Genomic DNA, 134,061 nt, shown 5'->3' on the forward strand with positions numbered 1-134,061 from the left:
ACTATTTAGCAATACAAAGGAACGAACTATTATACACACACAATCTAGATGAATCTCCGGAGAATTATGCTGAGTAGAAAAAGCCAATTCCAAAAGGTTATATACCATTTATAGAACATTCTTGAAGTGGCAAAATAATAGAAATGGAGAATAAGTTAGTGGTTGCCAGAAGTTAAGGACAGGGAAAACGGGGGATGGGACGAGAAGGTAGTGAGGAAAGGGCAACATGAGGGATCTTTGTGGGGAAGGAAATGCTTGGTATCAGTTAATATGCTGGTTACAGCAGTGAACTACAGTTTTGAAAAATGTTACCACTGCGGATACTGGGAATATCTATGTATTATTTCTAACAACTGTACAAAAATCTACAGTTACCTTAAAACTGAAAAAAAATTTAAAACCTATTATTCTGTATCTGTAACTTCTTAATCAGAGGTTAATAGATACAATTAAACTACTTATGAATCAAGGTTATTGTTTTGAATAGCAATCACTGAAAAAAGGGCAATACTCACCAAGTAGCCTTGGTGTCTTATTTGGGTCTTTTTAGCCAGTCTCTTGTCTGGCTATTCGTGGGCCTGTTTCCCTGCTGCCTCGCCCTCCCCGCCCTCCCCCTCCCCCCACCCCACCCCCAGTTCTTTCTTTTGCTGGAGGTTAGAAATCATCCTTCATGCTTGTGTGATTTTCAAGCCAACGCGATTTTGAATGAGGGCCTCTTTTACAGAATTAAGTGCATGGGCTTCTTAATGATTAGTAATCTCAGAATATCTTTCTTCTTACTTTTGGAGTATTATATGGAGAAATGAAATGGATGGAAATAAGATCCTGAATTAAAATACCTGATTCAACAATCAGAGTTAATCCCCAAACGTCACTAAACTTGTTTTATGTAGGTTCAAGGAAAATGGCTGAGAAAAATTCTTCCCTTTCGAGCAGTCAATATGGTAAAGACAGGTATATTTATTTCATATGACAGCACATTTCACAGGATATGTACAGACTGTTCATATACCACTGACTTTAATACTGTATGTCTATAAAGTATATAGTTATAAATACTGTATGCCACATAAGCAATAAAATTCTTACATATAAACAGCAATCTACTATAGAGAACAAAGAATTCACAAAGAGATCCTCAGTGTCTAATTTCTGCTCTGCTTTTAACAGAACTGGTAAATATTTCAATAATACACAGAATAACGGCTAGTTATTTGCAGCATACCTTTAACTTTCCTAACTTTGTGCACTTTCAGCAACTTGCCAAATATAATTCTCCTGATAAAGGCTGAGCTGCTGCATGATATGTATATTTTAGACAGTAGGTTATATTCAATAGGAAACAGAACTGCAATCTGTACTAGTGAAGTTTATAATGAATTATTTTGCTAATAGAGAGCAAATACCAAATACACTAATCACACAGATGTTAAAGCCACAGTTTCAACAAGTTAATTCACATTTTGAAGCACACTGCTTATAGTAATACTGCTGTTTAAAATATACCAATGCTGAAATGATTAGAACCCCCCCCCCCAAAGCATAATATAAAACTCACAAGAGTTATTTCTAACAGCAAATCCTGGCTGTTAGCAGAGAGAGGATTAATTCTATAAATATAGTATTTTGATAACATTTGAGCATTTAGAAAAGTATTTTGTCCTAATAGATTTGCTTTATGTGGTTAAGTGCAATGCAGTTTGCTGTGCTTTTCCACTTTACTTTTTCTTAGCCATGAACTCTCTTTTCTGATATTCCCCAATGCACATCTTTAAAGGTTAAATGTGGACAATGGAATTTAGATGGACATATACAACTCTTCATATAAAAGGAACATTAATGTTAAGTCTTAATGGGTAATGATGATTTGAACTGAAGCTGACAACAAAACCACAACTGCTCAAGGAGTTTTCTGATTGGGATTACTTAATGATATCAAAATACTACATTCTGTAAAAATCCTGTGTACTTCATAAAATTAATAAGAGCAGGATCAGCTGTATATTGGCAGTGCAGGAGACAAAATCCACAGCTAATCTGAGGTGTAGCCTCTAAGGACGTAAAGCAGCATCACAGATGTGTTCTGTGGCCTTAAAGGGAGAGAGAACACACACTGAGTGGGTCCCCAATTCAAAGCAGACAACTACTGCTTTTCCTGCTAAAGAAGTTCCAGAGCAAAAGCAGCAAAGAGAAATGTGAGGGAGGGAAAGAGGCAACACATGCCTTTATGTGCAGAGAAGAGTATATCCAACTCCAACTTTTCTCCCTGGACTCGTTGGTATGTGTCTTCCTGATATAAAAGGCCATAGAGCTTTTCTGAAAGGGCTGGAGTGTCCGTCTACATGACAGTGACCACAAAATATGCTGCTTCCAGCTGCAAGAAGCTTCTCCCAGAGAAAAGCATGTGGGGGCACTGGAGTGGAGAGTAACTAGAAGGTGTGTTGTGTGTGTGTTTTAAGGGGTGGGGTGTGGAATGGCAGAAAATTCCGGTCCTGTAGTGAGGATTATTCTAGTTTTGGAAAGAAAATTAATGAAAAGTCCAAATTTCATTTACAATCATCACTTTGATAATGAAATATTAAAAAAAGCAATGTGTTAGAACTTTTAGGTAAAAATTTTGTCTGAGTTATATCCTAGAATTTAAATAAGTTTTACGAATATGTGTGTGTATGTGTGTGTGTATATATATATATATATATATATATATATATGCATGCATGTGTATGTGTGTGTGTACACACACACTTTTTAAAGCAATGCTTTCCAAAATTCGGTTTCAGTATCACTTTGACAGCTCTTTGGTAAATACTTATAAATTCCAATTGTCAACAAGCACGAGAGGGCTGGCAGTAATGTCAGCTAGAAGTTGTTTGGGCTTTTTGAGATTCTTTAGAGACTAACAACAAAGAATTTCTGAATAAGGACTATGTTCTAAAGTAGTTTTGAGCACTTTTTATGGCTACTACTCTCTTCGTTATCCAAACAGAAACACATCAAAACTCCAGTTAATAATGAAAAGGGCTTTTCCTTATTTCCAATATACACATATTGCAACTTTGTACACATTAAATAGTGGTATTTCATGACGACATCAGTGCACTTAACAATGACTTATTGCACATAATGAATAACTAATGCCCAATTCGTCTGGCTCTGGCCTGCCAAAACTGAAAAACAACTGTTTCCTAGTGTCAAGCATCATCTTTCTGTGAAGTCTAGTATGGGTGATGCCTTAGACGCCAAAGCTGCGAAAGGATCAACTGGAAGTTCAGTGGCAGGTGGGAGCAGACGAACAGGAGGTGGAGGTGGTCTTCTTGAGGGCAACGCACAGAAAGAAACCTCTGTACCTTTATCCCAGTCGTCACCAAAGGTCACACTGGAGCCAGAAGACGAACCTGGTTGGTTACCCAGTACGTCTGGACATGCTGACGTGGACTTCCCTTTCACACGGTCCTCTTCTTCCTCAAAGGTCACCCATCCTTTTGGGTTGCTAATCTGTACTGTAGACTGGCCCTGCAGATCAAAACTGTCCTTAATGCCATCAAGTGAAAATGAAGGCTTGCTATTGGTACGACCAAGAGGCTTCAGAGAAGGGAAAGGACTGTTAGCAATAGGCTCTTCTTTGGAGAACCAGGAAGTTGCCTCTGATTCTTGAGACTTGGCTCTAAATGGGTTTCCAGGAGTGGCAGTCCTGTCTGTGAAAGGATTTGTGCTGGTCAAGCTCGTAGTGAATGGGTTTGGAGAACACCGCATGTTTTCCTGGGATTTACTCCGGGCTGGAATGGGAGGCAATGTTGGCATGCAACTTACAGAACTCAAAGTATTAATGTTACTTTGTGTCACAGAAGGGAACTGAATCAACCCCTTTGGGTCTGGGGTTAGAACCGGTGACGCTTGAACAGATAACTGAGCCTTTGATACAGCAAGCAGATTAAATGACAGATCTTCAAATGGGTCACTCTTTAATGGTGATTCCAGTCTGACAGCGGAAACTCCATTTGTTTTCACCTGGAAAAGAGAGCACTGAATAATCAAAAAAAAAACTTCAAGAAATATATTTACTTTTAATACTCCCTTATGCTGCTTTCTGTCTCAACTTTCTTCATTATGGAGTCAAATATACAAATTTAGGAAGTAAAAAGGAGCTTGTGCAGTTTGTTATCTAGTGGATTAAGTAAAACAGCTAAAATCTTATGCTTTAAAAACTCCCTACTAAATAAATCCATTTATTAAATAGAGCTCATTTCATTCATGCAAGTATTGATGTGGTAAAATGGAATTGTACAGAATTAGCAAATGAGTTTTATTTATACCCAGTTCTATCAGGTATTGGCACAAACTTAAGAAACATTTTCAGAACTTATGCTAAATCTGTATAAATAAACTTCCAACACCCATCTATGATGATGATGTGATTTCATTATTCGTTAGAATATATTTTTACTTAATGTTACCATGGAAATTCAATTTTATGGATGAAATTAATTTTATTAGTACATTTGTATTCATAAGCTGAAGACAGTATGTCTTTTCCTTTTCTACTTGGAAAAGTGAATGCTTCAAGCATTCTCTGCCTTCTAATAGAAGTTCTCCCTCATAGAATGAACTGTGAATAATGTGACAATATCCCTTAATTGACCTTCCTCATCTTGTAGAAATGTTCCCAAACAGGTAGGCTTATTAATAACCAAACACAATGATTATTTAAAACCAGGGGGGAAAGTTCTGTTTATATCTGGTATAGTAATTCCAAAACCCAAATGAAGCTGTGCCCCAAGTGGTACACAGCCCTTCGTATGTGACACCCTGTCTGTGATCTGTGTTACTGGCAGAGCAGTGTTCCAAATTACTTTCCAGTCATAAGAAACTGACACTCTGTGCCTAGTTCACAAAGAAACCCATTGGAGTAGAGCTCAGCCCACTTTTCTCAAGGGAAACACAACTATGAGCCTGGCCTTATGAGCAAATTAGTTCATCAGGCATTTCATTTTAATTTTTAGAAACTACAAAGTTATTAAAATCAGGTGGATAACTTGAATATTTATGCCAAATTAAAAAAAAAATTAGGTTAAAATAACAAGACAGGGAGAACTTCAGCTCAAAACTTGCCATGTAACAAAAGGAAGCACTACCCAAAATGAATTTAGATGGTTGTTAAGCAAAATAACTAAATGCTCATGAAGTATGTTGAAATAAAGAGCAGCAGTCCAATAAAATGTAAATGAGTCTTATCAAACAGTAATTGATGCTTAAGAACAGGGAAGGCTGTTCACTTGCAAAAGGAAATGGGGTAGATAACTTCGTAAGTGAGTAACTTTCAAGTATATGATTATATTATTCAACTGTCCTATAACATACTTTATAATTGAATAAACAAGTATATTTTTCTTCAAACAAACTTAATATGACAATAAATTTGTACAAAACTAAAGAGGAAACATGTCACAGATTCTAAACTGTATCCTAAGTGTATTAAAGGTAAACAGATCTATATAAGTGGACAGCTACTTGAGAGACAAATTTATTATGGACACCATGAAATTAAAATTAACTCTGTATTACCAATAATGTGTGGATTATTTATGATCAATATCACAAAACATAAGTACCTGATGGGGTCTGGGACCCAATTCTCCCATGGCAGATAGAATAGTCCACAACATAGATGTTATAGGAAAGGAGAATTTTATGCTTTGCACAGCTCAGAACAGTAGGCCCTTGCCAAATAAATGCTATATATTTAAGTATACTTATTTTCTTGCATTAAAACTTTTTTCCAAAATAAGTTAAAGGTAATTTGGTAGAAGCAGGATCATTTTGCCCAATCAGACTTGAAATTAAAATGACACCCACACCACCATTTATTACATTAGAATTAATCTATAACCTAAGAAGCATTTGTGATGACTTGACATTCAAAACAGTGGTATTTTTACAGAGAAAGGTGTTGGAAAGACCTTACATAATCCTGTTACAATACTAAATTTCATCTTTCTAAATCATTAGTCCTTCCTTACCAAAAAGAACCTTGCAACTAAAATTTGAAAAAAATTTCCCAAAATAAACCTAATAAAGTAAATTGAATTTTGTATTTATGGAGTATGCCAAGACTCAATTTGGTTTTGCCAAATAGACTTTCATATACGTAAAGCTTACCTTACTGAAGTTATACTTTTTAGTTTTGTTAATTTTCATAAAAATAAAGAAAAACATGGTAAAGCATTAGCAAGAACAAAATGGTTCCTAAAAATTCAAAATACTAAGAAAAAGAAAAAGCAGGTTTTACGGTACGAAACAGAATTTATTAATGTGGACAGGTGGTTTTAAAAATGGGTGAAACTTTAGATGTATGAAGCACAAGACTCATACATCTAATGAGGTAAGACAGATGAGAAGCACATAGAAGACGGAGAAATAATCCAGTACCTGTTACCCTGATGGTTGCTCCTGCTTTGAGAAAGGGAACACAGACATCAAAGGAAAGAGTTAGGAGGACAATCTGAGACCAACCAGCAACCCTAACAATTCAGTCTTCAAAATACTCTTAGTTCTCGATTATATACAGAATCTGAGAGCAGTGATATTTGCAGGGCATAGCATTAGTTCAAGTGACAATTCCAACTTCTTTTGTAATTTTGAATGAAAACTGTAGAGCTGAATTAGGACTCAAACTTTAATTTTTTCCAAGGCTGATTGCTAAACAGTTCAAAGTTTTGTTATTCCAAAAGTAATAATCGAAATGGGTTCCCGGAGCTCTAAAATATTTTAAGCAGCCTGTACCGATGAAATGTTTGTACTCCCTGCCACCACCACCACCATACCAATTCATATGTTGAAGCCCTAACCTCCAAGGTGATGGTATTCGAAGATGGGCCTTCTGGAGGTAACCGGGGTTACATGAGGTCATGAGGGTGGGGGCCCTCAAGATGGAATGAGTGGCCATAGGAGAAGACACACCAGAGAGCCTGCTCTCTCTTTCTCCCCGTGAAGCAGCGAGGAAAGGCCATGTGAGCACACAGCAAGAAAGTTGCCGTCTGCAAGCCAGGAAAAGAGCTGTCACCAGAACCCAACCTTGTATTTTGGACTTCCAGCTCCCGAACTGTGAGAAAACAAATTTCTACTGTTTAAGCCCTCAGTTTATATTTTGCTATATGACAGCCAAAAAGAGCAGGATACAGCCTTAAGATAGCCTATGGGTTTATTGTCATTAGAGAAAATAAACAAAATGGCATAACTTGGCAAAAAAATGAAAATTAATATTTACTTGAACAAAAATGGTCAGGATCCAGGCTTGTTCTACATTACTCAAATTTTCTGAAGGACACTATCATGTTCACCTCAGAATTTATTAGTTGGAAGGTGCAACATGGTAAGAAACTGGATCCTATTTTTGTTGTTTAAAAATGAAATCATAGGAGTAGCTAGTTAGCTCAATTGGTTAGAGCGTGGTGCTAATAACACCAAGGTTGCCGGTTCGATCCCCCGCATGGGCCACTGTGAGCTGCGCCCTCCTTTATGATGAAATCATAATCTTGCTATAATACAGCAGTATTTTTAAGGAACCATTTTGAGCAAATCTTCTCCAATATCTAAAGCTTCCCTTATTTTAAAATACCAAACTCACTTTGACAATTTAGAGAAACACCATTCTAAAAGTATTCGAGTTTCCTGCCTACTAAACACGAGACTCTTGAATTTAAGTTAATACTTTCTCGATGAGCTCAGGGTTTTGGGTCTCAGCTTTGGCACTAGATAGGAGAGTAAGAAAAGGTTTATACTAAGATGTACAGAAGTGGTATTAAATAGATCCAGAAGGCTGAGATTTTCTACTTGGATTCTGCCCTCACTGTCAGCTATGTCAATAGTATGGCAGTGATGCTGTTACTTTACTTCCTGTTGGATTTCCTGACTTCCGGTTCTTAGCTGATAATCAGATGACTAAGCTGTTGGAAGTCAGACAGATAAGTGAGACATTTTTACATTTTGTAAAGGACATATAACATGTTACATAATCATTTGAATTGAAAGAATCTTTTCTATGTAGAATTAAGAGAGTTGAAAAACATTTAAATAGGAATAAAAAGTAAAGCTGGGTCATGTATGTTTTTACGTTTTAAATACCTTGTAGATTTTGGGCAGAATTAAAAAGACATGTAAAAATTACCAGAAGTTCAATTCTATGACTATTTCATGTTATTACCAAAATATCAAATATGTCATATTTTAAAATCTCATCCTTTTCAACTTATAGCCAGAGCAGAAGATTTTAAAAATTTAAATGTTTATTAGTTTTTGAATAGGTATTATTCTGATGGTTCAAAATTCGAAAGGGACAAAAAGATAAAACACTTCCGCTTCCTTCTGGCTCCCCAGCACTGTAATGGCTTGTGGTCCTTCACAAAGACAGTCTCCACATGAACAAGACCCTCACCCCCAAAAAGAAAAATGTATCTGTATATATAATGGTCAGAGGAATTTGATATCAATGACTGAGGAAAAAATAGAATACTTAGAATTTAAAATAAACATCTGATAGTTCGATGAACTGAATACACGATTCGAGAACACAATCTACCAGATCACACACAAAGCACGTGCTATGCCACCAATCACTACACCCATTCCACTAAAAATCAGAACTCAAAACAATAAAAATGACCTAAGAAAATGATATGTAGCAGTCTTTGAATGTTCATCCTATAGTATTTTTGTGTCATAAGATAACTTTCTACTGAAATCTGAAATCTTGCTTGACATTTTGCTCTTTCTGAAGTTTTTCAGAGTACAGTAAGTCCTTACTTAACGGTGTGGATAGCTTCTTCAACTTTAAGTGAAACCATGTATAATGAAGCCAATTTTTACGACCAATACAGCCACGCCTAATTGATATAAATAAGAGTTAAGTTCTTATGGAATCTCGTCAATGTTATAATGAAATGATGTTGAACAAAACGACATTATTCGAGGACCGTATCTACTTTCATATTGGTCTAAGAATACTTAAACCATTTTTAGGAATTAAGTTTCACTTTTACTATGAAATAGATGCTCACTTTCACGGCTAGTCTGAAAGTTTTCTGCACTTCAATTACATTTTAAAAAATACAATAATACACCTTACAAGAAAATGAGAAAAAAATTCATGACCCATTAAAAGTAGATTGGCAGAAAGAAAGAATAGGATTTCTACAGTTATTATATATCTTCAATTTCCTAAACTAAAAAAAGTAGAATATTGTTTGGTATTAATAAAGAGAACATTTTTCTCAATTATACATCCTTTGTCAGCTTTTAAAAAATGTGACCAATAGTCTAAGGAGTAAGTGCTAACTGCTAACAATATTATTGTTTTAAGTCATATTTACTTTAATATCTGTTTTTCACTAAGCAGAAGTATAGGAAACTGTTATCTTCTGCCAACTAGCTGGACATACTCAGATAACTGTAAAAATAAATGCAAACTAGTATTTATAAATGTGCTTAAGGGACATTGCCAATGTGTGATATTTCTGTATTTTAGATTTTTCCAAAGTTTAAAGGCAGACTTTTAAAACTTTATACATTTCTTTGGCCTTGATGGCATTTTCAAGTTAATACTTTAGGACAAAAATAAAATATAACAACAAAAAATGTACTTACTAAATATTTTATTTTAATAATTTTACTGAAGTGTATATAACAAAAACTAAGTAAAACAGCACCCAAATAAAAGTAAAACAACTTGCATGATTATTCCTGTATTAAAATACCTTTGTACAGACATAGCAGATGTCTTTCCAATGTGAGATCACTCTGGCATAACAAAGTTCCTCATCTTCAAAATATCCCTCAGAGATAAGTATTATTTTATCATCACTATTTTAAATTAAGAAGAAGAAATGTGTATCATTTTCCCAAGATCGCAAAGGTGGAAAATAAAGCCCGGACTCACACTCAGGTCTGCTGAGCTGGACTCAGAACGCAAGCCCGTGTTGATGATTTCCACCCACTCAGGCAATGGCACTGTTGTCTGTGTGACACTAATGAGGTGACATTTGGATGGTTTTTACTTTGTGACTAACCCTACTGCTACACACACCCAAGCCACCTAAACTGATCCGATAATGACTGAAACTGTTGGAGATACCTGAGGAACCCCAGTGCCAGCTCCACCACAGGAGAGAACTGTGCATCAGGAAGAACAGAAGGATTATTCTGTTCATGGGAAATTAACCATATGACCAGTGCTCAAGGATTGATCTGACGGCCTCTCTCTCCAGGAAGTGAGAGCCCAAACTAATTTATTAGTTGTGAGCAATAAGAAAAATAAACTATTGCTGTTCATCCTCATTCATTTACTATCCAAAGTAAATTATACATAAAAAAGGTCACAAATACTTTAAAAGGTTAACAAAATAAACCAGCCTGGGAGCCACTTGAAAGTTTCCTAAAGAGCCCTCATTCAGGCTCACCTCTGAGAATCGTTGATCTGAGCAGCAGGTTAAAAACAAACAAAAACAAACCCTCAAACAGCCAAACCATGAGTTTGTTAACTCACTAATTTGAGACGTCAAATAACACTCATTTGTTGAAGTCATATCTCAAGATGCTATTACTATCAAAAAGCAAAAAGAAAAAGAAAATGGAATCGGATATTTATTTCTTAGAAAAGCTAATAATTAAAACAAATACGTTCGAAGACTCTGCCAAAGGCATCAAAGCTGTCATTTGTGTACTAGCTAGACTTACTTGCGGCTGCGGTGAAGGTTCTGAAGGCAAGCTGTGGGACGACCTGCTCCGAGGTGGCGCTTGTGGGGGGGGTCCAAGTTTGGCTGAGGGGCAGCCGGAGGCATAGGCGCTGCAGTAGGGACAAGAGGCTCCTGCATCTTTTGAACAGGTGGGGGCAGAGTAGGCTGCACAGGCAGGGCAGCCTGAGGCTTCAGGGGTTCAGGAAGAAGAGGTGAACCTGAAAAAAACATTTTTGGATGTTAGGTGTTTTTTAGAAAACTATGTTTTAGACTTCCTTCCTTTAGTAAAATGTCAGAAGGTTCTGGGTTTTTTCAACTGGTGTTTCTAATACAGTGTCTACCTTTCAGTACTTCTGATGGTTTGCTTTGGCTTTCAGGAGTCAGTCTTCCAGCAGATGCCCGAGCATGGCTCTGCGGAGCGCTGATCACGCCAGCGCGGGGCGGAATGGTCTGCAAATGGGACAAATAACATTTGAGACATTTAACTTATCTTCAACAGATAAGATTTTGTGAAAACCACTGCTTCTGCATCTCATTAAATCTCCTCTCTAGTATTATTCCCATCTGTTATTTTAACTGCTTTCTACTCATAGCAATATAATAATAAGTTTTAAAATGTTCCTTTTCATTTTTCACTGTTTAAGCACTGTAGAAGTATTTCCATTTCATCTTCAAAATATCCATCAAAGGTAAGTGTTATTTTATCATCTCTATTTTAAATTAAGATGAAGAAATGTATATCACTTTCCCAAGACCACAAAGGTGGAAAATAAAGCCAGGATCCAAACTCAGGTCTGCCGAGCTGACCTTGCTCTTGACCACAGGCAAAGCTGCCTTAACGGGAGATGAGGACAGGTCCAAAGTTCACAAGGAGATGGAGAGCCACACGCTGAGCAACTGAGAGTCTTATAAAAACCACACCCTGAGACTCTTTTTCTAAACACAGAAGTAAACACTCTCTGATTACTACTCAATCTGCTAAATTAAATATACTGGAAGACACACTGGTGAAAAATGTATTTTCTACTTTCATACGTTTGCTGGAGGCTCTAATCCCCCAAATACTTCTTACTTGAAGCAAAAGTTATGAATGTAATCTCATGAAATCCTGACCTTTCTTTCTCTTACAGAATTAAATAGAATTTCAAAAAGCACTTGTGGTGCTGGAGTCAGTGAACAGCAATTTTCCCTTTTTTTGAAAAAAGGAGAGTGGGTAATAGGTATCTTCAGGAATTTTCCACAGACATGAGTGTAACATTACATGTAGAAAAGGACCTTTAAGTTGGAAATTAAATAGAAAGCTACAACAGAAAAGACAAAACATTTCTATCTTAGAAATTTTATGGAAATGCCTTATTAGAAATTAGAAGTAGTTTCTTAATTTCTTATAACCAGTTCCCACTCTTCAGCTAGAGGCTTCCCAGCAGGCCCAGGCTGCACGAGACAAGCCCAAGTTACTGATAGTAACTGGTTTCCATTTCCTTTCTTTCTTTTTAAATTATTTATATCCCAGAGAAAATTTTCATTTGGGTAATAGAATAATTATATATATAAAACAATATACGATAAACATACAGAAAACCAGATTCACAACAAAGGGAAAAGCCAAGCACCACATCACCTGCTCTCCTACTTTTAATACCATTAGAATCAGTTTTAGTATTCTAACTCTATCATAAATTGTTTTTCCTGAAATCTACTTTTAAAATTCTTCTTATGGAAGGATGGCTTTATGTCATTACATACTCAGAAAACATGATTAAAAAACTGCTAAACCATGTATTTATTATCTGACTAGTTTGAGACGTCAAATAACACTCATTTGTTGAAGTCATATCTCAAGTTGCTATTACTATCAAAAAGCAAAAATAAGACGAAAATGAAATCAAGCATTTACAAGGTGTGATCAAACGATACCGTGAATGTTTAAATAAAAAATTTTTCGGACCAGCCCGGTGGCTCAGGCGGTTAGAGCTCCATGCTCCTAACTCTGAAGGCTGCCGTTCGATTCCCACATGGGCCAGTGGGCTCTCAACCACAAGGTTGCGGGTTCAACTCCTCGAGTCGCACAAAGGATGGTGGGCTCCGCCCCCTGCAACTAAGATTGAACACGGCACCTTGAGCTGAGCTGCCACTGAGCTCCTGGATGGCTCAGTTGGTTAGAGCGCATCCTCTCTACCACAAGGTTGCCGGTTCAACTCCCCCAAGGGATGGTGGGCTGTGCCCCCTGCAACTAGCAACGGCAACTGGACCTGGAGATGAGCTGTGCCCCCCACAACTAAGACTGAAAGGACAACAACTTGACTTGGAAAAAAGTCCTGGAAGTAGACACTGTTCCCCAATAAAGTCCTATTCCCCTTCCCCAATAAAATAAAAAAAAAATTTTTTTTTCCAGTAAAAGACACATTGCCATTAATCACCCTCAGAATACTTCCCCTCACTTGGAACACACTTATCCCATTGTTCTTGCCACTTTCTGAAGCAGTTCTGGAAGTTCTTTTTTGTGAGTGTCGTTAGTTGCGCTGTGGTGGCTGCCTCGATGCCCTGAATCATTTTAACTTTGGGGAAGAGCCAGAAGTCGCACGGTGCCAGATCCAGTGAATAAGGTGGATGAGGACACACCGTAATGCTTTTGACAGAAATTGCCATATACCAGAAACAATGTGTGACACAGAGCATTGTCATGATGAAGGATGATGTATAGCACACTTTAAATCTTCTCTCAGCTGTAGCTCACACCCGACTGACTGCACCAAACAAATTGAAACTTCTCACACACTGTTACTAAGGTTCAATGCGCTACTTCCCATATTGAAGATCCCTGCCTTTCCGTTGGATGGCACTAGGAAGCAGCATTCACCGTATTTTGTGATTACAACGAAAAGGCTCCTTGTCACACATTGCTTCTGGCAATTTCTGTCAAATAAAAACATTACGGTGTGTCCTCATCCACTTTATTCACCAGGTCTGGCACCCTGTGACTTTTGGCTCATACCCCAAATCAAAATGACCATGAAGGGTAAATGTTTTCAATCGATTCAGGATGTCAAGGCAGCCATGACAGCAAAACTAAAGACACTCACGAAAGAAGACTTCCAGAACTGCTTCAGAACAGGTCCCAAGAACAATGGGATATTTTGAGGGGGATTAATGGCAATGTGTCTTTTACTGTAACACATTTTTTAAATTTAAACATTCACTGTATTGTTTGATCACACCTCATCTGTTAGCTAACACAATGTTAGAGCTGAAAGGTACCTTGGAGATTTCAAGTGCAAGTCCCCGTGTTAGAGTTGAGGAGACTGAGGCCTTGATGGGTCACATGATTTCTCCAAAGTAACACATCTGACTAGTAGCACACTTGGACCTAGAGCTTAGACCCCCTGGCCCCCAGGCTGGGTGCTGCCTACCGGTCTGGCTGCACTGTATCCAGTAGGTCCTGGGGCTGTGAGTCCTGCTTGGGGTGAAGGCTGATTGCGGGCTGGAATGAAGACATCACACCATATATGTAAGAGTTTTGGTTTCAAAACAAGAAACAAGAAACCATGCACTTATATGCCAAGTATCTATTCATGGTCCAGTTTTAAGGTTAAGGAGCGCAATTCAAGTGTTTTTACCTATATTATCTTTCCGTGTTGTTCCAGGGCTTTTGGGTGCTTTGAAGCAGGAAGAAAAACAGTCATAAGTAAGCAATAGAACAATATTGCATAACATCAGTTGGCTATTTTGTTTCATGACCAGCAGAAATGGGGGCAATAAGATGGTAGCAGAAGCACTTTGCTTTGGATAATGATGAAGGGTATTATCAGTCCTGAATGATATATCCCCAAAGTGAAAAAAATTAGAATACTTAATAGTGACATTCTCGGGAGACAACTTAGCTGTCGGTCTGATTCCTCGTTCATAGGGTCACTTTTAAGGTGACTTTCCCAACAGAGCTCTCTCCCAGAACCTTGAAAACATGACCAGCTTGTGGGACTGGTCACAAGATGTGGCATGACTGCCTCTCAAAGCTTGGCCGACAAATTTGTCCTGAGCTTATAAACAGAGCTGCATTTTCCAAGTTACACAAGAGGCTCCTAATACTGTTTTAGGGCTTCATGCTGTAGATGTCATTATTGATAAAGTAATCTGATGAGATCTTTTGGATTTGTGTATAACAAAATCCTATGATTAAGGTAGAAGACAGGTGCATCTTATTGCTAAATATCTGCCTTGTGAAGAAAGTGTTAAACTGTGGTTCACACTCATTAGAAAGGTAGGGGAAGGATGAAATGAAATAAATTGCTTTTGGGGCCAAATGGAGCATCTAAGATTTATTCTTTTGGGAAGAAAGTTCAAGTGTAATTGTTATGTGAAATATATCAGTCCTTCAATGACTATCAGCTTAATGAATGACTTCTAGTCTTAATGGTCTTTTAAGCAAATTTAGTTCGGCATCACTACAAATAAAAACATTTAAGTAATCTGAAATCATTCACAAATGATTCTTGGACCTGAATTAACAGGGTTTAATTATAATTATTAAGTTTCAAAACTTCAGAGTTAGTATAGTACATTTCTAAACATTTGACTTATTCTGAAGAGGATTTTGAAGGCATTGTTCTTAAAATAACATTGTACAGTAATTTCACATCCTAAGTATATATGAAACAAAACACAGTGTAAAACAGCATCTAAGAATTGCAGGGAAATTAAATGGGTATCTGTTAGAAACTATACACAACACAGAATGAAAAGAGAAAAAATACAAGGTTACATGGTATACATAGGATGGAGAAGGGAAGTTTACAGATGGAGTAAGAAAAGATTTAGTATGCTTTTATACACTGGAGAGGCTGACATTTAGAAATAAAATGAGAGATCCATATCTTTGATGCAAAAGTCTTGTTACCTTCCATCTCTCGCCTAGCTACCCCAGGACTGGGAGGGGCTCCAATACCTTTTTAGAAAAAGAACAGAAGCTGTATATTGTTCAGGGCCCACAGCACAGAAAGAAATGCAGGCACACAAGACAATTTCTGTGTTAGACTTACTTTTGCAAAAAGGTTCTTTTTCTACTTTAAATTTCTTCAAATAATCAATACAAACCAAATGACTTGAGATGCCTAGCCCAAACCTCAGTCCTCCCTTTCCTCAAAAAGAAAAATAGAAAGGGAACGACAGTTTTCTTTCCACATCTGACATTACTAGCAATAGGGAATTTAAAAATATATTTAACAAAAGCTGTTATGATTATCTCCTTCCTTATATTTAGAGTTAAATCACAAATAAGCGCTCCAATACTTGACAGTCAAAAACGAAAAACAATCAAAGTCTGAATTTTATTTTAAATTTGTATGAGACTGTATTAGTCTCTTAGATGTTAGTTTTGCCGCACTATTTTAAAAAAATTCTCAAAGTACTATAATGACTTTCTCTAAGCTTACTGCCTTAAAGGAGTTGATTTGTAGGGCAAAAAATATATATACATGCTACAAACACTGCCTATAAAAGAATTATGAAGAGAGGTAATTTTTAAAAAATTAAATCAGATTTCTAAGTAAGCCACTGAGTCGGTAATATGATATACTCGTAACTTTTCACAATTTCATTTAAAAGTTTATTTTCTACAGGTTGTTTTCCTAATTAAAGGAGAAGATAAATAGAATTTATCAAAAAAATATAAATAACAGCGTTTAAAACAGGAGAAATTAATGTTTTCTCTGTAAGTTAATGGAAAAATTATCATCTAGCAGCGTTTTGCAGAAGCTATAATGCTAAAATAATTTATCTATCCTTATTATACAAAGTCATCAATATCCACACACAAGCAAGGTCAATCTACAATAATGTGAATTGGTCAGCAATGTCACTAGGCAACTAGAGTAGAAAGAGACCAACTACACATGTATAATGAGCCTTAATAATATTAAAACTGGATTTATAAAAGCTCTTCTGTGGAACTGTGATAACCTGTCTCATCCTTTCTTGAGAATTAGGTTAAATAAATTGTCAAATATATACCTCCAACTGAGCTTTGTTGAGTTTTCATAAATCAAATAAACTACACTTTAAACAAAAAGTAATTCTTTACTGATAAAAATTTCCTTATTGAAAAAAATAAAATTCTTATATTTAAAATAATGAGGCATGAGTTTTATGACAAGTTATGATAAAGCTATGAAAAATTAAAGATGCATTTCAGATAATTATTATAACTTTAACTTGCTCTCCTACGAAATTTTGCTAATCACTTAATTTATTAAGCTACTAGACAAAGGAATGTATTAGAGCATCACTAATCAAATACTCAGGAGATGTTCTATATTTACTGTACCTGAATCCCTTTTGAAATTAATATGATATGGGGAGATTAAATCTTTGTAACCAAACTGACTCTATTTATCAAGGAAAAGTATATCACACCTTGATGAGTAATTCACCAATGTCTACCTGGGAAGTGGAGGCTTTTGCTGGTTCTAATAAAACCAAGATCTAGTCTTTTACTTAACAGGAATATAATGGAAGTTTGGAGCTATTTTTAACTCGGCGTATAAATATCACTCATTTTGACTTTTATCAAACAAACCTAAAATGTCTTCAGTTACAGGGATCAAACTCCAAAACATCAATGAACCAAGGTGCATATATTATGACAAATATAAATGGTTACCTCCAAATTCTTTTCTAGCAGGTGCAGGACTCCTAGCCCCTTATAGTTCATAAGAAAATATGCAGCAGGAAGGAAATGACATTAAATAAAGAATTGAAATGTCAAAGATTTATTATAGTACTCATGATATCAAATATCATGTAGGAACTATATGTTAGTATCTTGGTATTATAAAAAAGCTATTATTTAATGCAAGTACTTCTTACAATTTAAGTAACAACATTATACTTATTTAAAGAGAACATTTAAACAAATATAAAAACTTTATAGTAAATAGGTATATGTTTGTCCTTCAGATCAAATTACACATCTAACAGAAGTTAGTATAAGGACATCAAATTAGCAGAAACAAAACACTTCTTGCACACTTGTAAGAAGGCATCTATGGAAACAGAACACAGAAATCTAATGGGGTACACTCTTTTTACCTATTCTGTCGTGCCTACCATGTTTTTAGAAAAAAAGCTGAAGAAGTAGCAACAATAATAGAAAAACAATACAATCCAGAATCTAGAGGTCTGAAAACATGCAAAACATTTTTAATAGTGTGGAGGAGGATTTTCAATCTAGCAGAAATGGAAATAAAGTGGTCCGTTACCTGAAGGTGGAGGTGGTCTTTGTGGGGGAGCTGGACGTGTGGGAGGAGCGACTGGGCGGGGAGGAGGTGGCCGCTTGGGCTCCAGGATCTGGGAAGAATCTTTTTGCTGTAGCTGTGTGGCTGGCAGAGTGTCACTAGGAGAACCTGGAAAAGTACGTTAGGTAAGATCAGGTTCCAAGTGGGTGTGAGCACAGAGGTACGGAACTTCCTATATACATATGATAAATTCTCTATTTTGCTACTTTTCTAAATTTGTACCGTAGCATAATGACACACATTTTCAGTATCATTAACAAAGCAGTTCCACGGAAGCAATAACGCTAGCTCTATGTGGACTTTTACCGAGATCCCAGGGGCTGAAGGGGATTTACTGAGTGGCCCTGTCAAGACAGCACAAAGTATTTAAGTTAGTTATAATCTGTACTTTCTCTCTACCTTAGCTTATCTTGAATTTATTTAACGACGCCAGTCCTCAAGAGTAGTAGGGGTAAACTTGAGAAGTTTGTGAAATGGAAGATATTTTCTGAAGACACTGGCTAGCATGGAACAGACTTAATCATGTAATATAACAGCTTCCAAAAACAAACCTTCCAAGTTTGGAGAAGTAATGGCTACAATTTCAATTAAAAAAATTTGTTTTGTGTCTTCTTGCTCCATTCAACAATATGGGTAATGTAGAGATGTACAGCTAAGCCCAAATAGTTACGGGTTCTTACTATACAGTAGAAAATCATCAATTGTAAGAAAGGGACAAACCTGAACACATAGAGGAAAGGATTAAGGGAAAAGTCTCAATTAGTGACGGTGACAATGAGTTTCGTTTCCATTTAGGGCTTAACACCTACAAAGCTTCCTCTTCTGTACGCACAAAAGCCACAGCACACTTTAGCATATAGGAATGAAAGTTAAATGAAAATGGCTCTCTAAAGGAGATCCAAAGGCATCGGAGACTTGACCACCTAAAATCAAACACACTGGCTAGAGAAAGTCATACAAAACTTTAAATACAATACACACTTTGTGAAGTTGGGTGCCCAGGAACTCTTGATGGTGCTCGACTTGGTCTTATGGGGAGGGCAGGACCCTCTGAAGTTGTAGGTGACTGGCAGGGACTCGTACGGGGTGAAGAGCTCGGGGAAGTGCCGAGGCCAGAACTTGAAGATGGCTGGAGATGCTGAGGAAGAATTTCCTCTACTTCAGCATTATAGTCATCAACGTCCCCTAAGGAAATGCAAGGTTATCCAAGTTACCACCATTTTAGCTTTCTTAGAGTTCTTCAACCAATCTAGATTGTAAGGGGTTAAATACACAAACATGTTACTATTATGACACTGAAAACATGCACAGATTAAGCATGTAGGCATACATAAAAAATTTCATATGTATAAAACCAGAATTAGTACAAATGCTCTTACAGAAAATGTAACCAAAGATATTCTATTATCTCAGAGCAACAGGATGCCAGTGGTGACAACATTTGGAGCTGGGTTGACTCAAGGGCTTTCTATATTCCACAGGGCAGCTATCTCAGTGCTGGCAGGCTCAAAAGTTTATGCTCTCCCTCCAGCCCTTCCTGTTTGCTCTGTGGAACTGCCCCGTTTCCACTGCCCTCACCAAAGACAGGTCTGGTCCTGGGGTAAACAAGTTCTGGGAAGCCACACCCTTCCCTCGAAGCCTTCTCACTACTTTCTTCCCCTGTGCTCCTACCCAACACACCCCTTCTTTGCTGCAACCGAACACTGGCCCTCCCCTAAGGTCTCCTCATGTCTCCTTATCTCAGGGCTGGAAAGTGGGGCGAGACTGCCTCCCTTGCAACCTAACTCCAATTCCAGAACATTAATCTTCCAACCCTGAACAAAAGGGCTATTTCTCTGAGGCTATGCCATCAGGAATTGATGTAAAATCTTGTGCGCCCCCCTGCTACCATACTTGCAAGCTCCATCCTTCTTGTTACTTGAACCCATTCACCAAGGACTAACCAGAGAGCAGGATGGTGGTACCTTTCTGGGTGACATCAAAGTCCACGTGGACTATGCATCAACAACTGAAATGGTCTTATCCCTACTGACACTCTCCTCCACTCCAAACACACACATGCTGCCCCACCCCCTCTCAGAACTGGGAGGCCTCTAAAACAATAAACTCCGAACACTTCATTCCGACCACCTTTACTCTCCCTCAGTTACTCTTCCTTCTTTTGACTTCATCAGGATCCAGGCCTTTGACTCCTGTGCTTCTCTGTACTGTCTTCAGGTTCCACGTTTCTCCTTGTCAACAGCCCTCTGCTATTCTCTGTCAACTATTCTGTCTCATCTGCATCAATTACACTGTTTAGTCTTCCATAATAGCACGTGGGCTGCCGAGAGCTGGAGAAAACCACCAGCCCAATGATGGCAGTCACAGATTTGTCCTTTTCAGCCTCATCTGGGCTCCCAAAGCTGCCTGGTAACTCCACAATTTTCTGGGTGGCTCTCCATTCTCAGGAGCTTCGTCTTGAACCTTCTCAACTCTCCTGAAACTGTGGGTCGCCCTATTCCTGCAGATAACCTCAGCTCTTAAACTGCACAGGGAGAAGTGTTCAGACGGGAACTGCCCGCCTCCTCTCCAACCACCGGGCCCCGTGCTGGATCTGCTCACACGGGTGGCACTCATGCCTGTGGATGGAACATGTGGGGCTCTACCCGCCGGCGCGTCTTCAGCGACCTTGCTCTGTCACTCACTGCGCCCTCCCCAACACCATCAGTCCTTTGCCCTCTACCAGCCCTTTCCATCAGCACTAGGCATTCTGAAGCCATTTTAACACAACCCTTCCTGCACCCCCGATCCCCGGAGCAATCGCCTCGCCCTTAGCCAATCTTCTTTAAAGAGCTGTCTGCAGACACTCTCTCCACTTCTTCACATTCCATCCACGCCTCAATGTACCACCATCTGGCTTCACCACGCCACTGAAATCACGCTCGTGAATGTCACCCACAGCCTCCTTCCCTGTTATTTAATCCAAAGGACAAGTTGCAGTCCTCGTTTCTCCTCATCTCTCAGTGACACAGAACACCACTGCCATTTCCTCTTCTGTTTGATTTTCTTTTTTCTTTTTCTCTTTTCTTTCTTCCTTTTTTTTCCTCGTCACCATTTCTTTCTTCCTTTTTTTAAATTAGTTTCAGGTGTACAAAACAATGTACTAGTTAGACATTTACCCCCTCACAAAGTGATAACCCCCTCCCCCAATCTACTACCCCTCTGACATCGTATGTAGTTGTTATAATTCCATTGACTCTCTGCCCTATGCTGTGCTCCGCATCCCGTGACTATATATATATATATATATATGATTATAACTGACATTCATTATTACTCAGCTTCAGCTTCAGGTGTACAGTGCAGTGATCAGACATCTACATCATCCCTGAGGTGGTCTCCCTAATAAGACAAGTGCCCATGTGACACCCTACAGAATCTTTACAACATTATTGATTACATTCCCCAAATGTCTTTCATACCCCGAGGCATCCTGTGGTTATTGACTGTGCTTTCTAATCCCCTCACCTTCTCCCCATCCCCACCCCCTCCCATCTAGCAACCCTCAGTTTTTCTCTGTATCTTTGAAACTGTTTCTGTTTAGTTTGCTCGTTTATTCTATTTTCTAAATTCCACAGGTAAGTGAGATCATATGGTATTTGCCTTTCTCCGTCAAACTTATTTTCTTTCCTTGATTTTTAAGCCACTCTATCCTCTTGGCTATTGGACATTTCTAGTTGTTTCTTCTCATTTTCCTTTTATGGGCAGCCTTCTTCAGCCTATCTTTAAAGTCTGTTTTTCTCTGTTCTCAGTCACATAGCCAGTTCTCTCCCGTCTCTGTATCCTATCATCCTTCTGGCCATGCTAAGAAACAACCCTGGCTCTAAGTGCCATTAGCGCCGCCCTGTGAGCCCAAAGCTCTCTGCTGAGCACCAGGCCCACATACCCACAGCCTACATCTGGGCCCCACAGATTACAGACACCTCAAATCCAACGTGTTCAAAACCAAATTCACCTTCCGTCCCACAACTGCTCCTGGCCTGCCTTCTTCATTCTCCCTTACTCCCTCACAGGCATACCTGCATAACCAGCTTAGATCCTTTCTTCCCCCTCAGGCCCCTGAACATTTTTTCTTTCTCCTTCACCCCTTTGACCCTCTAATCTAACTCTCAGCCTTCAGATTCTCAATTTAAATTTCAATTCCTCTGGGATACCTCTTCCAACTTCCCAAATCTACGGTTAGGCTACTCTCCCATGAACTACCACAGCATGGTTCATTACTGCATTTACATCACTTGATTATAACTGCCTGCTTACTTGGTGCAATACCCACTAAGCTGAGATCTGGCAGGGCAAGGTTGACATCTGTTGAATTTCCAGCATTTAGCATGTACTGGCACATAAAAGGTACTAGAGAAATGTGTGGCCTAAGCAAACAGAGAAATGTGGAAACTAGAGATAATCTTGTAAGGTGTTCAAATCTTAAATGCATTATTATCTACATGTACAGGCTATCACAATATGATGTATTGTCATTTTATAAACAAAGGTATGCATTTTTTATGGAAAACATGCTAGAATAATACGCATATAATACTAGAAAGTAAATGCGTTTCTTAATCATGTTTAAGGAAATTATTATATCCAGATAACCTGTCCCATATTCTACACTTGAAATGGCTGTTTAGATGGGTGGATTCAGTTTCAAATGCATGTATTCTTAGCTACTTTGAGAATCTTTTAAAATTACTTTAAATATATCCCTTTGTATAGTAATTATTTTGAACCCATTTCCGCTGTCAGAATACCCACTCTGAATTTCTCCTTTTCTATCTTAACTGCAACTAGTGAGACCAACCACGCCCCAAAAACAACCACTCCCCAAAAACACTTGTGCTCCTATCACATAAGGACATAAACGAACATTAGTAAAGATCTTAACCTTTGAACAGCAGAATGGCAAATACGTCTGAAGTCTAGATATAAGCAAAATAAACACAATACAATGCAAAACATAATCTAATACTGCTATGTGTGTTATTAGAAGAGAAGTATAAACTTGGAGACCAAAGCTTTACTGATGGGAAGGAAATTTATCTAGGAGTACAGAAGTCAAATGTGTTCAATAAACGAACCTTCCATATCAAAATCTGCTGCGACCTCCGCATCTTCACCGAGCAGGGTAGAGCTTGTTGATGACGGCAACGGAACACTAATTTTCTCTAAACTCATTTCTTCTTCCAAAGTTTTGATCCAGTCTGGACTTTTTAAAGTGATAGTTATAGTCCGACCCAATAACTAGTTGAGTAAAAGACACAGAAAATAAAAATTCATTGGCATGAAAATTAACTATCTTGGAATAAAGTGACTGCCTTAGTTACACTATGCAACAGTATAGGCTTAATTTAGCAATTCAACATAACTGTTTCAAACATTCTGAATTTTCAACTAGTGTAAGCATTTCCAAATCTCCTCTTTAAACACTCATGTTGCTAAGTCAAAGGTCTTCTTTTCTAGGATACACAGTTTCAAGTTTCCTTTGCTGCAGTCAGTATCTCTCCCTAACCAGATACAAATCTGCTGACAACTGTGCTACATAATTTTATATTACTTATGATTCTGATCCACAGATTAAATAATTGTTCCTATATGAAATAACTATGGAAGAGACACTAGAAAATCTTTAAAATACTTTTCCTGTTCATTTAGACCTTCCCTGCTTGGCATATGGTCTTAAAAACTGCTATACTGTCAAAGCAGTTAAAGCATTTCAAATGTTAGAAGAATATTGAGACTACTTAAAATCTTCAACGAAAGTTAATCATTCTGATAATAGGACTGTTATCATGAAAGAGCATTTTGCCTTTGCTATAAATTTGAGTGCTTTTAGACAAAAGTATAATCTAAAATAACCAACACATTAAATCAAGTTACACTGTCCTATTGATGTATTTAAAAAATACTTTAAAAAAACTTGCAGATAGCCACAAGACACCTTGGTCAAAATAGATTGTACACTAGAAAGACGTTCTCATTTACAACTCATATTAAAACAAATTTTCTTTCTAAAATGTAAGCTCTCTCCTACAGTTTTAACTTTCTTTGTTTGAAGAGTTTCTGGAGTATATATAATATATGAGCTTTTCTAATATTTCCAAATGAAGTCGGTGGCTATGACCAACATGCTGTGATGATAGCTGGTACCTTTGTGACAACAGATCTTCCTTGGCTCAAAGTACTACTCATATTAGAATTTCTTGATCACCCTGATATAGCTAGTACCCACCTGACACCATACATAGTTATTACAATATTATTGACTATATTCTCTATGGGAATTATTTTACCTACGCTTTGAAAAAGGTACCTGAGTACCACTATTCAAGCCAATAAAACCAGTTCCTAGGAATAACGAGCACCTTCCTCCCCCTTTTTTGTAAATAAAGCATTTTCTTCATTTGATAGAAACATTTTCTACTCTATGGAAAATATCTATCCCAATTAAGAATTTAAAAGCTTTTATATAAATATATAATTAAAATCAAATTAGGTGGTAAACATGTTTTTTTCTTAGTCTATGTCAAGGGTTACTATGTAGGGAGGGACCAACATAATCCTGAACAGTCAGAATCTAATCTAAATAATAAATACTAAAGCACACTATAAGGTCTTTTATCCTCCTGAACTGGAAATACACTTAGATGATCTTGCTGCATGTCGATAAAAATATAATCTTCAGACAGTTAACTGCAGAATGGTTTAGAATCAACAAATGCTAACTTACCTCTTTACCATTTAGGCTTAGAACACTCAAGGCAGAACTTCCCTCCAAAAATGTAACCCACATTTTATCTTCTACAAATCTTCAAGAAAGAAAAACAAACAATAAAAAAACATAATTAATACCTTAGCCAGTTAGCCCAGTGACTAATCTAATAATTATTGATTAACAAGGGCCTATAGAGGCCGGGAAGTAAAAAACAAGATGGAGAGCAGTAGGGCCCGTGGTGACCTAGAGAGGGCACTCTTCCCCCAACGTGTTCAAATTCAAAGGGCTTTCAAATACTATGCTCATAAAATAGTTTCCCAGGAGAAATGGGCCGTGGATCTCCATTTATGATCCTTGCAAATCCAGTCCTTTATCTCACTGACAAGGGAAAAAAGGGCCAGAGGTTAAGTGGCTTGTTCAAAGTGACCTTACAAGGTGAGTAAGTTACAGGACTAGAATCCAAGTGTCCTGAACCCATATTTAATACTACGTATTTTTTATTTCCCTGAAGTAAATTTCCTTTGATGAACAAAGAAGACAGAGTTGTCATCAAAATCTGTCTGTCTGTCTGTGTATCTCAGACCTCCCCCAGGGAACCTTAGCTTATGGTCCTTGTCTTTATTCACTGACAGCCATCTACTCTCTTGGGACTTCAGTGGCCTTTGCTATGATTCTAAGTTTATAATTTTAAAGTAAGAAACCCCAAAAGTAAAAAATAAAAAGGACATTAGGACAAGTTCTGAAGAAGATGGTCACTGATATGTAATGTTATCACACACAAAAAAGAACTAAACAAATTATACTGTTATCAGTCTTATTTACAGAAAGAATTTTATGAGTTGAACTATTCCCAACTGTATAAATCAAGTTCAGAAATCCTTACAGATTTTTCAAAGGTGAGAGACAAGAAAACGTGTACACGTATAGATGTTCTCTCTCTCTCTCTCTCTCTCTCTCGGATTCAAAAGTATGGGTTATGGATACTAAGAGGAAAAGGCTAAAAACAAAGTGTGCACAAATATTTTATCCAGTTTAAATCAAAGGCCCGGAAGAGATTTCTACAGTCACTCAAACATGACCAAGGTAAGTGACTCAATTTCTTTGGCATAAAATTCTAAGCTGCAGGATACTATCATTTGAAAGATATAGGGACATCGTTCATACCTAAATACTATAAGAGTACCTTTTTCAAATTGTGGGCAATGGAGGTTATCCCTCCTCCAAAGGTTCTAATCACTACTATAAGATTGTACTCATCCTGCACCAGTCCCCTGACCCTGAACATGATCTGTTCTTTGATAGTGGTACCAAAGCATTTGGGGTCATATGGCAAGGCAGATTTCTTGGTCCTATCCTTAATTAGCAATGTGCTCCTTACACATTTCTAACTTTAACAAGAGATTCTGTTTGTAATCTCCATGGATTTGTGTAGGTCCTTTTAGAAGCTGTATTCTCTTCCTGTTTTCACTCATTAGAGTAAAACCTTCTAGATTCCACCCCCGCCCCTCAATTAATATCTACATACATCTAAATTTGTCCCATCTACATTTCCAGGGAAGCTCTTATTTATATATAAGGGGGGTTACAGACTTCCGTCACTACTTTAATGGCTGTCTTATTCTAGATCAAAAGGTGATGATCAGTTTCGCCTTACTGTTGACAGTCCTTTCCTTGTTTACTTTAATCTTCTGCTTTTTGTATTCCAACTTTGTTGTCTGAAGGTGTCACAACCAGAATATTCCAGGTCTGGAGGCACCTCCTGGTTTTATAATCTAAGGGCAATGCCTTGCCTCGTTACCGTACTGTTTCTAATGGTGATAGCACTGGGGAAACCTTTTGGCTCCAGAGACTGGGTTCTAATGACAGGCAGTCTTCCATCCCTTACGCACACTTTGGATTCCTCTAGCCCAGAGCAGTACTTTACATTTTCTCACGAGGACACTTATCCGCTGCTTTACCGCCCACTCACACAGCCCACATTATGCTCCTGGGTCTGGCGTTTCTGCACTTGCAAAGCTTCCTGTCATCTGCAAACTTGAGATTTCACTATGTACTCCCTACGGCCCTGAAGGTTTCAGAGATTTTTTTGTTGTATTTTAAAGCTTTGGGGTAGATCTCTGTCAAAAGATTTGAGGGGCTTGTTTACTGTCTGAAAGGATTCTAGGTTTCTTGGGCCTGCTTCTCCCACTACAAGAAACCACACCATCGTCGTTCTGGCTTCTATTGTGTTTAAGATCCAAGGAGGCTGGTACACGCATGCTGGTCTTCCAAATAGATTACAAACAAGAAGCAAGTCTTCAAGTTTCTCCGCTGCTCATCCTCAGCAGAGATTTGCCCACTGAATATCTATAAAACACGCCTAAAGAAGCGGATGAACAGCAGACAGGAATTGAATAGTACCTCTCCCCATGGAACGCAAACACATCCATGTTATTCAACGGTTCAAAACAGCCATACACTTGGAAGAGAACATTTTTTTAAATAATGGAAGAGGCACCTGGTTCTGCAAAAGGCAGATGGTTAAGTCAACAATGGAAACCAAGACTGGCACAGATGACTCCTGAGTGTTCATCTGCCACTGATGTTAGGTGGAAATTAAATGAGTTAAAATTACTTAAAACATCAAATTTCTTAAATTGAGGAGGGAAAAAAAAAAATCACTCTGCTTTACTTTTACCTCTCCTTAAAAAAATAAAATAGAATCACATCTTCATTTTGCCATAGGGCTTATATGTTATATAGGAATCTGGAGGGTCACATCTAAACATGCACATAGTTTTGTCATCAATTGTTCCTGTCAAGTTTCACTATTGAACTATAATTTTCTAAGTAGAGAATTCAGTTTTAAAACCTGACAGCTCTTTGAATAACATTTCTATAGTATGATTTTCCCATAGTTTGAAAATAAAAATATTCATATATTATTCAAACACTAAATAAGGTAATTTCTAATATAGAAAATATTATTTATGAATCATGAGCTACTTTTGAACAGTAAATATTTTACTCACCTTATGAGTATAACTTCACCAAAATTTGTAAACTGCTGCAGAAGCTCATCGATCAAAGTATCATCAAAGAAATTATTTTCTGGTACAGAACTTCTGATTGAGACCAACACCGTACCATCTGGTGGACCCTGAACTGCAATTACTTCTTTATAAATGTTTTGTCTCTCTTCAGCTTCAACTTCAAATATATCTATATCAATCAAGGCAACGACAGGCCTTAAGGCAGAGGAAAGACAGATGTGTTAGAAACGTTTAAGAAGAGACAATTTCAAAATAAATTTCAAGCACCGTTAGTAATACTGAGACTGTTTAAACCTATGGTCGGAGGTCTTCAGCTCCGCTCTGCCATAGTGCAGCAAAGTACCCGGAGTCCAGGTGTAGAGGATTTTGCTTCCATCTTGAAAACTAGCATTTAGAAGATCTAAATCTTCAGCTGCAATGAGAATAAAACAACATGTAAGAGAAGCTACGTGATGACAGATCAAGGGAAACAAGGAGCTCTCTCCTTTGCTTCACTGGCTTCAGTTGTCTGAGGCTGGGATGCCAGATACACTTGTTAATAGGCAGGAAGTCTAGACACCTTTAGGTTACAAAGCTTTTTGGGTGACTTTATCATTTTATGCTTTACTTAGCAAAAATTAAAATAAGGCTTTACTTCTGAGATTACTTAAAGGCCTGTGACCAAACAGGGTTTCCTAAATAATTCAACACACAGATCGTAATATTTGCAAACCACTTTAGTTATACATATTAAAAACCTTAGCTAGCATTCAACTGAAAATTTCATAAAAATGTTTCCTTGCTTCTCTTTATATGAAACTATGTCACTGAAAGAAATAGACTGAAAAATTAAATAAATTATTATAAAGAAGTCTGAGGATATTTTTAAAAATCTGTTTGTATTTAAATTTTATTTCTTCTGTTCTAGATAACCCTTGTTGAAAAAAAACAGCCCTCCTCCCTTGATATTTATACCATTCCCTCGTCCTCATAAAATCTGCGTTAACTCATTGAAATGCAGAAGTCTGTTTCCCCACCTGATCTGTCAAAAGGCCATTTCCTTCTTCTCCAGAGGACACGGTCTGTCCATGCAGGGGTGCGGCACTTTTCACTCGTGTCATAGTCTTCAGAAAACAAATCATATTTATATGTCGGAGCAAAGGTTACTTTTCCTTCTAAAAATCCTCTAAAAATCTATAATAAACATATACAAAGTAAGTTACTTGAAAAGCAAACAAGAATTCTGTTTACATTGAAGCAGCCATTCATTAAATGTCTATTATTTGCTGGAGACTCTCACAGGGAATTTGTGTGCATCTGATAAACACTTCTAACTGAATGGAACAAAGCCTAGGAAAAAATAACCTAAGACGTGGCCTTTTTTCATGCTACTTGTTCGACCTTTGATTAAACAAAGTACAAAAACATGAACAAGGAAATTTCACCAGACCTTTGAACTGAATTGTAAGGGATTTTGGAAATCATACGGTCTGATGTCTTATTTTCAAATGAGGACCCAGGGCCTAAAAAGGTTAAATGGTGCCCAAAGTGATGGAATGTAAGTCTGATGACCACGAAGGCACCATTCTGAGTGGCCATTATCACCTATACTTTGAGAAAATCATTTTTAAATAAATTCTTTCAAAATTTTGTGGCCAAAAAGTTTTAAGAAATAAGTTTCAAAAAGGCAGATGATATGAGAAATGAAAGAAGAAAAAAATAAAGCCTATTACCACAGGATTTTAAAGTCAAAAAACAGTAGCCCTAAAGAATAAGATTCTAAATTTACTGTCACAGAAACAAAACAAAACATTCTTCTACTTTAAAGTGAATTTTATAGAGACATAATATATTTTTCATCCTAGGAATTAACATGGGTTTTCCTTTCCTTTTTTTTTTTTTTTGAAAAAAGGAAAAGTAATTCTGTCTTTGTTAAACCATATATATATATATGGTTGGTGCAAAAGTAGTTGCGGTTTTGCAATTATTTTTAACCTTTTAAACCACAATTACTTTTACATCAAACTAATATATACATATATACATATATACACACACATATATGTATGTTTCAAGAGATTATAAGAAAAGGCAATACTATGATTAAGGAAAGCACGTTTCATGAGCAAGATTTCCTTCTCAATGCAAGTATCCTCTTAAGTATGTATATACCTGTCCAGCATTTTTCTGGTTGATAAGTTGATCTCCTGCTATAAGAGAATCCCAATTTTGCTGTCTTATGAGCTCTTTAACTTCTTCATTAGGGAGATCAATTCGATAGTTGAAATCACCACACCAAAATACATAGTCATGGGAAAACAGCATCCTTCCCTGGAAGCAAGGGGATGGGACTTTAAATTCAAAACAATCAATTTAAAAAAAAATGTTTTACAACTATCTCTTTGCCTCAGATATGCCTGCCTCCCCCAGTCCATGCCCTTCTTATTTAACCCAATACTAATAACACATGAAATAGCTATTTAGGTAAACACTAGGAACTACCTTAAATTTTCTAGGAACTACTTTAAATTTTCAAAAGCTGATGTAGAATTTGGGGTAGATTAAAATACGTTTCTGAGCTCCATCTTCAAGAACAAGCAGCAGGGACTTACCATAGGGAAACTCAGTTTCCGTACTATTTCTACAAAGTCTTCATTTCTTTCTTTGACTTGTGATTGTCCCGCAGCAAAGTGGCTGCAAACGAAGCAAAGACTTGTCGTGTGGAATAACATTCGGATTGCGACCGCTCCCTTATTTCCAGTGGCACCTCCCATTCCGGTCTTCACAGTATCAACTGCGACATCCCTTCAGAACAAAGAACTCTAAATCAGAGATCTGAAATTTCAATAGCTGCCTGTGCATCAGAAATTACGGATACATGTTACATAATTAAATAACTACATATCATGTGGCAATTTGAGGGCAAGGCTGTGAAACTGTACTATTTTCACAATTCCTATTAATGACTCTTTAATCAAAACCACATTTAAAAACAAGAACCATGGATAAGTGTTTCTCTGGAGCCTCCTCCTGGTTATCTGATGGTAGGAAGAGGCCTCAGGAGCGAGTGCTGGTCACTGACCTGATGAAAGGAGCATGCTGAGGTCTGATGAAAACAAACAGGCACACGCCCACCAGCTGCTCAGAAGCCAGCAGCACGTACTTGTTGTCTCTGGAGACGGTCTTCTGAAGTTCCACAGCCCAGAGCTTCTGATTTGTTGTGCTACCAGAACATGTGAAAAAAGGAATCTTTAAAAAGATATTGACAATACGGCATATTTTATGACAACTGTCAATTATACCTTTATATACCCAAATTTAATAAGACTAACCAACAGTCATGAAATCTGTACCAACAGTGAAATCTTTATGTAGGCTGGTTTCTTGTTTCCTTTAAAAAGGAAAACCCAAAATTTAGCCAAAAGAATGAATATATTTCAAAATCTAAGCTACTACTCCTTTACAAAGAAATTTAAGCATACTTGTTTTTAAATGAGTACTCACCATGTAAGTAACCTCAAGCTTGTACACATTACTTTTTCCTTAAGTATTCATTAGGATAATAGAGAAGAAGTACATGCATCCAGATTCATTTTCCCCCTTTTCCTTATTTTTCTGGATTATAATTATCTTTTTAAAAACTTACTATAGAAACATTTTAAATATACAGAGAAAATAGACAATCATAAAATAAACTACCATATAACTCCTACCCAGATTCAACAATTATCATCATTTACCAATCTTTATGTCTCCATCCTCTCCCTTTTTTTTGGAGGGGTAGGGGTAAACCCGGAATAGTTTAAACCAAATCTAAGACACATACCATTTAACCTGTAAAGACTTTAGTACGCATCTCTAATGTAAGAGGACATTTTTATTTTTACATAATCACAATGCCATTATCACACTTAAATTAACAATTCCTTAAGATCATCTAATACTCAACTCATATTTAAATTTCCCTGATTATCTAAAATACGTTTTCTTACAGCTGATTTCTTTAAAACAGGGTTCAAACAAGGCCACACCTTGCATTTGCTTGTTATGTCTCTTGAATCTTTCTTAATCTTTGTCTTTCAACCCTCTCCACCCCCTTTTTAATGCCACTTGTTTTTAAGAAGCTGGGGCATTTGTCTGTAAAATATTCAACAGTCTGGATTTGGCTGATGTGTCCTCGTGGTATCTTAACCTATCCCTCTATCCTTCACATTTGTTTTAAACTGGTTAATGTAGAAGCTTAAGAAACACATTCGATTTTATTTGTTTTGGCAAAAATAACCTCATGGGTGATACAGTCACCCTTTTTGCATCTCAGCAGGAAATACATCATCTCTGTGATGTTAACCTGATAGGCTGTTCAGATGGTGACAATCTAATCAACTCTTAACAATAAAAAGTACTCCCTCCCTTTTTTTACATGTTTATATTCCACCTAGTTTTAAAGTTACTTGTATTCATTTCTTACTTTGCCTTTCAAAATGTAATGTTCCTGGATGTCTCTCCAAATATCTGATGTGTGCTTTGTACATATACTTTGCCTCAATGTGTATTTAGCTATTTTGAGGCTGTTTATTGTTTCTTTAAAAAAAAAAATCCCTTTCAGAAACATATAACATTTTGGAAGGTACTTTAACTCTTTGAGACCACCAGCAATCTACTGAGTTAATTACTGTTCCAATTGAATTAATAATACTCCAGCAGTCTCTTAGAAAACTAACGTACTCACTTATGGCAGGATCTATAGTATGTAATAATAAGCACTGTAACGACATGAAATAATGACAGAATCATAGCTTCAATTTTAAAGTTTATAAGTGTTCTTCAAGAAACAAAAAAAGCTAGGCAGGATCTTCATGGTCATTTTGACAATCAACATCCTCTCCATAAAGAACATAAACTTGAAAATTTTCTGACGATCTTTCTACGTTATTGTGGTTCATCTCTGACATACTGATGCTAATAATCTTTCTCTGTGTGTATTATGGTTGTTTCTCTAAGGAAAAGTCCCCCCTTTTAATCCTTCTTCTAAGGTTTTAGCATCCATTGATCATTGCCTAGATCCATTATTTCATTAGGGATTGCAAAATGTTGATTTTTGTAATGTCAGCATACCATAGGCATTTGTAACAAGTTAGAATTCTTCTATAAAGAAGTTTTCTCTAACTATTCAATTACTCTGAAACACAGTTCCTACAGAGAAAGCAGAATGAATGCTTAAGTCTTTATCTGTAAATTTTCAGAGTAATGGGTTTGTCCCCAAGGACCTCCAATGGAGAGCAAAAACAAGTTTTCTCATTGTTCCAGGTCACACAAATGACAAGTGGTAAACCAGAGAATATGACCTCACATCCATCTATCTAGTCTGTCTAACACGATGCCACACTACCTCCAAAATACGAATCCAGACATGGATTCTCTACCTACCATAAACCCACCACTGTGACTTGGATTCTGAAAAGAGAATGGCGGCTTTCATTCATTTCTTCAGCTGACTCAAGTCATCCTCTCAAGGAACCCTAATCGTTCCACTGAAAACTGCCTGTACCTCCCTTCTCCACATGCCTGATCCCCTTTACCTCCACCTATTTATTTCCCATGGCACTTAGAAAACAAGTAAACAATTTGATGGTAAGAACCTAAGAGTATGCTCTAAGACATGAATATCTATTTTCAAACAGCAAAATGAATAAAGTTGGATTTTTCTACTTCCCTGTATGAACTGCTATTCACTTCGGCAAAAAACAAACAAAAAACAAACGTCACTTGCAAGATTGATACCATACTGTTTCAGCCTATAATTTTATTCTGAAAATCTTTAAAAATGTCATAAAAGATGGGCAATGGCTCAACTTTAAAGTAGACACACTTTGTTAAAATAAAGCACTTAAGGTTTAGATTTCACTCAAATATTTGCATTTGTAATAAGGCTTCAGAACAGTAGTCCTCAAAGTGTGGTCTGGGAAAATCCCTGCAGGTCCCCCGAATCCATGATGTCAAAACTATTTTCATACTACTACAAAGACATTGTGCCTTTTTCGTTGTGTTGACTGACACTCGCCTCACGGTGCAAAAGCAACAGTGAGTAGAAGTGCCGATGCCTTAGCAGGAATCCAGGCACCAGACTGTATGAGCAGTCATTATAGTTTAGTCATGCATTTGCAGTTTAAAACATGCCATTTCACCTAAGAATATCCTTGATGAAGCAGCAAACATTATTAATTTTATCAAAGTTCAATCCTTAAATCACATCTTTTTGATACTCTGTGATGAATGGGAATGACACACACAGCATGTCTGCTGCACACTGAAGTATAATGGTTGTTTTCACGGAGTAGCACTTGACAGTTTTAAGTTGAGAGCTAAACTGCTCCTTTTTTCATGGGATACAATTTTTACTTTAAAGAACTAATGACAAACAGACATGGTTATTCAGACTTAGGTTATTTTGGCAAACGTTTTTTTAGACCAATCCTGTCTTTTCAAGGGAAACAACCAATAGTATTTATTTCTAATAATAAAATTTGAGTTTGTAAGCAAAAGTAAGAATTTTTAAAAACTTGTATCTGCTGTGATCTTGACAGCTTCCAAATACTTAAAAGAATTTGCTGATGAGATCAGTGATGATAGTGACCAATGATATTTTGATACTGTATAATGAAATGTGTCAAAATTTGGAAGATCTACATAACTCAGTGAACTAATATTTTCCAAATGACCAATACATGACATTTCAAAATCATGCAAGAATAAAAGATAGACCAATAAATTTCAATATAATAGAGTACAAAAAGTTCACTGCTATGGTTTTAGATTCTATATTGCAATTAATCTTTAAGAAACTACTATATTTGTTGAGTTTTGATGTAATCTCAGAGAAGAAATTATCTGAAAAGTCTATTAAAATATTTCCATTTCCAACTACATATGTATGTGGTTTTCTTCATATACTTCAACCAAAACAACATATTACATCAGACTAATGCAAAAGTAGATGTGAGAATCCAGCTGTCTTAAGCCAGATATTAAAGAGATTTGCAGAACTACAAAACAATGTCATCCTTCTCCGTAAATTTTTGTTTAGGAAAATAGTTACTTTTCAGGGGGGGGAAAAAGCATTCTTTATGGTGCAGAAAAGTGTTCTTTATGTTAACACATAAAGGGCTTATTATTGTTATCTTTAAATTTATTAAATGTTTAAATTTTTTCATTTTTAATTCCTAATGTGATAAATATTGAGAGAGAACCCATATAAACAAAAGTTCTTTAAGATTTTCAATATTTGTAAGAGTGTAGAAAGATCCTGAAACCAAAGTTTGAGCACTGCTATTTTACAGTTTAAAGAGGACCTTCACATATATTATTGCAATCTCTCTTTGTAACAACTACTTATTTATCTGCCCTCCATGTCCCGGAACTAGAAATTTTTTCATGTGTCACCTTTCTGGCTTACCTTGCGTTCACAATGTTTCCAGCATTCAACTCTACCATTTCTTCAAAACCAATTGCAAATATATCCGTTGGCTTACTTCTTTTATCTACAATTAAGCATCCAAAGAAGACTTTTAAAACATAGCCTTAGTCAGATGGCACCTCTGCCTCATCCCCTCCCCACCCTGTGTCAACACAACTAAGATCAACACCAGATCTCACAAAAATCCACTTTTGTGTTTTAATTTTCACCAAATTCAAATTAATGGCAAAAACCCATGAGTGGGACAAAACTAATTTAAATTTACTTTCTATTCAGGTATCTTAAGTTTGCTTCTTTAAGACTATTATTCTAGAAGATCCTTAAGTCCTTTCAGAAATCATTTTGAAAGAATTCTTGCCAAAGTTTGTACCATGGACAACACAGAAACAAGCCACTTTTAAAAGGCTAAAGTAAATAAAAATTGGAGAGGTAAACGGACTCTTCAGAAAAGGCACAAACAATAAACTGGTTGAGAAACCATTTCAAATTAGAGAACAGTTGGGAGGGATTTTTCACATTCACATTTGAAAACCACAGGCTTGATCTTTTTGCTATTTCGTAAGTGGAAGAAATCCAGGAAAACCAGAAGAGATTCAGTGGTTAAAACACACCCTTCTATTCTAGCCATCAGCTCTCTCACAGCTGACTACGACTAAAAGAGAATAGAAGCTGCTTGAGATACACTGACCGGGGTACTTTGGGTGGCCTAAATATTCAGAAATGAGGATAAATAGCTAGAAAGAGGCTATAAATACTATGAACTAATACTGAGAAATAAAAAAATAAAAATAAAAATATTTATTGACTGCTATTATAGGCAATGCTTATTATATATCGTGGCATTAAATTACCACACAAACACCTTATAAGACAAATTATTTTTGCCTGTTATTTACAGACAGGAAAATGAGGCTCTAAAAAACTAAGCCATTTGCCCAAGTTCACACATAAAATGCACTGTGGCACAAAGACTCTGGAACCAAACTACCTGAATTCAAGTCCTGGCTTTGCCACCACCAGCTGCATGACCTTGGGCGGCTCACTTCCCTTACTATGTTTCAGTTTCCTCATCTGTGAAATTGGAATAATAGTAATAGTGTCTATGCAGTAGGTCTGTTACAAGGATTAAACAAACAGGTATGAAGTACTTATAACTGTAGTGTTGGCTGTTTATTACTATTATAACTACTACTACTACTGCTACTACAACTTCAAGTTAGGTTCAGTGTAAAATGTGAAAAGGGGCGTGGTAATAAAAGTTTGGGGAAAACCTCAGGGTTTAAGATGTGATGATTAAAGTTAACTAAAAAAAGTAAAATGTGTATCTCATAAGATTTCCTGCACACACCACCTTCATACATAATACTTGGTAAATGTGTACCATTTGAAAAAGGAAGTTAAAGTTGACTCTAAAAACGGAAGCAGACTGGAATTCATGATTCTAAGCAAAATTTTAATAAAAGCATCCTCATTTTAATGTTTGGTTTTGGCTATTAATAGCATGGTGGCAGAGTACCCAAACTGAATGACAGCCAAGTTAAGTACGGTTAAGTTATGAAGTAACAACAAAAGTTACAACAAGTTTTGTAAGACTACTTATGATCCACCCTGAATATTTCTTATCTTAGCAACTAAAGTGAGGACTACATTTGAAAAATGGCACACACTAGATTTGAAAAATGAAACTCAAATGACCAATTACAAAATAAGCTTGCTTTGTGTCAGGTTAAAAGAATAAAAACAGAACTAATTTTTCTTATATGTGTGGTTGCCTCTAAAGATACCTATTTATGTATGGATCCTACTTCCTGAGAATCAAATTTCAAAGGAAGAAATACTTTACCTTTTTTTTAATAAAGTATAAAATAAAGATGTAGGAATAAAAAGAAATGTAAGTTTTTAATAGATTTGGTCTATAAAATGTTGGCCTTCAAATTTATAAATTGAAGCTTTTTTTTTTAAAGCAATGTATATTGTGAAGTGCTACATTGTTTTCTAGATTAATAAATCAGTCAGGATTTATTAACGAAACCTTTATTATCAAAAGCCAACCTTGAAACTCCTGGATGCCAGCTAACTTGGGTGCATCAAGAAGCCAGTCGGTGAGTGTCTGATTCTTAAAAGCTATACTGCGAAACTGTTTCCCACCGTTCACATTCCAGGTTCCAACACATACTCGGATTTTCTTGGGCTTTGAATACTTGTAGAAATTCTCACACATGTTCTTTAGTACTTTAGAAGAGGCTAATCAAAACAAAACACAACAGAATTTTAGCTGCATTAAACCACTGATTAAAATTGATTTCATAACTGTGAGATGTCTGGAAAGTACAATGAACATCATCACAAACAAGCATAAAATACATGCAGAGGCACAAAAAGAGATCAGCCTTGAACATAAAGCCCAGCACGATGCAATTAAGCAACACAATTGAAAAAAAAAATTCAACCACGTTAACTACAATAACCAAAGTAAGAAAAGCTATTACAAAATTATTGTAGCAACATAAAACATGCAGAACTAACAGTTGCTTCAATGAAATGCTACGTTATTTTACAATGTACAAAATTAGAGATGGAACACTTTAAGGAATACAGCGATTGACTCTCATGTAACTTTCATTCAAAGGCTGGTAAAAATACATGTTTTATTTCTCCCCAAACAAAAACATTTAAGAACATTTCCATTTAAGATTCTAGCTACTGACAGGTGGTTTGATGAATTATGGCTCCCTGACAAAATATGTATACATTATAGATGATAACGAGATGTCGGAAAATGAAGTCACTGATAAATGCTTCCCATCTCTCTCAGAGTGGAAGCAAAGGCCTTAACTGCCTACAAGGCCCTACACAATTTGCCTTGCCTTTCTGCCCTCACCTGCCCCCCATGCCCTGTTCACCCACTGCTCAGCCACTGGCCTCCCTGCTGTTTCACCAGGAGCTGGGCGTGTTCCCATCCAGGGGCCTTTGCACTGGCTGCTTCCACTGCCTGCACCACCCTTCCCTCACTTCCTTTGGATCTTTACTTTCCAGCGAAGCTTTTCCTGACCATCTTATTAAAATCTGCATTCTTACTTTCCATATCCTCTCCTTGAATTGTTTTTCTCTATAGCATTTATCACCATTTACAAATACAAACTATGTATTTTATTTATTTACCCTGTAACTATGTGTCTCCTCTCATAACAATGAAAGCTCCACAAGGACAGAAATGTTGGTCTACTTTGTTAACTGTAGTATCTTAGTGACCAGGAGTGCCTGGTACATAGTAAGTGACCAATAAATAATTGTTAAATGAACGAATGTTCAATACATTTTGGATCCTCCACCTCTTGTTCTACATATTTTTTGACTACCACCTTCTGTGTTTCCCCAAAAATAAGACCTAGTCGCATCATTAGCTCTAATGCGTCTTTTGGAGCAAAAATTAATATAAGACCTGGTCTTGTACTGTATTATATTATATTATGTTATATAAGACCCAGTCTTATATTATAGAAAATAAGACCGGGTCTTGTATTAATTTTTGCTCCAGAAGACGAATTAGAGGTGGTTGTCTGGCTAAGTCTTATTTTTGGAGAAACACAGTATCTTTCTTTCTTCTAAACAACACCTGATTTTGCTTAAGTTAAATTACGGCACTTAAAGTGGATGGAACCTTAAGAGGACTTTCATCTAAAAATAGAACATGCACTTAACTGGCAGTTAACTGGAAAGAGGAAAAGAAACTCAAAATGATCCTCACCTTTCACCACATGACCTTATTTTATTACGGTACTACTTATTTTATGACACCAAGATACAGCACTTTTGTCAGCGAACGAAAATAAAAAAGGCAAGTAGCATCTTGGTACCATCTGTGATCCTAGAGGCAAACACGCAGATTTTTAGCCCTCTTCCTATTTGATTTGATTGCTTGTATAGAGGTGTCGGGAGAAATGAAAGCAGATTATTTGTTTTGGCATGTTGGTATAGCTAACTGAAAGCTGGCTGTACCTAGATAAAGAATCACTGGTGTTTATAACTGGAGTCATTGCCATTGTTACTACAATGAAAATAGCTTCTCTAATCCTTCCTATATCAAAACAGAAGTTCTATAATGATTTAACAGCTTAAAATAATCAGCAAGACAAATAATGAATTGTGTGAACAAAAACATGTTGCCACGTTGTGTGAACTAACAAAGTCAGTTTTCAAAATGGAATAAAAACTTTTTAAAAAAATCCTAGCTTTTTCTTAACTGGTTGGTCCGTAATATGCAGAAAGAAAGGAGTGTATGTTCAAACAGATGTCCATCCCTAAACACCATATATCATTTCAGAAAATGGATTTCATTATGTAACTCAAAACTATACGAAGTGCTTGCTCTCTTCCTACATTCTTCTCAAAAAAATAACCAATAGTTTCTCAAAACATTCAGAACAATAACTAAGCAAAACAAATCTTAAGTGATATCAAATCTAAAGTGAAGGGAAGATGTCTTTTTCCATTAAATTTCTGGCAAGAGATTAGCTTTTGTTCCCTTCGCCACAGATTCACATTTAAAGACCAGATCATAAACTTTGTTCAGAAACTGAAGGCAGGAGATACCTATGAACAGGAAAGGCAAGAAAATAATGACCTTTAGGTCTTACACACTTAGCTCTTCTAACTTTGTTAGCAATCCTGATGCTTTGTAAAAGATTTCAGATCATATTTTAGTGCAGGTCTTATAGTTACATAGAGTATTTCATCCACAGCATGAGAACATGAGTCAATGCCTTTTCCACTATGTGTGAGAAACACTGCTGAGTAGTCATAAATGTCATAGACAGTACTCTGAAATTCATCCACAGTAGTCATATCTGGGTTTTTCCATCAGTGCATTAACAGTCAAGTATACCATTAATGTTTGTTCATTGAATTATAAGAGTGAAATTAAAACTAGGTGAGCTATACGTAATTGGAATTAAGCATTTGCTTCAGGAAGACAAAGAGCATTGCGTATTTTCTTCTAAATGAAGTGACTTAGTTTTCTCAAACTTAATTTTTTTTTCTCAGATCAAAACAGGTATCAACTTATGCTGTTAGAATCTGAGGGAAAAGTAAGAGAAAGTTTCCGTTTATATGGCTTAATTTATTTACAATACCAACTTTAGAAACATAAAGAAAAAGCTGCTTTTATTTATAGATTGATTTTCTATACTGTACCTGACTGTAATGTCTGTTCAGAAACTATCGATGCATTAAGAAGAAAACAAAGAATCATTAGTAAAACATCAAGTTACAGTTAAAATCTAGAGTGTTAAGACAAAACATTCTAAATGGTCTCCTTTCTTTTGAGTCAATTTGATAACTTTATTTTTTTTATGGCTATAGGACACCAAAGATTAAAAATAAATGACAATAGCTGATGCAAACATTCTGCATCTAGGAAAAATCCTACAGTGACTCAGTGATGTCAGAGTTACACAATCAGAAGGTCTTAGGCCTGCTTTTCAGGCTGCTCCTGTAGGTGTGTATGTGTATGTGCACGTATATGCACACACGTGAGGGAGACTATAAATCTGAAAACCTAAGAGGCTGGAGGATATTGAGCATATGGAAGATACTGTCCTAATATACATCTGTTAGGATTCTTTCTGGGACTCACCAGTTGATAAGTACAATCAGCTTAGTTATAACAAAACAAATGAATTCCAAAAAAACCATGCTTTGCAAAATTGTGCAAATTCCCACAGCCACAGGGAAAATGGGATTAGGGCAAAACAATCAAAATAATCAAAAACTTCAGGCAGTGACATACCAAAAAAGTAAGGAACCCAATAAAAACAATAGCACAGTTTTACACGTTAAATAGTTAAGAAATGTATGAATACTCCTTAAATACGGCACTTCATCTTGAAAAAGACCTGAAGTTTGCTTGTCGAAATAGGCCACAGGTGGGCTGCAGCTTGTGAGTAATTGTGAGTGATGGAAGAAGGATTCTCTGAAATTAGATGGAAAGTGGCAACACTGGCTGTGGATGGGTATGGCTTATAACACACCTGGTGAACTGAGGCAGAGAGATGTTTGACGTGTGTGATATGTGTATGTCTGTGTTATTTCTATTCATCTCAGTTCTGCTGGTGCAGTTCTCTGTTTATCTAGTGCTACTGCCGGCGAAATCGGAAACTAATGTAGAATCTAATGCAGAACTGGCATTATGCTCAAAATGTTCCCTAATATATCATCCATGTTGGAACAAATTCCCATTCTTAGAACAAGCGTTATAGCAGAACTGACTACTTTTTTAAAGGCATATTTCACATAGTAAAATGTGCAGGAAACTAAAAAACTGATGATGAAGTTTGGAAATTCTTAGGTCCCTCACTTCTTTTCTTTCCTTCAGTTGCTTACTTGCAATTGTTGCTCATTAATACCTTCATATCAAAGTAGGCACAGGTGGAAAGAGGTGACATGATGCAAAACAGGAAGTCTCTACTGTTGGAAACCAGGAAGAAAGCCTGAAGGTAAAAGCAGTCGCTAAGACCAGGTTTTGTTTTTCAGAGCTCTCGTAGGCCTCAGTCCCCTAACTTACTTCCAGAGCCCTGAGGAGCTGACTGTAATTAACCACCTTCAGCACCAGTCAGAATTCTGAAAGAATCCAGGAGAAGCTATTTGACCAAGTAATTATCCCAGAGTGCATTACTTGACGAGGAACAAGTTCTCCTAATTGAATAGGAAAAATTAAAAGGTTTGGTTTGGAGATAACAGAAGACATAAAAATGCTGAAAAGTTAAAATAGAAAAAATATGGAATTAGACTAAGGAAGTCTAATTTATTAAGTTCCACAATGATTGTTGTGTTTTTCCATGATGCTGCTTAATATATGTTCACTGATATAAGCTCAAATTCTTTTGATTTTAACAAAAGACACAGTGAAAGATAAAAGCCATCCTGAAAACCATATATTTATGTCAAATATTAAAATTGAGATTAACAGTGTCCAATAATAAGCAATATTTTAAATTATTAATAAGATTTAATATTTATTCAATAGCAATGAAAACGTAAGACCAAGTTATAGAAAACTTTTGGGGTGGTGATTAGCAAAATAATCAATACAGGTACTGGTTTTTTCAACAAAGCATTTGTTTTCTACATAATTAGGCTACTGAATGCTCTACTAGCTGAATTTTCTATATCCTGCCTTATATAAAGTTAGCAATACTTAAACTATTCACCCTGTAAATCATAATCTATAAAAGAAAACATGCATGGGTTTCAGTTTATGGCTTAATACTACTGATGATATAAACATTTTGAAAGAGATAAACTTCCTTTGCAGAAGGCAATTTTGAAAAATTACATTGATAGAATATCCTTCCAAAACTATTTTAATCAACTCGATCTAAAAATTATTTATGTAAATAAGTTTACATTTACCTCTTGAACTTTTAGAAGGAATAACATAAAGTAAAATATAAAGTACACATACCTCGCAAACTTCCAGTTGTTAAAAGTGCTCGAGCTTTGTCAGCTAAATCACTATTTAGAGTATTTCCCAGGAGCAAAATGTCAATGGCCTCTTGCTTGGAGCTGTCAAAGAAGTTATTTTGAATCGTTCTAGTAACAGAACGAGCGCCATCTTTTAACTTTCCAGCCTGTCGTGGGGAAAAGGATCATGTACTTTCATTCTAAATAGTGTTATTTTTACTCAGTAGGTATTCTGAAACTTGAAGTTTTATATAATCTTACTGTAATATAAATGACCTAGTCATTCTATTTTGAATATCTAATTATCACATTAAATGGCTCAAAATGTCACTGTTTCTTTTCCTCATTGGGATAACAGCTCTTCACAAAGAGATGGGAAAAAGCTCAGTGTCTCAACTGCACCCAGTAATGATATTTAGAGCAATAAATCTTTTTATTGTTTACTATAAAGAAAATAAACTGGAGTGCAAGGCTAATACCAGCATGGGCCAGGGAGCTGTGTCCTACACAACTACACCGAGAAACAACGGCTTGAACGGGAGTTTCAAGGAGGCTGAACCGGAGTGGGAGGGGGAAGCGGAAGAAAAGGGGGGGGGCGGGGGAGGTTGGTGGTGGAAGAAAATAAACTGAAGTGTACTTAAAACAAGGAAATTACTTACATTGTAACTTTTAGACTTTGGGGATGGAATGGGTGAGGAGAGCAAGGGAGATAAAGGAGGACACACTGCATTTATACACTCTTAGAAAAACTTCAAAGTACATTTAACGGTAGAAAAACAAAATTGAAATTGTTCATAAATTACATTAGCTAAAGCTATAACTGAACATAAAAATGAAGGTCTAGTTTAAAAGAAAATTATATTTACAGTTCATAAATAAATATTACATGTAAACTATAGTCTGTTTACTTTAGGTCATTTTACTGCCTTTGTAAATATAAATAATAAAAATAATAAATTTAGGCTAATTCCTAGAGTGAGAGAGTTTAATTTTTAATGAACATATATTTACTTAGGCATGTTAATTACTGTGAAGATTTATTCTGATCTTACAGATTTTGATGATAGTTAAAAAAAAAACTTGCCTTTTAGAAAATAACTTTGGTTTGCAATATATAATTTTTGTTTGTTAAAAAAATAACAAGAATTTGAGGCTTAAAATGTTATTCCCTTCCATATGATACCATACACAAATAACATTATTTGAAGTCACTCACCATTCACATTATCAGGCAATTAATCAAAAGGAACCCAGAGAAAGGAGAAGAAAGAACAGTTCAGATGTTAGAGTTTAGTTCAATACAGACTAGTATATTAACATAAAATTTATATCTATCAGGTTAGAGATAAAAGACCACTGAAAATATAAGTAATGTCTGTACATATATTAGTCACTGCAGAAACAAAAAGGCGAAAGAACATAAAAGAATATTTTAAGGAATAGTTGTAGGGAATCAGGTTTTAATAGCAAGAATTATGTTCTTTATTTAAAAGGAATAAATGAAAGTTTCATAATTTCAGGTTTTTAAAAGGAGGAACCATTTAAGAAGAAAATAATTGTAGATGTCAATACCTATTATTTTTATGAGTTGAACAAAAGGAACTTTTGCAGGTAAGGCCAATACCTCTGGACACAGAGGACCAGGCAGATTTGGAAGTCAAAAGAAGACTTAGAGATGATGAATGGCCTTTAAAGAATTTCAGGGGCTATACTGAAGAGGCTGAAGGAGAACAATAGAAGTGGTAAATGTTCTTGTTTCTATTCCTGAAGTAACTTGAGGAATTGTAGAGATTTCAAATGTTATTAATAAATTCAACTTAAAAAGTCAACATTGTATGTAAAATAATGAAAACTATCTCAAGCACGCTTCCAGGGTCCCACAATAAGGGCCAAACCCTAGAGTGGAACATAGTCTGAGGTAATACCAGCAATGATAAAGTAATGATGAGGCACAGAATTATAATTAAGTCCGTGTCTCACACTTCTTTTGCACATTTTGAAAACCTCCTTTTCAAGGTAAGTTAAGTACATTTTACTTTAAGTTAAGTAAAATAATAAAAACTTAAAAATCAAGACCTAATCATGTTGGGTTCACAGGAGGTGTTGCATAAATTGTTCACTGATTTATTCATCCATCCAGCGTTTGTCACATGTCTCTTAAATGATAGGTACTGTGTCAAGTGATTGGGGGCACAGAGCCAAATGAGATAGGACCCTTTGTGGGGAAGACTATGGTTTTAAAAAAATCATATTCATAATCAAAATAAATATAAAAAGTAATACAAATATGCAAGGGAAAATCATGAAAAAAAATGTAAGCAATACATACACAGGCCTAGTGGATTACCACTAGGTATCATACACACATAGCCCCCCAAACCAAGGAAATAACTTTCTTCAATCATTAGTGCCACTATAGAAGGAAGAGTTAAAGAGGAATAAAAGCATGATAAGAGAATTCTAAAACAGATGCCTAAAAGAAACCCTACTAATTTAAAAAAGAGACCATTTAGAGGCTGTATCAAGAGAGGAAAAAGCGGATCTTTTATGACAGACCTACATTTACCTTAGCCTTTCCTTCCAGAGCCCCAGTTCCGGCATATATCTTACTGATTGAATCACCATTCACAGACCACATTGATCGAAAAACTTCTTGAAAGCGAGTCACTAACTGAGGCTTTTCAGCCAAGCCAAGAGCTTCCAACTGTTTAGCGAGCATCTAAAACAGCAAAAGAGAAACTTTTATAAGTATATTAATACCTTCATTATGAGGTGAATTTTTAAGAACTACCAGAAGCACACCAAAAATCTGTAGTTATAAGACCAGGTGGGACTGGATTCTGAAAACAGAGTTTATTAGGTTGTGTTATTCCCCACCATTTCAATTTTTAAAGTAAATACCACATCAATGAAACTTATAAGCAACTTAATACTCCCGTGTAGTAAGAAGAACATCTTTCTGGTTAAATGATAAAATAATCTTATCAAAACATCCCTATAAATCATACTAGTTTACCTTGTTCACCTAAAAGAACTAATTATTCAACAGCATGCATGAGAGCAGAAAAATTATTTACCTAATTAATCTAAATATATAAAAAAATAACTAAGTTTCTTCAATTTTTGGACTTGGTTCTACAAGTGTGGGTAATTAAGGGCAGAAGATTATGAGGAAAAACAAGCTGCTCTTAAATTGTCATAAAAATAAAGACTAAGCCATATCGTTGGATAAAGCCATGCAGTTTTTTATGAGTAACGTCTACGTTGGTAATGTGTATAAAGGAGAACTAGAAGGAACACGGCAAGGAACACAGGACCTTTGGGCACCACAACTCCTGCATCACATGTAACAATGAAAGTGTTTAGAAAAGCCACTTATCTTTACTTGGAATGAATTTTAGCTTTGAAATCTGGCCAAGTCAAAGAAATGCACAATCCTGATCTAGTCTGTTTCTCTTATCTGGAATCCAGTCATATTCTATGCCTTGAAGTTTTACTTAACTCCTTCCCATTTGTTTTCTTTTATCTATAATACGGAGAATATCCATAATTCTAGAAGGATCAAAAACTAAAATAATATTTTTAAAAACCCTAACCTGGGTTTATATGAATATCTAGGGACTAATTCCAGAGCTGTTCTTCGCTAGCATGGCAAAAGAACACAGCAAAATAAGCTCCAGAATCCTTTTTATCATTTAGACCTCTCCAAGGACCTGAGCAAAACTGGTTTTGCCTACTTTACCAGTAAATATGGTAAGCACTTAACCAATTAACAAGGGAGTATTCTCACACCTAACTACCAACAGTGGATACACAGCTAAGTCCTATTCTGAAAACTAACACCTGTTATATTTTTAATGAAGCCTATCAAGCATTTCAATAAGCTCACTCTCAGATTCTAAGTAAATGTATTCAACCACTTAAAAACAGAAGTAGAAACAAACCTAATTAAGCCATATGATCAACTCTAAATGCCTGTTTTTACTTTTCTTGTCTCTGTCATATTTTCTAAATACATTATAATGATGCACTTCAATGACAGATTTCAAAAAAGGCAAAACAGTAAAATTTATTCAGTTACTTAAAAAATACATTTCTGTAGCAGACAATTCTATACACTGTACTTTCATTTTTGAGATAGAAAGAACCTCAGCTGCAGAGTAACTAATTAACCAATATTCTGGCCAAATTTAAGATCATTAACCAGAGGAACTAAGAACATGTTATTTAGTATTCCTGTTTTCATAGCATTTGAGAACTGTGCAAAGTTCCTATGGAATTAAATGAAGACTCACCACAGCCTATGACCCTAACTGTTGCATAATAGAAAGACTTAGAAAGCTCAGCATTGTTACAGTTTGCCAAATAGTTGAGACTGTGTCTACCTTAGACTGAGTTTCATGGATAAGTAGTAAAGAAAAAAACTTGTTTAAACAAAAACTCTGTGAGAGAAGTTGAACCTCATTCACTTTCATTCTTACTAACAATGGCATTTTCATCTGATCTTTTTTTTTATACCTACTGATTTGAAAATGTCACATAAACTGCATTAGGTTACAGGCTCTGTCAAAACATACTCCTATAGAATTGTCCATGTAAAAACAGATCCTCCCTAATTCCGAAGAGACTTTTAAGTCAACACAGAGAATGAAGGCCAAATACATACATATACATCAATATACATATGCGTATATGTATATGTATACATATACATATATTTCTTCCAAAAGACAGGAAAAAGAGGCAATTACTGGCATAGTATAAATAGCAGGTTTTTTTAGAGAAAGTTAAGGAACAACAGAAGGAAATAGTTACACAAAGAGAGTATCTAGAGGTGAAGGAAACATTTAAATGAAAAGGGATTTGGGGGAAAAAAAGACTAGAAGAGAAGAATGCTTTTAATGAAACATAACTTTATTTCATAAAACGTTAACTAATGAGAAACAAATGACAAAACCACTGGAACAGGCATTTGACACAAGTCACAAACATACATTTTCATTTATTCTTTACCTCTAAGCCAAGGAATGCCTGCACACTGTTGGTTCTATCAAGACAATCCAAGCAGTTTGTTCGAACTGTACCACTCTGGCATCTGTTAACAAAGTCAGTAAAGTTAAACAGCTAGTTTGAAACAAAAGCAACAAAACTAAAACAAACTGAGAAAAAATAAGGTCATTAAAAGGTAGCATCCATGTTCTCCCCCCAACTTTTTATTGTTACACTTTTCAAACATACAAAAAAGATGAAAGAATTTTACATTGAACATCCATTGATCCACCATCTTGATTCTACAACTGTTAATATTTTGCCATGGATTCTTTATCACATATCTATTCATCCACACCTACTTATTTTCAATTAGGTCAGTAGTTAGGAGCTAAACATACATTCAGATTTGTAACACCATAGTTCTTTGTACATAAAAGATAATCAAATACTTATGGAATGAATTTAAAAAACCCAAGATCTATTTTCTCTACTGATCTGTTATCTCTATTGTACATTGAAAAAAACTAAAAATCTGAGCTTTGTTTAACTAAAGTTTACCTCAATCTATATTCTGAACTTTAGTCTTTTAAAACTCAACTTTCTCCTCTACTTCGTATCCAAAAACTAAAGATTTACATTATTCGAAAGCAGACAATAAGCAATATCTTTTACTTCTATTTGTATTTAGTTGTCCTTACTGAGGTCAAGAAATATTAAAACATTAGTTTTAAGAGAGAAGTGGAACAGCCTCGTAGGCAACAGCCTAAGGTCTGGGGCCCCATGAATCCTAGCTCTAACACTTTCTAGTTATATGACTTGGGGCAGATTATAGCCTGTGCCTCAATTTCCTCAGATGTGAATAGGATAATAATAGAACCCAGCCCTATGATTGTTGTTATTGCTACATGTAAAGACTAAGTACACTGTGTGGCCCATGGGATGTACCCAATAATGTAAGTGATTATTGTTACTTGATGGATTCTAAAGAAAAAAAAGCCTAAAATCAAATATAATAAAGGAAGATATTTAATTATAAACTTTGATTTTAGAAAAGAAATTTAAGAGTTCTATGTTAAGAATAATTTTTAAATTACAGCAAAGTTCCAATTTAAAGTAAAGAGAAACAGAGCAGTCAAACCTTTGAACTTCACTTCCATCAAAATAAAAAAATCCATAATCTAGAAACTTTTGGACTTGAGGTTTAAGAACACTATGTAATTTTTCTGCCTTTCCTCCTTTAACCATTTGATGATAGTCAAAATTCACCATCTGGATATCAGTAGCATGTTCAGAAGCTTTCAAATGACTCTGAAAGTAAAAAGATAAATGTTCATCTAAATGTTAACTAAATATGATCCTAGTAATATATGTTATAAATGGAACTTTGTATTTTAAATTAAAACCTCAGTACAGTTCCTTGAAATCTTACTAATCTCACAAAGCTTTCATCAACAATGGCAGTAAAATGGAAAATTATTGGCTGATATCTAATGGACTATTTTTCCTAGAACCTCATATACTATACCTGAGAGATTTGGTGACATGATATCAGAGCACTTAAATAATATTCTAACAGCTGGTTTAGAAAATGAAAATTATTTCCAACCACTAGCATTTCAGTTTTTACAATACAAACTTAGTAACTGTTTATATCTATTATAAAATCTCAAAATAAAGTAGCTTATTTTTAAGACAAAGCCTATCATAGATTTAAAAGTTCACTTTTTATACAGTCGTTCAAGACATACACGTTTTAAAAACTTACCATAAAAAGTCATTCTCTAAAGTATAATCTTTTATTAACAATATTTATTTTACAAGGTTAAAACAAAATAGCCAAAAAATTAAGTTAATTCTGGACTTCACTGGATTGAATTTAAGAAAATGTTTTCTAACCATTTTGTTTAAGTGCATAATTCTATGTAACACCGTAATTTATATTAATTAATTATTGATCCAATACGTGTTTACGGAGAATATTTTTTTTAGAAGTCAGATATTTCTTTGGGTTTTTACTTGAAATTCTCAAGTTTTCTCTCTATGTACAAGGGGACATAGTCTTGCATATACACAAATACGTTATTCACTATTTTACAGGTTTAAAACAATGACTGTGGTTTCTAGGAAATAGACATGACCCTGAACAGATGAAGGAGGACACTGCCTGGTATCTTGCTGCCAACGACAGATGAACATTTTTGGGGGGAAAGAGGTATTCTTCTGCTTCTCCACAACATAAATAAGCCCATTTTAGAAAACTATCAATTGCCTTGAAAGCTTTCCAGAATCCCAATTTCAGCAACATTACCCTAAACTGTTTCCAAATAGTCCCAAAGAGTTAATGGTTCCAACAAGTACCCCACCTTTTTCTAGGAAGGAATTTACTTCCTGGAAGAATTTGATTACTGTATTATATTATTTTTTAAATACCATTCTTACCTGGAAAGCCTTACTTAGCATATGTTCACCTTCCTTAGATCCAAGTAAATTTATTATTATTTGTTTACCATATAAATTCTTAAGTGTTCGAAAATGCCTATTAAAGAAAGGAAATAAGCATATGTCAGGTGATAAGCTAATTTTTTTTCCCAATAAACAGGAATCCATTATTAAACAGAACCTATATGGTAGTAATTTAAACTGATGGAACTGGCAAAATTGGATACAAATTCATTCCACATGGTCTCAAAACTCTGAATTTATGAAAACTCACTTAATGCAATTTCCTCTCTGACTTATCAATGCTAAGCCTGTCACCTATGCTGGAGCAACTGGAGTCATGCAGCTGCCTCTCCACTCTGTGAGGGTGGTGGCAGACAAGCCCAGCGCACAGGCCATGCACTTGGCTGGGAGGAAGCTGAGGCAGAGGGCAGAGGGCTGCACCTCATACCTGAGAACATCACATCCCCCCCCATGATTATTCAGAGACCTCCTTAATAGCTCTAGCATTTTGTCTAACCGCTATGCTGAAATTAATATAAAATACTGAATGTTAAAATAAATAAATAAATAAATAATAAAGTGTTAAAAAAAGGGGGGGAACTAGGTCCCAAATAAGAGCCTTTTTTCTCTCCAGCTTCTAACCATTACAGAGGCTGTAGAGCAATGCCATCCAAAGGAATTAAGACATGAGTCACAGATATACTTTTATATTTTCTAGAAGGTACATTAAAAAAAGTAAAAATAAACAAATGAAATTAATTTACATGTTTTATTTAACCCAATACAGATAAAATATCATTTCAACATGTAACCATTATATAAAAGAAATATTAATAAGGTAATCTTAATTTGCATTTTTTGCACTAAGTCTTAGAAATCTAATGCGTATTTTACATTTACAGCACATCTCAACTGGACTTGTCAATTTCAGGTGCTCCAAAGCTCCACGTGGCTAGCGGCTATTGCACTGGACAGCCACCTAGACAGGTAATTTTAAGGCCAAGAGATCATGACCTACACACCTAGTGCTACCACCTCTAGAAGTCGTAACATTTGGTGTCATTATCTTCCAGTTAAATTAAGAATCAGAAGAAATTTTACTTAGAGCCCAAAAAAAGTGAAATGAATCAGTAAATATAATTACAACTAGTCACAGTATTTAACAGTATCAAAACTTGCATCACTATGTAAAAATAATCAGTCTTACCTGTCAAAAGCAGGTGCATTGGCTTCAAATCCCCTCGACATACGGACACGATGAGATCCCACCTACGACAAGAAAAATACTAAAAGCAACATGTAGATAAAAAATTATCACTCTTCACAATACACAGTAATTCATTTGCTGAACACAAAGCAGTAAGTCAGATAATTGATTGTCATTCATGATATTCTTTTAAAAAAACAAGTTCTAGGAGTTCTCCTCCCCCCTTTTATTTTTTAAAACACAACCTCATTAAATAAATAAATAAATAAAATAAAGTAAGCTAGAGGTTAGACCATTATGAAACACTTGTAAACAGAAATGTTTATTTATGAAAGATATTTTTAAGAATGCTTTCATATACATTACCTTATTTTAAGCTCAAACTACTTGCTCTGTGTAAGTCAACAGATATTACTGTCATTTGGGAAATCAACAAAAAATACAGCCAAGTGAAATAATTTGTCCTTTTAGGCCAATATAACTAATTCCAAAAAAGATTCCTAAATTTCTACTCTCCCAAGCTGCCTACAAGTGTGTCATATTTTTTTGTCTGTTATGCTGAATATTCTCTTCTCCCTCACCCAAACATCCAACAAGTTAAAAATATTGTTCCTGGAAAAAAAGATTTTCCAAAGTCAATCTCAATCACACAACTATATAACAACATATTTTGCAGAATCAGAAAACTTAGGTTAAGAGAATTAAACAAGATGCAAAATATCTACTCATTGTGTTCTTTTTTCATATAGGAGTGGCAGAGAGATGAGGCAGGACCGAGAAAGATATTAACAGATGCCAAGAAGAAATACAAAGGTGACACCATATTGTTTCCCTTCACTTTTAAACATTTCCCTGAGACTTTCAAAGTTCACCAGAATTCATTCTTCCTAACCTCACTTGTGAACACAGTGAGGACTTGAAATAGGCATCGGAGAAGGGTTGCCAAGTTGGTGATGCAGTTCAACAAATATAAGCTCTAATATGCTCATCCAATTCCAAAACTGAATGATGATATTATCACTCATTCAGCATTGTCCCCTCTGTCCTGAGAAGTGAGACGATCTAAAGACTAGACTAATAAATCGGTAGATTCTCCTTCGTTTTTTTTAAATAAGAAATTGATTAGCCTAAAGTCACATCTATATCAATTTCATTTTACAGTGCTTAACAGTCTCTATAAAATTTCAAACTTTGAAAGACATGTGCCCCAGGACATTAGGCATTTTACACAGCAGAAAATTCAGCAGAAGTCAATACTTTTTCTTTGGTGTAATCTCAGATAATTACTTATAACTCTATAAACGTCCAAGATTTAGCATTGTTTACTTATTAATATTTATCTTGTGCAGCACTCCCCACTGTCAAGAAGGTGAAAAAACAGAAGTTTCTGTCTTTTCCAGGTAGTGCCTGTGGTTGTTCCCTACAACGTACACATAGCTAGTCATGTGATAACTTTTACAGCAATATATTGGTTAGACTACACTAGGTTTCATCGCTCAATGTTAAAGAAAAACATTTTGTAGTAAGAGTTATGTCAGTTGTGATAAAAGTAGTCCTCCAGAAAGTTTCAAGGCTTTAAATAACCATAAATTTACCCAATTAAAAATAAAGTTACATCAAAGATGTTTTTAGAAAACCACTTAATTGGGTGATATGAAACATCATTTTCCAACAATATTATTGCGTTATGTTCACATATTTCTGAAACTTCAATCTGACCAAAAAGTCAGTGTGCAGCACTATACTGGGCATAGGGCTCGTGAAGCCTACTATCGTTTAAGACTAATATAAACTACTACAATATAGTGTAATAATATAATGTCAGAGTAGTAAATCACAAATGCTAAATGACTTTAGAGAAAGGAAATCATAAGAGGACTGGGTTGCCAGCACTTGAAATATCATTCTTACCTATGCAGCGCCTTATGACAACTCTTCTGATGCCTCAGAGAAATTCGTACTGACATTTACCTTTTCCATAAAAGACTTGACTGCCCAGATCGCAAGCGCTCTCTGAAGCATCATTATAGTCTTTAAATTTCTCACAGCACAGTGTACAAGACTGTATCTACACCTCGTACAGAATAACATACACGGGAAGAACTCCAGGATTTAATGAAGAGATCAGTGTGGAGGAGTGACTGGAATCCATTCAGTGAGATCTGAGTTGGCTACTGAAGGACAACAAACCTTAATTTGGGGAGCAGAAAATTCCAGGCAGGCAGTTTGGATGGGTAGAAGAAGCCAGATCTGAAGAAGCAGGTGCCCAGTAGATCTGATGAGCATAATATATGAAAAGTGGGAAGAACTGCCAGAGAACTAGAAGGAGACTGGTTAGAAAACTGTGAGAATCTTCTGGGCAAGAAGAAATTATGAAAGCCTTAACTGGGATGATAAAGAGTGGGAATAAAAAGAAAGGAGGACTTTCTCTATCTGACATATTCCACTCACCACAAGACCCTCCAGGTCCATCCAGGCCACCACAGATGGCAAGACCCATTCCCTTCCATGGTCCATATTCCACTGTATATTTGTACCACCTCCTCTTTAGCCATTCCTCCATCGATGGACACCCAGGCTGCCTCCACATCTTGGCCAGTGTAAACAGTGCTGCAGTGAACATATGGAGGCATTTGTCCTCCCAGAGTAGCATTTGGGGTTCTTTGGATAAATACCCAGAAGTGGGATCACTGCGTCCTTCTTTATCTGTTATAGCCTTTGATTTACAGTCTATTTTGTCTGGTATAAGTATTGCTATGCCAGCTTTCCCCCCGCCCCCATTTTCATGAAATATCTTCTTCCATCCGTTTACTTTCAGTCTGTACGTGTCTTTTCATCTGAAGTGAGTCTCTTGTAGGCAGGATACCTAAGGGTCTTGTTTATTTATCCATTCAGCCACCCTATCTTTTTTTATTATTATTGGGAGTATTGGGGGATAGTGTGTTTCTCCAGGGTCCATCAACTCCAAGTAGTTATCCTTCAATCTAGTTGTGGAGGGCACAGCTCAGCTCCAAGACCAGTTGCCATTTTCAATCTTTAGTTGCAGGCGGCACAGCCCACCATCCCAGGTGGGAACTGAACAAGCAACTCTGTTGTTCAGAGCTCATGCTCTAACCAACTGAGCCACCTGGCCACCCCCAGTCACCCTACCTTTTGATTGGAGCATTTAATCCATTTACTTTGAAAGTAATTGCTGATAGATATGTAGCTATTGTCATTTTATTATTCATAATTTTGATTTTTTTGTCCCGTCTTAAAGAAGTCCCTCTAACATTCCTTATAATACTCGTTTGGTGGTGATGAACTCCTTTAGCTTTTTCTTGTCTAGGAAGCTCTTTATCTGTCCTTCAATTTAAATTGATAACTTTGCTGGGTAGAGTAATCTTGGTTGTTGGTCCCTGCTTTATATCACTTGGAATATTTTGTGCCAATCCGGTGTGCAAAGTTTTTGTTGAGAAATCAGCTGTCAGTCTTATGGAAGTTCCTTTGTAGGTAACTACCGTGTTTCCCCGAAAATAAGACCTAGCTGGACAATCAGCTCTAATGCGTATTTTGGAGCAAAAATTAACATAAGACCCGGTCTTATTTTACTATAAGACCCGGTCTTATATAACATAACATAACATAACACCAGGTATAATATAATATAACATAACATAATACTGGGTTTTATATTAATTTTTGCTCCAAAAGACGCATTAGAGCTGATTGCCCAGCTAGGTCTTATTTTCAGGGGAAACACGGTAACTGCTTTTCTCTTGCTGCTTTTAAGACTCTTTGTCTTTAACATTTGGCATTTTAATTATGATGTGTCTTGGCATGGGCTTCTTAGGGTTCAGCTTGTTTGGGACTCTTCACTTCCTGGGCTTCTATGTTTATTTCCTTCACCAGGTTAGGGAAGTTTTCAGTTATTATATTTTCAAATAGGTTTTCAATTCCTTGTTCTCCTTCTGGTATCCCTGTGATGAGAATCTTAGTACGCTTGATGTTGTCCTAGAGGTCTCTTAAACTCTCCTCATTTTTTTGGATTCTTTTTTCTTGTTGCTGTTCTGATTGGGTGTTTTTTTGCTACCTTATCTTCTAAATTGCTGATTTGATCCTCTGCTTCATCTAATCTACTGTTGATTCACTCTAATGCATTCTTCATTTCAGTTATTGCATTCTTCATTTCTGACAGGTTCTTTTTCATGTTTTCTGTCTCCATTTTTTATATTTCCTTTCTCTTTGTTGAAGTTCTCCCTGAGATCAGTGAACATCCTTATAACCAGTGTTTGGAACTCTGCATCGGGAAGATTGCTTGTCTCCATTTCATTTAGATCTTTTTCTGGAGTTTTGTTATGTTCTTTTATTTGGGACATGTTTCTTTGTCTCCCTATTTTGGCTGACATTTGTTTCTATGTATTAGGTAGGGCTGCTATGCCTCCCAGTCTTAGTAGAGTGGCCGTATGTAGTTGGTGTCCTGTGGGTCTCAAAAAAAAAAAAAAGGGAGAATGCCTAGGAGAATGCTGGGGCTAAGTGTCACAGGGATGCTTTTGCTTGCTCAGGATTGGCTGCTGGAGCAGAAAGGGCTGCGTATGCTTCAAGGTCATTACAGGAGGATCCTGTACGACAGAAGTTCTCAAATTTGACTGGAAAGGAACTTGGTTTAAAAAATGCAGATTCCTGGCCCCGTTCCAAAAGATTCTATTTCAGCTGATGTGAAGTTGAGGCCATGAATCTATGTTTCAAAGTCATGTCAGATGATTACTTTAGAATCTTTTCATTAAAAAAAACCTCAGAGGAACTAATCACGGAGGATAAGAGGTAAAACAGGAGATAAGTGCCTAAGGATTTTCTGTCTATGACTTTTGAACTGGGACATCTCACTAATTCCAAGGACCCCCTAAAACACTTTTCAGTCTCCAGAATACAAAGGGTACTTAACAACCATTTATAACAACTCTGAGTCAAAAGTCCTTGTTTGTCTTCAATGAGAAAATTAATTTTTGGACTTAGTATTTTCATTTGCAAAAATCAATATCTATTTTTCAGTTGAAAAAATCAATTACATAGTTTCATCCCTCTATTACCTACTCTTTTAGAGTGGTGGGGGAAATGATAAAAGATACTCATGAAAGTAATCCATTCCTAGTCAAAGAAAGGCTGGCTTTCAAAACTACTAAGCTAAATAATTGAGAACCACTGACCCAATCCTCAACCCCATGCAAGACAACATCAGGCCAGCTCAGTGACCGTGAAGCAGAATTGCTGGACTGTCTTGCTGTCTCAAATATTACTTTCTCCATCAAGAAAGGCATGCTTGAAAAACCTGTAGTTTTCAGCCCATAATCACACGACATTAGCCAGCCAGACTATCTGTGTGGCAGGCTTACCACAGAACACAGAAGGAAGCAGGAAGGAAGTCCCACCCAAGGAAGATCCCTCAGTGTAACCACTCAGGATCCAACCTTATCGAATAATCAGACACTGCAATTCTGAACTTCTTAATAAAATAACACAGAAAGCAGTATAACAGAGGGCCTGTAAGTAGGTTATTAGGCTGTCTTAACACTAGCCTGTCTCGAAAGCAAAAGCATTTGCCCTGCTTGAAAGCAGGCTTTAGGAATTCTTAAAGCAAATACTCCAAACACACTTCTCTGATCACAAAAGCTTCGTTAGAAGTGGCGTAGGAATGGGATCCTTTCCCATGAGACTTGGGGAGAGAAACAGCTACTTAAGTTACCCCCAGATGCCAAAGATAAAACCCACACAAGTCAGACCGGTCTTGACAAGAACTCAAGAATTTTTGCAAAGCAGTACAAGTGTTAATCCTTGTTAATTCTAGGCCTATCTTGAATAAACTACATTATTGAAAAGGTTCAAGTGGTCTGTAATTTTTCTCCACAATAACCATCCTATGATTATTGTAAGAGAAATCCATCTGTGAACTAAAAAGAGGCAAGATTATTTTCTGCCCATTTTCTTAGTATTCCAAACTGAGGCAGGACATTTACTAAACTAGAAGTATACACTAGAAGCCTAAACTGAATATAACTTACTGTTTAGGTACTAAAGATTTTTGAATAAAAATAAAATGCAAAATCGCATTATGGACAATCTAATATTATGATCGTGCGTGAAAAAAAAAAGTCTTCTATTTTAAAGATTAGACATTTATATCAACAAAGGGCAGTTTTTAAAAAAAAGATCAGAAAGCAAGTCAGAGAACATATTCAAGATGACAGATCACTACAAATTACAAAGCAAAATTTCAGTAGCAGATGTATCGTTAATAACAACAGTAATTAACCCTTACATAGTGCTGACCGTGGGTGCCAGGCATGATTCTAAGTACTTTTCATTTCATCCTTACAAGTACCCGAAGAAGTATGTACAACTAATATTATTCCCATTTTACAGATAAGAAAGCTGTGACACCGGAAAGTTCCATCACCTGCACGTGATCACACAGCTAGTAGTGGGAGAGTAAGGATCCAAACTGGGAAGTCTGGTTTCAGAAGCTCTGATTTGACTACTACATTTTTCTGCCTACAGAAACTAAATTGTTATATATTAAGATACTGAGATGGTAATACGGAAATACTTTGAAAATCAATGTTCTATGAAAACATCAAAATTTTACTATTAAACACAGCAGCTGAATTTGTATGGATATTTGAAAGAACATTAAAGAAAAAAACACCTAAGACAATTCCAAGAACTCTGTACTTAGATCCTCATTTAAGAATCTAGCTAATATGATTAGATTAAATAATAGAACTATCCAATGAACTAATAAACTATCCTGAAAATTTAGAAAATCTGGAAATTTTCAAGAGAGAGAAAAAACAAAAAACGAAAAACACCTGAAAGTCAAACACCTACCTGCAACCCTGGTTGCTCCCAGAACAATGGAACAGACCCCCGAATTTGTATGAAGGAAGAAACAGAGTCATCTAAGTATACCACCTATAGAGAAAAACAGTATAAAATGTATTTCCACAGAAGGGTAATATTAGAACATAATGTTACCTTTACATTAGAAGATAAATTTACTAACATCTGTGGCACACTAGTTACATCTTATGACCAAGCTCTCATATACACATTATCTGAACAAAATACCCAAAATAGGCCATTAAGTTTGATTTTTTTCCTCAGTGATAACTCTGTATATGTATTTTGTATATATTAGCCAGGAAAATAAAAATAGAAGCATAAGAATCACAACTTTTAAATCTCAATATTTTATACATACCTTTATATTTTCATTTAATTTTTTTTCAGTTTTATATATATTTTTAATCTTTATTAAATTTATTGGGGTGACCACGGTTAGTAAAATCACATAGGTTTCAAGTGCACATTTCTATAATACATCATCTATATATTGCATTGTGTTCAGTATCCAGAGTCAGTTTAAAACTAATCTGAAGATCTGAGTTGGGCTGGGCGCATGGCCTAAATTTACAACTACATAGTTTCATAGCCAAAAATATCATAACTTTCAGATGGTACATATACCTATATTTAAAAGTTGGGTTTGACTTAATGTCACAAAAAAACACTTAAGTTGTCTAGCTCTGTAACTGAGGATTTTTAATTTAATACCAAAAGCCAGGCACTGATGTGCCACGTTGATTATGGCAAATCTTACTCCTTATCTGAAGAGCCATACCTGAGTAAGCTTGTTTCAGGGCAGCCTTTCCGAAGGCCGATAAGTAGCCGAGAACAACCAGAAGAATGACATTACAGATGTCTAAATGAGTTCTGAGTCAAAGTCTGTTATTCTATGATTTTCTGTGCCTCTCATCTCATACATGAATTAAGCAAAATAAAACCCTATATACCTGTTCTGTTTCTACAAAGTTAGCGACGTGACCATCATCGTTTGTTCCCCGGACATTAAATCTGGTCCCAGCTCGTTCACAGCTTAGTCTGGAAATGAGGCAAGCCTTGGCCTGTTTATGAGCAGCATAAATTGTTCTGATTTCTACTCCCCCACACATGAGGCGTAATAACCAGTCGTCACAGTTCACGCCATAGTGCTTGAGATGCAAGTGCAAAGACTGATTCCTAACAGAAAAAGAAAGAACTGCATTAGCTTATTGAGTACTAGATAACACAGTACAAATTTTACAACGGTGCTCCTGGAACATTAATTTAATGCTAGTATATGAAAAGTTACCCAAAATAAGTCAATTCATTTACTAAGCTAGGCATCAGAAGATAGGGCTATAAAATGAGATCCTTGGGCTTGTGATCTACGGTCCACAGAAAAGCACATATTGTGTATGTTTTTAATACCTGTGCCCAATTTCTGTTGTCTTTTTAAATAATGTATTTATAATCTAACTTTTCCCAAAAGGATTTCATACACATATCCTCACCCCACTTTATAAAGCTCTCCTTTTAAGGCTTGACTTTTACAAGGCTCTATTTTAATTAATTTAATTTTAAATAGCCAGGCAGGCTCGGGGCTAATGTATTAAGGCAAGCCTAGAGTTTTCCATTACTCCAAATACGTTTAGCATTCTAGGTTAATAGATGGGGCCTGGTTTCCAAGCCTTTTCAGAGCAAAACGTTTTATTCACATATGTAGAAACCCAATGATTAGGAAACATGGAAACATAAAAGCAGAGTCACTATGGCTAAAGCAGAGACAGAGGCTGAAGTCCTGCCCGGTTGGCCGTCTTCTCATCCTGCTCACCACCTCCTCGGGCGTCTCTACCACACCCTTAGTCCTCCAAAGAGCACATGTGGAGGCTCCTAACCAACCTACCACCAAGAAAAATTTTCACAAAAACTTTCTATCTGGTATTTTCAGATAAGGTGCCTTACAAAAGTGGATTTTCTATAATACTGAAACTTGGTTCTCTGAGTTTTAAAACTCTTCTATATTATGTGGAGATCTTTCTTAAGTGTTCTGTCCTATCTTGCTGTCTGAAAGGGATAAAAAAAATGTAACAGCATTTTCTTGAAGCCTCAGGGTCATTAACGTCAATAATATACAACAATCCTGCTAGAGCAGTAGTCCCCAAACCCCTCTTCTTCAGGATTTAGGCTGCGGAAGAAACAAAACAGATGCTGGCCATGTGAAGTTCTGGTAAACCACCTATAACCCCACCCCTTCTTATCCATTCAAGAAAGTACACTTGGATGTAACAGCAAATGGTGACATTCCTACCGGAGTAACATTAAATCCAATGGCCATTTGTAAACTATGACTTAAGCTTCCCTACTTTACTATTACCGAAATTGATCTGCAGCAAAGCTCTAACGGATTGTGACACAGTGTATCCAGTGTGACACAGTGAGTTCCGTATCACAGCACAGGTATGAGAGACTTGCTTGTCCCCATTTAAATAGAAGTAGGTGGGATTCTATGCATTTTTCAGGTAGAGTTTCTCCCTCTGCTGTCAGTTTTCATTTTTCTTTGCTGTCAATATGTTGCTGTTTTAATTCTATTTAAATTTATAAACAACTCGACTGGCAACAGCTCCAATGGAGTAAAACTTCATGGGTTTTGTGATAGGTATTTGCCACTCTGGCTACAAAACTTACTTGGCTGTATCCTGGAAAATATTTCTACTAAGCTTCAACGGTATGCGTAATGAATATGAATTCTTGAAGCTTTCATTTTTCTACGCAAAGTGAAGCTCAAGAATGCCAACCCTTAGCAAAACTGTAAACAGTGCGAAATAGCAAAACTTAACTTGGGTGTTTTGGCCCCCTCTTTGTTTAACGTGGTTCCGACTGGTAAGCCCCTCGATGTGTTATCTACATCTGCCCCACCTCTGGATAAACTACTGGATAAACCCCTTCAATCTGTCATTTACAGTTACCCTTAACTGAATAAGAAGATAAATGAAATTATTCCTATTGATTAAACTTAGCAAATGTGCTTGGTTGCTGCTCAATGTATCTGTACCTGCTTGGACTTCTAATTAAGGAAGGAAAACGTTTCTCTCAATCTGCGGGTTTCTCTCAATCAAGGACTGCGGGCGAGAACGAGCAGGGATGGGAAAAAGTCAGGACAGCTGCCCGCAGCCCAGCGGCAAGGCCTTTACCTTTTCTCAGGACTTCAATGTCTCTTCCATCGGAGAAAGTGCAGGGCTGACGGGAGCACACAGAGCCCTGTCCTCTCGGCGGCCCTATCAACTCTCCTCTCCCTTCCCCTCCCTATCACCTCCTCCTTTGCTAGGCTCCAAGTCTCTGACTCCAGGGCTCTGAAGCTTTTTGTCCATTCTGGCCTCTTTCCTCTCCCATGCCACTATGGGCCAAGAAACTTCCAGGTGAGCTACAAGGTGACCAAGCTGTTGCTCTCAAGTTAGTTTTCTATCCTGAGGCTGTTGTTGACTTTGGGCCCTCTGACAACCAGGGCAAATGGGTCCGACCTGAATATGCTACTCAAGCACTTTACAGGTGGAGAAAGTGTAAGGAAGAGAAAATACACAGGAGGGAACAGCTTGAATCTGAACTACTGAGGGAGGCCGAGAGCAGAGTCTTGGACTTTGGCCTTGTAACATATGCAAATATAATGAAATGTAGTTTGTGCCTGGTATTAAGGGGAAAAAAAGTCAACATCGATACTGGCTGTGGATAAGAAAACCACTGTACTAAAAACTGGGTCTGCTCCAATAAAGCAATACTAATGATGGTCACGTGTTCTGCTTGCCGTTTGTGCACTTACAACGCAGAACATTATGCATAAACAGGGACTGGATCACAGCTACTTACTTATGTCTTATTTTATTATAGTACTGAACTTTATCCCAGCATACTATTCCTTCACAGCCTGTTGTTCTTGAATCAAGATCATCTACTTACAACCTTAAAATTGAAAATAATATGGAAATGTTGGCTTAGAAAGGCAATACTGCCAGAGACAAGATCCCAAAACTAAGAACAGTAAATACGAGTAACCCAATTCTATTACAACTAATTCATTCCTAATTTTAAAATAAAGATTTTAAACATATTTCGGAAATGAAAGGTCAGTCGAGATCCAGGAGAGCAAATGGGCTGCAGGTAACATGATCACTTCAATAAGCTGACAGGGGAGGCCTGCTTTGCTCTGCTGGGGACTCTGAAGCAGGAAGAGGGAGCGATGAGCTCAGTCGGTAATGCCCATCCCTGCTATCTCGGGAAACAGCTGCTGAACATACTCTGCCCCAATTCACCAAGCTACTGCACAGTACATGACTACAAAGGGAATCACCAGACTCACCAGAAGAATCTATTATCAGTCGTGTGTTCCTGCACGCTGCGATGCGCGTTAAGACTCAGATCTAAGCTGACCCCAGATGCGGACCATGCAAAATAAAAGTTTCCTGAATTCAAAACTTTTCGCACTTCTGAAATGCGATCCTCATCTGAAGAATCAACGCGTAGGGATATAAACTCAGTAGAAGTAACTCGGAAAACTTCAGATTCTTGAATTTTCCCAACAGACATACATCCAGTGACTAGGACCAGATAATGTAACATGGTATCACCTGCAAAAACCAAAGATTTAATTGGATGAAAAGTTCCAATACTTTTCAAGCGATTCAAAGTTTCTTCCAACTTTTTCTCCTATCTCCATCATTTTAAATCTGATATCCTGGTTATTTTAAACTTATCACTGACATGTTTTACAACCAGATTTTGGCAAAAGTTGGGAAAAAAATCCTTGTTTAAATACATTTAGTATAATAAAACATTTAAACATTAACAGAATAATCTCACATTTATGAAACTATTCTTCTACTTAATTTGAGGGTATACAAGATCTATGCAAAAAAAAAAAAAGTGTTGTCTTCCCTACCTTTCCTTTATGATTGTTAGGAACTTCAGATAAGATAATGAGAGTGATAATAAGATAATGAATGTGAGAGTTCTCTGTAAATAGTAAAGTTGAAAAAATGGTATAAAATGTGAACTGATGATGATGATGATATATGGGCAGCGAGTCCTTGGTAACAATTTATGAAGCAATTTAGTTTACAGAAACTTTCGTAGAGATCTTTCATCTAATTTTGACAAAAATCCTATGAAATTAGCATGAAGGTGGAATTCAGCAAGCGTGTGCTCGAATATGGGCTGTGATGTAGGCAGAGGTGGCCCTGAATCTTGGCTCCACTACTTATTATCTAGACCAACTTCAGTGTGTTAACATAACCAGCCTGAGACAGCCTCCCTATAAAACAGGACTAAAACAAATCTCACTGGGCTATGCAGATTACCTAAGACAGTATTAGTTCAGCACCTGGGTGCATGTGAGAAATTCCTAACAAAAGGCAAATATCCATTTTATAGACCAGTGTTCCTGAAAGTATGGTCCATGAACTGTTACCAGTGTACAATGAGAAAAGATGCTTGTTCCAGAGTGGAAGTCAACTACATCACTCAATTCACTACTGGTTTAGCTGATTTTTTTTCATAGCACAACTTTATCAGTGAAAGAAGCCATATGTTGACATGCACGATGGTGCACGCTCCTCTCTGCACAGTTCATGGAATGGTACCAATTCAGTCACACTATTACAATCAAACTGGTAACCACAAAAGTTACTTTGCAGCCCATGGTGACATTAAGTGGCAGAGACAGACTCAAACTGAGACCTTCTGAATACAAAACAGATGTCCTTTCCACTATAAACCAGGGAAATCAGTGTGGTTCCCACTAACACATCTTTTCCTAAATGCACCAGAACCAAGTAAGAGGGCAATTCCCTGATTTTCTCTTTGGACAATTGGTACTAATCTCTTCAAGTGTTCAAACGGACACTGACTCTGGAACTTAAAATCGCAAGACCTTGAGTGTGCAGCATGCCTTTTTGGTCAACAAACATTGTCCCAAAGTTAGCTTACACAGGGTTTAAAAGATGTTACCACACTTATAGCTCAAATGTGGAGTCTGAAATGATGTATAAGCAATCTCTTTCAAATCCTTAGACTTACAAAAATAGAAATGAAAAACAGATTAACTGCATTGACAATAAACTTACCAAGATTTAATCGTAAGACACCTAAGAGTCCATACGCATCCAGGACTTTGGAGTATGTACCCTTGATTGCCTCTTTTTCTGCAGATGCTATAAAAAAAAGGTGTAGGGTAAGAAATATGACCTGGAACATCAGGTTCTATTTAGCTATAAAGATGGAGTTTCAACCAAAAATTTCTAAGTCTAAATCTGATATTCTTAACATAAATGTATTACATAAAATATTTTACCAAACTGGTAACTTAATTGTTCTTCCCAAAGAGTTAACCAATTGTTCTGGCCCTATCTATTAATCCATCCTCCCCCACTTATCTGAAGTACCATCTTTAATACTATTCATATGTTCTGGGGGTTGTTTTTGAATTTTCTTCTCTCCCCCACCGATCTGTTTGCCTACTTTTACTACCAGTACCACCCACACTGCATTATGATATCCCCTATAGGACAACACCCAGCTCCCTAACAAGGAATCCTTTAGAATATCGCCTCAACATACTCTTTTTCATTTTTTATTACCCACCACTTCCTTCCACTCCTTGCATCCTATGCTCTAATCACATTAAACTTTGACTATAACCAAACATGCTCTTTTACATTTGTGTGCCTTTGTACAGCAATCTAGCCTTCTGTCTGCAAGGCCCTACCCAACCTTTGCCTCTTGGCAAAATTCTATTCACCTTATAAAAACACAGGCAGAAGGTGACTGTCTGGAAGCCTTTCTTTACTCCTCCAGCACAGTGCTTTCAGAGCTCCCTCTTCATGTTGCCGAAACAGTTTGTATGTGCTCATTCATCACCTGTCTTTCCCATAAGCCAGCTTCCTGAAGGCAGCAACGCTGTCCTATTCATCCTTTTATCCCTGACACTAAGACTAGTGGTTGACACATAGAAGACTGACAAAACATTTAAATAATGAAAGCTAATGACTACAATGTTTATTAGCACAGGAACAGGAAGTCTTAGTCTGGCCTTTGTCTTATTTTTTCCGCTATAAAATTAATGTTATCTTGCTAATGAATATAGCCCACAGAATCATTTCCCTAGGGCAGGCTGTTGTGGTTGTTCTATTAAGAAAAAACAAAACAAATCCTGAAACTTTAAGGGAAAAAAAAAAATCTTCCTAGTTATCAGCAGATACACTCAGTAAAAATCTGACAATGAACCAAAGAAATATAAACCATAGCTAGTATCTCAACGGACAACTACAAAGTGCACATTCTCAAGTCTGCAAATCTAGATTCTCATTCTGTCCTTTCCGATTTCTTTCCTTCTCTGCTGCCCTCCCTCTTCCACTCTCACTCCAACCCCCCCAACTCACCTCTTGGCTGACTGGTTCACTCCTTGTTCCCTTTTCCCTTTCCTCATTCATCTACGATACGGAAGTGCAGTACACATGGGCTGTGTTCCACATCAGCAAAACATGTAAGCAGATCTTCCTGGCCTTCCCACTTCTTGTCAGTCTTTATTGCCAACAAAGGGGCTATCTTCTCAGCCTACTGCTTGCGCAATCCTCCCTAGTACTTGGCATTAGAAATCTTTTCCTTTGCCTCAGAGCCCTTCCGTGGGATTCTACAGATCATCTCACTTGCCCTGTCTGCTTCCACTCTTTTCAGACCATCCACTCTTAAGCCTTCGTCCTATTCATCCCACTTTTGCCTTCACGAGTTGTGCTCTGCTAGTTGGCAGCACAGCTAAGACTAAGTGACTCGATCACTCAATTAGCTGATACTGTCCCAGTTCTCTAGTACGTTCATTATTAAGTGTAGGCCTTTATCGAACCACCCAGTGTGAAACTAGGGAGAGGGGAATATTTCACCAGGCCATTCGTTATGGGGATTTGCATTTCATTCTGCATTCCTAGAGTTGTTGTTGTTATTATTATATGTTTATAGAACAGTTACTCCTAAAGTTCAATAATAAGTCACACAAATATAAAACATCACAACATAAATTTTAATTATATTTTATAAAGTAGAAGAGGATTGCCTACCCCTAACACATTAGGAGAGTTGTTATGTCTCTGATGACAGAAAACACAGCTTCCAGGGCAAATGTCATTCTAGTTTTACAGGTTACATGCTACATATACTTAAATACCATTGCTAATATAGTAACATAGATATTACTACAAGTATCAGTTTCATCATTTGGGTTCATATACCAGCAGCTAGTAAGAGCTACAAAGAAAATATATTTTTAACATATTTAATAAATTCCCTTAGAAAACAAACCAAGTCTTCAATTACCGTGCAACAAAATGTTCTTTCTTCAAATAATGCATAATAATTACCTTTTCAACAACTGTGCTTCAAATATGTGAATATATCATGTCTCTCAGGCCCAATGAAGACCCATCTATTAGACTGTTACCTGATTCAAACATGCAAACAAATGTCATTCTGCCTAGTTACCAACACTTTTGTATTATATTCTGACACTCAGGAAATAGGACAGATGCACACAATTTAAACTAAAGTGCATATTCTTGGATAAAGTATGCTAAAGGAAAGGAAAAATAACTGAAAGAGTAGATGAGATGTCTGTCATTTTCCCTGCCAATGATTTTTGCTTTCCCCTCAAAATATTGAATCATTTTTAGAGTGATCAATAATGTTTCAGCTGAGGTACTTGTATATTATTTCTGTAATGATTATGAGAGTAACCAACACTGGGTTGTACATTTTTCATGCATTATTCAATTTTTACAACAACCTTATGAGCAAAATTACTACAAATTCCATTTGACATGAGGAAACAGGCTTAGAGAGGTTACTAACTTGTTACTAACGTGTCTAAGCGTGAACAGCCAGAGTCAGAGAAAGCAGCTTCAGGAGGGAAGGAAGGGGCTGTCTAGTTCACTGCCTCATGCCCCAGGGCCCAGTGCAGTGCCCGGCACTCGGCAGTTCCCTAATTGTATGTCCAATGAATCGGTGAGTGAATACACAGCCATGTGCACTCTTAACTCCAGACACTTCCAATTTCATAAGAGAAAATCTAGACACATGTTTCCTACATACTACTTATGTCAAGGGCTGTAAATGTTTTCCTATTCTTCCACATATGCTTCAAAGGTTTGGGGTAGAACAGAGGGAGGTCCTTTGCAGGCTGTCAGAGCCCAGGCAGAGTAAGAAGGATGCCCTGTGCATGGATTTGAAGCCAGAGGTGGGGAAAGGGAGCATCCACTTGGCAGGAGGGGCAGGCTGGTCTGAGCTACTGACGTCTGAGTGGGTGAGGAGGCGGGGCCCCCGAGGGATGTTGGGAGCTGCCTGGCATGGTGTGTTGGAGCTTGAGAAGGGTGCCGGGGGGGGGCAGGGTGCACTGGAGGGAAGGCAGGCAGGGTGCTAGAGCCCAGTGGGCTGAGGAGGGCACCGTGTGGTGAAGGAGGCTGCAGTGGCAACAGGAGAGCAGCTGAGCACACAGGAGAAGGATCAGCAAAAATGGGAGCCAGGTTTCCCACTGTCAGACAGGGGACTGCAAACACGGAAAAAGAGAAAACCAGGATGGACACTGCAGTGCTGACTGGTACCAGAGTTACCAGCTTGAACCCACGGTTTTCTAGATAGATAGACAAAAAGACAGAGACATAAATGGGTGTGTATAACCATGTATACGTATACATACAGACTTATGTATTCTCCTTAGCTCTACCCACTGACAGGACCTGGGGTCGGCAACACTCCAGAAGCAATCAGCACACCGAGCACCCAGACCTTGCATTCTCATACCATTCTCCACCAGAAGGAAGGAGGACCCCAGGGAGAAATGGCTGATTCCAGGCCCAGGGCAGGAACATTCACAAAATAATGGAGACATGTCACAAACATGCAGAAGCCAGCTTGAAGGGACTTCTGTAGGAGAAATCGGGGACAATGCAAGCATCAAAATAAATTATAAGAGTGACAGAATATCATCCGCTGAATAAGCCTGTAACTTGAAAGTCTGATGAGGAATGGATGTTTACCTAGTCTCCAAGTTCCTCCCCTTACAACAGACATCAATTATAAAGGAAAACAGTCTGCCAGAGGCCTCACAGATACCCACTCAAGCAGGCCGTCGAGGTGAATACCAACAGGAATGGGACAAGTCTGCGTGTGCCCAGACAGGACACAATGGAAGACCCCAGCACTACATCTGAAATATTCCTGCCCAGATACATAAACTGCATCTGAGCTTAAGAAACCGTCAGACAGACTGGTGGAGTTTATTAAGTGGTAGGGTATTCGGAGAGCTCAGAGGAAGACAAAGTATAAAAGAATGAGCGGAAATGAAAATTCAGGGGACGTGGTGACACAGAAGTGTAGTCTTTCAAGGTATCTACTGTGCTTTCAATGAGGGGAATAGACTGCTTTTTGTAAAGGCATTTGTATTTTTTTCCTCCTGCTCGTGTTGGTGTTATTAAACAAACAAGATGGTAGGAGAAACAAACCTTTCTTTTTACTTGTAACTGATTTCTAACCACAAGTAGGTATGAATGTCCAAGAAGACCTTTGTTTTAGGAGTAATTCTGAGCCAATCAAGATCTTTAGCAGTTCAGCTAAGGTAAGGAGGTCTGTACCTTAGCTTACCCGTTAAACACCTAAAGGTAAAGCCCAACTTCTGAAGTTATTACCGTAATACCTCAGGAATAAATAGTACCCAACTCCCTTAAAAGCTTACTTTAAAGGGAAAAACTCTTCTTCCCATGTCACAATCAACACTTTCTTTCATTCATGCCTTAAATCTTTTCTTGAGTTTTCAAGCTAATGTGAACAAACATTTCCTGAGAACACAAAAAGCTATTTTATAGATCAAATCTACAATTATCGCTATATCTTTACACATATCTTCACATCATTGGAACTAATAATTTGAAGGCCCTCTGATTCTACTCCTAGTGAATATATTAATATGAATAAGGTCATAGAATAGAACTTGAAGCAAAATAAAGTATGTGAGAATAAACATTTATTCTCATACAAATATCTATGGATGAAATTACATGATGTCTGAGATTTACTTCAAATAAGCAGGGAGGGGCAGATAGTGGACAGGGATACAGAGAAACACAAAGGTCCATGAGCTGACCATCATGGAGTCTGGGTGACATATTCAGGGCAGTCAGCGACACTGTCCACTCTTTTTTGATGCATGTTTGCTACTTCCCAAAATAAAATGATAAAAAAAATTTATTCCGACAACATTCTTTGGGACACTGGATAAATTTCAAAGGAGAGGAGACAGGATAACTCTGTCCAGTCAGTGAGAGAACTGCGGCTACTGGAATTCTAAGCGATCGGAGAGGAACTTTCCTCCAATTACCCTGGGCCAGAGGTAGATTCGTCAAAAGCTCAATGGGCATTTGAACTTTTATAACTCGAAAGGGAGCAACAAGTCCTTAGCATGGCCCGATAGCCTGCTCTCCCCAAGGCTATCACATATTCATCAAAGAATAAATATATAATAAATTGGGACAGAAGAAGGCTTGACAATTCCAGACTGGGTATTCTGTGTATTCTGTCACAAATGTTTTCTTTACATTGATCCTAAATTACTTAGTTTTAATAGTCTACTCTGTTGAAACTATCCTTGGAAGATGAGCTCACCTTTGCTCATGACAGAAGAGGTTAAGAAATAGTTAAAACGACATAAAACCATGAAGTCGTAATATCCTACAACTTAATTTCAATAACTTGACTCATTCATTATTTTAGCTCAGTGCATGTTTTCAAAGTTCTTTTAACTGAACAAATTCATAACTGTAGGCAGGCCTAACGTACGTTTGCTATTTTAGCTATGAGGAAATAATGAAAATTGAAGCTGTAGAGATGATCTATTTATAACCTATAAAAACCACTCAGAGTATAAATACATCAATTGTTCTCTATCACAGTATTTGACATCCTTTTTTGCTGGAGTGGCTTACTTTTCTAGCACTATGACATAGGACATAACTGACATTATCCAGCATTGTTAGTGTTACACCCTCCCTTCTCAAATCGGAATTTAAGGTAAATAATAAAGTATAAAATCCAACCATAGAAATTCAGATAAAACATAATCATACACTTATTTCTTGACTTTCATGAGTTGTGACTCTAAAACAGAGGCTTATTAAACAGAGTAATTGTTACACGGTGATCACACTTGCATTGCTAACTCCATCATCTGAATGAAAAGAAACAAAATTGTTTTGAACTTAAATGTGATTTTGAAGATTAAATTTAAATGTTATTCTCTAACTTCTGATGAATTACAGTAATTCAAACTAATCATTAAGCTGCCCAGTGAAGACCCTGCTCTCTAATGGCAACATTCTGCTGCAGCTCAGACCTCCCAGATGGGGAACAGCCTGTCTTTCTTAGCTGATACAGAAGACCAAGTAAAGAAAGTCAGTAAGAATGTGAAAACGGGTTACAAATTAGTCTGCTCTTCCTAGAATCACAATTTGCCTGTGGTTGCATGCAACATGGTTTGTGGTCAGCTGATTTGCATGTAGGCAGCACTTTGGGGTAGAACCAGAGGGCCTCTAGTCAGAGGATCCTTGAGACCACGCAGTCCAAGGTACTCATTTTCAGAAGGAAAACAGTAGAGGTTAGGTGATTCATCCAAGAGCATATAACTAGCTGGCAGTAAAGTCTCTGCATTTCATCATACATAAAGAGAAATATTATTTTACAAGGAAAAGGTTTTCTTTGTATAATTAAATAACTAAAAATCCAGCTGAAAGACATTGAACTATCCAAATTATACTATGTTCTATATAAACTAAACACTCCAATCTTGGTGACAATGCAAAACAAAAATAACCTTTCACTCATTGTTGCAACAAGTATTTACTGAATGCCTACCATGTATAAGAACATAGGAATAAAAAAGTCAGTGCCCCAATAACTTCTAGCAGGAAGACGGGCATTATATAATCACACAAATGCAGAATTATTAATTATGTTAAGTACTATGAAGGAGTCCAATAGACTGCAACAAGAGGACCTGATTTAAAATTGTTTGTAGGGGGAGGATGGTAGTTAGAATAGGCCTGCCTGTAGAAGTAACCTTTAAGCTGAAACCCGAAGAATTAATGGGAAGTTAGCCAAGCGAAAAGTGGAGGTAAAAATGTTCTAGGCAACATACAAATATCCTATGAACCAGCAATTCCATTCCTAAGAATATATCCAACAGAAATGTGTACTTATGTGCACCAAAAGCCATCTACAGGGAGGTTCACACTAGTGTCATTCGTAATAGGAAAAACTAGAAATCAGGGAAACGTCAACAGAACCAATACTGGAATATTCACACAATGGAAAGCTACATAGCAATAAAAATTAACAAACTACTGTCATATGCTACAACCGGGAGGATCTCCCATGTGTAACACTGAGGGAAGCTGGACACAACAGAATGGTTCCATTTACGGTAAGTTGAAAACCACATATGATGTAAGAAGTTGGAAGAGTGATTATCTTTGTAGATCACGATGGAGACAATAAATGAGAAGGAACATGAGGGAATCTTCTGGAAAGCTAGTAATAATGTTCTATTTCTCATCCCAGGAGTGGTAACATGGGTATGCTCACTGTAGTAATTCATCTAGTTGTACATTTATGTACTTTTCTACATGTGTGAATAAGTTTATTTTTAAAAATAAAAATTTGAGCAGAAGGAACAGCATATGTGAATACTCTGAGACCAGAAAGAATTTGGTACATTCAGAACTAAAAGGCCAGTGTGGCTGGAACACAGAAACCAAGAAGTAAGACTGAAGAGCGAGGCTAGGAATCGATTTTGCTGTAGGTCATTTTAAAGAGTTTGGATTTTAAGTTCAGTGGCCAATCGGTGTAGAGTAAGCAAGGGAATAATATGAACTAAATTGTGTTTTTAAAAAGACTGGAGATTGGGTAAGGGGAGTGGAAGCAGGAGACCAGTTAAGAAGGCTATTGCAATGGCCTGAGAAAGGGACCACAGTGGCTTGACTGGGGTAGAACCAGCTAAAACGGTGAACTGCATGGATTCTCAATGAAATCAAGAGTTGAGTTGACTGGACTTGGTAATGGAGTGAATGTATGAAGTGAGAGAGGAGGTGTGGAGGATGATTCTTAGGTTCCGGTATAGGTGGATAGAGGGAATCCACTGCGACAAGAAGGAAGAAGAAGAGCAGGCTTGAAGGGATGCGGTGATCCAGGTGACCACTGACCCAGCATCTACCCCAACCCTTCCTTGTTGTGTAGCCACCGTACAGGTGGGGGGACTGTGGGAACCCTGACAATCACAGTAATTTTTACCTTCTTTTCTCAGTCATCTGCCTCATTCAAATAGCACACAATACCCCTATAGCCATAGCAGCTGGATCACGAATGGACACAAAACTCAACTTGACCCACTGCGAGGGGAAGTACATTTTCATTTTGTGGGTTCTTGCCCATTATCTCAGTTTGAAAAAGATGGATTTCAATTGTGTCCTCCAAAATAAATAATTATTGTACCCAGCTCTGTATCAATCCCACACAACTTTGCAGTGTCTATAAATCTGGTAACTATACTTATCCCCCTTCTCTGAGAGAATAATGAAATTGATGAACAAGACAGGCCAAAGACACATCCCTGATGCCGACCAAGGACAGACCGCTGATGAGCACTCCTGTACAACCAACCAACTAAGAATTTACTTAATTATAAGATTCATCCTGCCTGTACTTCGCCATGGTCCACAGAATAGGAAGACTTTCTCTAACTACATTTCAGTGAGGGATTCAACAGACTACAGCAATCCTGTGGTCTACTAGTAAACAGAAGGAAACACAACCCATAATAAATATTTACTACTAAGAGCTAGTTTATACAGGTAAAGATACTTTATGTATAAAACGTTATATATGACAATAATAAAATGGAAGCGTATTTTAATAAGTATAACATCCAATATGTATTATAGAAATATTTAATGTTCAAGCCAATAATTTAATAAGAAGTACTTTTTTCCTATTTTTTCTTTTCACTGACTTCGTTATCTCAAGATCATCTAGGAATTTAAAGGGCATATAAATTCTTTCAACCGGAACTGAAGGGTAATTAGTGTCCAATCGACCAAGAGTTAGTCTCTCCAAATGCCAAATTTATTCGGAGTTATTTGACTAGTTCAGTAGCTATGAAATGCACTCCAAGGTGAATGTATGTGCTTATATTATGTAACATTACAGATGAACAACAGCGGTTTACACTTTCAAAATCTAAAAAAGATAAAACACAAATTCTTATTAAAAAAAAACTCAACCAAATTTAAATTTGCTTGTCACCAATAAAAATATGATATGCAATTTTTAAAGTTATACCTCCTTTTGGCAGTCTAATTACAAGGCTAACCCACACTGTACTAGTCCATTCCACTCTATGCAAACTACGTAACAAAATTTCACTGATTCAGATTTTATCATCTCAGAGTTTTTAAAAACGTTGTTACGAGATGCAAAGAAAAGCAATGCTATTTAAATTCCTACCCATTATAATTGGTTCATATTCTTTCAGCTTTTGAATATCTGAAAAAGTCTTTACATCATCTTTCTTTGTGGTTAGGTAGAGAATTTGAGACGGACCATTTTTTTCCTTCCTTTCAGTACTTTAAATATGTTCTATGTTCTCTGGCTTTGATTGTTTCTAAAGAAAAGTTTACCATTTGTATCTTTTTTCTTCTGTACATATATCATTTTCTTCTAGGGCTGTTTTTAAGGTTTTTCTCTGTATTACTGGTTTTAACCAATTTGATTATGTATTTGGATATACATAGTTTACTTCATGTTTCTTCTGCTTGGTGTTCATTTACTTGTAGCTTCTTGGATCTGTGGATTTATAGTTCTCATCACATTTGGAAAACCATCAGCTGTTATTTCTTCAAATATTTCTCTGCCCCAACCCCTTCTTTTAGGATTCCAATTATACTTATATGTTGGGCCATGTGAACTTGTCCCACAGCCCACGGATGCTCAGTTTATGTATGTCTTTTTTCTGTGTTTTGTTTTGGGTTATTTCTATTATTATATCTTCAAATTCATCACATTTATTCTGCAGTGTCTAATCTATTAATCCCTATCAGTGTATTTTTTCATTTCAGATACTGTTCTTTTCATTTCTACAAGTTTGAGCTTTTCACATTTTTTCACGTCTCTCCTTAAATTCTTCTACTTCTTGAACATATGGAGCACATTTTTAATAGCTGTTTTAATGTTTTTGTGTATTACTTTTAGCATCTGCTCCTACAGATTGACTTTTCTCCTCATTATGGGGTGTTATCTTCCTGCTTCTTCTCATGCATGGTAATTTTTCATTGAATGCCAGACATTGTGAATTTTACAGAGTTGAATGCTGGATATATGTATTTTTATATTTTTTATTCCTATATTCTTAAACTTTGTTCTGGGATAAAGTTAAGTTTTTTGGAAACAGTTTGATCCCTTTGGGTCTTGCTTTTAAAATGTCAGGCAGAACCGGAGCAACATTTAGTTGAAGGCTACTCTGCCCCACTACTGAAGCAATATACCCTTCTGAGTATTAATCCAGTTCCCCAAGTATTAACAAGATTTCTTCATCCTGGTTATTTAGAACATGAACTCTTCCCAGCTCTGTGAGTTCCAGGAATTTTTCTTCCTGCTCCTTCCTGGTAGTTCTTTCCCTGCCTCTGGTAGCTTCCTCACAGAGTGGCCCTGATCAGTATTCAGCTGAGGTCTCGCGTGGAACCCGCTACACATTTCTGGTGCTCTCTGTGCAGCCCTTTGAATGCTAGCTGCCATGGCTCCCCCAAAGTCCCTCCTCTGTCTCCTCAACTCTGAGAGACTGCAGGCTTTGTTTGGGCTCATTCTCCAGGAGGTACAACCTGGAAGCTCTCAAGGTAGTAAGCTGGAGCAATCACAAGGCTCACCCCATCTGTTTCCCTTCTCTCAGGGATCAGTGTCTTGTGCTGCCTATTGTTCAATGTCTGAAAACTGTATAATATAATTTGTTTTGTTGTTGCTGTTATTTAAGGTAGAAGGGTAAATCTGGTTACTGTCACACCATCATGGTCAGAAGAAAACATCCTGTTATTGTTCTGGGCTAGTTATATTTTATAGGACACATTTTGAACATCTGACACACCTGAAATCGTATAAGAAAAAGTCACAAAACGGCGTTTTACTGTTCAGTGAGAGAGAAAAGAGAAATTTTGCCTTCACCGTTTATTTCCTCATAGTAAAGTTAAGTGGTAAAAAAAATAAAAGCATTAGGAACTACTAGTTTGGCCCTACCTTATCAGGCTAATCCTGGCTCAGAATGGAAGAGTGAAGTGGATTTTTTTTTTAAAGTGGTGATATTTAAATTGACATTTAAGATATTTCTATTAAATATGAACATTCCAAAAATTATTTACAAAACGAAAATGGACTTTTGCAACCCTAACATAAAGTGATACCTAACAAGTCTAAATTTCATCATTTCCGCCTAAGTTCACTTTTTCCCTCCACTTGAAATTTTTTCTTAAAAAGAGAAAGGATACTGCAACTTAACTAAAGGGCAATCATGCTAACTGGCAGCATCTGGCAATAAAAAACAACAAAAAACAAAACTATGCACACTGCTTGTCATTATCACTTACACTTGTCATTTAAAATTCTACAACCTGACATTTAACTTGGTCCAGCAAGAAACTTTTGTTTTCAGTGACCCACTCTAAATCAAACCATGTCTCCTCTCCAATATATTAATAGTTTATAGGCAAAAACACAGCAAGTTTGACACTTCCCTCATTAGAAAATGCTACCAATTTCACTCTTACTAACTTTAGTGTACCACTGGCATTTCTTTTCACTCTTCATTCTCGAACCACCAAAATAATAACCACCACCTTCACACCAGCACAAATAATAATTACAGTGAGAAAAGATCAAATGATAAGACTATGTCATTGAAGCCATTAATCTCTCCAAGCCTAAATTTCCACATCTGTGAAACCGGATAAAAGCAAAACCCCCAAAATTAAATGAAATAAAGCATGTCTAATGCCACATCTAAACAGTATACTGAGATGCTCCATGACACGTCAACAAACTCCCAGGAGACCTGCCAGATATTCTGAGTTGAAGGAAACATGGAGATAGTCAACATATGCTGGACACTGCCCAAACTATTAGCTTGACATAGTTCAGAGTCTTAACATTAGATTGCAATATAGCCCTCTGGTGATATTCCATCTTTCTGAAGCTGGGTTTTCAGTGATTGCTGTGATATTAAGCAAGTACCATTTGAAAATCAATGCAGTACAGGAAATGAGGGTGGCACTGTGCAATCTGAGTCCAAGGTTTGAGAAGCTGTCCAACACTCAGCAAGCACACACATCCCATTAGTAAATAACTGTGGTTGTTTACAAAGGAAACAAAGTATTTTCAACTTGTTTACATTATTTTTTTCAAATACCTACTAAAGTTGTTAGAACAGAAATATTTATTGTTTGGACCTATTTAATAAACAGAACTGGGGTGCTGTGAAAAACTTAATGAGACACCAAGGATTCTATGAAACAATGAAGTTTAGAAACTTCTGGCTTAATGTTGCGACTGGCAGAGGAAGCTTCCAGTAAATGGCACTATTACTATTCCTTTAAAATATGCAGTTTCATAGAAAAGGAGGGATACTTCAGATTCCGTGACAAAGATCTCCAGTCCAGGATACTATCCTATAGTTTTATGACTCATATTTCCATGATAAAAGAAAAAATTAGGTAGACAAACTCACATGGACAACCTGGAGTAAAACTAAGTGACATGGCTTTGCTGTCTATTAAAGTACATGATTTGGTTGCTAATTTGACTCAAATCATGCTACTTGGAAAGCCTGAAAATAATCTTACTACCAGACAGATAAAAGCAAGTAATCCTTATTACCATGTGGTATTTAAAAAGAGCAAAAGCTCTAACTTTAAGAGGAATTTACACACCATACATCCCCATCTTTTAAACAGGTAATCCATAAGTTCTGTTTTTAGAATCATCCTCCATTTCCCACGTGTTGACTTTCTCTTTAATTATGCAGTAAAGGGTAAATTATTTACCTTTACTGAAGCAGAAAATGGGTTGAAAAATAATAAGATAGCTTGTGAATTTAATGCATGTATCTGTCTGACTGGCTACTTGTCCTCCCTCTGTCTTTTTGTGTCTGTAACTGTAGAAAGAATAGGAAAACTAAACCCTACACAAAACTAATAGATGTTTTCTTTTGTCTCTTAATAAATTAGTTTCCAACAAAAAATATGTAGTGTTATAATTTGCTGGCCATTACGCTTGCTGCTTACACTGGTCCAGGTACTAATCATGGAGTATCCACTTGCTACACTGAACCACTGCTCCATACACATCCAATTTTGAGTTTAATTGAACATTTTTCTGGACTAATAATTATTTTCAAAAATGAGTAACACTAAAAATGGGTACACTATGAAAACACATATTAACTTATCTAAGGATAAGAATGTTTCAGGTTTTTTAATAAATAAATGCAATAAAAGAAATCAATAATGAAATTATTTTCCATTTAAAGTATTTTTAAAGCCAATTGTTAATACTATTTATAGAAGTCATGAATAATATTCACCAATTTTAACTGACATTTCACAGACCTTAATAATATGGTTATAGTTATTTCTATTAGGATTTTTCAGAAACAAATCCAAACAATATATAATATACATCTTCTATATCAGCAGTTCAGTCAAATAGCAATTTTTTAGAAGACAGGAAATACATTTGATAGGAAAAAGTATCATATTTTCAAGTACAGAATATTGCATTTTTGTCAACTTTGAAATCTAGTTTAGGTTAGTCTTTTCCCGTGCCACTTATTTAATAACCATGGATTCAACAAGTACTAGTAAAACACTGTACTAAGCACTTGGGAAACAAAGATTACTAAGACATGGGCCTTCTCCTCAAGGAGTACTGCATCCAAATACCTAAACACAGTGCCACGTGATGCGAAAGTGCTCTACTAAAAGTGTTACAGGACCATGGCACTTGGTTCAGGCTGAGGGTTTCAAAAAAGTCATTATTGGCCCCATAAAAGGCATTAATAACATTATGATTCTGGAAACACGGTTATTTTGGATAAAATCTGCAAGCTAAAAGTCATCCCATAATCTATCATAGATAGCCCTACATAAATTCCGATCAGAAATTACCATCCAAACCTAATTATAAGCAAATCTTTCATGGGGTGGAGCCCAGGCCCCAGTGTTAGTAAAACCTCCCCTGATGATTATAATGTGTAGGCAGGGCTGAACACCACTGGCTCACTGATTGAATTAGCCGCAGCATCATGACTGATTTTAAGCTTAGAATCCTATCAACTTAAAGACAGAGTCCTGAGGCTGGATCAATGGACACACGGTCCTTCCGAGGATCCACCATCTGAGATTCCTTTCATTGTATTTTCACTTATGCCCCATTTTTTGATATGTGCTAATAATATGAAAGATAAGATTTCATGTTGAGTAACTCATGGCACTCTGGCATAAGCCAAGAAAATTAAGTGATTGCTAATCCTCAACAATGGGTATTGCCCAAGATGTCTAATTTTTTTTAACTTTACTCTTTAAAGCCGGGGCAACTAGAGCCTGTAGAAATCATAAGCCCTTGGTACATGAAGACTGAGTCCTGCTTAGTCGCTTTCATCATCTCCTTTTCAAGAAAAATACCTGCATACAAGCACGTAGAGAGCAACAAAACCAGCATGTAAAAAGCGTTCATCTTTGATACAGACTAAGTTTTACAGAAGGAAGGGAAGGAAGATACGTGAGTGAACTAGAGGACGTGGGTGGTGGACTCTCATGAAGAAAGAAGACCAGTAGAACACTTGGACTGGAAAGGTAGAAAAAGTATCCTAGCAGTCTTGGAGAAAGGGCATATCAAGGAACAGCATGATGAAGGTTGGGAAAAGCACGGTCTTTTGGGAAAGCACTGAAGAAACACCAGAGTCTCCTTAAAGGAGATCAACACTGGACGAACAGGGTAGAACCAAATCATGGAAGGCCTTGATTAGCACGTTGTGGAGTTTGAACTTAATCTTATTGAAAAAGGGGGTTATACTTCTGCTTAATATCAAAAATGTTTTAGGAGATTCTTCTGATAGATTAACATGCAGGATGCATTGAAATTCAAGAGGCTGGGATTGTTGAAGATACAAAGAACACCTCGTTATTTTCCAAGCACAGTTCCCTGAATATAGCAAGCATTTTAAACACATAAAGGTTTTAAAATGAACACTCTGCAACACAGTACACACCTTGGCATCACTCCAAACTGAAAGTTAAATTAATTTTATAAGTCAAATGATTTATAAAAAGGTCTGTTAGCTCTTAAACATTAACATTTTAAGTATCACTGTAAAGTTTATAATAGGAAAGCTAATAACATTCTCAAGAGATTATACATCCATTTATGCTAGCTTTACAGAGAGAGGCAATAGTCAAACTTTTTTTCTCTTGAAAGAGTTACTTACATAGTCTAAATCTGATGAAAATAAACAGAATTAATAAATATTAGATTGGTGCAAAAGTAATCACAGTTTTTGCAATTATTTTTAACCCTTTAGACTGCAATTACTTTTGCACCAACCTAATAGTTAAGACACTATCTTTGATATTCTTTTTCCTCAAAAATCAATGTTAATGTTAAAATGGATGATTCAGGAATTTTTTTTTTTTTAATCGTTTTTTGGCATAAAAGAGGGCTACTGGAGGTTTGGAAATATGATTATCCTTAGGTTTCCTGACCTTGGAGTAAAGTATAGCAATAACTCTAATAACTATAGGTAATGCATGTAGTTGAAAATTTGGAACCCTATTATTACCAGTAACCACAATTAAAAAAAAAAAAACATTTAGAATTTAGAAAAAAGGAAATTGAGTAATGTCATCAGAAAACACAAGCAGCTGAATTTAAACCTTTTCCCCCAAATACTTTTAATTACAAATTCTTCAGTATTAAGAATTAAATTATGTGGAATCTACAGAAAAGAATAAATGAATTAATTAATCAGAAACAGTCTCAGAGACATAGAGGAAAAACTGAGGCTCGCTAGATGGGACGCGGGGGTGGGGATAAGGGGGAAGGGGAGGGGATTAGAAAGCACAGTCAATAACCACAAGATTGCCTCGGGGATATGAAAGTCAATTTGGGGAATGTAATCAATAATGTTGTAAAGATTCTGTAGGGTGTCCGATGGACACTTGTCTCGTTAGGGAGACCACCTCAGGGATGATGTAGATGCCTGATCACTGCACTGTACACCTGAAGCTGAAGCTGAACAATAATGAATATCAACTGCAATTTTATATATATACATATATATTTATATATATATATATATATATATACATATATATATATATATATATAGTTACAAGAAGTGGAGTACGGCATTAGGAATAGAGACAGAGGAAATGTAATGGCTGTATGTGATGTCAGAGGGGTAGTGGGTGGGGGAGGGAGGATGACACAGTGTGAGGGATAGAAATGATAAGTGTCTAACTACTACATTGTTTTGTGCACCTGAAACTAATAAAAATAATAATAATAATGGGATTCAAACAGAAGGAAGGAAAAAAAAGAATTATATTTGTAGTATTAACAAATGGTATGCAAATTAATGTCACAGCCAAGTTATATTTTGGTTTATTTAAACATAAAAAATGGTTTAAATGAATTAAGTCCATACTGATTGAGGATAATCCATACTATTAATACTTGTTTCTTAGAACATATATAGCTCCTTCCTGTGTGCCCCTACATAACAAAAACATGATAAATAACAAGTAGTTATCACTACAAAGTTTTTGAAAGCACAATCACATTTCAAATAACCCCAAACTGGACTTATCTGCCAAAATCTTGTATTAAGAAAGAAAAGTAATATGCAAATTAATCCTTTTATTTTTAATTTCAACCATTTGCCCACAAAATAACCCAAACCATACTAACTAGTCTATTTTTTGTGTGTGGTGCGGTGCAGTAGTCCTTTTCTTTAAAACAGACTGTCAAAATGATTTTTAAAATATTAATAATATGATATCAATCATATATCCCACGAGATTTTAGAAATTATTTACAATTCTCTCAAAAAAAACAAAGTCCTCACCATAAGATACTCCCAAAATATTAGATAAACAAAATTCTTATAGTTCATTACTATCACTGACCAATAAGAAATTCTGTTCATTACGGTAAAAATGCCAAGCAAGCCATTTTATAGTTATATTGTGATGTGATATGAGCTGCAGCAATATTTTTTTGGAAAGATTGATTTACTTTCAGAAACAGAAGAACCCACTAACGAAAAAAACCTGTAACCAAAACGTGCATCTTCTCCCACCCCCAACAAAAAGCTGCAGCAGGGGGAAGAAAATTCAAGTTTAAAGTAAAACAAGGTTTGATTAAAAGAAAATAAAAGCATAATCTGCTAGAGGAAATACAGTTAAGGGGGTGATCAGGGTCTTTAACAAAATGGTTTAATCTGAATTATTCCAAATCAAAAGAGAGACCACGATCAGCTGCACTATTAACCGACGACTTACAGAGCACGGCTACAGCCCCAGACTCGAACATGAGACATTCTTCCTTATGCCTAGTTTCCACTATGAGACTGAAAGGTGGGGGATCCAATTTGTGATAGATCCGAAATCCTTTGCTGAACGCCATTCTCCTTTCTTCAGAGGCAGCCCTGTGAAAACCAAGCAAATGAAGCTTATGTTTTCTTCTGCAGCAAGGACTGCAAGGCATCCAGAAGTCCCTGCCTGCCAGGTTTTGATGGAGGGGTGGGGGGTGGAAAAAGAGCGCTCAGAAAGAGGATGGTTTATTCCAAAAGATAAGTCGTCATTTAATTTTACCAAAAAGCAAGAGAGGAAAGAAAAGCTACCAATTCTTTGGGCAAGGCAAGACAAGGTTTTATCACTCTAAGTCTATGAACGGTTTGGTTAAGATGAGTTTCCCGTTTACTTTATGTTTACCGAAAGGAAAAATTTTGAGCCTATTTCGTTCGGAGTTGTTTATCAGTTTCCTGCTTCAGTATTTGCCACTACGGTGAAAGGGAACCAATTCGGAAACTTCAAGTCGTTCCTTTGGAAGGAAAGGAGAGGAGGTGGGAGGGAAGGTTAAGGACGCTGGTTCAAAGCTCCTTCGGGGGCGGGAGGAGGGAAAGGATTATCTGACACCACAGGTTCTCCCGGGGGCGGCGGCGAAGGGCAAGGGAAGCCGCACAGGTTACCGCCGCCACCCGCCCAGCTCCAGGCCACCGCCGGCCGGAGGGACGGCAGGCGGGAGATCGTAAATATGAATGGCCACCCGGGAAGACTCACGACTCGGGACACGGACCCGACCAGGGCTCCTCGGGGGTCGCAGGCAGTCCACCGCCCGGGAGAGCGGCCCCTTCCCAGGGGGACGGAGGCGCCGAGCAGCCCAATCCGTCCATTATGCGCCAGAAGAGACTCGGTTCCCAACCGGCGCCCAAACTGACTCGGTTCCTTTCCCGCGGGCAAGCTGACAGCTGCTGTCACCACAGCCCCCCGGCCGACGCGGCGCCCCGCACAACCCGCGGTCTCCAGACAACCCCGCCCGCTCTCCCGGACCCCGGCTGCCCGCGGTCGCCCCTCACCGTTCCTTCCCAGGCTGCGACTGCGGAGACTGCCTCAGGAAGCGCCCGCCCGCGCGCGCTCCGGGCTCTCGGTGGGTCTGGCCGCGACCGCTCCCCGCCCCCCCCCGCCGGCTTGCTCACCTCTTCCTCCGGCTCCTCCTCCTCCTTCTCCCGCAGCCGCTGCCGCCACAGCCGCCGGAAGCGTCACTTCCGCTCCAACAGGCCCATCTCTTCCGCATTGCGCTGCGGGCGGGGGCGGAAGATCCGCCCTTCGCGGGGGAAAGGGCGGGGCGCCAGGCGCAGGCCCCGCCCACTCCGGGCCGCCCTGTGAGCCAGGTGCAGGTGGGGACTGCCCGCCGCCACCACGCGCAGCGACCTTCGCTTCGGGTGGCGAGTCCCCAGGCTGCAGCTGCAGGTCCCACCGCTGGGGATGCCGGGAGAGGGAGGATCCGGCCTCCCTGGGCCCCTCGCGTGGGCTCTTCAGAGCCACCCAACCCTCCCCCGGGACGCCAGGGACTCTGGGGAACAGCTCTGGGAGCTGAGTATTGGTACGCACCCAAGATGGGTGTTAGGACCACCCCCAGCCGCCCCTGTCGGGCCTGACGGACGTGGGGGAGGGTTCCGGGGAGTCAGCACGCGGGCCAACCAGGCGGCGCCTGAAGCGCTGTCCATGGTGTCTGTCCGCGAACGGCGCCGAGCTCTTCTGCTGAGCTTCTGAGTAGGTGGCAGGAAGCAAAATGAATGCCTGCTTTGGAAGAACTCTGTTAGCTGCCTTTTCTCCTGGTGTGTTCTGGAGCTCTCAGGACTACCATAGGAAAGAGTGCTCAGCTGTACCCATGGTGGCGAGGGGGAAGTCACAACCCAGGATCTCAAGATTGAGTGAAAACATGGCTGGCGGCACCGAGGCCCAGACGGCGGATTGTCCCTGAATGGCGAACAGCTTTTGCCAACCGTGGAATCTAGTATCTTTCACCTTATCCTCATATTTCAACAAATCATGCTTCCTGGCTAGTATCAGTGTTCGAGACTTTTCATTCTGTTTCCTTAATATATCTAAATATGAGAATGAAGTTAAAACCAGCAGGGCCAAAGGGAATCGAAAACCTGAAGAACCCAGCCCTCTGAGAAACTGTTTCCTCTTGCCTTTGCTTTTCCTTTACTTCTTCCCCTTAAAGCTTTAATTTTAACAGCAAAAGCAGAATTTAAATTTGTCGTTTTGCACAAAATCATTTCCCCCTCCAGGCCCCGTCATGTGGCTTGATTTAACATTTCTTCATTTTAGAGAAGTTGAACCCACCCTGGTTTCAGGATACTACAGGAGCTATTTCTCATTAGAAAAGAAGCTACTTCTTTTCTATGCAAAGGCACTTGGATGTAGTTCTGAGAACTGGAAGGGATTTCTCTCATTTAGTACTATCTCCTCAGAAAAACTGGTTCGCTCTTTGTAGTACTGACTGACAGCAGTCTCAGAATTAAACTCGTATTAGGATAATCTACTGAGCTGTGTGATTGCTTATTTTTCTTTCCGGAAGAATCCATTTCAATTGGAGATTGCATTTGATAGAGAAAACTACATGGGAGTGGATGAGAATAGAATTTTTCTTATTTGCCTTTCAGGTATAATGCCTCTGTGGCCCCTAAGGAGTGCTGGAATTATGCACCAGAAAAAATATGGAAGGTCATGGCTCTCGGAGAAATGTTGATGGTATTGAGTACGTTGCTAGCAAGTTGCTTTTTATGACAACTAAGAGCCAAAAAGTTTAATTTGTTAAGAATTACTCCGTTTCAAGTAGAGTTGGGACCTGAAATCCAACTATCCCACCTCAAATCTAAGATCCCTTCCTCCACACCTGTGTCTGCGTGAAGTTACACTAGGAACCCTTTCTTTCTCAGAGAGGGAAGTGTGGGTGTTAGACTCTTCTAGAAGCAAGTATTCTGCCTACTCCTGGTTTAATTTTGGATTAAGGAGATTGAAGTCAAAGTGTCTTGGTTCTGGGTTTGAATTGATGCTTCTTTCTTCAAATTAAACTGAATGGTAAGCAGGACTCATTCATAGAGTTGTCAATAGAAGGCTATAGCTTTCAAAATTTATCATTTTATCAATCTATCATGAAATAAGCACATGTCCAAGGTTTGGAAACAGTAACGGCTATTTTACTAGTGACGTTTATAAAATCTGTTACTCCTTTTTCTTGTCTTCTCTTTCCTATTTTTATACTTCCTTGTTCATCACAGCACTTGGAAATAGCTGGCCAAATTTTCACCAAATTTGGAAAGGGTCTTTGGGTTGGGCTGACTTAAAATACAGGTTAATTGGCATTCACAAATTTCTTAGTGAAGTCCTAAGGGCCTACAGAAATGGGCGGACACTTTCTTGACCCTTGAAAATGAGTAGTATCTATGGTAGGCTGCAAAATACCACCCCCAAGATATCCATGTCCTAATCCATGGAACGTATGAGTGTTAAAATACGGTGAAAACAAGTCTTTACAGAAGTGATTAAGATTTTGAGATTAATTTGGATTATCTGGGTAGGCCCTAAATGGCAATCATCAATGACCTTATGAGGCAGCAGAGGGAGATGATACACACACACACACACACACACACACACACACACACACACACAGAAACACACACACGCAATGTGAAAACAGAGGTAAAGATTGGAGCAATGTAGCCACTAGCCGAGGAATGTCTTCAGCCACCAGAAGATGGAAAAGGGCAGGAAGAATTCTTCCTTAGAGGCCTTTGGAAGGAGCATGGCCCTGCCAACACCTTGATTTTGAATTTCTGGCCTACAGAACTGGGAGATAATTTGTTGTTTTAAACTACCCAGTTTGTGGTAATTTGTTACAGCAGTCACAGACAACTAATACAAGGCTTATGTGACTTTTCATCAGGAGAGAAACTGAGATCAGAACAGCCCCAGATAGGTGCTTCAGATATCAGCTCCCATAGCGTCAACAAACTGAAGGCAAACACCCTGATTTTTAGATGTTGATTTTTAACCAAATTAGTTCTCCTGTGGGCAAATTCTATCAGGTTGAAACATGCAATTGTCATTTATATAGGTCAAAAAGTCACAGTGACTATACATGGCCCAATCTAAGGTATGTCCCCAGTAAACCACAGCTAGGATCTATTAATTTAAAAATAATGATTATCCCAATGACATAAAAACAAAAATCATGAAAAACACTACACCGTTTATGTTACAAGCCTATGAATTTTGACAGATGTTTACCACTTTCCTTATAGTCTGCATTGACTTATCTAAAATGCTAGAAGACGTTTGGCAAATCTGGAGAATGTTAACAGTGTGCTCCAGTTATCTTTAGCAGCTTCTTGTCAGATTACACAGGCTAGAGTGAACTTATATCAGGATCTGCAGAGATCTATTAGTATACAGAAAGAGATGGCTTCTTGTCAAGAGCTGTAGAACGTTCACTCTACAACTTGGCTCTTGGTCTCTAAGCAGCTGGCATCTCTGGAATTTCAACACCTAAGGTTAAATGTAAAAGGTAAGCTTTTGTGACTCAAGTGTTTTTGTCAAGTACCTTAAACTGGTTTCTACAGGATATGTCAAATCTTTTATTGTTTACTATGTGTTCTGAATCACCAAACATGGGATATAGGGTACATTTTCCTATATCCTATAGAGACAATCCTATAGAGATTGTTTTTAACTGGATCACAGTACATATTCGGAGAAATGCTGTGCTGGTCATTATCTTTGTACTGAAGGACCCTCACCTCTAAGCCTCTGTTGAACTTGGGGCTGACAGGGCTGGGGAAAAGCCAGCACAAATCAGCAGGGCCCGGAGGTCCAATGCAGGCCGGGTGCTGCACAATACCGATCCCACACGATCGTTAGCCTGTCTGCCTTTGCTGGGTGGTCGAAGCCATTCTCAGTAGCCATGCACTTAATATCCATAGACAGTTTCAGTTCTGGACGGCAATCTCCAAAATAGTCAGGACTATAGTTATTGAAGTTTGAGGCCTCTCAAACATTCACACATATTCGTGATTCTCACTACATGCAGAAATTCTGTTAATTGTTCTCATTTTCACTTGAAACATGACCAAAATGGTCTGACATAATCAGTGAGTGGCAACACACCTTTACTCTGAACATGACCATGTTAGAGATGAGTTCTTATAACTATAAAGAACCACTACAATGTAGCAACTTACATTTTCATACTGTATTTTGCAACCGTACAACATTTGACCATTTTTAGGAGGGTTTCATGATTTCAAGGGAAATCAGCATTTAAAACAAAATTGGGGGGGAAGACTGGATGGCTCAGGTGGTTAGAGCACGAGCTCTTACCAACAAGGTTGCCAGTTTGATTCCCACATGGGCCAGTGAGCTGTGCCCTCCACTAGATTGAAGACAATGAGCTGCAGCTGAGCTTCGGGAGGGGCAGCCGGATGGCTCAGGTGGTTAGAGCGCGAGCTCTCAACTACAAGGTTGCCGGTTCGATCCCCACATGGGCTGGTGGGCTGTGCCCCCTGCAACTAAGATTGAAAACAGCGACTGGGCTTGGAGCTGAGGCGCCGTCCACAACTAGATTGAAGGACAACGACTTGAGTTGGAGCTGATGGGCCCTGGAGAAACACACTGTTCCCCAATAAAAAAATTTTTTTTAAAAAAATCAGGCATTTTGTCAGAACTCACTGAATTATACACACTCAGAGTAAACTTGACTGTTTATAAATTAATACTTCAATAAACCTGGTTTTAGAAAAATTAAGGAAATCCCACATTTTAGTATATTCTCATGAGGAAGGTACTGCTTTAAGAATTGTGTGACTTGGGGCCAATTCTGGGCAATAACGTGATCACTGCAGGCAACTCTGCTCAAATGAACAGAAGTGCTCTTGGAGAAGCTGCGGAACACACCTGCTTTCCTGGGAGATTAGGAAGTGGGTGGGGTAGACAGGAAATTATGCCGCTCGGGGGCCCTTGGTTATACCAGGCACACTCCCCAAGAGCTGATCCCCACCAACTCGGTGTGGTGGGGACACAAAGGCAGGCCTGTTCCTGGAGACATGGGGCTCCTCAGAAGAGTAACTTTGCTGAAACTTCCATAGACCTGCGCCCTCATCGGAGACCTTTAATTCTTTCCCTACTCCTTCACACAGGTCCCACCTTACCTCACACCTCAGATCTCTCAGCTCGGGCTCTCCCAGCCTCCCAGCTCCCTCTCTTTTTGCCCTAAGAGGTGTTCCCACCAACGAATCTGTTATATCTAATGCCATCTCGGTTGGTGACCACTCCCCAGGGGATCTGGACTAACATGAGGCGCATTCATCCTCCAACTCCTTCCTTTCTTTGGTTAAGGGCTGCTCAAAGGGACATTATCTGGTGGACACTCCAGCCCGTTGCACAGGCCAAGAGAAAGCCCGCAGGCAGAATTACAGCAGGACATCATGGCATCAACAGGGACACGGGTGAGGCACCATCACCTGGTACAACAGCAGTAATCAGTCTTTACGACTAGTTTATATTGTCCCAATAAAATAACTTTCCTTTTCAAAAACATTCCTCACGTATTTTGGAGTTAATTCAGAAGACTGCTCCAAAAGAAGAGAACTGAAAAGACAAAACTTCAGCTTTATTAAAATGTCACCCACTGAATTTATCTTTTGACAGTTCCCTTCATAAGAAAGTATGTCCTGCAGCTATTTCAGAAATAAAATTTAAAAAGATATGGGAACCACTTCTTTTATACACGATTCTATGCTAAATTTACTTTACATCAAAATCTACTGTGGTGTTCAAACCCATTCCTGAAACCAAAACAGCCTCGTGGATTGCGTGGGATAAAAAGTCCCGAAGTTCACTGCAAGAGTCCTTAAAAGTAGATACAGAAGTGATCAGTCTGTGGGTTTGGAAACACAAATTTAAGGCACAAATGTGCATGTTTATACACACACACACACAGGTATATATAATATACACACATACATGTGTATATATATGCATATGTATATATGTATATATGCATACATATACATATGTATCCATTTTATGTCTTATTCCATTGAAGTTGAAAATAAGTGTTCTCATTTTAGTAGGCCACTTAAGGTGTAAAAAAAATTCATCCAAAATGAGTATGTAGGGATAAGCCACATTCCTACAATAAAATCAAAGTGACAAAGCAATCAGAGCATATGACACTGTTCTAAATATTATTCCAGTTGACCAAGAATACACCTGTTAATAGTCTCACTATATTAGACTCATTTAAAATGCTCTAAAATTAGTCACCAGCGAAATACAACAAAGAGTATAATTAAAAATTAATTTAATGCTTGGCTAAAGCTTAATTACATATATAATTATCAAACAGTAGTCCTTAATTTCCAAAAGTTCCTCTTGAAAATCACAGAATCAGAAAGCATAAACTTTAAAACAAGTTCTCTGAATATTTACAACGTGGTATAAACATTATAGAAGACCATGGGTATTAAACTGCCTGGGTGTGGAGAATTAGCAAGGCGTATTCTTTATTGCATATATAACTCACATATGTGGGATTTTAAATATAATGACAGACTACTAAAATTCAAATGCATGTACGTATAAGCTGGTCAGGGAGTAAAACCATGAATGAGACAGGACAGTCAGCCCCAAACCATGCAGTTAGGTTATGGGTCTATTATTTCCAAAAATTAAACTTCGATGTTCTGTTCAAAAACCTATGTTGCATATATTATTTAGAGTTCACATTAAACTCACATTTGACTGTAATGCTGATTCAAGGAAGAAAGTTCACCATTCACCCAATGATTAAGTCTACACTCAACTCTCAATTTTAAGGCAGCACAGCTAGTGATAGCAACTGCTAACCAAAAGGTGATGAACACGTAGTCACTTGCCAGCCCTTTTGTTGCAACAGTGTAGTAATTTCCCTAAGACAATTTGCTACTGAATAATTTTCTGCTGTTAAAAGGCTTACTCTGTAGAAAAACACCACAAATTTCCAGTGCGAAAGTAACTCCATGGTGGTATAAATATATATATGCATAATTACACAATTTACACTGCACACATCATTTACAGAGAACAATTAACTGAGGGTTAATTTGAATGACCATATAAAATACTTCTGTAAACAAAGTATGACAGGCAGTAAGGAAAACATTCAGAAACTTCCTAGAAATAGTCTGAATTCCTTTCATTTCGAAGAAATCGCATTTAAGGACACAGTATTGATTATTAATAATGTTCTTTGTATTAAAACAAGGATCAGTATTTTACAGTTTAAGAAACTTTACATATGTACAAAATTTACACACTGGGAATGGTATTAAAGCAAATAGGCTTTTCAGTCTCACAGATCTATTTTCCTTCAATCAAAGACTTAAATTCTTTCACATTATGGTCACTTGCAACAGACGTAGCATGATCCAGAGCTCGAATACTTGCAAGAAGTTTTACTATGTGTTTTATGTTTTCCCTAAAAGAGAAAAAAAAACGTAGCAGCATCTCATTAATTAGTATAAAAGCCTTAGAGGGGAAAAAATCTGTTATTGACTTTATGACTAATTTTGAGGTTTTGCAATCAATTTTTCTAAGCATACATTTTTAAAGAAGGAAAACAGAGATAAGCAAGCTACAGTATGTTAACAACAAAAAGATATTTATCCACATAAAACAAAACTGTGTATGTTTAAATGACCAGCCCAGAGACAGAGGACCTACTTTCAAAAACAAAACCACCCCAAAATTTCATTCAGATAAATAATTTTCATTAATACCCAGAAAAGAAAAAAAGCAATCTATTTCCAAACTACTTCAGGGCCCTGCCTTCCATTCCTTCCCAAAGCAGAGTCCCAGTTCTTTCAGAATATACCTGGAACATAATTGGTTACGTTTGTGTGGATTCATCATTCATCACCAATCCACCAAGACTTAGCATACGTTCCATTCCTCCAAAATTCACTAGTGAAGCATAACCTGGCTTCCTTATCACCCCTGCTAGAAGTAATTCTGCCTTCTCATTAGGTAATCCTCAAGTATTAGCAAACAGCAGAACAAGCTAGAGGGTGTTAAAACACATATGGCCAGGCCCCACCCCCAGCGTTCTGATTCAGTAGGTTGGGGTAGGGCCTGAGCATCTGCATTCCTATAATAACAAAGCTCCCAAGTAATACTGAGCGAAGCTGCGGCTCCAGGACTGCACTTTAAGATAGACTATTCTAACACTTCATTTGAACCACTTGTGAGAAACAGCACATAATGTGACATTATTAGTTGCCTTCTTTATAACACTGTGTAGTTAAGTATCTTTTAGGGAAGGATTATAATTTGTAAAACTTTGCAACCAATGTGGAACCTGGTTTTTTGCACATGGCAGGTGCTAAAGTTCTTTTACGTAGAAAAGTAAATACTGTTTGTTGATATCAAGCTCCAAACAAAAACAGTGTTAAATATATGTAAATCAAAGTTTAAAAAGTCAACAGGATTTACCTAAGAAGATACAACACCACGAGAAGAAATATTAGTGCCAATAAATAACAGCCAACACCATAATGACATACTAAGAATGAAATTAAAATATAAACCAAAATCATTTGCCAAAGATTTTTACCACTAAAATCTATACTATCTACTTTGCTTTTCATTTTACCATAAAAAATAGCAAACTATTTTCTTAAGAAAATAAGGTTTTCTTTTTCATGGAAGGGAAATGAGGAAGTTTTTGTTATAGTAACGGTGTGATCTAAATGAAAATGAAAATATATTAGGAAGACTATATGAAAGGAAACATTTTTTAAAAATTCTTTCAAATTGTACTAGTTATTATTTACTTTTTATGCTAGAGATTTATCCCCAAATTACATGAACAGCCAAACCAATGTCCAAAAAAAGGGAATGATTCCTTCCTTTCTTCCTTCCTTCCTCCCTCCCTTTCTTTCCAATGCTTGACAGAAATTATGTGTAAGATGCTCCCCAAAATTCCTGAGTGATGACCTTTAGTCTAAGATGTGGATACAGAAAAACTCCACATAGAGCACAGATGTTTGGGATATAACCTTCAATATACTCTGGCTTCAGTGACTGTCTTTTCCAGGGTTTATATGGATACAATGAATCTCCAAAGACCAAGACCCATGACATTCTAAGAGCCTGAGATCTCCCCAGTTCTTCAAAGGAGGAGACGGAAACCAATGATTAATTCATTCCCCTTAGGGCTGGTCCTCACCAGAAGTCTCTTCTTACTACCTTCATAAATAGCCTACTGAAAAAGAGTAGGTAAAACCACAAAATAAAAACTGTATTTTTGGTATGTTTATCAATACTGAGTCAATGTACAGTTTAAACTAAAAGATAAAATGTCTCTACTTAAAGCATTTTAACATTACTATATCTGACAACTAAAGACTCTGGATCACTGTTTCATTAAATAATCACAAATAATTACCTTGCATTTCTTTTTTCCACATCAGAGCATCCTATGCTGTTTCTGTAAATTGTATCTGCTAAGTGTACAAGGTATCGACAAAAGTTTTCTAACTGAGAAATAGTTCTTTCTCCCTTCAGATTCATGAACCACTGCTTGGGGAAACAATTGATTACCTATGGAGAAGAAAGATGCAAAATAAAAGCGTTAAAACAGAATAAATGAAAATATCGAAAAGGTGAGTCTAGATAATGGGTACAATGTATTTAACTAGAAGACTTGTTACTGGGCTTTGTATAACTAATTACTTTGAAGGGATTATTATTTTCAACTTGATTTCCTACGTTAACTATACATTTTTCAATATATCTGAATTTTTACTTCAACACATAGGTCAGGTACTCAAAGCAAAAGATAAGTAATTTGTCCAATATTTAAGTATATTAGAGACATAAAACTGATAACCAATTGCTTCATTTTTCAGTTTTCCAGGAAGCCCTAAATGAACTGAGTTCTCCTTTATCAGCAGCTTTTGATTTAAAAACACGTGTAGTATAAATATCAAATTATAGCCTCTCCCCATGCTGAACAACTTAGTCAGCAGGCATCCATGCTGGCAGTGGGAGCTATGCTGGCCTAGAGTGGGGTGAAGAGAGCCTCACACCAGAGGGGCAGCCTAGGGCAAGAGCTGAAGCAGGGTGAAAAGGGCATGGTGCAAGTACAAAACCCAAGCGAGGTGAGGCTGATTCCTACATGGGGGAGGACAGCCTACTGGGAGTGTCAGTCCAAGTGGGTAGAGAAGGCACCCCACTAAAGAATCCATGGATGGTTGGCGAAATGACTGATTCCGGGGCTGGGGCTGAGCAAGTAACAGCTGAGACTGAACATTGTGTGCCACAAAGCAAGAAAGTACTCCCCAAGAATGAGAGGACATGTCGCAAGGTCACAGAAGTCAAGTGGAAGGGACTGCCACTGATGAAATCTGAGGCAATTCTTGCCAAAGATGCAGACTTAAATCTAATGCGAGAATATCAAACCCAAATTGAGTGATATTCAACAGAATAACTGGTCTATCATCTTAAAAAATGTCAAGGTTATGAAGGTCAAGAAAAGACTGAAGAACTCTTGTAGATTAAAGGAGACTAAAGAGACATGACAAGTAAATGCAAGGGATGATCTGGGTATTTTTTTGCCAATCATGGATACTATTGAGATAACTGACAAAATTTGAGGAGAGGTCTATGGATTAGGTTATAGTAATATACAGATGTTAACTTCCTGATGTTGATGGTTATATTGTTGAAGAATATACATCGTTCTAGGAAACAGCACAAAAGTATTTGAGGGTGAGAGGGTATCATGTCAGAGATTTTGACATGGTTCAGGAAAAACACTGTACTGCACTTGCAAATTTTCTTCAATTTTGTGTTTCAGAAAACTATTTTTTAAAAAGATCCAATTATGCAACTTATGTATAAAGTAGAAAACAAAATAATATTGAAGAAAAGTATTCCTTACATGAGAAACCGTTTCCTTAGTAACACTCAAAATACCATTCATTTGACTGTTAAAAAATTATCCTGAAATTAAAACTTTTAACACCTGCAAAAATACTGATACATAGATATATGGATATTAGATAAATAGATCTACAAATATACAACAAATTTTTACATAGAAAATTCTACGTATGGGGGTATGGAACTACTAGGGTAGTCAAAATGATCGTCAACCTTGCACCACGTCCAATAATCAAAAGGGATTCTGTAAAATCCCGAATCTTTCTTCAAACAAAGAAAACAGTTCATTTTAACTTATGTGCTTTGAGAACTAAGATATGTGTCATTTAACTCACATTTTGGGCTTTTTTGATGCTGTCATCTCCATATTCTGAATTCTGAAAAGCCATGAGAATGTATCTATTTAATAAACCATCTATTGATAATTCCTGAAGAGTTTTATTCGAGAAAATGCCGTACCATTGAAGAAAATTCCCTAATAGCTAGAAAGAAGGAAAAAAAATTACTGAAAGGCAAGGTTAAGCAATTAAATTAGGTATAAGACAAATCAGTTACACAGTAAAGCATCTTATGAAATATAGTGAACCCTGTCTTGCCAAAGTACTAATAAGTACCTCTAAAGGGCAAATATTTCCTAGAATGATGGAGGCTTTGAATTTTAAATTTTAATTAATTAACTAAAATTTAAATAGCCACAGGTAGCTAGTGGCTACAGTGCATATAGAACATTTTCCACCATCACAGAAAGTACTATTGGGCAAGTGAGGATTCTCAGATAAATGTCCTCCTTTCAAAATCATGACTAAGCTATTCCTATGACCTCCCCAAAAGATGTAAACTTTAACTACAATATTTCATTTTTACCAGACATCAAGAACCCAGTGAGCTATGTCACTTGGACATCCCAAGCTACTCAAGCTCAACACATACAAAAGAGAAACCCCAGTCCATCCTACCATAAAATTTCTGCTTCCTAGTTATTTCTCAACTCAGCAAATAATAACACTATCTAACCAACTGATCAGGCCGGAAACCTGCATGTCATTCTTGAGCTCTCCCTCAAGATGGGGTTTGACTCCATCTCCGTTATTCTGTGTATTTCTCAGTTTCCTATGCCACCTCCCCAATCTAAGCCACCATTACCGTATTTTGCCGTGTATAATGCGCATTTTTGCCCAAATTTGTGAGGGAAAACTAAGGATGCACATTATACATGGGTAGTACTAATTCCATTTCCCTGCAAGTTTGGGCCAAAAACGTGGGTGTGCATTATCCATGCGAGCACATTATACATGGCAAAATACAGTATCTCTTTCTGAACCCTGCAGTTATTCAAGTGATTAAGAGCTCTGGAATAGTCTTTCTCAAGCAGGGTTGCATGAGTGAATTAAATCTGTAGAAAATGATTTGAGTGATTACTTAATTTCCCCAAGGATAGTGCAGTTAGTGCCATTCTAGACGCAAAGGATAGAATTCACTATATACAACGGGGGCCTTAGAGCATTAGGTAATAATCCTTTAACCCTTTTGAGAAAAGCTGCTCAAGAGTCAGGCTGGTCTGCGTTAGGTTCCCGTCTCCACCACTTACCAATGGAATGACCCTGAGCAGGTTCTATTCTGTGCCTCACTGTCCACCAGTCGAGTGAGAACAAGTGTCACGCTCACAGGGTTATTCATCACTTTCCTGCTCTAAACCCCTCTTATGATCCACACATATATGGCCAATGATTTTCAACAAAGGTACAAGAGCAATTCAATAAAGAAAGGATAGTCTTTCCAACAAAGAGTGCTGGAACAAACAAGCTTCAAACCAGGCTCACACCCTGTATAAAAATTACCTCAGAACAGATCACAGATTTAAATATAAAACCTAAAGCTATGAAACCTCTAAAAGAAAAGACAGGAGAAGAACTTTGTGGTCTTGTTTTAGGCAAAGATTTCTTACATATGACACCTAAAGCACAAACCTTAACAGGAAAAAGCAATAAATAGGAATTCATCAAAACTAAGAACATCTAGGGTGGTGAACACACAGTGTGATTTATGGATGATGTGATACAGAATTGCACACCTGAAATCTATGTAATTTTACTAACAATTGTCACCCCAATAAATTAAAAATAAATTAAAAATATATATATATCTTTTAAATATCTGATTACTGAAATGGTAAAAGTTCCGCGGAAGATTCCAATGAATTTTCTTTGTAACTTTAAGTGAAAAATTAAGTAGAAAAAATTCTTAAAGTAAATAAGATTCAAATTATCAAAGGAATCTATGTCTTATTAAAAATAAAAATAAAGACTTTCCCATGTTATCCAAAAAAAAAAAACAAACAAAAAAAAACTAAGAACATCTATGCTTTGACAGACAGTTAAGAGAATGAAGACAAGCCACAGACTATGGAAAAAAGGAAAACTCTGCAAATCATGTATCTGACAAAGAACTTGTATCCAGAATACAGAACTCAAAGAGTAAGAAAATCCAATTTTAAAAAATGAGCAAAAGATTTGAACAGGTACTTCACCAAACAACATACACATGTGGCAAACAAGCACATGAAAACATGCTCAACACCATCAGTCGTTAGGGAACTGCAAATTAAAACCATACTGAGATACCACGATACATTTAATAGAATAAATTTTTAAAAAAACCAAAACAACTGACAATAACAAATGTGGTGTGTGGTGAGAATGAGGACTAACCGAATAACTAAAACGCTAATATACTGCTGGTTTGGAAAACAGCTCTGCCTACGTTATTTGCTCAAGTGTAATGAAAACTTATAGACCCAGAAAACACACTGTGCGCACTTAACGGCTGCTTTATTCATAATTACCCCAAATTGGAAACAATCCAAATGTCCCTTAATTGAGGAATGAACAAAAATCAAAGCCAAGAAACTGGCCTATCCACTAAACAGTGGAATACTACTTAGCAATAAAAAGCAATGAACTACTGACAACACACAACACTGAGAAATCTCAAATGCATTATGTTAAGTGAATGACACCTGACTCAAAAGGCACCTATACAATTCCATTCTTAAGACATTCTTGCAAAGAAAACCACAGGACAACAAAAAGGGGTGGCCAGGGTGTAGAGGTGGTCCTGACTACAAAGGAGCATGGAGAATTTGGAGGGATAATGGGAGTGTTATATATTTTGATTTGGGTAGTAATTACATGACTGTATTTCATTCATCAAAACTATACTTTAAAAAGAGTAAATTTTATTGTATGTAAATTATACCTTAATAAAAAAAATGAAAAAAAGCAATCCTTCTGTGGCTTCCTACAACTTTTAGGATGAAGACCAAAGTTTTCCACATGACCTAGTAGTAGCTGCTGTCTCACCTGGACTGCTTATCTCGTCCCTAACTCTAACGGTCCTGGACTTTCTTCAGTGCTTCCAATGTGCCCTGCTCTCCCTCACCTCAGGGCCAACTCCTCTTTACTCCTCTGGTCTAATAACCTAAGTATCACTTCCTCAGGGTGGAAGCGGATCTTCTGTGACTCACCAGTCAAGTTCTCTGTGCCCCTGGTCACAAGCTCCCATACGACCTTGAATTTCTCCCTTCCTAATTCACCACATCTGGGATTACTTGTTCGCTATCTGTGAACTGTGCTAGATTATAAACTCCACAAAGGCCCCACTTCTCTATCATTCAGTGCTTTATTCCCCAAAACTCAGAAGAGTAACTGGTACTCTATTTTTTGAGTAAACTGTGGTTTAGCTAGGCATTTTGCTGACTAGCTTGGACCTTACTTTGGAACTCAGAATTCATTTTCTCCTGTGGAAACATCAAACCTAAATAAACTATTGAAATAAAATTATTCTGCAAAATGGAGACTTTGTAATATGTATATATATAAATACTTTTCAAAAATATATAAAGTCAACCAAATCTGAAGTCTTTTAGATACTCTACAGATACATACCTTAACGGAAGACCAAAACTGTCGTTGAAAAAACAAATAAGGCCCAGAATTTTTATTTTCTAAGACACTAAAAGAGAAACACACCATGATCAAATGTTTTTTATGTATAAGTACCACATGATTTCTAGAAGAAAAGATGTCTACAAATAAAATAGGTAAACAAAAGAATTAAGTAACTTTTTCAAATTTTCAAACAACTATACTCCAGAAGATATTAAGTTTAAAAAGTAATGGAAACTTATTCTGAGACACTAAGGGAGAACAAAGAGCACTGTTTGCTCTGTTCCGCTTAGGGATCAATGTCCCCACTGAGCTAGTCTCTTCAGGCTACAGGGGTACACTACACAGGTAAAGTCTGTATTTCAAGCTACCATTAATTTTTCCACAATTTAAGAAGCCTTCTCTGGAAGATAATGGAGAATGTTACCATTTTCAATGTTCTGAGGAGTTACTTACTTTTTGGGATATAAGGGCATGAATACATCATCATCTAAAGTTCTTCTCATTCTCAACAAAAGTGCTTTTAGGTACACCTAAAGAGTATAAAATAGATCATACATTTTAATAAGGGTTGTGATAAAACTAAAATTTTAAGAAATAAAAACCCATATTCCAAATCATATAATTACTTACGTATTCAATTTTGAGGGAACCCTCTTCTCAAAATGTTCCCTTTCCTCACTGAAGGCCCTAAGGTCTTTAATACTTACTACTCTGTTAGCTCACCCCTCAACAACTACCAAGTGATGAAGCCATTTAGAAATCTTTCAACCCTTCAACTTACTATGTAAAGATTTAAGGTCAGACACATAACCTGGTTCTTCTTAAAATGAGGTCAGTGAAAACAGAACAATGACAAAGAGCACCTTTCCTAAGTCTCCATGGCTTATAAGAATGTTCACTGAGGGACAACAGCAATTTGAAATTTGGAAACTAGTTATAAAACAACAGTTCGCTGTTTTATATGCTGTTTAAATGTTTTAGCATTTAAATAATCAATTATTGCACTTTTATTCTAGCACTTTTACATGTCTCTTTTTCCTAAAAAATACAGTTCTTAAAGGGATATTTGATTAGTCTGGAAGTTGGGGGAGGGGTGGTGGTAAAAAGGGCGAGAACAGTAAAAATTAGAGGCTATCTAGACTAATAATATCATCCTTCCATGGAGAGATTTTAAAACTGAAATCTATTATCTCAAACTTTTTATATTTCAGGCTTTTATATAAGACCATATGGCCCAATTTGGTGAATCAGATTTTCTGGTTGGTTTAGAATATAACCACTCAATCTCTCAAGTCTTGCTCATTTTCAAAAGGACCGGAAGGAATAAAAAAAACAAAAACCTTTCATAGATAATAATTAAATTACCTGTGTATTTTTGTTTTCTGCATTCACTACTGAAGGATATCCATTTACTAATTTTAATGTAATTCCAACCATTCTTGAAGTTTGTGTTGTAGAAAAAGGGTCCCACATATTTTCAGCTATCACTATTAAGACAAAAATAGAACATGTTGAGATACAGAGATAAACTAAATCAGATGTCAAGCAGTCCTCAACTTATAAGTGCCAATCCTGATTTCTCTTTCCCTCTCTTGAGTATAAGCTTCAGTCTCCTTTGTCCTATTAACTGTGGGAGTGCCGAGCATTAGGCAAATGGAGAGAGGGGGACATATTTTTCTTATTTCCTGCTAATCAGTGAAAATAAAGACTGGAGGTGGTAAAGAAGATTTCAATATCCTAGGAGATATTGTCCCAGCACTAAGAATTTCTACCTAAACTTGGAACTTATTTTTAATATTTTAACTAGGTTCCTGTATCAATGATTCCTAATCTTGTGTGAGAAACTGATGTAAGTAATGAAATTGCTCCCAGAAAAACGCACATCCCTCAAAAAACTGTGTGTTCAGTTTTGCTTCAGGCTGTCTTTAAGGGTCTCTAAAATTCACCAAGAGATCCATTACTGCCCCCAACTCCAGGCCCGCCCCAGGGTGTTCTTCAAATCCCCGGTTAACAGACATCTAGCCTTTAGCCATCTTTGGGCCCAATGGAAACTTTCCATTTATAATGTAATTTCTATGAGGAAATATCTCCCGATTAAAAATTCTTAAAAATAGACGTGAGAAACCCAATGTGTTTAAATGTTCAATTCAGAAATCTCTACCTGTTAGTTTAGGAAGAATCACCTTTTCCACAATGGTGGGTAATAGTGCAACGTCCACATCATCTTTTTCTTGCTCTCGTTCTTCACAACCATAAAACAGCAAAGATTCAAACCACAGCATATTCTCAAAGTCACGGCATTTCGCCTAGAAAATATTAAAAAGGTTACTCAAACACATTTAAAATAGTGGCTACTGCGGCTTCTAGTCAAAAGAGTATTTAGCCATAAACAAGTAAAAACTGGACAAAACATATGAAACGCCTGTTTTCAGACAATGGACTACAGGCAGTACAGAACGATGAGCTCTGACAGAAGGGAATCAACGAGGTGAACTGCTGATCAGGAGAGCAGGGCGTGGACGGCACGCAGAGCACAGGCTTGCTGAGGGGAGGAGACGGAAATTAGAGTTCAGGGAGGTTGAGACAGCCCAAAGCCATGGGGCAGAGAAAGGAGCTACACAGAAAAAGAACTCCAAAACACACACAAGTGCCCTTGAGCCTTTTGTAGACTAAGACACAGGGTGAAACTCCACAAGGCCTGGCAAAGAGCAGCAGGGAGCTGAGAGCTGAATGGTTCCTGGAGCTCACGTTCTTTTTCAATCATTTCCAGGGCTTCAACCTCAACCCTCTTTTCCTTAGAGTTTACACATCCAACCCAGCGAATCTCATTCACGCCCACGGCTCCATCCACGTTGGTAACTTCAAAAACTGTATCCTAAATATGACCACTAGACGTATGGAGTAAATTCTAGTCTCCTTCCTCATATATAATACAAGGCCAACAAGACCCACTGATTCCATCTCCTGAATTTATCGATTTTAGTTACCACTGACTTATTAGGTCAGGCCCTATTTCATACCTGCCTCACTGAGCTTTCCCATGGAGTTCTATGTTTTTCTAGGATCAAAGGATCAAGTTCTCCCTATTCATTCATGTTCATATGTCACTACATATACACAGGGTGCCAAAGAAATGTATACACATTTTAAGAAAGGAAAAAACTGTATTAAAATGGTAATATTCCATATACATATATATATACATATATGTATATATATGTATATATATATAATTTAGGTGACTGAGACAGGCATTGTATATAAATTGAAAAGCCACAGATAGCTCTCTTGAGAAGGAGGGGAGTATAAAAGGGAAGATCCTAAGATTACAGCCAGCAATAGTATCAAATATAGCCCTGTGCACTATCTCCCCTGAAAAATATTTTGCTTACACTTACATCTCTAGTTTTGAGATTAAAATTACCCAGGCATCACGTTATACTGCTTTCAAACAGTGATAGAAGCCACCCACCTCAAGAGGAGTCCAAGTGAGAAGCTGCAGCCTTATGAGAGGGTTGAACAACTTTGGCAAACAAAGGCCGATGTAAGCATCCTTGTAGGACGCGTAGTATTTTGAACGCCATGCTTCAAATTGGGATTTAATACAGTCGATTGAATAGAAACTCTCAAGGACATCTTCAAAAACCTTGCTGGACTCTTTTGAAATGCGATCTAAATACAACAATAACAACCACCACCACAGAGAAATTTAGTATGTGGTAGAAAAAACAGTTCAATTATTTTCAGCATTTTCTTAGTAGCTTGAGTATCAATAAGAGATAGGCTCATTAACAAAGGAATAATTAATTGTTAATTACAATATAAAAGAAAGGATAAACAAAAAAGTTTAGGTTTCAAACGTCTATTATGCAAACCAAAGTACAGGCACTCTTTCCTTTATACCATTTTCTGTTAAATAAAATCTGTCCCCCAATAATTCAGTTCAAATTTCAGTTACCATGGTGTATTAACTGAGTAATTGCTTAAAGTACAAATTTTGCTGGTAATTCTGCAGTCCACAACAAATCACTGTGTAAATAACACACGCACATCATAACCAATGATCAATCATATCACTTCTTTCAAAGTCTGTTATTGATTGCAATAACTGACATAGACAAATACCAGCAATGGATGCTAGTAGGATTTTTAAGTAAAAGGTCATCTGATGGTGACAATCTACTTCTCAAAATCAATCTTAATTAACATCACTAATAGCGGGACAATCTTAACATTTGTCATCCGTTATTATGCAGCAAGAAACAGCATCTTGTATGAAGTATCTTTGATAAAAAAGTTTAACCTCAATCTAATCAAGGTTTCAGAACTAAAGTCCAGTCTATAAGAAATACAGTGAATGGAAAAAACAAGTTAATACCATGAGGAAACAGACATCTAGAATGTAGGACGCTCTGCAAGACAAGTGGCCTGGTGTTTTAAAAAAGTTAATGTCTTAAACAAATAAATCATAGGGATGTGTGTATGAGTAAGGAACTTGTGGATGTTCATTAAGTCTAGATAAAAAGATGTAACAACCAAATGCAGAGCAGGAACCCTGTGTGGGTCCTGGTTTGAAAAACACAGAACAACCCATCAAAACAGTCCCAAGATACTTTGTGGTGGGGGGGCGTGGGCTGCTGCTGAGGAAAAATGAACACAGACGTGATATTAAGAAATTTGAGAGTTAATTTCCTTAGGTGTGATAATGGTATTGTGATTAGGTAAGAAAATAGCCTTGTTTTTAGGAGACACATGCTAAAGTTTTTAGAGGAAGTGCCATGATGTCTACATGATTCTGCAAAACACACACATTCACATATAAAGAGTTTAAGCAAACTTGGTCAGATGATGGTTAAGAACTACTGAATCTGGGTGACAGGTATGTATGTGGGTGATCGCTATCCTATGCTTTCAAATTTTCTATATGTTTAGAGATGTTCACAATTAAAAAGAAGCCTAATAAGCTTCTCCAACTAAGTTCCAAGTGGCTTGCAGCCAATATAATTCCAAATAATTCCAGCCAATAGTGGGAAATGAAGAATCTTATTTAGGGATCCTTCTGGAAATGCCTGGCACATAACAGTACTAACTATTCCTCTTGGTTGAAATTATTCAGGGATCCCCAAAATCAGGAGTTTCCTTCAGGGCTGAGTGCTCTACTGACAAGCTTTAACCTTTCTAGGCCAGACAGGCAGCATTCTGGTAGCCCTTGGAGAATAATATCATTTATTATGAAAGTCCTAGGTATTACCACTATTTTTGAGAACTCATCATGATATTTAGTAATAAAAATGGGTGTAAATTTTTACAATTAAGAAAAAGGTGTATGGTTCTAATACAGAGGTCATAAAACTTCAAACCATCACTTCATAGTAAAAACCACACCCAAGCAGAAACTAAACTGACAATAAATCTCATTTCCAAATAAATGTCTAACCTTTTTCCAGATTGAAATTTGTAATATCTGTAGAAGTTTCTTCATCATCACTGGAAAGGCCTTCCAGGTGATCTGCCATCTTACCGGTTTGCTCTCTGGCTTGTCTACGACGAGTCCTAAATAACAAACATCAAGTTCCTAAACCAGATAAAAGATATTCCTCCCTTCACAAACAAACCAACAGCAAGCATTTTGAGATTTACCTCCTGGCTTCCCGTTCTGCAATCCGACGTTTTGCATGCTCTTGGTACAGTGCTCGATCTCGTCCAAAGGAATCAAGATTTGGTGCCATCAGAGCTTTATCTGTAAAATAACAATGGTTAAAATAAAAAACCTTCCTTCAATGATCTTGAGGAAAGAGTTTGCACAGAATAAGCCATAATGATAGACTGCTTGCTAATCTCAACATCAGGATTCTGCAATAATTGGTAAACCAGATAGTTTTCTAGTTTAGAGTAAATCGCAGTACTATTCTGTGTTCCCATGAAAAGGAATAGAAAAACAAATGGAGTTCAACAACCCTACACAAAGGCAACTGGGCTTAATCACTATTTTTATGTCTAAGTGACAGAACTAGTTTATGCCACTATGACAACCAAATAAATTAAAAATCTAAGTTACCTGTGCAAAGGGAAAAACAATAGATTACTTTTTAAAGGAAGAACTTAAGCATCGTATGTTAAATGATATGAAATGACAGGAAAGAAACATAGGTAGGATGAGAAAACAGCTTTGTTGCAGCTTAAAAATTTATTCTTCTAATTCTAATTTTGCTTTATAGACATTTATTCTCTATTACTATTTTTAGAACAAGGGCAGAATCAACATGGAGACTGAAAACCGTATCTGAATATGAGCAACTTAAGCTTTCTCAAACACTACTCCTTTAAAGCACTACTCCTTTAAATCCCTTATTTCTTTTTTTCCCTATTTTCCATTTCTCTCTCTCCCTCTTTTTTTAACTTTCTGGGGCATTTTTTAGCTTTAACTTCCAACCTTCCTATTTAAATTTCTATTTCAGTTACCAAATTTTTAGTTTCCAAGAGGGAAAAATACTTTCTATTATCTCCCTGAGGATCTCAATTATGCGTTAAAATTTCTTCTGCCACCTGCATTGTCTTTGTTTCCTCAGTTCCTTAGGTTCACCTGCTTGTGTTGGTCTAGTGATTGTAACTACCTCGTATAAAAGCTAGACTGGAAGTTCTGTGGACATAGTAGGAGTTGTCTCACAGAGGCATCTCCACCAGAACACAGGTAGAAAGTCAACTCTCGTTGGGGCCTCCTAGAGGGTTTTGTCTCTGGGTCTTTTCTCTGAACCCATTCTCTGTCTCTACAGAAGAATCCTCTAATCTCTCACCTAGGGTCAGAGGAGGAGTGGGGGAAACATTTGTTTGCAATACTCCACTCATTTCTACATTTTAGTTCCACACTGTGAAGATATTCTCTAATACAGTAAGTCCTCAATTAACATCATCAATTGATTGGTTCTGTGACTTTAAGTGAAACGAGTTTTACCATAAGCTAATTCATGTAAACAAAAGTTAGGTTACTACAGTATCTCATCCACATTATACCAGAACGGCATCGAATGAAATGGATGTTATTCGAGGACCTGTTGTATATGGGATAGCAATGAGAAGTAAACAACAAGGGATAGGAGGAGGGGAAAATCACATGCAAAAATGAAAGAAAGGCTTTTGCATATTTTTCCCCCCTGAGATATGTTAGCAATAGGAGCAACAGGAAAAATAACACCAAATATTAGCTCTCTACACTTCAGTGTATCCTAACTATCCCAGACCCTACTATTTTTAAAGTTGACTTTCTTACTGAATTTTTCATTATTTCAAAATAGCTCAGAAATTAGGAAGGCAGTATGTTCCAGAATTCACAAATTATAAAGAAAGATTAGTACAGTACATAAGAAGGATGTCCCAGCGTTACCTCAACGGTGAGTTCACAATACACCATAGATGAATTAGCTAAAAAGTCCCAAACTACAGAAATGATTCTAGCCTCTTTCAGAGATATTCTTAAAGAAATATTTTAAAGACTATTCATTACTATAATATTTTAAATGCTGTATTTATAGATTTTATAAAAATACATACTGAAGAAGCCATGAGTAGATGAATCAAGTGACAGCCTCCCTCATTTCTGTGAGAACTGTATACAGTAATTGTGGTAAGCTTTTACAAATCTAGAGAGATGAATTTCAGGCTTGTTTCTTTTTAAAAAGATCAGAAATGGAAATGATACTTCAGTATCCCATGTAATTTTCCTCAAATCTTTGGCAATTAATGAATACTCCCACTAGGGCAGTATTTTTCAATTTCTCATTACATTTCAATTTCTTTCTAACTCTCAATCTAATTAACATATATCATTCAACCCTCATTTCCAGTTTCATGTAAGTAAATAGCTCCAAATTATAAACAACAGATTATAGGCAGGAAACGGTATTTGACGAAATGTACAGCTCACACAAAACATTTAACTTAAAAGGAAATTACTTCCCTTCGTAGGTATAATGGTTACCTGTAATCTGCCCCAGAAATCTGGTTCTGTCAGGATCAAAAGTGATCTGGGAGGGATGCATTAGTCATTTAGGTGCCCAACAGGGCAAAGCAATTTTTAAACTTCCAAAAGCCTCTGTTTTTGTGGCTCACATCTCAGCCTGACTCAGCTCGGAGGGCCATATTACCACCTTGTTATTATGCTCCAAAACGCACCTGGCACACAGAAGGATGCTTTCTCAGGAATCCAATGTCTCTTTAATTTAGAGGACACCCTATATGACAAATCATTGTTTTCCGAAAGAATAACACTAGGGCCCTTTTCACTTAGATGTCACTCAAGCCATCCATGACTTGCATGTTTAACATGCAAATGACTGGACACCTAGGCCCAGTTGATTAGACCAAGCAAGACTGTCGGGGGAAAGCACCAGGAAATCTGCACTTTAAATTAGTATCATGGGTAATTGTGCTGCACACTTCCATTTGAGAACTGCTGACACAGGGAACAAAGAGATGACAAAAGAAGCCACAAGAAACCCATGCTACGAAAATTCATTAGAGCACTCAAGAATATGGAGGAAAAACGGAATTAAAAGGCTGCAAACATCTGCTTAAATCTCAGCTAAATTATTTAGTAAGAAGTTTCCAATTAATTTTGGTTTTCCATAACACACATCATAATGAAAGGAATATAAATTCAAGTTCTAGATTTTCACACTAATATTTCAAGAACTGTAGGTATCAAATGACTTACTAAAAAACCCAGTATAGTGTATAAGACAAACTAGAAAATATAAAAAAAATTTTAAATACAAAAAATTTTACTTTATCCAAGGGGTAAAACTCAAACTCCCCTAATCTCGGAGTTGTATCATTTGTTACGTAATAAAACCCCTTCCGCCCTTCAAAATCCCCCAGTTCCTAATCCCACTCTTTCATTGTAATCAATAACAGCATTTGTCCTGGTGTTATGAACAGGATGAAAATTGGGGGAAAATCAGTTAGGACCAAACAGATAGTGGTTTTAAGATAAAATACTGATAATGTCTTTTCTAACTCTAAAGAATAAAAAAAAAAAATGTACAAAGAAGAATAAGGCTGATAGCATATTACTGCATGTTTTTGAGCTCCTTTGCGAAACTGTATTTTCTTAAACACAACTCAAGGACATGCTATTATAATTTTTTAGATCTACCTAACACAAGAGCAAAACAACTCATTTATTTAAAAAAAGAAGAAAAAAAAAGATGCTCTGAGAGCTCTAATTTTCAATTAGGCTGCGCTAAGTAAACAAGGTTGTTTAATGAATAATAAAAACCTTCAAGATGGACTGACTTGAATGGCTTGAAAACTCCGAAGATTCATCTTTAATATCATCTTGTCGTCTTTGGACAAGGCGGGAAGCTCGCTGTTTGTACAGCTGATGTATTGCTGATTCAAGTTCATTAATCAGTGGCACCTGTAAAAATACAACACACTCCGTAACACCAAACTCCTCAGCTGCTTACTTATTTGAGGGTTCCATTCTATTTCCGGATTTCTGAAAAAGTACCCTCTATGGACAGAATAATCATGAATCCCCAATGGCACACAAATAGCAATTCAATTTTACAATGTTTAGGAAACATCACTTCTTTTCATCCATATTTAGAGCTATAATGTCCAGTGCCTAGTTATTGGAGCAAAAGTTTGGTTAGAATACTTAACATTTCCATATTAGATTTAAAAAAAAAAAAGTGAAAAGTTTTAGAGCTTTTCTTTTAGAATAAAGTACTTCGAAGTCTTTTAAAGTCTATTTTTAATTTTCCAGCACATGATCTGTCCCGTAATTTTTATAGTTTAAAATAGATTATTATCACTGTGTGATACCAAAAAAAATGCAATGACTCTATCAGGTAAGAACAGGAGTCTACTAACTGCCCAATTTTTGACACTTAAATTGCCCTACCACTCATATGCACTTTACTGTTTTGCAGCTCTATTACACACTTTAAGTGTAAACTGCACTAATCTACATTAATAAGGCAAATAAAATTTCTAGCTATCACTAACCTGTCTGAAAACAATACAGCTCAAACTCACTCAGAAAGCTCTTATCAAATGTTTAAACTTTTCCATATTTTGTAATAAAATAATGTCATTTTATAAAATCAATAAATTTTTCCAGGTTAGTATCCATAGCTAAGCATTCACTTGGTTTATACAGAACACCAAAGCTTACAGAACGAGACCTAACTTAAAAAAAAAGCAAAAATCTTTTTATTTATAACCTTATGTTATAACCAAATACTATAAAACTTTCACAAAACACTAACAACCACTACACATACCTGAGGAAACCAGAAATTCTAGTTTCCTGATGGTTAGTGCAAATGGAAAACACATTATTTAGAGTTTGGGAACACCTGCACCAAGTATTATAGCATCTTCCTGAACTGAACAGACTGCAAATGGAAAATAAAAAAAGGCAGGTGGAATACAAAGATGTCTGTAATAAAAGCAATTTTATACACTTGCATGATTCCATTGTAAAAGTAGCAAATGTTCACAGGAAGGTCATACTGATAGTTATTTTATTCTTTAATATGCCAACCATGGGCAACAATGTCCCCAAATCTGCACTGATTATCTTTTAAGAGCTGAGCCCAGAGACTATCTTTAAAATTTACATAACTGATTACTACCAAATCATTGTGACTTACACTTCCCCACCCCCTCAGTTTTTTCAAATCACACAGGACTAAAGACAAATATACCAATGTACCGATGGTGCAGTCTTTTAGTCCTGGAGACCGTTAACATTCCTCTACTGTAAGAGCTACACATCTGAGGTTGCATCAGACAGAAATGAATTATTCAATTTAGTTAAAATTCTGATACCATTTTCCTGCTTAGGTAATTGGAATGCCTTTAAAAACGCCCAGAGAAAATTCTACTGAGAATAAAAGTCCTAAAACACATTTTCAGCCCACTCATGTTTCTTTTAACAATGTTGATTTATCTCAAGAGTATGCACCACGAACAATTTCTTTACCGTCTCCAAACTCAAAACTGTTATTGACTATTACTACTTCAAAACCAAATATAAAGCGAAGAACACAAGAAGGAAGACAACTATAGGGAAATGAAATAATGGAAAGTTAAAATGATCTGCAAATAATTAAAAATCTAAGTTCAAAACCACTTAAACCTTTACAACAAGAGGAAAAAAACAAAGGAGTGTTTATCTTTTTATGGTCTTACTCTGAAACAATATTTTTATAGTATAACTGAAATGAATATTTAAACCTAGCCAACTGTTCCTAAATATTTCCAAGATGACAATTTATGATATTATTTCCTCAGCAGGAGTCTCTTAATAAAATTGAATGCATATGAAAATGTCAAAATGAAGTAAAATATCTTTAGAAGAGGGAACTATCTACCTTTTTAAATTAAAATGTAGTCACTGTATAACATGTAAGGTTTAAGATCCGCTCCAAAAACATTTATCCAAGTGCCTCTGTGAAACCACATTAGCGCCATCTGAAGTAGGCTTCTCTAGGAACAGGGTAATCAAGGAGAGATAAAGTACACCACTAGTTGTTTATAGAACTGATTATAAAATGAATACAAAATTGAAAACTACATGAACTAGATGTCCTAGTAGTCTCTCTAACTCAAGAATTATATAACCTAGTTGATCATATTACTGTCAGCATTTTCTAAGCATTCAGTTTGCAATTAAAAGCATACAAGTTTACTCAAGTAAGTTTAAAGAAAAGGCCAAGATACTTCAAGAAAAAGCACCACAGGGACAAACCTCACTTACAAAGTATGGTTTAAGATAAAGATCCCTTCTCCAGTCACAAAAGGTTAGACCAGCTCTCACCATGCCCTCTAGGCTCATAAGGGCTTTACCAGTAGGAAGAAGACACAACCGACAGCTCGGACACATCTACACCCCTGCACAGAGGCAAACTTGTTTCTTTCCCACCCCTGTACTTTGTCACCCTAAGCCACTAACCTGCCACAAGGAATACACCATAGCTCAGCCTACAGTTACTTCTCCAGAAATCAGGTAATAAGAACAAGAATGTGATAAATCCTACAGAGGACCTGGTACATGCTATCTCAGCCTCAATCTAATCACAGACTGGCTGGAACCATTAAAACCCATTAGGAAGACAGTCTGGCAAGGTGCTTCCGCCAGCCTTTAGGGTATTGAAATAATCAACAGAGATAACACAAAGCTAAAATACTCATTTAAACATACAGTTGCTTACAGTCTATGCTAATCCACACAGCCAAGAATAAGGGAAAAAGTGCCTTCTAATCCTGTATCACTGAAAGTTTGGCGACAGGGTATTCAGCACTACCATTTTTACTTTTTTTAAAGATACGGCTGCAAAGTCCACAAATGCTTATAAACCAATTCATCAAATAACATTTCGCTTATAGAAGAAAAATCGATTAAGAGGTCATTTGAGAAAAAAGGGATTCTCTATGCAGCTAATTTTAAAAATGCAAATATAAAGCAGTTGAACTTCATACTACAAATCTATCATACTGAAAAAAATGAACTTGGTAGAAATGAGAGTTTAAAAGAAATTATGGCCAATGAATGGTTTCTGAAATGAATGAGGCATAGGCTTACTTAGATGAAAACTATTAGCAGCAATGGTGACCAACTTCGTCTAGGGTAAAAAATAAAAACGGATAAAATTTTGCAACTTTATTCATATTTGGAATTACTTGTGCAAACAGTTTAAAGATAAGTTTAGACTTGAACCATAAAAAAGTAAATTCCATCAGATGAGTCCTATATATTCTAATAATCCAGGGCAGGCCAATAATCTACAATTATAGGTAGGACTTGCCAAAGTCTTATTTAAATGTGTTTTGAGTTTTCTTTGTTTTCAACAAAGGAAGTATATTTGCCCCCAAGATAGAATGCCGCTAATGAAGTGAAGAAAATGAAGCATGACTTTTCATCACTTCTAAAGTCGAATTCAGGGGATATTTTCTGAGAAATACAGAAATGATCTACACAAGGCCATCTAGACCTTCTTAATTTTGCCTTATTCAAAGAGATTAATATTTTTGCATTCTTACCTTTTCACTGAAACACTCAAGCAAGTCTTGGACATACCCTCGCATTTCTTGCAAAAATTTATACCGTTCACCAATACCCCCAGAAGACCCTTCTAATCTTTCAATAGCCCTGGTGGAGTCCACTCGGCTTTGCTGATGTTTCTCATGCTGCTGTCGATTTGTTTTGTGCAGTTCTTTCATGGAGTCCAACCTTAAGAACACAAAAGGATAAATATAACACATTTACACCCCAAAATCTATGCTGTCAGGACTCTTGCAATATTATAATGCATTTAGCTCCACTATTAGAATATAAAAAGATTTGGAGTGGCATCTTTTCATCTGTACTGCTTTTTTCTCCAAAAAAAAAAAAAAAAAAAAATGGCAGTTTACAGACTCCATATAAAGTTATGTGATGGGCTAACCAAAATCTCAGTTTTGCTTTTCCCCCCATATCTTGACTACACTTTTTCAGAGTCCAAGAGGTGCAAACTCAGAAACGTCTTCGACAAGATCATGGAGTGACATTTTTTTAAAACTTTTCGTGGCTTCCACAGAAGTAATCCAAGAAGGTAGCAGAACAAAGTATGAAGTCATCTTCTGCTTAGTGTCTGAAGATGGGCCAGTGAATCTTCTTTGCCGATATTCTGCATCTGCTACCCCAGACTACAAGTTGCCTGAGGGAACACAAAGCTAGAGGACAGGTCTTTAAGAAGTTGATCTGCCCTACCTGTCTTTAAGCTGTTTCTTTACCAAATCAATAGTAACGGGAGTCATCTCATTACTGGGAGTTTTGAAAGGGACTGTATTATCTGTTTTTTGAGATTTGGCATCGGATGATCCATAGGCTGTGTAACTGTAAGGAATGCCATAGGATGAGCCATAAGGCATCGCCTGGTAAGTGTTCTGGTAATACACATTCACTTCAGCGGGCTGACTTGCTTGCACCTAAAAAAGAAACAGGATGTATATGAAAACTAGTAGCTAAAATTATGAAAAGCATAATATTATGCCTTTAGGGTTAAAAGAAAAAAAAACTAACAGCAAAAATTATACCCATTCAATTACAATTACTTATTGTAATTAAACTAAATAATTCTTCAAAATCAAATAAAAGTAAGGCTGGGCGAATGTTCTAACTCTTATGGGATTACTGGATTTGTTACTAATAATTTTCAGAAAAACAATATCACAGTAGAGTTGGATGGGGCATTAAAAACCATCCAAGGCCACCATTTTATCAATGGAAGACGATAAATTACTTGCCATGGTCGTAGAATAAACAGATAAGCAGAGATCAGCATCTAAGACTCCTGATACCTTGTCTAGGACTTGCTCTACTACACCCTTCCCACGCGGGCGTGCAAAATTCTGCATCAAAACACTAGTAACAAAACGTTTACATTCAGGCGACATTTCCACTGCACTACTTACTTCTTTGAAACAAAAGTCACTACTTGGGAACATATTTTTCATCTATAGCAACATTTTGCATTACTGAGAAATCCATCTTCTACAAAATAATTTTCCAAGTCAGGAAAAATAAGTTATACAGGAAAGAAACATTTTCTCTATAGAGGTTCTCAAACTTCAGTGTGCATTAGAATCACTTGAAGGGCCTTGTTAATGGCTGGGCCCCACCCCCAGAGTGGCTCATTCTCTAGGTCTCAGCAAGGTGAGAATTTATATTTCTAACAAGCTCCCAGATGATACTGACGCTGCTGGTTGAAGAACCCCTTTGAGAAACACTGATCTAAGAAACTAGAAATTCTTCCATCATTTGACTACCAAAAAAAAAAAAAAAAACACAAAAAAACACAAAACATAAGAGTTTCTTCTAAAAGCTTACTGGATACATAACTTTATGTAATTTTCTCAAATTATGATACTTGAATGAGTGACAAAGATTGCATTCAACATGCAATGTTTTTACTTTAACAAAGTCGGCAAGAAAAGTTTTTTAATTTACTTTTTAATTTTTGAAGTTTAATTCTTTAGTTCTTACCTGAGGGATATTAATTCCTTTTCTTATCTGCTCCTGTTCCCATCGGCTGAGCTCTTCATCTTGTTCTCCAGTTACTAAAGCATCATCATCACTCCCCTCAATACCTGCAGCAAGCAGCAAAAAAATAATACTAGAAAAGCAGGGAGAGGAGATGCTAACCTGATATTTTGCAAAACTTAAGCAAAACTATTGATATTAACTCAACCTTACTAAAATTTCTATTATGATTTCCTCTCATTCGATACTCCTGACTCTGCTTGTTTTATACACAATATCCCTTGAAGTGAAGGTCAGTACTAACGTAATTGTTAAAATCTTAGATAGGTTCCCTAGTCTAAGTGAGCTTGACGTCAACTCAGCAAAGGGAAGAATAAAACCTAATGCCTCCTAAAAACGTTGAGCCGATTACACAAGTTTATGCATGTAAAGTGCTTAGCACAATACTGGCCACAATAAACATTAGCTATTACCATCATCCTGGAGTTTTCAAAAAAATTCCAATAAGACACTAGTACTCAAGCAAGAAGAGTCCTCTAACATGAAAAATAGTTAAATAAATGTAGGGACTTTTTATTTGACTATTTATTTTGACATCAAATCACCCTTACTAGCAATGTAATGGGTTTATTATCTTATTAAATCAAGTTACCTATTTCCTCAGCAATTTTTTGTCTTTGTGACTTTTCTTTCACAGAAAACACTATACGGCGTTTCTCATCATCATCTTCGTCATCGCTGGCGTCGTTCTCATCTTCTCTAACAAGGCGGCCTTTACCAGGCTCACTATCATGAGGGGTGAAATCTCCCAATTCCCGGGCCATCTGACGCTTTTTCCTTGCAGCATGTATGAAAGCTGCATCTGGAATTTCTCCTGGAAACAAATGATAAGGATTATAAAATGTGTCAGAGTATAAAGTTTCTACTTTCTTGAAAATATGAGGGGGAAAATAATCTCACCAACATATCCCTATCATAGCAATAAAGTTCTAACGTTAGTTGCTGACACCCGCTTCCCAAACTGTGCCTGCAATCCAACTGATTTTCAATTTACTTTAAATGGAAACTAAGTCACTACGGAAACTAAAAAGAATATATAATGGCAATATGTAAGGGAAAGAGTGTGTATGGGGGGGAGCCACCAAAAGCAGTTTTATTTTAACTGTAATTTCTTTCATTTAAAAAAAAATACCAAAATAGTCACATTACTAAACTGGAAAATTACTAAACTAGAAAATTACTAAACTAGAAAATAAAAATTAAGATGTTGCAATGAAAACATTATTTCCTTGGGATAAATTTCTAGATATGGAATTACAGGGTCAAAGAGTAAGAACATTCGAAATCTATTGATTCATATTGCCAAATAGCTTCTTTTAAGGACTACACCAATTAGAATGTTACTAGATCTACGTATATAATTTTTCACAACTTTACCAGCCCAGAGTAAGCATTTTTAAACTTTATAAATGTAAATGAGTTAAATGATACCTCTTTATAATTTAAATTTGGCGACTAAACACTTATTTATTCAAAAGCCGATTAGCCACTGAAGAGATATGTAAACTATTTCCTACAGAAAAGTAAAAACGAAGAAAGTGTGGACAGAAAACTGTTAGTTTTGCTTAGAAGCAGTTCTAAAAAAGTTAGTCTTTTTCTGAAATACGTTAAAAAAAAAAAAAAAAACGACTTCAGTACCATTTATCCATCTACTTGAAGCCCTTTGATAAAAACTTCCTGTCTGACAATGGACTTGGAAAGTCGGGAAGTTTCTAGTTCTCTCACTTTTTATACTTGCAAAAGTTAACACCCTGCCTTCAAACAAGGATGTCATAAGAAACACCATTTACTCCTTCCTTAACAACCATCAACCATCTAGGGAGCTTACTTCAGTTGAGAAGTACTTGCAAGTACACACCTGGACGGAGAACATTCAAAGAAGATAAAGCATTTGAAAAGGCTCCACCAGCCTTTGGCTTTTCTTCTTCCTTCTCGCTTTCCATATCCATTTCATCTTCACCATGTTCACTAATAACAACTCCATCTTCTTGACAGCTGTCCTTAACATGTCCTGTTTTGTCCAAAGGTGGTTCATCTACATTTTTGGAAAAATTAAAATGATTTTAAAATAAAATCCATCAAGGCACTTTTTATTTGATTATGGGTTTGATTCATTAAAGCTTGAACTATTTTCATTGTTTACAAAAACCTCAAACTACTAATGTATGTAAATGAAGTACCGCAACAACAGACACATTTGGAAGATCATATAAAAATAACATACAGGTCACGGAGATGCATTTGAGGCCCCAGTCAATCCCATCTTTAGTGAATTTTATCAAAATTTTACTAATTTATCAAAATTAACTGTTTCTTCCTCTAAACTCCCATAGGTAACTGTTCCTACCTCCTTGAAGCATTATTTCATTTTCTGTGTACTTCACTAAACTCTAAGCCCATTCCAGGCAGCTTTTATCAAGAACAAAGTTTACAGACCAGATATCTTCTTAGTTTATAACCATTTGTCAACCGTCATCTGAAGGAGTGAGACCCAAAAGTCACTTTTAGACTGGGCGATCCTGACCCCACTGCCATGACTAAGTATTTAAGAATAAATTTGTGACTGAAGCAGAGACAACCTGATGCTCTTTCTGGGAATCTAGAACTGGGACAGAGACACAGAGACCAAGGGGCACTAAGAACAGCCACACATACACCAGGAAGGAAGCTGTGCAGTGGCCATATTCTGCCATGTGGACAGAGAGAGCTCTCAGTTCTAATTCTCAGGCCATTCCGCAGGCCAGTTTCAAGACTGCTTTCCTGCCTGGGTTTCAGGAAGCCTATAGCGGTTTCATCTACACCAAGTGGTTTGCTTTACTAGATAGTCCTATTATATCCTCTACCCCAGGAAAAACTCAAGAAAATCAAAATGTTTTTCACCTTGAAGCACTAGAACCTGGCAATGCACACAAGAGGCACAATAAATGTAATGAAAGAATAAAACAAAAGTCTGTTCTCAATATGAAAGACACCCTTCTACTGTTTCCCTAACATGCTCTCCTCCAAATATTGCTTCCAAAGTTCTCTATTCTTCTTAAACCATATTCTACCCCCCTAAACAAGAGTCCCAGGGATAATAACCGTGCCGCTGCCCCCTTTAACTTTACTGAGCTACAAATTTAGGTCGTTCTGTTTTAGGCTCTTTTTCCAGTTCCCATCCTACCTCATTAACCATAGACTTCCTTCTGAAGTACATCCTGAGGCTGTGAGATTTGAAAACTCACTTTACCAGACGTATATAATTAGATAGAGTCAAAAACTACCCATTTCCTTCTGCTCTCAATCTACACTAAATCAATGGCTTTTAATAGACAAAACAGAACTGCAAAAGGTCTACCAGATCAGATATGCTCAGATAATGATTTCCGAAGATTTTAAAAGATCCAGTGTTTCGTTAAGTTCGCAAGTATTTGCTTGTGATTGAGCAAATACTAGTCCAAAACACAGCGACTGCTGAATTTTTGTTGGTGGTCACGTACTACGCTTCCAGACATCTTTATAAAAAGAAATGTTAAATAACCTTTTTCTAGGCTCCTCTTCGCCCTCAATTTTACTTTTTGCTACTACTTCAGGAAACTTGCTCTCGTAAGTACTCTCACTACCTTGAACTTGATCAGGCTCTCCCTCTCCTCTTCTTTAGTTAGTCTTCAAAGACACATAGAGCTTCTCTTTATCAAAATAACTTCTACCTCATCCCAGTGGTCTCTCTAGCTATTGTCCTCTACTTCTCTCTGTCAAACTTCCCAAAGAAGCAGTGTGGACCGGCTGCCTTCTACTTCCACATCAACTTGCAAGCCTCAACCCTGGCAAATGGCCTTTGTGTTCTCCCACTCTAAGGTCACCAGCTAACCCAATGGCTGCAGCCACAGCTAATTCATACAATATGACTGAACAATTTAGCAAAAGATGTTCCTTCCTCCAAATAGGCACAGACCTTAGCTAGTGGACCAGTCTCTTTTGCCACGTGCCCTCTTCCATAAAAAAACATAGCAACCCTGCCAAAAGCTAGCCCTTCCTTGGTCTTTACTTCTCCTGACTTTTCTAGAACTATTTCACACACCTGACCATGGTCATCTTGAAACTTTTCTGTTTTTTCCCCTTTAGCCTTTATGATTCTTCTACCTCTTCAGTAAATTCTCTTCTCTATGTGCATGCTTTTTACAGATAGAAGTCTTTGGTCCTCTGGAATTTTTCCTTTATGCTGCTCCTTCATCAATTCCATTACTTTTGGTGTTTTAATTATCATCTCAATAAGCAACACATCTACATCTACATCTCCAACTGTTCACTGGCTATTCCACTCAAATTCAAGTTTAAGAGTGAACTCATTATTTTAGGAAGACCACACAAATAGGTTTTCCAAGTCAATACCCTTGTTTTGAAGTTAATGCATCTCTGCCTATCTACGGAGGGTTGGGGTAGAAAGAGTTCAGGTTTGTGAGCTGATTAATGGAAGAACTCCAGAGCACCACCATTTTTGTATAATGATGACAATTTATAATATAGAGGTTCCACCTTTGGAGAGGACATTAACTGAGTTATCGGGTGAGAGTTACGTGAAAGTGAAAGATGGGTCACAGACGATGGATGGCTTCATAAACCTCATACCTACTTCAATATCTAAATGGTCCTTTCCCAGGTCTCACTTTTCCTGACCTTTCTTGTTTTATTTCATCACACAAGTTGATTCTCAAGAAATCTGGAAAAAAACGAAGCAGTATCCAAGACTCCAAGATCTTCGGTTCCCCTAAAACTACTCCTCCCACATGCCCTCCCTATTTCTGTTTACAATACATAATTATTCTCTCAGTCACCCTGGCACAAAAGCTCAAATTTGACTACTTCTTTTAAATCAATGGCTAAAGCACACATCGAGCCTACCAATTCTACCCTTGGAACGTTTATCAAATAATCTTTTCTTCGCATTTCTTCTCCTAGACCCACAGCAAACATTTTTAATTCGTCCAAAATTTTCCACCAAGACCAAAAAAGCCTCCGTCTTGCTTAACTGAGACTTTCAAACCCATTAGTAATGGATTAAAGCTGACCCTTGCATTTAAAGTGCTTTAGGCCTCCAATCTTTCCTCATGCCAATCCATGCTGCATGCTAATACCAGGTTAAGATTTCAAAAGGCATTTATCATGTCACCATCTTGGCAAGCCAGTGAACACAGCAACTCTAAACCCCTTACTGAATACTAAACATCTTTCACAATCTGTCAACAGCGGACCTTTCTCCCTAAACATCTTCGTCTACTAATCACCTACTTTAGCCTGTCAGGTGTAGTTGTTCTTTTCCCAAATAGCCTTAGTCACTTTAATCTGTATTAATACCCCCATACCCTCCCTCTTCTATCTTTTGGAATTTAAATTATCAAAGATCCAGCTTCAAATTCTATTTTATCTATGAAGTATTCCTTCTCCCACAACTTAAAATAAAGTGTAGTTACTCTTTAAACAATTCATTGGACATTTTGCCAAACACCGGGTCCAATTATACGTTTAAGTGATGTTGTCTCCAAAATTCGACTGTAAATTTGAGATATAATGACATACTTTTTCACATTAAGCCTGTTGCTGAGAAACTGGGAAATGATCGTTCTATCTTTAATTTCACAAAATAAAAAGATTTCACTAGGTTATGTATTTGCATGAGAATAACTCAGACCGTAACATAGAATACTGGATCCACTTTCCTAAAGACAAATTAACTGCTTACAATTTTTCAACTTAGGTGTGAGAGAACATGAGGAGTCTATACAATGTAGGCAGGTGCCTCGCACTGAGGACTCTTCATCCAGGTGTGTAATAAGGCTGTGTGGAGTGAGAGTATCAACATTAAACTTAGGGCATTCCTAAAAATTCTCTAGGAATTGAACCAACTGGAGAAATACCACCAAAGAAACTGAAAACCTGTCTCTATAAAACACAAGTACAGGGATTTACATAGTACTCCCTCAAAAAGGAATAAACCTGTCTCAGGTGTAAGTGGGAAACCTTTCTCTGTTCAACAGTCTGAACACTAGTAGGAAAATTGGGAGAGGACTTCGTCACTGCAGTAGACACAGTACAGGTGTCATGATTCTGTCTTTTGAAAAAATACATTTACAATGCAATTGTGTTACAATTAAATAACAGAACTGTATCGCCACTCAATTTGGACCCTTGACAAGGACAGAGTAAACTAAATGGATTCATAATATATACAGCAAATCCATTCAATCGCTGTAAGAGAGTTCTCATTTTTTTCATTTCAAAAGAATCCTATTAATTTGGTACTTACTATCGGCTGATGAGTTGAGTTCTGTCTTAATCTTCGATTTTTCAAGATCTTCTTTATATTCTTTCTTGAGTAATTTTACTATCTTTTTGCTATAACTTGATTTCTTCACTTTGAAAACTTCTTCAGTTTCTTAAAAAAGAAATTAAATGAAGTCTGTAGAAACAATTTTCAGACAATATTTTTCTTCCCTTCTAACTTCCACATGTTATGTGCTTTACAAATTCTTCCAAACACATACTCATACACTCCAAAGCATTACATAATTTGAAGTTAACTCAAATCTGTCATAAATTCTCAAAAACTGAAGTCAACTTTATAAATTAATCTGAAATAATGTAAATTTGAGACTTTTTTAAAAAAGGCACAACACATGTAAATTACACAAAATTTTCCTATGTCCTATTGTCTTCCTTAAATCATCTATTTCAGGAGGGAAAAAAAATATCATTGAAAGAGCACTTAATCACCAAATTACGGTTTTTGAAACAAAATATCCAAAATCGAAAGATACTGGTTAACACAGCTATCAAGTCCTAGTAACCCTGTATCACCACAAACTGACATACTGTTATTTCAAGACTAAGCTGGGAACAAACTCTTTTCCAAAATAAATTTTGATGATGTATTGTCTTGTATTTCAAACTTCTGAAGTCAAACACAAAACTTTACCAAATAGTTCTTACATCATCAAAGACAAAAATCTGGCTACATGCCTCTGAAACCTAAACAAACAAACAAAAATCACAGAAAGGCTGAAGAGAAACTGTTTACCTTACTGGAAACATAAAAGCATCTCACGTCAAGAGGACAGTGAGATTTTCCAGTCTGTTTCTTATTTTATAATGACTTAATTGGGTTATACAAACACACAAACAACTAGTCAGAAAGTAAAAACATTTAACGCTCCTTTACGATCAGAAATCTAAACTCACTGCAACCTGGCTTCTCACACCGGATTGGATAAACTGCCTTGAATTACTATCACACCGTCTCTCCTCGTTGTCCAAAAGTAGATATGAGAAGGACGGACACCTGTACCCCTATTTACTTTTATGGGGAAACTGAGGCTGAGCGATTGCAGGGGACTGGCCCAAGGTGACTCAGTACCAGAGCTTCAACTTCAGGCTTCTGTTCCAGACCTAGTATTACTCCTCTTTACAAACCCGGCCTTCTGGTCAAAGATGTCTGGACAGAGCACCCAAGAGGCGTGGGCACAGTGACCTGCAGAGGGCACAGAGAACGTGCCAAGAACAGTCAGGGGACCCAACTCAAGTTGAAACACACCCGCAGAACAGGGTACACTGAACTTCCAATTGAAAAACTCAGGATGACTGATCTGAGCTCTGGCCCCTTGGAGTAGAAAATGCACAGAAGGACGGTGAGGGGGCGGTGGTTAATAAAGGCGGCGCGGGAACGAGTCCCCTGCCGGAGCAGAAGGCCGGAGGCGGGGAAAGATGTGCAGCAGGTCGAGCGGGAAGGGGCTCCGTTCCGGGATGCGGGGGCTGGGCGTCCGGGGAGTGCGGGGAACCCGGGGGATGGGGGTCTGGGGAGCTGAAGGAAGGATGCCGGGGTCTGGGGGCCCGAAGCACGGCGGCTACCTTCCTCCTCGTCCTGGAAGCTGAGCAGACTGGCCCGGGGCACCTCTTTGTTCTCACGCGGCCTCTTGCGCGGCTTCAGCCCGTTGCCGGGTTCCGCGCTGCCCGGAAAGCAGGCTCCGGCCTCACCCCCGGGGCCCGAGGTCAGTGCAGAAGGCAGCGGCAGCCCCGGGCCCAGCAGCGACTCCCCCCCGGGGGCCCTGTCGCTGCCTCCGGGGCCCGGCTCTTCGCCAGTGCCCGGCGGCGGCAGCAACGGCGGCGGCTCCTGCTCCTCATCGCGTTCTCGCTCCTCCTCCTCCGAGTCATTCCGCTTGCGCACGTTCACTCGCCGGGCCTTTCGGAACATTCCCGCGGCCCGCACGGCGGTCTCACACCCGCACCCACACGGCAGCCCCGGCAGCGCCGAGCTACAGACGGCGCACGCGCGCTCTCCCCAGCTCCAGCCGGGTCCTGTCTTTCCTCCCGCTACCGCGCACCCCCGAGCGCGCATGCGCCAGCGCCCTCGATGCTTGAAGCGAACTCCGCGTCTCTCGCGAGAACGTCAGCTTTTGCACTGTCCTCTGTTGGCGTGGAGGAATATTGGCACGGAACTCTGGGACCCCGGTACTATCCGACGGGTCACAAAGAGGATCATAGAGACGAGAAGAAAGAGTAAGCTCCGTCGTCTCGAAGCCGATGGTGCTGCAGTGCGTCTTCCGCTCTTAGGCAGAGCTATAGCCGTCACGCGAGGAGGCCTCCCGCCACGCGCTGGGCGGGGCAAATAGAGGAGAAGTGGGCGGGGGGGAGAGGGGGAGGGGGAGGAGTCAGAAGGAGACGCAAGCTTTGGTGAGAGAGCGTGGGTTCTAGGGGACGGGATTTGCTCGAAACTGAATTGAAGTGTGATATGGCAATTATCACTAACCATGTTGAGTAATACTTCGTATTTCTACAGCATTATAGCTACAGAGTACGTTCAAAACCATTGTGATTCATTTATGATAGATGTTACGTGGTCTGATATTTTAGCCCCCTTCCTTTTATTACAAGGAAAGCAAAAGTGTTTTACTGTTTTCGACTGAATGCCAAGTTTGCTAGCAGTTCTGAAATGGCCAATTTCAGAAACAAACGAAAATCGACTTGGGGGTGCGGGTGATTGTGACATTTCAGACTTCGTCACAATCTTAACTGTCAAGGCCGAAATAGGGTACTTTACTCTGAGGCTGAACTCACAGGTTTTCTTTCCCGTTGCATCACCAAGCTTGGGGTCTTTATCTTCACATGTGCGAGTATAAGTGAAATTTTTTTCATGTCTCAAAATTCAAAAGGTATTCATGTGAAAAAAAGAAAAAAACACAACACCCATCTCTAGAAGCCTTCCAGTTCAGTGGGAATATTAAAAGTTTTTCATCCTCCAGAAATATTCTGTGAACAAAAAAAGCAAATACATATGTATATTTTTATGAATTATCTTTTTTACACAGTGTATAAACAGTGCATTTTTTAGTCTAATATAAATTGAAAATCAGTTCATATCTGTACATGAAGCATTGCCTCTTCTTTTACCCAGCTACATTGTTGAAATGTACCATAATTTATGTAACCAGTCCCATAAAAATTGATATTAAGGTTATTGCCAGTCTTGGTATAATAATGTTGCAATAAAAGCTTCAAAAAATGGTCGCAACCTTAGAGTGAACTAGAATTGGAATTGCTAGATCCACATGTGTGCATTTGTAATTTTGCTGATTCTGAATTGCTCTTTACAGAAACTGTACCAATTTGTACTTCCACTGGCAAATATGAGAGTGCCTATTTGCCTATACCATCCTGTCAAAATTTCACTTAAGATTTAAATTCCAAGTTGAAGTAGACAATCCTAAGCCCACTAAGAATTTCTGTGTCATACACACCAGCCTTTTTTCTCTGGTTTTCTTTGATTGGATTTGAGATCTGCCCACCAGGACTCACTTTTGGAAACTGGTCCTCTGTAACATTTTCTTCTATGTAATAGGAAAAGTTAATAACATCTGACTTCCATTCTATTCACATTACTCTTAAATTCTTATATTCTGGCTGTTCAGCATTGATTTAAGTTCTGATTCCAACAAAGTGTTTCATTGGTGAAATTGAACTCCAATTCCCATCACAAAAGATTCAAATTGTGCCTGGTCAGCCTGCAGACACCTGAGCCAACAGACAGATTAGCAGTAACATGATCAGGGTAGAGGTAACGAAGATAAGGTCCAAAGCAGAATGTGTTAATATGTTGGCCTAAAACTTCCAAAACATCTTCCACTGTAAAAGTGTTGATTGAATATGGGTATAGGGGAGAACAGTTGCATTTTAAAGTGAGCCAAGGTATTAAGAGACAACAAATGTACTTATAATTTTGACAGTCTACCTATTCAGATAATTAAAGGGCAAAGTTAAACACTTAAGTTACCTTTCTGCCCAAGCAAGCCAGAGGTCCTTCCAGAGGTTATAGACCTGTGGAAATTAAATTCCTGAAAATGAATAGCTTGTCAGCAGTATATTATCAGAAATTCATTATTTTATACAGTACTTCCGTGCTTTAAATATTAAACTGATTTGTTTATTGAATGTAGTATGTCATCACCATTTAATATTGGAGTGTCTTTAATATTCTGAAAAGACAAAGATTGCTTACATAGAACTGTCACATCAACTACCATGTTTCCCCGAAAATAAGATCTAGCTGGACAATCAGCTCTTATGTGTCTTTTGGAGCAAAAATTAATATAAGACCCAGTCTTATTTTACTATAATATAAGACCAGGTATAATATAATATAGTATAGTATAATATAATATAATATAATATAATATAATATAACATAACATAACATAACATAACATAATATAATATAATATAAAATACAATACTGGGTCTCATTTTACTATGATATAAGACCGGGTATAATATAATGTAATCTAATGTAATACTGGGTCTTATATTAATTTTTGCTCCAAAAGACACATTAGAGCTGATTGTCCGGCGAGGTCTTTTTTCCAGGGAAACAGAGTATTTTGTTTGAATCAATAAGTTGGTGCAGTTCTTTTTAAAAAGTCACCATTCCAAGCAAAAATTCTGATTAATTTTTTCACCAAATTGAGACTTTCATGGAATAATTGACCCATAAATTCAGACAAAATAGCCAAACCTGTTTTGTTCTGTTTGCCGACTCAGTATTAGACTCGGTAGTCTGGAACAGTGGTTACCAAATGCAGGTCTATGAAAAGTTTTCCTTAGTCAGCTGCCAAATGAGAAGAATAAGGACAGTCTGTCTATGTAGAGTAGCCAGATGTCCTTACTTGGGGAAAAAAATAGTCCTTTATTCTGAGATTGTCTTTCTCTTTCCATGTTAAGATACTAAAATCTCTTTCCTTCTGTGAAATAATGATGATAGTGTGTTTGTTTGTTTTTACATCTTTATTTGGCAAACTAAAAAATAATGAAAGCTAAGAGTCTAACCCCAATTTTTTATTTTACCTGAAATTTTTATTTGGCAGGCAAAATCTGATAGTCTAGGCATCCCTGATCTAGGAATTTTTTCTTTTCTTTCTAAAACTATAACTCAAGAATTCTATTCTGGAAAACAAAGCTGAATAAATTATTTAATTAAAAAAATTGTAAACCTTGCCTTGCTGAAAGCAGTTCTGCATTAACTTATGGTAAAATGTAAGATTTGTCGGGGAGGAGATTTTATGTTTTGTTCACTGCTGTCTTCACAGTACTTGCAATAGAGCCTGGCACACAATAGGCAATAAATATTAGTTGATTAAATGGTGCTGGACAATATCTGTTTCTTTAATTAGTGATAAATATTTTACCCTATGTTGATATACATTAACATTTTCTACAGCTTGCATCCCTTTATTCCCAACACAAGATTACAATACATATTTTATAAATTTATCAGTGGATTAGTTTTTAAAGTAGTAATTAATACCCTTCCTCTGCTTTTAGGAACTGCCTCCTATAGTGAGAAGGCTGGAAGCCTAGTAATGGTACTGGCTGGTCAGAGGATTGGCACCTCATCCAAGGTGGGCCAATCAGGTTCTCCCTGTGCAAGATTTTGCACTTGAAACAGAGACAATGAGGGGCTGGAATTGCAATGAACTCAGAAGCCAAAGGAAAGCCATAAATTACCATGTCAATCCAGGAGCTGAGAAAATTAGTCTGTGTACCAGGAGAGAAGAATGAAGCAGCAGAGGACCGAGAAAGTAGCCTGTGGGATTCTCGTGCCTTTCCAGTTCTTGTTCACAACTCTTCTTGAAGCAGGACCAAGTGCCTGTCTGTGCAGGATACCCCAAGAATCCTTAGAATAAATTTCTTTTTTGTTTTGTTATTGATGATGATGGTTTGTTGTTTGTGTATTTGCTTAAAGCAGCTTAAGTTTGTTTCCATTAGTTAAGAACCAAAGAACACTAGAACTGAAGAATTCTAACAAAATAACCAAGTTATTTTAATTTTGTAGTAATGTTAATTTTATCTGTCAATTATACTATTATTTTTTAAAAATTTAACAGCTTAATAACTCTTCAGCTATAGCTTTTGTTCAGAGAGGAGCTTTTCTTTTTTTTTCTTTTTTAAAGATATCTATACAGATATACTCACTGGCATTTAAGCAGTGGATAAAAGCAAGGAAAACTCTTTATCTTGCAAGTACATACTAGTTGTTGTGAAAAATGGGAGACAAATACCTTCATCAGAGCATGTGAGTGGTTCTATTTAAAAATGGTGTAAAATTTCTAAATTCTCTCTAACTCCATTGAAATTTAGCCACTGTATCTAATTCAGTAAGATTATCTTTTTTACCAAACTGTTATTATTAATGGAATCCAGATTTTAAAAATTCAGACTTTTAAAAGTTGATTTTTTTATATTTTTGCAAAATCTCCAGTAGAGAGCTACTCAGCTTTTATGAAGTATTGGCAATTCAATTGTAATGGCTGTTCCTTCATTTGCTGAAAGGACAGTTTCTCCAACAACAACAAAAAAAGTGGAATTTTTTCTCTTCCTCCAAATTTAGACTGTCATAATAAAAGTAAACAATGTTTTATTTCCTTGCATGGAAATTTTGAACTTATTCAGTATTTTTAAAATACGTCTTCTATTTAAACTGGATAATTCTGTTAACCACTCAATAAAATTTATTGAGCATCTGCTATGTTCTAGGCAATAGAAATATAATAGTGAACAAGACAGATGTGTTCTTTCTCCTTCTAAATCTGTAGTCAGGTGCTGGAGACAGATAATAAGTGAATAAACAAAAATGGCAGTTAATATGAAGAAATCAATAGGATATTACATCTTAAGAACCACAGATATAAAATGATAGAAATTTCAATTTGATTCATTTTTTCCTATGTGCCAATAGCCATTTAAATATCTTTTATTATTATTATTATCAACTGAAAGCAACAAAGGAACAAGACAGACAAATAAAGATGAAAAAATTCACAGACAGACAACAGTTTAGTGGTTACCAGATGGTAAGGGGGGAAGGGGGTGGTAGATGATGATAAATGGGATCAAATATATGGTGATGGAAGGAGAACTGACTCTGGGTGGTAAACAAACAATGCAATATATAGATGATGTATTACAGAATTGTACACTTGAAACCTATGTAACTTTACTAACCATTGTCACCCAATAAACTTTAATTAAATTTATCCTTGGTAAATGTGTGAAGATTTCTGGGATTGAGGCACAACATTTCCCTTCAAGATGATTATAATTAATAGCTCCAGGATGTCTCCTTTAGTAAACTTTTCTTAGAATATTTTATGTAAAATGAAGAGCAGTTGAAATCATTTTATCCAGTTCAGTCTTTTACATCTTCTAGTGTTAATATGTGAAAGAATGTAATTCATAATCATGGTACCGATGTGATATTTATATTATATTCACAATGGGTACTTTATGAATACATCTAAGAACTATACAACCAGTGTAAAAGCAAAAATAGCAATGCATCCTTTCTGAAAGAACTCACCTATCTTTGCTCAATATCATACATAGTGTCCATCCTTGCAGGGGTGGGGGGTGGGGGTGAATAAAAGCAGATACATTGTATTAAGACAACAGAGTTATAAGTATCTCTTCTGGTTATAAAAGATGTAAGAATGTCTCTTTTTTCTTTTTTCTGTGTTATTTAGTTCTAGAGGGCAACAAAGTTGTACAACAAATACATAGTAACGTTACAGAACCATTACAAAGGGAAGAATCAAATCAAGCTTCAAATTCCTTAAAAACTAAGTGGACTTTTAAAATAACCTTTTTCTAATGATAAAAGCACTACCTACACATTTTAGAAATTTAGAAAACACAGAATAATACAAAGAATATGTCGTGTGGGGGACCCTGCTCGTTGCGCCATTTGTCGTGCAGGGTGGCCTGCAGGGTCTCATCTCCTGCTCCCCATATAAGAACGTAGGATATGGCTAGGCCAAAAAGGAACACCCACGGAGCCATAGGTAGGGGAGTCATACCACTATAGTGTCACTGGAGGCTGGATCCATATGATCTGCAACCTGCCGTCTGCTTCTCTGCCTGCCAACCAACCGACTCACCAACCAACCGACTCACCAACCAACGCAGCCACAGCAGTTATATCAGTGGCCAATTGGCTAACTGGTTACAGCTGATGGCCAACTAGCCACAGCCGACGGCCATCTACTACCCAAGCCAGCACCTTTCCACCTAAGGCCGAGAGCCTGGAAACTGCTCTCTGGGACTCTGTCCCCACACTCCATCCCTACAGGGTCTCGCCTCACAATGTACACGATAAGCGTCTTCCCCGAGGGTCCCTGTGCGAGGAGCCTGGAGGTGAATGCCGTATCCTGGACACAGCCAGGCTCTCTGGACACAGCCAGGGTTTCTCAGGGCACCACCAGTCCTTCAGGGCACAGCCAGACTTCCTGGACTTGTTAGGGTACCACCAGTCTCCTCCTGCCCTCCTGGCAGGCGGTACTGTCGCACTGTAAGCACACATAGGGGCTGTGACAACACTTGAGGAGGGTAGTGAGCATGCCTGTGTGTCACCGCTTTCACCACTCGGATCCGGAGATGGAACTCTCCTACCAACTTCTGTAAGCTGAGGTCATGTAGCACGTCCACCCCTAGAATATACTCCAGAACGGGGGAGACATACACCTTGTAGGTACGCGGGGAAGCCTTCCTATACCCAGTGGTAAGGAAACAGCTTCCACAGTCACAGTCTTTCCCCCATAGCCATCAATGCAGATTGCTGGTCCGGGGAACAGTTCTGGGTTCCCATAAACAAGACTGCAGTCTGCACCAGTGTCAACTAGGGCCAAAACCCTCTGCACATTAGAAGGGGACAAATGTATGGACAGTTCCACGTGGGCCTCCACTCCCCACTCATCCCCACCGATTGGGTACCTTGGCCCCACCCGTAATCAAGCTGAAAGGAGTTGGTCTCAGGCAGCTGCATGAAGTCCTGGAGGGACACGGGTGGCGCTTTCCCAGATTTCTCCTTTAAGCTTCAACAGAATTGCTGTTCCAGATGCAACTGTTTCCAAAGTTCCAACGAGTGCATTGGGTTGTTGGTCTATCTTCTCCAGATCGACCCCTGCTGCCAAGAGATAACGCCACATCTGTGCATGTGATACTCTCTGAGGCCCGCGACCTCACCCCTTTACTTTTGATTTGGGCTTCCACTGCTGAGTTGGTCTCAACTGCGCGGACCTCCTGTCTTAACTTCCTTCGTCTCCAGTTTTCAACATCCCCTAGGGTAGCCATGGCAATTGTAACTTCATGGATCAGTCACCCCACATAGGGCGTAAGAATGGCAACCAAGGATCCAAAAGCACTCGCAGGTGCAGTATCCAAAACCAGACCTCTCAAGTTGGCTGTAAAAAGCTCGTCATCCGGCCCCCGCATATTAGGGTTGAAAATAGCATGTCTCATACCCATTTCACAGATGATTAGAGTAAGTTCCATATATGACTGCCATTGACTCAGTGTCTGGCAGCTCACCAGCCTGTCCCCATACTGTGCATACCGCAGCAGTGAGCCACTCCATTAGAGAATGGTTACCCTGGTTTTGGGCCAACCTATGGCAGTTCTGTAACCTTTGCCGCAGGGACAGATGCACAGTCACGAAGGCTAACTTTTCCATCTCGCCTGGGGAACAGAGAATGTTGTCTGCTCCCTCATCCCATAAACATAATAGCCAAGCCGAGACTGGCTCTCCAGGGCGCTGTCTGTACTGCCTCCCCAGCTCCTGCAACTCAGTGGGAGTGTAAGGGGTGTAGGTTGTGAACTCGTCACAGCTGGTTGCCGGCAGCAATGTCCCAGAGGCCCAAAGGTTGCTCACGTTTTACCCTTTACTTCAAGATTGGCCGGGCTTGGGGGTTGGGAGCTACACTGTCTCCACTCACTTCCTCCGCCTCTGCCTCAGAGTCTCCACTGTGGGGCCCCTCTTCTAACAGGTGGACCTGAGCTTCCAGCGCTTCCAACCGGGACACCTGGTCTGGCACCTGGGCCATTTCATTAAGCGCACTTTCCGTGTTGAGACTCAAGGCCGTTAGGAACATCCAGCCCACGCGGCCGGCTGTAGCCTTCGCCTCCTCTGGCAACCGCTCAGCCAGAGCCTGCAGGGCCCTCTCCACGCTGGCCGTAGAGCCGTCCACGTCCTCCCACCCCTCCTTGGGGGTCCAACTCCTGAGAACAGTGGCCACTGGACACCACACACTGTATGGGGGCCACACGTCCTCCTGCCCAAAGTCAGACTCCATTCCTACCTGATCGGAATCCTGCTCGCCGTGCCAGGTGCCTGAGTGGGTGGGGGCCTCGGTGTAAGATGTCCACAACCCTCAGAGCCTAAGGCAGCAGCAGATTACCAAAATGAAGGCAACACCTTCTATGGCCAAGAGGGTGGTGTGCCATCTGGAGGCTTGAGTCACCCAGGCAGACCGCGCCTCCCGTTCCTGGTGTCGCTCCTCACGGGTCTCCCGAAGCTGAGCATTTACACACACAAACTGCTCCACTATCCTTTGGTAAGTTTTTGCCGGCACCGTACCCTGCTCACTGCGCCATTTGTCTTGTGGGGGACCCTGCTCACTGCGCCGTTTGTCATGCGGGGCAGCCTGTGGGGTCTCAGCTCCCGCTCCCCACATAAGAACGCAGGACATGGTGAGGCCAAAAAGGAACACCCACGGAGCCGTAGGTCGGGGACTCATACCCCTATAATCTCACTGGGGGCTGGATCCACACGTTCTGCAACCTGCTGTCTGCCTCTCTGCCTGCCAACCAACCGACTCACCAACCAATGCAGCCGTGGCAGTTATATCAGTGGCCAATTGGCTAACTGGTTACAGTTGATGGCCAACTAGCCACAGCAGATGACCATCTACTACCCGAGCCAAGCACCTTTCCACGTGAGGCCGAGAGCCTGGAATCTGTTCTCTGGGACTCTGTCCCCACAGAAGATAATAAGAATCCCTTAATTAAGAATCACTTAATTTTGGGTGCATTTCCTTTCAGAATTTCTTTATGGACATTCATTCATCCTTTGTTGGTTGAACATTCCAGTGCATATTGTACTTAGAGTTTGTTATCTACCTCTTCTTATTTAATAATCATCTCCACCTCTCCACTCCAGCTTCCTTCCATATGACAGGCCTTTGGTCCTTCTCCATGCTACTGGAGAGTTGCCAGGTGTCTTCTCAAGTACGTGCATCACTTCCCTCCTTCCAGTCTACTTACTCTACCTCCAGTCCAAAGAACCCCTCACTCTTCACTGCCCAACCTCTTTCTCCTCCTCTGTTTCCCTCCTTATCCAGGTTGGCTTTCATGGGGCAAGATTACACTTCCTGTGCATCAACTTCAACTCTCTTCACCCCTCTTCCTTTATTGGACTCATCCAGACTGTGGCTTTTTCTGTATCTGACCATGATTAGCTAACTTTCCTGATTTTGTTTTAAATTATGGATTTCAAATGGACACTAAATACATAATATTTTATAATGTGTTATTTTAATATGCCTCAGACAGATGAAGTAAACAAATAATATATAGGTTTATATGGAATTTTAATATACACAGTGAGCTCAAATGTATAGATAGTTTGATGAAGAGAATTTTGTACTCTCCAGATACTAGTTAATCATCTACTTCATCTGTGAAATTCATAAATATCAATCATTAACCTGGCAATAATAAAAATAAACCTGAACAAATTCTTCAAAATGGAGGTTTTACAAGGGCACATTCTCCAAGCAAAGAAAAAGTTTTATGACAAGCTAAATTCAAAAACATGAGCAACCCTTCTTAATTAAAAAAAAAAAAATAGTGTAACTACTTGGGAATTAAAGAATGGTGATCTAAATCTCTGAATCAAAGAGGAAAAACATTACATAAATTATCTAAAAACTCTAGAAATTAATGAAAATGTTGATATTTTCATATAAATATATGTGGTGTGTAGCTAACAGGATACTCATATAACTTCAAACTAAGTTTACAATTACAAAGGTAATAAGAGAAATAAATTACCCAGCCTTAGAAACAAGAACACAAAAAATCCAGCAACAGAGTTCAGAGAATGGGGGGAGAGGGAATATTTAAAGATAAAATATTTATTAATAAATTAGAAAAATAATAAAATGCAAAACATAGGAATTATTTTTTTTAATTCTAATAAACAATACAAAACACACATACCACCACAACTTTAGATATAACCAGAGATAAGAAAGAATCAATATAAATATGTGAAAATATTATATAGAACTCAGTGACAATACATTTGAAATTTACAGAAAATATGTATTCTAGCAGAATACAAATTTCACAAAACTGATTTAAGAAGAGCCTAACGCCTCTTAAACCAATAAGCAAAAAAGCAGGAAAGATTTTAAGTAAGAGCTAAATAGACTTTAATGAAGATGTGGGAATGGCCACGTGTTTTATCAATTCCCTTTCCATTTACCCCCAATGAAACAAGGCTTTAAAATGTATAAACATGTGGCAAGATCATGAGAGAGCCATCTGCACATGAGGAATTGCGAGAAATTTATCCAGTTTTCAATGTTTCCTTGGTAAGTTTACTTTCCCATACCCTGAGATATTATATCACCTCTTCTCAAAACCTTTCGTGCTATCCCCAACTACATAATTCTTTACTGAAAAGACAGAAGGATCCGAGGGAACCACATCTACAAACCTACTTGCATCTGTACCCCTCTTCCTTGCCTCTATCCATGAAATGAAAAAAGTGGCCTTCTTCCTATCAGAAATTAATCCACCCATTTGCGCTCAGTGTTCTAATCCTTCAAGAACTTCATTCTTTTGGCCAACCTATCTTCTGGCTCATCAATTCTTTCTCCTGTGTCATTTCCATCAGCATGCACACCTACTTTCGTATGTTCTAGCCTAGAACTGCTTTTGCTATCTCTCTCCAGCCACTGCTCCTTTTCTCTGATCTCCTTCACAGCCAAACTTCTCCACACATTTGTCTCCACTGACTGCCAGCAATTTCTCATCTCCCATTCATCCCTAAAATCTCTCCAATCTGACTTACTCACAACTTTACTAACACTCCTCTCATCAAGGTCACTTCTTGCAAAGCCAGAGGACACTATGTTCATCTTATTTGACTCATCTACAGCCTTCAACCCAACTGACCCCACTCTCCTGCTTGAAACACTGTCCCTTCATTGGTGTACTGACTCATTTGGGCTCACAAGAGTTGATTGTACACATCTCTTCTCAACTTCAAGTTCAGTGATGTCACATTGCAGCTTAAAATTGGCCATGGTAGGAGTATTTACACCATGGAAATCAACAAACACCTTAAATTAGATTTCTTTTTCCTGGAGAGATGATTATTTACCAGAATACCACTACTTCAAAAACACCCCAGGCTCATGTTACTTCTTTAATAACCTCTCAGCCCGTTAGTGGATCTCCTCTAAATAATCCCTAAGTATTCAAGTCCTTCATTGTTTCACCTTGGGCTCTCTTTGTCACTCTCTTGTTGAGTGTTAGGTATTAGTCATAGGTGTTACTGTGGATTTAAATACTCTCATAGTAAGAAGGATCTTAGGTCTGTTACCAATATGGATCAGGTAGTAAATCGAAGTTGAATTCAGTTAAGTATAAGGTTGAATTCAATCAAATGGCAGATAAATAGTCTCCTTTTGAGAAATTGCTCCTGGCTTGCAGTAAAGCCCTGATAGAGACCGAATGCTTAAACATGGCCCACCAAGTGCCCACATGCTCTTAGCTGCCCCAAATGAACTGCAATTATTTGATCTATTAAAATATAAAGTTGTGGCCTTGAGCTGCTTTTCTTAGTGCTCAGCTTGCTCCTAATTCTTTGGAGTATACTATCTTTTATAACAAACTTTTCTCTTACCATGTTAAAATGTATACACACACACACACACACACACACATATATGTATATATATACCTATATAGCTATAGATATACATATATATAGTTGTGCATGCAAAACAGCCCTCTATGAATGAGTGGGGATAGTATATATGCGATTGAATGCTAGCAGATCTCAAAGACACAAACAAGTCAGGGGAACACCTGCTCTCTGTGTTTTGTCATTCTCACTTTTGTTGTGACTTTTATTCTACCTGTCCCTCAAACCATACCTATGGCCTCTTAAAGAGTTTCCTATGACCAATTGATTAAGGCAGAAAAAAATAAAGTCTGGTTCACATACAGTTCCACGTGATGTGCTGGCATCATCCAGGAGTGGGCTTTGTAGCATTATAACCCCAGTCAGCAGAAGGCATGGAAGAAGTGGTGAAGGGAAAGACCTCCAGCAGTTCATCTGGTTTTCTTCTTTGCCTGGAAAGAGCATTTTTTGGCACCCTCTTGACACCTTATGTATGCATATGTACTACCTCCCTTTATCCTTCATCCATCGAAGGGCACGCAGGCTACCTCCACATCTTAGCCATTGTAAATAATGCTGCAATGAACATATGGATGCACATGTCCCCGTGAAGTAACATTTTGGGTTTGATCAGATAAATACCCTGAAGGGGTTTACGAGGTCCTTCATTGTCTGTTCTTATAGGCTGTGTTTTAAAGTCTATTTTGTCTGGTATAAGTATTGTTACCCCAGCTTTGTGTTGTTTTGTTTTGTTTTTTTCATTTCTATTTTCATGAATTATCTTTTCCCATCCCTTTACTTTCAGTCTGTGTGTGTTTTTCAATCTGAAGTGTTTCCCTTGTAGGCAGCATATGTAAGGGTTTTGTTTTCTTATCC

The 134,061-nt window shown here is 37.5% G+C and overlaps 2 protein-coding genes across 2 annotated transcripts; both read right to left on the bottom strand.

The window, feature by feature from the left end:
• Window positions 1–933: 933 nt before the first annotated feature.
• On the bottom strand, window positions 934–84,368 carry SYNJ1 (synaptojanin 1). The gene is given in 33 exon segments (XM_033127443.1): window positions 934–4,008; window positions 10,729–10,799; window positions 10,802–10,945; window positions 11,069–11,177; window positions 14,138–14,208; window positions 14,345–14,383; window positions 15,622–15,669; window positions 17,383–17,421; window positions 17,981–18,124; window positions 18,998–19,201; window positions 23,131–23,293; window positions 24,780–24,858; window positions 27,776–27,991; window positions 28,091–28,208; window positions 28,813–28,969; window positions 29,948–30,106; window positions 30,388–30,580; window positions 30,858–30,998; window positions 35,229–35,313; window positions 37,302–37,493; window positions 40,443–40,466; window positions 42,712–42,868; window positions 45,277–45,429; window positions 47,724–47,805; window positions 48,841–49,010; window positions 50,142–50,238; window positions 51,352–51,413; window positions 58,216–58,299; window positions 59,181–59,406; window positions 62,561–62,828; window positions 64,323–64,409; window positions 81,885–82,030; window positions 83,081–84,368. Coding segments are annotated over 33 exon segments (4,836 nt in total). The 5' UTR covers window positions 83,179–84,368; the 3' UTR covers window positions 934–3,198.
• A 4,871-nt stretch (window positions 84,369–89,239) lies between these two features.
• On the bottom strand, window positions 89,240–121,309 carry PAXBP1 (PAX3 and PAX7 binding protein 1). The gene is made up of 18 exons (XM_033130599.1): window positions 120,798–121,309; window positions 119,200–119,328; window positions 114,775–114,951; window positions 113,509–113,730; window positions 112,860–112,963; window positions 111,585–111,802; window positions 110,876–111,065; window positions 107,117–107,240; window positions 103,466–103,565; window positions 103,263–103,378; window positions 101,298–101,497; window positions 99,987–100,131; window positions 99,191–99,312; window positions 98,279–98,355; window positions 97,823–97,889; window positions 94,214–94,360; window positions 92,380–92,534; window positions 89,240–90,411 (listed from the first exon to the last, which is right to left on the bottom strand). The coding sequence occupies exons 1-18, from the start codon at window positions 121,282–121,284 to the stop codon at window positions 90,294–90,296; spliced, it is 2,898 nt and encodes a 965-aa protein (XP_032986490.1). The 5' UTR covers window positions 121,285–121,309; the 3' UTR covers window positions 89,240–90,293.
• Between the last annotated feature and the right edge of the window lie 12,752 nt (window positions 121,310–134,061).

The sequence above is a fragment of the Rhinolophus ferrumequinum genome, chromosome 2 (assembly GCF_004115265.2).
Source record: "Rhinolophus ferrumequinum isolate MPI-CBG mRhiFer1 chromosome 2, mRhiFer1_v1.p, whole genome shotgun sequence".
NCBI lineage: Eukaryota > Metazoa > Chordata > Mammalia > Chiroptera > Rhinolophidae > Rhinolophus > Rhinolophus ferrumequinum.

What these genes read in the sequence shown, in the direction of transcription:
- PAXBP1 (XM_033130599.1), bottom strand. Translation starts at nt 121,284, where the DNA reads ATGCGCGCTCGGGGGTGCGCGGTAGCGGGAGGAAAGACAGGACCCGGC. An exon ending in AAGGAATTAATATCCCTCAG is followed by an intron (nt 111,803 to 112,859) that starts GTAAGAACTAAA and finishes TTTCTTTTTTAG; the next exon opens with GTGCAAGCAAGTCAGCCCGC. An exon ending in GCAGAACGGGAAGCCAGGAG is followed by an intron (nt 103,379 to 103,465) that starts GTAAATCTCAAA and finishes TTTGTTATTTAG; the next exon opens with GACTCGTCGTAGACAAGCCA.